The 125,906-nt window shown below is 45.8% G+C and overlaps 2 protein-coding genes across 5 annotated transcripts; both read left to right on the top strand.

Annotated features, from left to right (window-relative positions):
- The first annotated feature begins 6,853 nt into the window (after positions 1 to 6,853).
- CSK (C-terminal Src kinase) lies at positions 6,854 to 76,183 on the top strand. 4 transcript variants are annotated; one of them, XM_055002906.1, is made up of 13 exons: positions 6,854 to 7,367; positions 53,699 to 53,776; positions 55,692 to 55,805; positions 58,488 to 58,600; positions 59,055 to 59,274; positions 65,396 to 65,489; positions 66,062 to 66,127; positions 67,175 to 67,274; positions 69,439 to 69,529; positions 70,899 to 70,972; positions 71,495 to 71,690; positions 73,070 to 73,156; positions 74,846 to 76,183. In XM_055002906.1, the coding sequence occupies exons 2-13, from the start codon at positions 53,762 to 53,764 to the stop codon at positions 75,026 to 75,028; spliced, it is 1,353 nt and encodes a 450-aa protein (XP_054858881.1). In that variant the 5' UTR covers positions 6,854 to 7,367; positions 53,699 to 53,761; the 3' UTR covers positions 75,029 to 76,183. The 4 variants fall into 4 exon arrangements, with proteins under 4 accessions (XP_054858881.1, XP_054858883.1, XP_054858880.1 ...); XM_055002908.1 differs by lacking the exon at positions 6,854 to 7,367 and adding an exon at positions 8,810 to 8,855; XM_055002905.1 differs by lacking the exon at positions 6,854 to 7,367 and adding an exon at positions 41,221 to 41,334.
- A 28,322-nt stretch (positions 76,184 to 104,505) lies between these two features.
- CPLX3 (complexin 3) lies at positions 104,506 to 115,186 on the top strand. Its single transcript, XM_055003055.1, has 3 exons — positions 104,506 to 104,666; positions 110,545 to 110,632; positions 114,962 to 115,186. Exons 1-3 carry the CDS (start codon positions 104,506 to 104,508, stop codon positions 115,184 to 115,186), a joined length of 474 nt encoding a protein of 157 aa, XP_054859030.1.
- Positions 115,187 to 125,906: the final 10,720 nt, after the last annotated feature.

Raw genomic sequence — 125,906 nt, 5'->3', positions numbered from 1 at the left:
GTGAGCTTTGGCACCTCCAGACCCCCCCTCCCACCACTGTAGTTTCTCTGGAGTTCATGTGAGAGCTTTGATGGAGAAATGTACAGTCCTTGAAATAATATCTATAAAGATCTGCCTTCCAAGCTCCAGTCTCTGTGCTCCTGCCTGCAGAGAGAGGCAGGGAACAACCAGAGACAGGGCTTTTTCATTGGTGGCACCTCACCCTTGGAATGCCGTCTCTCCCTTGATGCTCACCTGGTACCTACTGTACAGTCATTTAAGTGCCAGGTGAAAATGTATCCTTCTTTTTCCTCATTGAGCAATTCCATCTTCTTAAGCCGTCTGCACGGTCTGCTTCTAGTCTGAGGGCTGTTATATGGATATTTTTTTAGGCTGTTCGCTGGTTGTTTTGTATTGTTGGCTTTTTATATATATAATATCGGTACTGTATGCTGTTCTTATGGTTTTGTGGCATTCTCTTGCATTGTAAGCTACTTCAAGCAGATCTCTGGAGAGGTGGCATATAAATCCTGGAGACAAACAAATGGAAAAACAAACATCTTCTAATGCACACTGGGAAAACATTCTCGACGATTTAGAAACTGAAAAGCACCTCAAGGAGGGAGGGCGTTCTGCCCACTTCAGCACCTGGCCAGCAATTCAGTAACCCTTTCCCCTCTTGCAAGTTGTCAGTTCAAGATTTCCCTCTGCAAGCATCTTTTCTCCACCTTGAGGAAAAAACATGGGACTGTGTATCTTTTCCCTTAATGGTGGAATCTAGAGGTTGATTTTGAGTAGGAAAGCTGCAGGAAGGATTAGAATGATTCTCTGCCACTCTTTGCTCCTGCTGTCGTCCCCCAAGGTTGCTTTTCAGTGTGGAATTAATATCAAGAAATTGTTTATGAATCTCTGGCATATTACCCAGCTTGTTTGCTGTGGCCTGAATAGCCCAGGTGAGCCGGATCTCGTTAAATCTCAGAAGCTAAGCAGGGCCGGCCTTGGTTAGTAATTGAATGGGAGACTTCCAACGAGGATCGGGTTGCTGAGGCGGGCAATGGCAAACCACCTCTGTTACACTCTTGCTATGAAAACCCCACCAGGGGTCGCCATAAGTCAGCTATGACTTGAGGGCACTCTCCAACACCACCCAGTTTGTTTAGCCTGGGGAGATTTAGCCACCATGTGAAATAAGACAAAAACTGTTATTTTCACAGTGAAAGGCAGGTGGCGATGTTGCTTTGCCTTTGGGCTCCCAAAGGAAAGTTTTCGCATGTGCCTTAGGCATCTTGTCCAACTTGGTTGTCTCTCCCCCTCTGTTTCACAACCGGTCAGCTAAAATCCCAGGAAAGCGTTCTTGGGATTTCTCTAGCCTAAAAAAGGCAAAAGAAGAAACGTTCGGAAAGAGAAGTTTCGTTTTCTCAGCTTCTACAAAGAAGTCAACACCTACAAGCAGGAAAAGGCGCTTACAAAGAAACCACTAAGTAGTTCCCAGAATTGCGGCCTCGAAGCAGTTTTCACTGTTATGTGCCTTTTTGACACCGTAGTAGAGCTACAAGCTAGAACACCCTAAAAAACCAGTTGTGTCCAAACCACACGGGGGCGAGGTCACCACTTTCTAGGATATAATTTATTTATTTAATTTATGTCATTTATAGTGCGCCTTTCTCACTGAGACTCAAGGCGGATTACACAGTATGAGATTAGTACGATCAGTATCAAGTACATTTCAATACAGTATCAAGGACATTTCCATAAAACAATGCCATAGGGTAAATAGATATAAGTTTAAAAGACATAGTATTTGCAAGAATACAACACAGAGTAGAAAAAATACTGAAGCAGAATATAATCTGTTCTAGGACTAACATTAGACAACGTGGGGCACTGGAGGGACATTGGAGTACATATTTCAAGAAACAGATAATATGTAAGGCAATATAGTGGTGAAGTCTATGGTCCCTAACTCATTAGCGAAGCATCTGAGACCCCATCCCTACAATATAGCCCTCCTATTTGAGTAAAAAGCCTTTTTGAATAGTTCGGTTTTGCATCGTTTATGAAAAGCCAGGAGAGTGGGGGCTCTTCTGACTTCCTCAGGCAGGTCATTCCACAGGATAGGGGCCACCACAGAGAAAGCCCGTGTAGGGATTCCGGTGAGTTCACCTGTGTGCAGCCTGGTACCTGCAGGAGACCCTGTTCAGATGAGCGAAGCTGCTGTGGAGAAACATAGGGATATAAACCATTGTTTATATTAATGATTATATTAATGACGGCTAGTTTCTAAAACCAGGATGTGGCTCACAGAGGATCTCTCAAATCCTGATTCACCTTGACAAATGCTAGTATTCCCTCTGACCAAGCACTGCTGTAGCTTCAAACAATGTGGGAACTGAGAGAGAGCAAGCAAGATTCAGCTAGGATGTCTTTGCACGCACATAGCAGAAAACCACAGTCAACACTAACCACGGTCAATCAACCTGCTTCAAACCGTGGTTTCAAATCCTCGTTGGATGGATCCACCTCGCCCTAATTCGTTCATAGAATAACAAGCACCAAGTGGGACTCTCAACCTGTAAATGTGATATCTGAAACTCTTGAGGTATGTACTGAGGCTCACTTGATCATGACGTCACTCATTACATTGCTGACGTCTAAATAAGGATAAGTCAACATGGCATTTTCAGTGCTTTTTGGATTTTGTAGATAGTCAGTGAGTTACGTGGCTGCTAGTTATCTCTCTGTTTCCTTCCTGTCCTTTTCGTGCCATAATGATTAAATGCATCTATGAAAACATTTATACCCTGCCTTTCCTTCTTTTTGTAAAAGTCACCTCCATGTTATATACCATTTACACACAAAATGAATGGTGTGTGTGTGTGTGTGTGTGTGTGTGTGTGTGTATGTGTGTGGGTGGGTGGGTGGGCGGGTGGGGGGGAAATCTGTTGATTTTAATGAGTAAAATTCTGCACAAGGATAGGGAAGCAGATCCAAAAGCAGAACTTACCAGTCTTTTTTGCTTCCTTTCTTATGAATTAAAAGAAAACCTGAATCTAAGGTTTGTGCTGCTGTTATGGCCTGGCTTGTATTTACTGGCTGGCTTGGTTTTGTCACATTGCATTGGTTGTGAGCTGCCCCAAGCAGATCTTTGGAGAGGCAGCAAACAAATCTCCTCAAAGCATAACAAATTTGTTCCAGGCAAGCCTGATCGCTTCAGATCTCGAAAGCTAAGCAGGGTCGGCCTTGGTTAGTAATTGGATGGGAGACCTCCAACGAAGACCAGGGTTGCAGAGGCAGGCAATGGAAAACCACTTCTGTCAGTCTCTTGCTTTGAAAACCCCACCAGGGGCCGCTGTAAATCAGCTATGCCTTGAGGGCATTCTCTACCACATTGAATAGAAAGTTTGTCCGCGACAAACACCTTCCCTGAGCCCTGGCCCCGTCCTGGCATTTTAGGAGCTCCCCAGCCTCTAAATCAGGCTTGCCACAGTCAAGATGAACCCCCCAGGTTGTAAGGAAAGCAAACGAATCGGACCAAAAGCAATCTGCTTGTAAATGTGCACAATAATTTTGCTAGACATGCCACGTGTCTGCCTCGTCCGCTGCACTCTTTTCTCTCCCTCCCCAGGGTGTGTTTCTGGTCCTTTCTTCTGACTGCAATTTCCCCGCTCTTTTGCAGGCAGCGGCATTATTTTCATATGCAAAACCTCGCACAGCATCAATTTCTCAGCGGGCTGTCCCACCCTACCCCCACCTGCACAGCAGCTCTGATATATTTTAGAGATAACCACGAAGCCCACACCCACACAGGCACAAAACAGCAGGGTGAAGCTTGAAATGTGGTTTTCTGATTCTATTTTCACCCACAACTTCAAAGGTTTTTCTCTCTCTTTGCCTTTTGGAGTGTGCCTCAAACTGTGCTTTCTTTCCCTGGTCTAAATTAACGCTGCAAAACTTTTGATAAGGAAAGAGGCACTAAGGGTGGGTGGGGGAGTGGAGACCGTCACCAATATTCATCCTTGCGAGCTCCCATGTCAAGAGCTACTTATCTGAGCTAGAACCCCTTCAGTAGGCTAATACTCTGTATTCCCCATCTATGCACATGAAACTGCTTCATACAGAGTGCGGGGTTCTCTCGTTCTGAGAGTTTTCCCCCTGTGCCTGGCACCAACTCCAGGAGAGAAATGTCTGTCCCCAAACTCCTTTGAAAAACTCAGGAATTTAACTCAGAACATTATACATGCAAAGCTACAGTCCTGTCTCCAGGTGCTTTTTTCCCTGGAGAATATTTATTTGTTTGTTTCATGACTTCATTTGCACTCTGCCTTTTATTCTCACAACAGCCCTGTGAAGTAGGTTAGGCTGAGAATGGGTAAGTGGACTAGACAAAGAGTGGGGATCCGAACTCGAGTGCCCCAGATCTTAATGTAATCTAACTACTATAGCACACTGCCTCTCCATAGCTTGTGCTACAGGATCTGTTTATGTGATCAGCCCACAAAGAGGTTTATAAAATGGTTTGTTGGAGGGTCTGGTTGGTGGGCTCGAATTTCCTTCACATCCAGAAAACTACAGACCTAGCTTTTGATCTCTTATGTAGGACAGATGTTCTTTTTTTAATTTAGTCTGTTTGTAATAAGATGTATACAACAACAACGTTCAATTTTATATACCACCTTTCAGGACAACTTAATATCCACTCAGAACGGTTTACAAAGTATGTTATTATTATCACCACACCCTGCGAGGGGGCGGAGCTGAGAGAGCTGTGAGAGAGCTGGGACTGACCTGAGGTCACCCAGCTGATTTCTAGTGAAAGAGTGGGGAATCAAAACCTGGCTCTCCAGATTAGAGTCCTGCCACTCTTAACCACTACACCAAACTGGGTCTCTGCCCACAAGTCATTTCATACATTTATTTGAGACTCAGTGTGGTGTAGCAAATAGCATGTTGAACAGCTTTGAGATCTTAATTGCAGAGAAGCAGTATAAAAATCGAATTAATAAATAAGATCTGGGACTAAGATCTGGAAGACCCAGGTTCCAATCCTCCGCCTTGCCCTGGAGACTCACTGGATGACCTTAGGCCAGTCATATACTCTCCGCCTAACCTACTTCACAGGGTTGTTGTGACGATAAAGTAGAAGCAGGGAGAATGACGCTGTAAGCTGCTTCGAGACCCCACTGGGAGAGAAACAAGGTATAAATATGTGTCACGTTTTTATTCCACTTTTCTAAGAAAAAAGGTGGGTGGGAGGTGGGTGCGCAAAGCTTGCCCCACCTCCATTTTATCCCTGCAAGAACCCCAAGAAGCAGGTGAGAGAAAGAGAGACAGAGAGGGAGGGAGAGAGATTGGTCAAATTCACCCTATAAGATTCATGGCTGAGTGAGGATTTGAACTCAGATCCTGTGCCAGCACTCGAATACTGACACACTGTTCAGACACATTCCAGATGATATTGTCCTACAAAACATTCCTTCTGCACTCTTCAGTGGGATTCTCCAAGGCTGTCCAACACGCACCCCGTCATTTTAGGAGAGCATTCGATCAAATGGAACCCCACTTAGGGTCAGAACAACTAGCAGTGTTGTGCAGTGGGTAGAGAGTCAGACTGAGATCTGGAAGAGCTAGGTTCGAAACCCCCACTCTGCCATGAAGCTTGCTGGGTGATCCTGGGCCAGCCACATACTCTCAGCCTAACCTACCTCAGAGGGTTGTTGTCAGGATAAAACGGAGGAGAGGAGAATGACGTAAGCCACCTTGGGTCCCCACTGGGGAGACAGGCGAGGGCATAAACATAGTAAATAAAAACATAAACAAACCATTGCAGACCCAGATGTGGTTTGAGCAGCAAAGTACAGAGGAAGAGCCATGCACCACAGCAGCAAAAATCTTTGCAAACTTGCTTTTAAAGGCCTTATTACACAGTTGATTGAAATGTCCTTGAAATGGACCGTACTGACTCACCCTGCGTAATCCGCCTTGAGTCTCAGCGAGGAAAGGTGGACTGTAAATAAATAACTTCACCCGCCTCTGAGTGATTCCGCACATGCTGGATAATGCACTTCCAATCCTCTTTATAGATAATTTGGAATGGTTTTTTTTGTGTGCGGAACAAATAATCCACCTCAAACGATTGATAAAGTGCATTGAAAGTGCATTATCCAACGTGTGCGGAATCAGCCTTTATTGGATTCTTACTAAGGCTATGCCTTTGTAAACTTGTGTTTATTTACCCTATGGCATTGTTTGAGGAAATGTCCTTGAAATTGACTGTACTGGTCTCACACTGTAATCCGCCTTGAGTTTCAGGGAGGAAAGGCGGACTACAAATAAATAAATAAATAAATAAATAAATAATAAAATAACGTGACCCTGGAATCCTGTTTTCTTATGGCGGAAGAGACGGGATTTAAAACAAGAAAAATGCGCTCAAGTTTAAGATGCGCCAAAGAGATAAAAGTAAGCTACGTCACACATTTATTTTACTTGCTGAATGTTTATTACTGATATTCACTGAATACTTATTGTTATTGGTTTATACAATAGACATAGTTAACAAATGTAACACAATAATGTAAACATATTATATACCTTGCATATCTTGTATGATTGTTTTTGAATTGAATAAAAATATTTTTTTTAAAAAAAGTTTAAGAGGCTACTAGAGAATCCCCGCTGGAAATCAGTCGAGGGGGGCGAGCGGGGCCCTCCGTCCGAGCTTCCCTGTCTCAGGCAAGGGGGCGACGGCCAGGAGGTGGCGCCGCCGCCTCCTTTCGGTCCGACTCGGGGAGGGAATGGAAAAGGAAGGGAGGGGAGGGTGGAAAGGCAGGGCGGCGCAGGCGCGCTGCTGCAGGCGGACTGGTCCGGGCGTCGCTTCCCTTCTGCCACCAGGCCCTGCGAGCTCCCTGCGGCGGAGGGTGGAAGAGGGAGCGGCGGGGCCGGGGGGAGAGAGCGCGCCGCCCCCGCCAAGGATCGCCCGGAGGACCCCCTCCCAAGCCACCCCGCCGAGCCCACCCCCGCCCGCGCGCCGCGCCACGCTTGGAACGCTCGCCGCGCCAACGTTCCAAAGGCAGCCGGCAGCGTTCGAAATTGGAACGTCCGCGGATACATTGTTGCCGCTCCCCCTCCCGCCCGCGCGCCCCTCCCCCTGCCCCCCTCTCCAACCTCTCCTTACCTCCCCCGATCCCCCTGCCTGATCCCACCCCCGGGGACCTCTCCCCGGCCCTCGCAGCTTCCTCCATCCTCGCCCCCCCTCGCCTTCCCTCCAGCGCATGGAATACACGGCAGTTGCCTGAAGACCCCCCCCCCCCGGTCACCCGAGAGGATCCAGTTCTTCAAAGAATCGCACCCACCCCGGCTTGGGAAGCGGAGGCAGGGAGGAGAGAGAGGTGAGTGGCAGAGATCTACCCCCCCCCCCCCCATGCACAATGCCAGGATCCCAGAGGTGCTTGCTTGACGACCGCCACTCCATAATTGCACTGATCTGGAAGATGCTTGGAGGGTTTATTTCAAGACCTGGTTGAGGGGAGTCCACTTAAGAGAGCAAGATTCGGGTCCAAGAGGGCCTTTAAAGACCAACTCGATTTCTAGGGTGTGAGCTTTTGAGAGTCAAAGCTCCCCTCTTCAGATAAGAAAATCCATTTAAGGGGCTAGTCCCCAGGGAGGAGAGGATCCGCTGGGGAGGAGAGGGGCACGTCACACCCATCAAAAGCGGACACTTTTAGATGGATAACCATGTTGGTCCGCAGTAGAACAGCAGGATTTGGGTTCCTTGGCACCTTTGAGACCAACAAGCTTTTAGGGTGTGAGCTTTCCAGAGTCAAAGCTCCCTTCAGTGGCAGAGTGCTGTGGGTGGCTTCCCAGGAGTCCCCGGGGGTGGGAGGGCACAGATGTTCCCTCGCCCTGAGCTCTTCTGGTCCCCTCCTCCAAACTGAAACGAAAGAAGGCTTTTGCTTTTGCGCTCTGGGATACCGAAGTTCCCTCCCGCTTTGACTAGGCCTGTCATTTCTTGTCTGTCCTTTTCTTCCGTGTTGGTGTCCAGAGAGAAAAATCAGTGGCGTTTCTGGGTGTGTGTGAGAATTAAGATGTATTTGCTTCATCATTTTGGGTGTCCACAGCTGCCTTCTGATCCCCATTGGGTTGCCTTGGTGGTACATCAGTGTGTTCAAATAGAAGAGATGTTATTTTTTTTTATTACCTGTCTCTATAGCCTGGAGAAGGGCGGGCTGGGCAGAATGTTGTGATGGGACTCGAAAGTGGGGGGGGGGGGCTTGCCTTCCTTCCTGTTGTGTGTCGACAAGAATCACTCTTGCCCGGTGTGATGCATTGTGGCAAAGCTGTCCGTGGGTTTTTATTATTATTTTATGAATCCCTGAAGCATTTCTTCCTCTCAGGCAATTCCGGGTAACTCGATTGGGTTAATTGATTTTCTTTAAAGGAGGTAAACAAAGCCGCAAATTAGGCCGGGGGCGGAGGTGGGGGAAGGAGACCTCTGTTGCCACTGTGGCCCACGTCTTCCAGCCCTGTGTATCAAACGCATGAGGTCATATGTGTAGTGCGCACCCTCCCTGACCCATGCGCTTGTGGATCCTCCTGGGTCAGATTGGGACGAGGGCCTGTTGTCTCAAGAGATCCCATAATAACAAGCAGGTTGGAAAAAACACACTACCTTTCTACGGCCGGTATACTATCACCTTCCATGCTTTAAAATAAATGTGTATATAAAATCTTTTTTTTTTTTTTTTTGCTGCAAAGCCAACAGTGGTGCTACAGGTGCTCTTACACCCGGGCCCTTCCAGATTCACAAGGCTGGGATACAACAAAGCTATTGATGCCTGCGGGTCGGGATCTCTGCTTTTCTCCCCTCGCCACAATCAGTGAGTCATATGGAAGCAAACTGGCTGCTGGGCAGGCGGGCGGCCGATCTGTTGTATTGCCTTTGGCTGCTGAATAGCCGCCGTTGGCGCGCGCCACCCTGTTGGGAGGAAGGCAGCAAGGTTTGCTACAACTGGGAAGCCGTGGGTAGCTGTTTGATGGGATGAAAGATTTAGAAAAAGCTCAGGGACGTGGTGTTTATTGCGAGCTGTGCTCGTTTAAAGGGCTGGCAGCAGGCTGATTAAAACCATCACTTGTTTGGGGCCTGTGTGAACTCTCTCTGTGTCTGAATCTGGACTCAGAGGAGCTCTCAGAAGAACAGCTGTTCCCTGCGGAATGAAGAGAGCGGTTCTTTTCATGTATATACATTTATTTATTTTTTTGGCCGGGGAAGGAATCGAGGCTTTGTTTCGAAGTCTGAACCAAAGGGGCAAATCGGGAATTAAAAACATCTTTGGTAGTTCCGTCTGGAGGTATCAAAGCAATGGCAGATGCCCTGGTGGCTGGAACGGGCACCGATAGATGGATATTGATACCCTGATTTTCTCCCCAGTTGGGGAACCCAAAATAGCTTACAACACCCCTCCTGGATTTTATGCACACAACAACACCCCATGAGGTAGGCTAGGTTGAGAAAGAGTGACTGCCTCCAAGGTCACCCAGCGAGCTTCCACGGCAGAGCACGGATTTGGACCTGCGTCTTCCAGAAGCTCAGCCCTGTGTTCTAAACACTGCACCATACACAAATTTTTGGCATCTTAAAGAAGAGCCGGATTTGGTTCCAGCATAAGAAAATTCCAAAGTCGAGGAGCCGTCACCTGGAGCAGGCCCCTGGGTGGAGAGGGTCCGAAGGGAAAAGAGTCTGTTCGACTGACCTGCAGACTCCTGATTCTCTGATGGGTAAATATTCCGAGAAGCCGAGAATGCCACTCTGTGTTGGTGGTGATGTACCTTTTCAGTTCTGCTCTAGTGTCACTCGTTGCCAACGATGAGAGCTGTTGGCAAAGTGAGCTATCACAAGTATGGGGGGGGGGCTGCGTACTCCCCTGCCACACGGCAGTCGGGGGACACACCTAGCGATGTAGCAAAGCTGCTCTGACCAGCCCACCTTTTATAACCACCAGCATCTCCAAACAAACCATAAGCAGCCATCAGAGGTATAAGACTTCCCCTGTCAATCAGGTTTTTAAACGTCCCATTCTTTCTCCGGTTTTCATGTTTGCGACGGCCCTGTGAGGTCAATTTGGAAGAGAGGGAGAGAATGGTTGGCCCGTGGTTGCCCACTGAAGCTCGTTGCTGAAGAGGATTTGAACTTGGCTCTCCACGCAAACCACTGTGCCAGAGTGGCTCATGGGATGGAGAGGAAAAATCTGTCTGTGTTTCTCTATACCGTTCGTAATCCTATAAACCACTGTCATATTCCCCTTTAGTGATCTTATTTTTTTTTCTTTACTGGAAATGCCCAAATAGTGTTTCCTCATATGGAAGGTGAACGTTACACCCTGAGGAAGGGCATTGCAGTGGTGGTAACCCTCCATGCAAATCCCAAGGTCAAGTTTGTTTACAAAAGACGTTGACAGCCATGTGCATCCCAAGCAAAAGCTGCATAATACCTTTTTTATGAAGACTCTCTATAATAACACAACACTATGTGTGCTGCTCAGATAGTTGCTGTGACGGTTTGGCCGACAAACTGTCTGGCGCTCTACCCACTACACTATTCTTCCCCTCTGAACATTTGCAGGCTGCTTTACCTCATCAAGGGTCCATTGCAGGGCTAGCCAGTTCACTGTTTGTGTTTCAAGGAGGGCGAAGAACACATCTGTGCATTCAAGTGGCCAGTTCAGAAGATGATTTTGAAAGGCTGAAGCGGAACGTGGTATTGGTTGGCCAAGAAGGTTTGTGGCCTATATTAGAGCACAGCTTGGTGGCTCCTGGTGCCTTTGCAGACGGAAGTTGTCTTGCAAAAAGAAAGAAGTCAGGTAAACACCACGCTTATCCGATCTGAAGCCTGCCCTACAGCATGTGCTTAGTTCTCGGTGCACCGTTCCCTCGTTAAGCATGTTTGCTAAAGGCTTATCTTTCCTCATTCAAATTGAGCTCAGGTAGAGGAAGGGAAACACTGGAGTGCTGGTTTCAGATTAACTGTGCAATCCTAAAGTTACACCCTCCTAAGGGCACAGAATGGTGTAAGTCTGTTTAGGATTGCGCTATAAGCCATTTATTCGTTTCCTGGATGGAAACAAGCTTTCTTGGCTACTGTCCATGCTCATGCATAAGATTGTGGAGCTCATATGTGTTTTCATTTAAATATCAGTGATAGGACCGAGGTCCTGGAAATGACATAAATGTAATTTGTAATAAATGTGCTCAATCCAAAAATGCGGAAGCCCTTGGTCACCGCACGGCATTCGACCAGACTTTCCCCAGTGCTTCAGTGTGATGTGGCAAGCAATTGGTTAACAGGAAATGGCTTGGAAGAGTTTAGAGTCTTGTTGAGTGGTCTTGTATTTTCAGATTCACAGTTCACATTTTTGTCGTGAAGGATGCAAGAGGAAAATGTCTTCTCCATGTAAATCACTCATTCAAGTTTTTTTGCTCCCAGCTCACCTGGCTAGGTACCAGTCCCTGTCATGTTGCTTTAGGGGTATGATTTGCTTATAAAATTATGGGCCTCTGTTGGAGCTTCTTGTTGCTTACAAGGGATTCCTTTATTCAATTGCTTTGGAAGCTGTCCTAGGATTATTCCCTTGAAACGACAGTTCTTAAGTACGCAAGTCATTTTCAGGTAGGCTTTTTGACGTCGTTCGTAGGCTACTGTGCAGCTCTATGAAAATTTTATCACATGTGGAAAAGGGGTTAGAACGCCAGACTTCCTAGATGTGTGAAGATCTGGAGAAAATGTTTTTTTTCCGGAGGACTTCTTCCAGCTTTATTAGAAATTTTGGGTAGCGCTGAAAAACAGCAATGTGAAATATTTTCGCTTTTTGCATAGCAAAATGCTTTTTAAGACAAGGTTTTTCTCAGAATTATTTATTTACTTCATTTATACCCTGTCTTTCTCCCCTATATGGACCGAAAATATCTTTCCCCCTGCTTCCATTTTATCCTCGTAACAACCCTGTGAGGTAGGTTGCGCTGAGAGTGGGTGGCCCAAGTTCATCAGCAAACTTCCTTGCCAGGGTGGGGATTCGAACCTGGTTCTCCCAGATCCTATAGGCTGGTTCTGCACACGTTGGATAATGCACTTTCAATGCACTTTATCAATCGTTTGAGGTGGATTTTTTGTTCCGCACACAAAAAAACCTGTTCCAAATGATCTAAGTGAAGATTTTTCTGCAAGTTAATCTATAACATTAGAGAATGTCTGTGTATACTGTAGGTATATGCAACGTTTTCAAGCATATATTTATTGTTGGGAGAGAAGGTGGCATGGTATAGCCTGATTTCGTCAGATCTCGGAAGCTAAGCAGGGTCCATACTGGGATGGGAGACCTCCAAAGAAGGCCCTGCAGAGGAAGGCAATAGGAAACCACGTCTGCTTCTCGCTTGCTTTGAAAGCCTCCTTGCTTGGGTGTGACTGGAAAGCACTTTACACACACAGACACATATTTACTGTTTAAATGTGACTAATTTAGTCCACAATTAATATGTCGAGATGTGTATGATGAGAATACGTAAACATTGAATTCACCAAGAAACTTGATAATCAAATATATTGCTAACGGTAATCTTGTCCAACTAGCACACTTTATTTTGTTTGCTATACAATTTGTTTTCTGTTTTCAGTCTTTATGTTTTCCTGCCCCTCAGGGCCAAGCTACACATGAAGAATGACACTTGAATGGCAAGTGTATTTCTCCCTGTTCACTTGCCCTCCACTCAATCCACTTGCCGTTCAAGTGTCATTCGTCATGTGTAGCTTGGCCCTCAGATAGCAAAAACGAAGATACATCTGCTAGAGCTGCATTGGCCTCAGCGGTTTGCAGCTCTCTTTATCTTTACTGTTGGCAGTCTTCACAGTTTTGTTTGCAGAAAAGAAAAATGTTCATACTTCTAAATTATATAAATATCACAAATAGTACAATCTGCTAACAAATCTATAAATTTTATGTTGTTAAATCAGTGAAATAAATGATAAAAAAGCAAATAGTATTGTCGAAGGCTTTCACGGCCGGAGAACGATGGTTGTTGTGGGTTTTCCGGGCTGTATTGCCGTGGTCTTGGCATTGTAGTTCCTGACGTTTCGCCAGCAGCTGTGGCTGGCATCTTCTGAAGATGCCAGCCACAGCTGCTGGCGAAACGTCAGGAACTACAATGCCAAGACCACGGCAATACAGCCCGGAAAACCCACAACAACCAAAAAGCAAATAATGAATGAATCTCACCCCCAACCCCTAGTTCTGTTTTTTTGGAAAGAAAATGGCCATTCCCTCATAGCTTCAAAATTTCAGGAAATTTTTCATCTCTCACAAGATCTCACTAGTTATTTGTAGACTTGAATTCAGATTCTGCACTCTGCCATGGGGCTTAATGGGTGACCTTGGCTGAGTTATCTTCTGTCGTCCTCACCTAGGTTTTAGGATTGGGGAGAACAATGCAGAAGAACGGTGGGATTAAAAAAAAGACCAAATAGACATTACAGAATAAACATATGAAGAAAATATTTCCATTCCACTTTTTTCCATGCGGACCCAAGGATGCATACAAAAAGTAAAATAAATAAATCAGACAAAAATCCATGCAAGACATCCATAGAAAGCAAAGCTTCCCTTAAAACCGTAACTAAGAAGCCTATTTAAGAACTTCAGCTTTGTACAACTTCTGAAACTGGACCAAAATAAAGGAAGCCATCCTTGTATGTTCTGGAAAGCTGGTTCTATGAGAAGGGGGCAAACACAGAGAAGGCCTTGAAGGAGAGGAAGCCGATGTAAGACCACGTGGTTTTACAAAGGGAGAACTGAGAGTTCTTTGCTCATTTGTGGGCGGTTCTGTCTGTCTGGTCCTTGTCTAAATCTGTAGTTTTCCTCTTTGTGGGTCAGCACGGAGATCCAATCTTTAGTTGCTGACTTAACAAATGGCTTCCTGGCGGTTAAGAGAGAACAGCACCAGTCAATTCAACCTCTCTGTTTTCTCAGCAGACAATCATAGATTGGATTTGCAGAAATCTGATGTACGGTAAGGACGTAGCAATGTTTGTATTCTTTGACAGAGCTGGGTTTGCTCACTGTGTTTATTTAATTTGTGCTATTTGTTCTGACGTTGCATCTTCTTGGATAACAGAACTGGCACCAAAATGGAAAACTCCAACATTGCCTACAATGGAGGAATGGAGGATTAAAGTTTTGGAGTTTGCGTCAATGGCAAAACTTACTTCACTGATTAGAGAAAAGACATTAGCTACATTTGTGGCTGAATGGAAACTGTTTATAGACTTTTTACATGAAATAGGTAATAATGACTTGATGATATCTGGATTTATGGATTAAGAAACAACAATAGAAAAAAGAGGGCTCTAATGTTTAACACAGAACAAGTGAGACTTTGAAAACTATATATATTTGTTGCGGAGAAAATCGGAACTCAAATTGTAGTTTAGTTTTTGTCTTTTCCTATCTTTTTAAACTGTATTTTCCTTTATTATTATTAGTTATTTGTCTAGTTCATTATTGTATGTCTATCTGTATTGTTAGTGTGTCATTAGAATGTTGTGTTTTTTATCTTTTAGGTGTATTGTTTTTTTTTGTTTTTACCTTTTATGTTTACTGTTTACCATTTAAATAAAGAAATTAAAAAGGGGAAAGAGGTTCCCTCTTAGGAAGAAAAAAAAGATTACAGAACTGGTTATTGTCGTCTGAGATTCCATCTTGGGCAAAGCAGCTTTTTAGGGTCCATTAGAAGACCAGGGAAGGCTGATCTGGAATAATATTTGCGACCTTGTCTAGCTAAGGCCACCTGTGCTTACCTTTCTCTTTCTCCCCCCAGATTTAATTGCATCTAATTCAATCATGCTTTCCTTCGCTTTTGCTGTGACAATTGACTCATGAGGTTATCAAAGGCTTAATAAAGCATGTCGCTGGTAGCCCATTCAAACAGGCTTGTCAGCATCTCGGCAACAGCTGAGTTGAAGTTAAAATGGGACTCGATCGCTTTGCACTTGGCAGCACTGGGTTTTTACACCACTGGTGGGAAGCGTCTTGCTGAGGGCCAAGCTACAAGTGACAAATGACACTTGAACGGCAAGTGTATTTCTCCCTGTTCATTTGCGCTCCTCTCAATCCACTTGCCGTTCAAGTGTCATTCGTCACTTGTAGCTTGGCCCTGAGTTGCAGGAGGCGACATCATACTGTTTATATTGCTAGCAGCCTGCTTAAATTATACTGCATTCCCGGCATGGGGCAAGCTAATTGTTTTGGCCAGAGCGCATAACTGAAACTTAGTTTAACCTGTACGGAACCAGGTTTAATGTTCCCCTTTGGGGGCTAACAGCCCCGGGATAATAATCCACCCACATTTTCCAAAGCTTATGCAGGAATTAATAAACTGTATGAATGTGGACTGGCTGATATGATACAGGACAGCTTTATAATATGCCACTTCCTTCCTTGTCTGGGGCAGCTATTTCTTGGCCTCAAGGCAGTGGCAAAATGGCGTGGGCTACCTGTTTGTGTGCAGCCAACAGACTTGTGCTGCCTCAGTTTGCATCAAGGGCCCTGGGGTGGGGAAGGGAGAGGGAAGAGGTTAACCCTTTAATCTCAGTTTGGTTTTGTCCCTTGCTCTGTTCTTACCATTTTAAAAGGAAGATAAAATACATGATTTTAAAGAACAGTGCGCTCGAAAGGTCGGAAGCGGCATATTCAATTGAACTCACAAATAACGCTAGCAACCAGGACGGAAGCTTCAGAGGCGGTGTAGCATGTTCTCTTCTCCTCATGCCTGTTAACATTTACAGGTGACATTTCCATATTATTTTGGCTGGGACCTCGAGTGCGTCACCAACAGCCTCTGAACGCTGCACGTAATAGTCGCCAAGGCAGCCGTGCCTTGTTTCTTCTGCAGAAACGAGGCATAGTGGCTTCTGCCCTAGCACTGTGCCTTGTTTCTACAGCAGAAACACGGTGTAGTGGTTGCCACCATAGCGCCGTGCCTTGTTTCTGCAGCAGAAACAGTGTAGTGGTTGCCACCATAGTGCCATGCCTTGTTTTTACAGCAGAAACACGGTGTAGTGGTTGCCACCATAGCGCCGTGCCTTGTTTCTACAGCAGAAACACGTAGTGGTTACCACCATAGCGCCGTGCCTTGTTTTTACTGCAGAAACACGGTGTAGTGGTTGCCACCATAGCGCCGTGCCTTGTTTTTACTGCAGAAAAACGGTGTAGTGGCTGACTCTCTAGCTCTGTGCCTTGTTTCTACAGCAGAAACACGGTGTAGTGGCTGCTGTGCTGGTGTGACTCTCTTCAAGAGAGAGTGGCCGTCCATCATAGCGCACATCCGTCATAGCGCAGCACTATGGGCTTTGCTGACTTAAGTCACAGCGCAGTGCTGTGGCGCTTGTGTGTGCTTGCATTTCTGTATCTGCTTCCCCCAGGAGTGTAGTAGCTGCCCTAGTGCCACTGTGGAGGAAGTGTGGCAGCATTGTGACAGCTCTGTATGCTGTCATCCCACTTGGCCACCCTCCCTCCTCCCCCAGCAAGTCTGGCAGGTGCCTGAATGGCCCAGCGCACTGTGAGCGAATGCTTTTGTAACCTTGATTTGCATGAGCAAGACGGTGTGCTTAGCTGCTTAAGCCTTCCGAGCATTTACATGCTGTCTGTCACAGGTGTGTTTCCTGCTTTTGCATGTGAAACAGCCCCTCATGTTTAAAGATATGCTCAAATGGCAAGGGCAGTCATCTGATTCAGGCCTCTTGGGAACATGAAGGCTTGGCATAAAGCCGGGCAAATAACCACACCTTGTTTTGTGAATTGAGGTGTGTGTTTTTGGCAGGGCTTTTGTTGTGTTAGGTGAGCGCTAATTGGACAGAACAAGGGGGGCTTTTGAGGTGGGCACTTTGGTCTCGGCCTCGGATGCTTTGTTTGGCTTGCTTGAAATCGGGCTGGCTGAATCAAGCCTCCCCAAATCCCATTGCTGATGAGCGAGCATCTCTTCCTTGATTTTTCTTTTTCTTGAGAATTGCCAAGAATTTGGGAGAAGGGAGGGGCCCTGATTTCCTTTGGCAGAAGGTAGACGGCATTCAAGAGAGAGTGCGGCGCTTTTGGCTTTCTGTAGGCATCCCACGTAAAGTGGCACATGAGTGTGTGTGTGGGGGGGGGGAGTGGAGGAAGGGCTAGGCTCTCCTTTATTTTTGCATGACGTTTAAAATATTCTGCAAAAGCAGCGTTCTCTCTTGCAGCTTCGGTGAGGTGCCGCACAAAGTGAAACAAGATCTAGCGTCTCCTGGCGGTGGTGAAGCATGCCCTCAAGTCATAGCTGACTTATGCACACTCTGCTGGGGGTCTTCATGGCACGAGACTAGCAGAGGAGGTGTGCCATTGCCTGCCTCTGCAACCCTGGTCTTCTTTGGAAATCTCCTATCCAATTACTAATTTTATTTATTTTTTATTTGTTTTCGATTTTTATTCCGCCCTCCTCGCACAGGCAGGCTCAGGGTGGATTACACACAAATAAAACATTACAATATAATTTACACTTTAAAATAATTTAAAATGATAATAACAAACAGTCCAATATAAATATTTTTTAAAAATATAAAATAGGAGCATTCAGCCAATAGGAGGTCATCGATCTATCGCCTACTATCACTTAAAAAGGGCTAGATGTTGGATGCCTCTAATGGGGAGGGCTAACCAAGGCTGACCCTGCTTAACTTCCAAGATCTGACGAGATCAGGCTTACCCAGGCAGCACCTCCTCCTAGGCCTTTTGAATTTGCCAAGGATGTAGGGGGGGGGAATTGTTTTTAAAATAAAAGATAGCTTCTAAACCAAGGCCAAATTTGTGGGCCCCTGCATATGTATATTCTAAAATGCATTGTCTGGCTGTGTTCACTGAAGAGTCTGTGGCTCAGAGATAGAGCATTGGCTTGGCATGCCGAAGCTCCCAGGGTTAATCTCCAGGAACTCCGGCTAAAAGGACGTGACAGGTGATGTGGAGGACTTCTGTCTGAGACCCTGGAGCGCCGTGGACGGTCCGAATAGACAGTACTGACCTTGATGGACAAAGGAGCTGATGCAGTATAAGGCAGCTTATTTTAGAGTCTTCTGTTTATTGTTAGCATTTGTATTTTTGCTCCTTTGAGCTTCCTATGGAAGGCAAGACCTTTACTGGACAGTGTTACGAAGTAGGTTTTTCAGGCCCAGAGAGGAGGATCCTGGAGATGGGAGACGCTTCCTTTCCCTTCCAATCTCTTCTCAGCTGTTGAATTACCTGGGTAGCCTTTAGATCTCAGCCTCTAAGGTGTGGTGTGATAGCATAGGAGAATCATAGCAGGTGTTTTTTTGGGCCTTTCCTGTAAGCTTGGAAATGAACCCCGAGACTTATCAGTGTGCGTTGAATATTTGGGAGATGCGTTAATGTCAAAAGTAGATAAAACCCATGATTGGCCCTTGCTTTTTTTTAAAGAATTAGGTTTTAAAACCTTTTCTATGAAATTTTTAGTTATAGTTATTTCTTTTATTTTAAACATGCCTGCCTTTTTCATGAGCATCTCAGGACTCAAGCCATACAGCAAGGAAGGGTGAATCTATATTCATTTATTTACTTATACCCAGGGCTTTTTTTCAGCTGGAATGCGGTGGAACGGAGTTCCGGAACCTCTTGAAAATGGTCACATGGCTGGTGGCCCCGCCCCCTGATCTCCAGACAGAGGGGAGGTTAGATGGCCCTCCGCGCTGCCAAGCGGCGCGGAGGGCCATCTAAACTCCCCTCTGTCTGGAGATCAGGGGGCGGGGCCACCAGCCATGTGACCATTTTCTCTGAGGGCAACCCACTGAGTTCCACCACCTCTTTTCCCAGAAAAAAAGCCCTGCTGATACCCTGCTTTTCTTCCCCATGGGGACCTAAAAAGGCTTGCAACGCTGTTCTCCTCTCCTCCATTTTATTTTCCCAACAGCCCTGTTCAGCTTTATGATAGCTTTAAAAATTGCGGCTACTGTACCCTATCGTATCTGTTTTCATTGAATGTCCCTACGATTGCTCATATTGTACTTTTCTTATGATTGCGCTAGTTATTGATTATATCGTAGTCACTTGCAGTATGTAATCTGCCTTGGATCTCGGTGAGAAAGGCGGACTATAAATCAACAACAAGAAGAACAATAATGATAGGTTAGGCTGAGGTTTCGTGACTACTGTACTAAGCTGGTTCTCAGGAGCACCATAAAGCTCAGCTGAATGATAGTTTCTGAAGTCTTCTCATCCAGATCTTTTAGACTAGGTGGCTGTTAGCAAGATGCATCTTCCTTGCGCTCACGCATCTTTAGGAACTCCATGCATATTGTCCCAAGGGAACTTAAGCAAGGTAGCAGAAAAAGGGGGAAGAGGCCCTCCATAACATGCCCATCCAGTGTGAACCAGTCGAGAAGGCCCACGGGGGTTCCTGTAATTTCTCTAAGCCGAGCTTTTTGGCGGCTGTCATCTACGAGCAGAACCACAAGTGACAAAAGGCACAGATTGGACACTTGTCGGCTTCCCTCAAGTTTTGATGGGAAATGTAGGCAGCTTGGTGGAATGTTGGACAAGTGACAATTGACAGAGAGCGAAGAAGCTGCAAAACCAAGATGCCTACATTTCCCATCAAAACTTGAGGGAAGCTGACAAGTGTCCAATCTGTGCCTTTTGTCACTTGTGGTTCTGCTCTATGTGGTACTTGCTGTGGAGGCCGACTCGTTGAGTGACCTGTCTAGATCTCCTTTAAGGAAGGAACTGATCTGTGCTAAAAATGGAAACATTTGAGATCAGCCATTCAGAAATCCCCCCCGGTAGTGACGATGCTTTAATAGTTCAGAAGAGAATGAAGAAATCCACATGATCTTGGGAAAAAAAGAATATTTATTGCACAATAGTAGAGTTTTGTAATTTTGAACTTTCAAAAGCCAAGAGATGCTTTATGCTTTTTGAGGGGCAGTCATTGTGTCGATGCTGAGTTTTGCTGCAGCGAAGTGTGAAAACGAAAAAGAAAGCGTGAAGTGTGTAAAGTGTGAAAGAGAGAGGCGGACAGGGGAACTCGTGGACATGTGGTATACCTGTGTCAGAGAGCCACATTTGCGTACAATGCTCTACTGCACTCACAGATCTGGCTCATTTTGCTTCATTTATACTCTGCCTTTCTCACTTGTAGGAACCTAAAGCTGCTTACAGTTTTCTCTATTTTTCTCCCCACAACAGCCCTGTGAGGTTAGGCTGAGAGGGTGTGATTGGCCCAAAGTCACACTCAGCAAAATTCCATGGCAGTGCGGGGATTCGAACCTGGAGTCTCTCCTAACCACTACACCGCACTGGTTCTTTGTTTAGAAATTGTCTTTACAAACAAAATTGCCCTGAGAGAGTTCAGCGGTGGAAGAGGTTTAGATTTTATTGTACTCTTTATTATATGTATTACCTTAGTTTTTTTACTGCATTATTTTCTTTGTAGTCTGGTTGTCTTACACTTTTTAAAAAAAATTGTAATCTGCCTTGATGCTCAGTAAGAAAGATGGACTATAAGTAAAGTAAGGCAGTAGATAAATAAATTTTGTACTGAACGAGTCATGTTCCCTTTTGTGGTCATCAGAGGTTCCAAAACGTACAAGGGTCCGGTCAGTTTCTCAGTGGCTACATCGCTATAAAATTGTTCATTCTAGCCGATTGATCCCTTTATAGCGTGCATGATAGCAGGAGTGGGGAAAAAACACAATTTATTTTACGTTGTATATTTTGATACCTCCCTTCCTGTATGGCAATCGGGGTAGCATACTCTGTGTTCTCTTCCTCCATATTGCCCTCACAACAACACTGTGAGGTGGGCCAGCTGTGAGAGTTGTTAACTCTCTTAGCACAACGTGAGACTTCCCCACCTAAGCTGCTAACTTCTGAACTTGCGTCTTTCTTGATTTAGGTTTGAATTTTACATAATATTTCACCTTGTAGTTACTGAGCCTGTTGTTTGTTTTTTTCACATCTTCTACATAAAATGCCTACGTAGTAAAGATTCATTCATCGCTTCTGAAAATGCAGCTGTAGTCCCTGAAAGCCGATGCGGAAATAAAGTTTTATTAGTTTTTAAAGCCCAACTCACATTCCCTTTGGTAACTTCCTTTTCCTTTCATTGGGCAGACTTGAGGTCAGGACGATTTAAATGTTGAAAATGAAAGAAAAAGCAGAAGTGAGGAATTCCTGCGCCTTCAGAGGTCTACGTCTTGGACCTTCCTTTGATACTTCAGTAAAAGGAAAAATCCTTTCCCTAAAGTCAAGCAAAATGAAACCCCAACTGGGCAATAAGAGATGGTGTCTGGGGCTGCTTCCACACACATTGGATAATCCACTTTCAATACTCTTTCGTGAACATTTGAAACTGATTTTCCATGTGTGGAACAAAAAATCCACTTCCGAAGGATTGCGAAAATGCATTGAAAGTGCATTATTCAACGTGTGTGGAAATGGCCACTGTTGTGATTGTTGGTGTTTAAATAGCCTTCTGAATGTATCTGTCATTTTTTTAAAAATATATTCAAGCAGTGCTACAAAATGTGGAATTTACTTGAATGCCAGCAGTTCTGGTTATTCATAACCTTGCTACAAAAACAGTGGTCTTGGACCAGGAAACGTGCACTATTCTTGCAGAATGAAGTGTATATTCTTTGAGTCTTATCACCACAAACAATATCCTCATGAGTTCTAGCAATGTGACAGTAGAGCGTACAGCATGAAATTACTTATATTTTCTCCTTGGCAGTTCTGTTGCTGTTCTCTTCCTGCAGTGCAAAAGAGACGTCTTTAATGATGTTTAGATTTTTTTTTCATTTGCAAATAGTGCTATGCTCAATGAAACCTTCACAGTTTAAAAACTTTCTAGTAGCACCTTTAAGACTAACAAAAATTTGTGGTAGGGTATGAGCTTTTGTGAGTCACTGCTCACTTCTTCAGATACAGAAGTGAGCTGTGGCTCATGAAAGCTCATATCCTACCACAAATTTTGTTAGTCTTATAGGTGCTACTGGACTCCTTGCTCTTTTCTACTGCTACAAACAAACCCATCTCGATCTGAAAACTGTGACTCACTTTGGGGTCCGTTCAACCCGCTCTCCACTGGATTAGTAAAGTGCGGATTTTTTGGTTCCCTTGATTGTTATATTAATGTTGCTATCAGTTTGGTGCAAGACAAGATGAGAGTTGCCAGACTTACGAACTAGACCCTTTTAGCATCATAGTTCAAAGTGGGCCCCATCTTGAATGTTTGGGAAGCGTCTAAAAGCATCCTCGTGTACCAGAGTGCCGCGCCTCCTCAGCGTTTTGCTTCTCGAGTCCTTGGACAGAATTTTTCTGAGTCTGTTTGCAAGAAATTAAATTAGCTGCCAATTAGGCAGAGTCAGAATTTAATTTCCAAATGGCTCAGAGACATGAGGTCCAAAGAAAAATGCTCTGCTCCGGTCAGATCACGTAGCTGCGGACTGCAGCAGGCAGCTATCGGAACTGGTACGTCAACTGAAAATTAACTGCAGGCTCCTGAGAGCACCAACGCTGCCCTTGAAAAGTTAAAACCATTTTTTTAAAAAGCTGCTTAATGTTGCTTCAGATAGTCAAGCCGTGAGGGATGTGGGCTATCACTAGGGCTTGGTTTCAGAGATAACGGGAAATCTTGGTTTGTTCATGTGCAAGCGAACTCGGAAGGATCCTGGGACTTGTTGGTGGAATCCCCGTTCCCTTCCCCCCCTTGCACAGTGCTCTTAATTCGCTTATTTCCAGGGTTTTGTCATAGTCTGCCATTACATCTGAAATTGGCAAATGATGGCTTATGCTTGCCCGGCAAACCAGGCTCCCAAGCTGTAGTTGATTTCTGTTTGGAATACTGTTTAGCAGAGCAAATGCAAAAACTGTAATTTGAGGGTTTACTTTGCTTGCAGACTTGTGACAGTTCAAACAATACACTCTCTGGCACATGGGGAAAGGGGAGGGACAGTGTGTTTTCCTTGCCCACCCACCAGTGTGGTAGCCCTGGCCATTTTCAATGGAAGGGAAATTTCCTTGTTATGCTGGATATAGCACTTTGTATCCTGCTGGGTATTTACTGTTACCTTTCTTTCTTTCTTTCTTTCTTTCTTTCTTTCTTTCTTTCTTTCTTTCTTTCTTTCTTTCTTTCTTTCTTTCTTTCTTTCGTTCGTTCGTTCGTTCGTTCGTTCGTTCGTTCTTTCTTTCTTTCTTTCGTTCGTTCGTTCGTTCGTTCGTTCTTGCCTGCCTGCCTGCCTGCCTGCCTGCCTGCCTGCCTGCCTGCCTGCCTGCCTGCCTGCCTGCTTTTTGTTGTTGCTGTTCTTGTTATGGCTGCTGTTGTTGTATCACATTTTAATTTTTTTGTGAACCCCACACCAAGTATCTTTGATTAGGAATATGTGGTTAAAATGTTTTAAATAATACAGTAACCGCCTGGGATACTTGCTCGCTCTTGCACTGATTTCTGAGATTATCTCAGGCATGGCTCATGTGTGTTTAGAGGTATCTCTGAGCCTTAAGGGCTAGAAACGTGGATTTTTTAAAAACAAAAAATATTGAAAGCTGAGACTCTCACAGTTTGGTGCCCATTTGTTTGCTGGTTTGACATGCGGAATTGTTTCAAACCCTTGATTGTGCCACATCTGTCCCTGACTACCTACATCTGTTCATCTTTACCTGTGGTGGTGGAGAGTGCCCTCAAGTCATAGCTGACTTATGGCCACCCCTGGTAGGGTTTTCATGGCAAGAGACTAACAGAGGTGGTTTGCCATTGCCTGCCTTTGTAATCCTGGTCTTTGTTGGAGGTCTCCCATCCAATTACTAACCAAGGCTGACCCTGCTTAGCTTCTGAGGTCTGATGAGATCAGGCTCCCCTGGGCTATCCAGGTCAGGGCTCATCTTCACCTCGTCTGAACAGAATCCAGTTCCTATCAAGGTGAATCACCATACATCTTTGTGTATTGGTATGGAAAGCCCGTGCAGGACTTCACCTGTAAAGAGGTTCTGGCATTCAGAGGACTCGGTCCTCTGTCTCCTGCCTGGGTATCAATCCCTCCACTGGCAAGCATTAAGCAAAATGTTCCTCTGCTTTTACGCAGCAGCAATTGGGTCAGGGTGGTGTAATGGTTAGAGTGTAGGGTGAGGACTGCCGAGACGTAGATCCACATTGCTACTCGGTCATGAAACTCACCCTCGGTGGCATTGAGGGGCCGATCTCTGTCTCTGAGCCAACCTACTTCACAGGGTTGATGTGAAGGTAAAACAGAACTACGTGAGCTGCTGCGAGCTCCTTGCATTCTGGGTGAGATAAATATGTGCTTGACAGACTGAGTCACAGCTACCGTTTCGGGTGTGCGGTGTAGGATTAGAGAGGCAGGAAAAACTCCAAATCTGGGGGAAAACCCCCAAGGGAAAGTACATTGGAGCCTGTGGTTTAGCTCTGCCCGTGTTGCTTAAAGATTTTAAATTTTTTAAACTTAATTTATACCCTGCCTTTCTACCCAATGGGCTTATGCAATTCTCCTCCCTTCCGTTTTATCCTCACAACACCCCTGCGAAGTAGGTTAGTGTATGTGACTCACTCAAGGTCACCCAGCAAGCTTCCATGGCAGAGTCGGGATTTGAACCTGGGGGTCCCAGATCCTGGTTTGACAGTTGTAGTCCCGGCTACGTCCCACGTCACACGATGTAGCCCAATCATGTGTTGGCATGGACCCAATAGCTGGACCCATTTGAGCACAGCTACCAAATTCTTGTCCCCCCCCCTCACCCCAGCTTTGTTCTATGATCTCTATGTATCTCCCTGTCGCCACCACCTATACCAGCAGCCGATGTTCCTTCGTGGTAAAAAAAGTGGGGAAACCTTCTTTTTATTTCCTTTCTCACTGACAATCCAGGCGGATCAGGCAGTGTAAAACAATGCAGTCAAATAGCATTCATAAGCAAAGCTGTAGGACTGGAGTTACAAAAATGAGAGAGAAGGCAAAGCGCATTAGACGTGACATGTCCAACGGAATTTGCAAAATAAAAAAAAAACGCTTGCAAAATTTAATATATTGTGTTTAGAATGAAGAGTGGGTGGATTTTTCTTTTCAGCCAAAGCTGTCTCTTTTCTTAGATTCGTAAACCTGCTGCATAATTCCCCCCCCCCCCAGATCAAAACCAGTTTCCCTTCTTTCAAAATGCATTGTGTGTCTGTGTGTGTGTGTTTGCACATCTAATCCTAAGAGGGTCAGCAAGTTTTAACTGACGCCGGACCAGTCTGTGTTTTTGTAAAAAGTGGAATGCTTGTGTGTGTGTGTGTGTGGGGGGAATGACCCCCCCAGCCGTGCACATTGGAAGCCCATTTTGTACTCTGCCATTGAGAAGGAGCATTGGCTGAAGCCCAGAGGAGGAGGAAGTGGCTATCAGAAGGTGGGGGGGGTGCTGAGAGAGGCTGTCCCTCTGCCAGTGGATCAGGTACCTGCAGCAGAATTGTAGATCCGGTGAATCTCGTCTGGAATGGGAATGCACCGTCCTCCACCACTCTTGTGGGGCTGTCTCTGAGTGGACGGATTGAGCACTTTGCGATTCTGGCCTTACTGCCTCTTTGGCTTCCTCCACCAAAGGACGAGGGGATATGAGGAAGGGGGGGTTTCCAGCGGGGACTTGACGGTTACCATGCGTCGCTCCGGCGGTTACATAACGCAAGATGCTTCTCAGCTTCTGCTCCGGGCTTGTGAGTTCCTTGCTCTTTCTCTCCATCCCTTTTCCCTTCCTCCCCGGCTTCTTTCTCCTGGACCTTTGGAGAAATCATATATAATTCAAGCTTGTTGAAGGGTTGTTGGCCGGGCCCCACGATGCAGTCTTAGCCCTGCACGGAGGCCAAACCTTTGCGAATTACCAGCCAGGGTTTTCCCCTCATGCGGTGATGAGATTTGGGGAACTGATAAAGGGGGCTTCCTTGGGACGCCTGGCCTCTGGGTTGGTACCCTGCTTGTGATGGCTGGGGGGGGGGGAGGGTGCATTTAGGAAAGAAATTCAGCAGGGCCTTGCAGCTTTCGCTTTGAGGTTTGCAAGCTTGGAATCAGAGGAAAGCAGAGGGGATGAATGACGGGCGTGTGTGTACTCGTGTGAAGGGTTGCGCAGGGTGGGGAGGGAAGCTGGGCAGGTAGGGCTCCCCTCTGGCGACTGTCCTCCTTTGTGGAAGATGACAAGGTCACATCTGTCCTGACAGGTCATTGAGGAAGAGAAATAGAAAGAGGAAAAGGAGCTGAGGTGAGGCCGTGCGTGCGCGCGTGCGAGGAGCTGCCCTTGATTGCTGATGCTGGATGCTATTTATCATTAGTTATTGACAAGCTGAGGGTGAATACAGAATCACAGGGATTTGGGGGGGCGGTAGAGGTTTTGGAAATTCCCCCTTCCTTTGGTCTTCCCCTCCAAGCTTCTATCACAGGATGCTTATTGAGTCCCCGTCTCTCTCTTTTCCCCGTCACTTAACTGGCTCTCCGCCACTTTCACCATTCCGTGCCCTCTCAAGCATGTTCAGTGTTTTTTAATTTCCTCCCCCCCATTTTGGTTCCTGGAGATTGGGGGAGAGGTCGTACGTGGGAGTCCCCTGACTACGTAGAAATCCTTTCTGTCATCTGCTTTTGCTGCTTCTACAATTGGCCGCCCACTTTACTATTAGATGGGAGTGACCATTCTGTTGAAAGAAAGTACTTCTTCATTCACAGAATTGACTCAAGGGATTCGCTGCCACGGGCTTTAATGGTGAGTTGAGTTGGCTTAAAAAGGAGATTAGAAAGACTAACAGAGGAGAGCTCCATCTGTGCATGCTCAGAGGGAGTGTACCTCTGGGTCCCAGGGCTGGGGGAGGATTTGATCTCAGTACCTTGCTTGTAGGCCTGCTGGAGGCAGCCGGTTAGGGTGCTGGACAACATGTTCCACTCGTCTGATACAGCCAGCCTGCTCTTCCATTTGTTCTTGCTTGGATGCTTTTCTGCATAAATTTGGGTGTAGGGCAAGTTGTGATGGAAATGCACTCTATGCATGCTCCTAGCTGTGCTAATTCACCTGTTCCAGAGGCTGGTCTTTGACAATGAACAGGTCTCATTGTCATACGTAACAGCTATACTGAGGTGGCCGCCTCTTGATTAGTAATTATTTATTGTGAAATTACTTCGATTTTAATTGTTTTTAGGGTTTTTATGTATCTATTGGTTATGTAACATGGTTGTGATTATGTTTTTGAATTTATTTATGTCATTTATAGTCCGCCTTTCTCACTGAGACTCAAGGCGGATTACATAGCGAGAGATTAGTACAATCAGTATCGGGAACATTTCCACACAGTATCAAGGATATTTCCATACAGTGTTAAGGACATTTCCTTCCTTAGCAAGGATCCAATACAGAGTTGAAGAATTGCTGAAACAGAACATAATCAGTTCTAGGACTGACATTAGATAAACATGAAGTACAGGTAGTATAAGATATTCGAGCAACAGATAATATACAAGGCAACATAGTGGTGAAGTCTACGGTCTCTAACTCATTAGCGAAGCGAATGATGTTATCTGTCCTGAGCCCGTTCGTGGGGAGGGCGGAATAGAAATAGAATAAAATAATAAATAAATAAATAATAAATAATAAATACCAGGGCTGAATTGTGCTTGAAGCTCTGATCGTGTATCTTGACCGACAGTTGCTCTTTCTGGTGCTCAAATTATAGGTCTTTCCCACTGTTGCGGCTACGAAGTTGTGCCCTCTGCCCTCCCTAAGAGAAGAAAAGGGGGGGCATGCCAGATTCAGTCTGCTCAGGTTATTTTGGGATTGTAGCCTGTTTTCATCTCCATTCATAGACCGTGATTCATTCATTCATTCTCTCTTTCAGGGTTTGGTGGTAGGCCGTGATTCATTCACTCATTCATGGATTCTTTCTTTAAGTGTTTGGAATTAACAGAACTTCGTTCATTTAAGATTTTTTAAAAAAAATCCTACATCTTTAAAAACCATAGACCTTTCCAAGAACCAAGCCTGCTGCTAAAGTTTCCCTGTTTTTAAAATTCTTTTTATTAGCCACTTTCTGTGGCTTGCTTGTTTTTACCTTATGTAGCCTTGCTTTGGCTCGCCTGGCCGATGGCCTCCACCCCGAGATGGTTGCAGTTGACTGCTTTTTCTGACATGGAGCTTTTTTGGTTCGGCTTTTTGGAAACGCTTTGCCCAGGTGGAATAAGATGTGTTCCTGAGAACAGCATTAGATCCAGGATGGGGGTCCTATGAAAAACACAGTGGTGTTCACTGGGGCAGGTGTGTGTGACTAAAATTTGTAAGCCTTTGTGGAGGGAGGAGAATGTCTTTTGTACAAGTGTCTTGGGTTGGATTTGGATGGCGCAAAACTTTTTCTCTCCAGCCCCAAGTTGTTGCTGTCAGTTACCCTTTTCAGGGAGCTCTGAATGCTATTTGTCCCAGGATGCGTGCCAGGAGTACATCCGCAATTGCAGTCTCTGTAGCGCAGTATTACAGAGCCTGTGGAAGCTCTTCTAGAAACAAGGTGGTCAAATGCTAGGGAGGGTAGATCCAGTTGTGCCACTTCGTACTGCAGGTAGGGGATTCTACCTTTGAATGTTTCTTTGCATAGATTCCATGCATGTAGAAAGTTAGCTCTTCAGGGAGACTATTTCTACCACCTCTGTGCCTGCTGTGCTGGATTCTTACATGCAAGGAAGGTTTTTTTTAAACATAGGGAAGCATTTCGGAACATGCTCCTCTACCCCTGCCACGCTGAACTGGTGTGATCCACTCTACCCCCTCAGGCTTTTGTGGTCTCATTTTTCTGTATGTGTGACCCCACCCCAGAGAGCCATGTTCTGCCGCTGTGACGAACGTGTGGCTGTGTATTTTCTTGGATTCAGTACTTAGTTTGAGTCATGCACCGTTGGATTCTTCCAGTTTGGATTGGTATAAGGGTAGTTGGTCATGGAGGAATTTAGTGCCAGAATGCCCTCGGAGAGATTTTGATTGGGACTATCAAAGGCACCCTTCTTGATTGTGGAATACTTATTGGAGATATTTATACCCTGCTTTTCTCCCCAATTGGGACCCAAAGTGGTGTACTATATAATTTTCCTCCTCTTCTGTTTTATCCTCACAACAACTCTTTGAGGTAGGTTAAACTATGTGTTTGAGAATAAGAGACTGCAGGTACAACGTCATACAGCGAGCAGTGTGGGATTAAGTGTGTGGCACTCTGCATTGTTTCATTCCTGATGCTCCTTGTCGGACAGGTTCCAGAAAATTGCCCCGGGCAACATCTACTCCGCCCCATGGGAGTTATCCTGTGGGTCACTTCCAGGTTCAGTCCTGTCTCCTGTGCTCTTAATGTTTTCATGAAGCCACTGAGTTTTCTGGCTCCAAGTCAGCATGATGATTCTCGGGTATGCTAGCTCTCCTTTTCTTTTAATTCCAATGACGTACCAGAGCCAAATGCATGGATTCAGTTATAGGCTAATTGAGGGTCAAGAATCTTTGGGATGGTCTCTGGCAGGATCCCCGGACAAGGGAGAAGAAAAATGGTTTTCTTTGCATGGGAGAAAACACTCCCCTGATAGGTCCGCAGCTTTGGGATCCTCCTGGAACCACCTTGCTTAGAGCTCCAACCAAAGCTCTTTCTTCATGCCTATTGGTTTGACTACTGCAACACATTCTTGGGAGGGGGCTGCCCTTGAAGGTTGTTTGGAAGCTGCAGATGGCCCAGAGCGTAGCGATCAGAATATATAACCACTGTCATCGTTAATTTGTAGATTTTGACACAGTGCAATCCTAAAAAGAGTTTCTTCAGTCAATCAATGGGCTTAGGCTGGAGTAACTCTTTTTAGGATTGCACTGTCAGTGCCCTACATGAGGGCAGAGTCTCTGCTTGAGTAGACAGCATAAGAATATTGCAAATAAGTAGACCGTGGAGCTCCCTCCTCAAGGTGACTCACCTGACACTTTCATTTTCTCTGCCTTCTGTGTTTCTGTTTGGCAAAATGGTTTGCTGGAGAAATTCTGCCCTTGCTTGCCGATTGCATAGCTGCCGCCTGTATCACTGTCCCATTTATTTTTCTCGTTCTTGTTTTATTGCTTAAACATCACTGCAAACTGTATTGAGACCTCCACTAGCAAACAACACGTGTACATCTAAATAAAGAAGTGTACGCGCTTAAAATTTTTTTTAACGGATGTTGATGAGATTCCAAGTGAAAGAAATTCTGAATTTTCACCCGTCAGCATGCAAATCGATGTCTGCATGGCCCTAATTGTCATCCTCAGTTTTGAACTCAGAATTCAGGTTTTTTTTAAAAATTGTGGGGGAAATCTGTGTTTATGTATTTGACAGAGTGGTACATTGGCCTCTGTAGGAGAAAATAGTTTTCAAAAAGCCTTGCGCGGCTTCAAAAGATGGCAAGGGGTCTCGTTCGACATAGATTCATCTCTTGCTGGCCTGTGGCTTGAGTCTATCATGGGTTACAAGGGAGGGGTTGTTACCCACATGCAAATTGGACAGAGAGGTGAAAACAAGTTTTATACAGTTGGGGGGAAATGGTTGGAGGGGGGAGGCATTCAAGGCCTAAGGACGCCGCCCTTTCTTGCTCATATTCGGCTTCCTTTTTTTCATTTATAAGCTCTACATCAGTGAGCACTAAAAATGGACATGGGGAATCTTGGCCTAACCTGCATGGTTCTTCCTGCTGTGACGGTTCTTGCTACGGGGTTCTTCCGTTTACTTTCCAGCCGCCAGCATGGTGTAATGATTAGTGTGTTGGACTAGGAACTGAGAAACCTGCAGTCCAGTTCCCACTGCCACAAAGCTCGCCGGGGGACTTGGAGACTGTCTCTCAACCTCACCTACCTCACAGGGTTGTTGTGAGGAAAAAGCTCCATAGCAGCTTTGCTCATCTGAACAGGGTCTCCTGCAGGTGCCACCGTGCACATGGAAGAAATCAACTGCAACCCGTACCCCGGCTTTCTCTGTGGTGGCCCCTGCCCTGTGGAACGGTCTGCCTGAGGAGGTCAGGAGCACCCCCACTCTCCTGGCTTTCCACAAATGATGCAAAACCAAATTATTCAAAAAGGACTTTGTATTGTAGGGAGGGGCTTTCAGATGCTTTGCTAATGAGCTACGGACCGTAGACCTCACCCCTATGATGCCTTACATACTCTCTGTTGTTTTTAAGTATGTGCTCCTATGAGCGACTTGTGCTTCATGAGGTCTAATGTCAGCCCTAGAACTGCTTATGTTCTATTTCAGCTTTCCTTCAACTCTGAATGGGATTCTTGCTAATGCCATGTCTTTGTAAACTGTGTTTATTTACCCTATGGCATCGCTTATGGAAATGTCCTTGATATTGACTGTACTAATCTTACACTGTGTAATCCGCCTTGAGTCTCCGTGAGAAAGGCAGAGTATAAATGATATAAATAAAATAAATAAAATGGGGTTAAAAGAACCATAAATGCCCATTTGTGTTCCTTGGAGGAAGGGTGGGATAAAAATGAATAGTTTGTCCTTCACAATGCTGTGGCTGTTGTGGAACCGTAGGACGGTGGTTCTCAGACTGTGAATTGGAACCCAAAAGCGGGTTGTGACTCTCTCGACTGCAGGTTGTGGACCAAGGGGGAGGAGGAGAAATGGGCTGAACTGGGACTGATGGCTCTGGGAAGCTTGACAGCAAATTGGGGGTTTGCCTCAGCATTATTATTGATTTCCTTCCTTTAGGCCCCACCTTTCTCCCTGTTGGTGTGAGCCCCGTGGCACAGAGTGGTAAGCTGCCGTGCTGCAGCCCAAGCTCTGTGCACGACCTGAGTTCGATCCTGGCGGAAGCTGGGTTCAAGTGGCCAGCTCAAGGTTAACTCAGCCCTCCATCCTTCTGAGGTTGGTAAAATGAGTATCCAGTTTCCTGGGGGTAAAGTGTAGATGTCTGGGGAAGGCAATGGCAAACCACCCCGTAAAATGTCTGCCAAGAAAACGTCGTGATGTGACGTCCCCCCCATGGGTCAGTAATGACTCGGTGCTTGCACAGGGGACTACTTTTACCTTTTTACTTCTCCCTGTTGGAGACCCAGGGCCACTTACATCATTCTCCTTGGCCTCCATTTTATCCTCACAATAGCCCTTTGGGGTGGATTGGGCTGGTGGGGTGCGATTGCCCCAAAGTCACCCAGTGACTTTTCATGGCAGGTTGGTGATTCGAACCTGGGCCTCCCAGATCCTAGTCTAACCACTACACAACACTGGCACAACAGTTCTGAAATACAACAGTCCTGAAACAGCCTGCTGCTGTGTCATGCTATATATTTATAAATCCTACCCATAAAAAAATAAAATCCAAACTTGGTCATGACGGATGTGAGATTCATGCATTTTATGTAGAGGAGGGGAAAAGAAGTATGAAATGATGTTGTAAGACGAGTCCCGAAAAGCAGAATAAGTTTAGAAGTGGCACCCTCCTCAAAAAAACTTGTGAGCCACTGCCATGGAATATCCCTTGTCCAGGACACTGCTGTGCAAAGACGTTGCTTGTTTGTACGTGTGTGTGCATGCCGGGTTTTTTTCTTTAATTAAGGCACTAAAAATGCAGGTTATCCTCGGCTTTTTGTCTCCATCTGCTGTTCTTTTTCTCCCCATATTGTGGAGCGCCTCCTGGCTTAAAAATAGACCTGGGGAAGGAAGGAAGAGCGATTATAAAAAGTAGAATTTAAAAATGAACTTCCAGAGGCCAAATGTGTTCCTCCCGCAGCTGTCTTCCTGAGGACGTATTGCTGACTAAACCTGTCTTGCTCGGCTAAGCCGAACCAAATTTGGATTGCGAGTTCTCTCCCACCGAATATCCAGTTCCTGTGGTCCGTTTGCCACCCATTTTGCCTACGAGGAGGAGAAGAGAGAACCCTTCCCTTCTCCAGAGGGACCCGTAGCCCTGACTTAATACCACTCCTCCCCACAACCTTTTGCAAGTAAAATTCACATCCGTGAATCCACCAGCCGATCCGCTTAGCAAGGATTTCTCCCTTGATTGGAAGCAATGATGCGACCCATGGCTTGAAAGATTCTTTACGACACTGCAAGTGTGACATTGATTGATTTCATTTGTGCCCCATCTGTCTCTCCAATGGGGACACGAAGCAGCCTACATTGTCCTCCTTGCTTCCATTTTGTCCTCACAACAACCCTGTGAGGTAGGCTAGGTTGAAAGTGTGCGACCGGCCCAAGCTCACCCATATCAGACTGGAGAATTTCAACCTGGGTTGCCCAAATCCTAATCTGATGCTCTAACCACTACACCACGCTGACATCAGAGCGTCTGAGCCAATGGCAGCTGTTCGGCAGTAGCGGGCTTGCTAGTGTGTATGAAAGGCCCACTGCAGGCTTCCCCTTCCACTAAGTGGATTGAAACGGCTGATCCCGGGTGGTTGGCAAAGACGACGAGTGCAAGGAAGCTGGGGCAGATCCTTCAGAGGCCCATTCTTTGCTTAAACTAGTTTCCAAACCAAGCCAAGTTGTGAGAAAAGGTGTGGTGTGCTGGCTGACTCAGCTGATCGGGTTCGAGATTTAAGTTTGCAAAGTTCAACGCAAGCAACCAGTCGGGTGCAAGAATTGTGAAGGATCCGCTTGCTAGCCTCTGTTTGGAGACCTGTTAACCGAAGGCAGGAGAGACGGAGCAGCATGTTGTGTGGGATGTTTGGTGACTTCCGTAGCCCCTTATTCTGGTACGGCCTCGGCAGCTTCATTCGGTGGGCCGTTTTTCATTTCTGCCTATGCCAGTTTCATCCCGTCTTCCTCCAAGGAGCTCAGTATAATATTCACAGTTTTTCTTGCCCACCTTTTTATCTGTGAAGTGAGTTAGGCTGAGAGTGTGTGTGCACAAGGGTAACCTAAAATTAGTTTAATATTTGTTGTTTTTATTTGCTTCGTGTATGCTGCGTCTTTCTCCAGAATGCAAAAATATCTTTCTCGCTCCCTCTATTTTATCCTCACAACAACTCAGTGAGGTAGCTTAGGTTATGAGTGTGTGACTGGCGCAAGGTCACCCAGCAAGCTTCCATGGTAGATTCGAACATGGGTCGCCCAGATCCTACTCCGATACTCTGATCACTACACTACACTGGTTTTAGTTTAGTTTTGTTTTATTGTTTTATTGTTTTATCTGGCCTATGCCAGTCTGGAGAGGCAACAGACATTTTCTAAATAAAATAAATATTACTCCCGTTGCAACCAAGTACATTTAAGGAAAACAGCTCAGGGAAAACGACAAGGTAAATATCCTTGGTGCTGAAAATGTGCCAGGCGAATGATGGGAGAGGGCATTCCATTTGTATGTTGCATGTTTTTTGAAAACACATTTCCACCTCAACTGTGCACATGCAAAAATGTGTTGTCTAATACAACCTCATCAATCCAGTCTCAAGTATCCTATTGCATTTCTCGTTGGCTCCTTGCATTTTACCAGATGATGTCCACATGCTTTTAAGATGCTTTCTGCAGTCCTGAGGACTAGAAACCGAAATTTTGATTTATTTTTTTTAATGAAGAGATTCTCAATTTACTGATCTCTGTGCTGATTTCACATATTTCACATATTTCCAGCCATCATTTGACTCCTACAAGAATTGACTTTGGCTTGTCTCCAAAGCAGTATATGTATCTATGTGCTCTAGAGAAACTTATTCTGTGCTTTGGATATCCGCTATCTCAGCCAAACAGGAAATACTTGGAATTGCAGAGGTGGGGAAAAGTGATATGGCAAAGGTATTAAAAACTGATGTCTTCTTACCCTGTACGCCTGAGAGTTAGGTTCCAATATTAAATCAAAGCCACTCTCAAATGTCATTTTTAATCAATATTTCAATCAAGACTTTGAGATAAAAGCAATACTGCTTGAGCTTAGATTCTGATTGGAGAATTGTTTAACCTTCAAAACATCCTCTGAAAAAAGTTACACATGTTGCATTTGGGGTATGTTTCCAGCTCAAAACAAATTACCCTTGTTTCTAGTGGTAAAAGTGTCCCACCAAGTTTTTGTTTGCTTGTGGTTGTCATAAAGGTTGTCTATGTTGATTTCAGCAGGCATATAGAATATGCTCCGGTCCAGGTTTATTCCCTTTAATGCCCCAAGAATTCTCTGCAGTCCTAATTGGGCAGCCCTAAATGTAGTTTGGTGGACAAAGACTTGACAATTTCCATCACGATTGTGGCTGTCTAGAAAGCTGGCCTCCCTGATTACTTGAGAGAAGGATTAGCATCTCAATTGATTAAATAATCTGTAATGGAGAAACTACTCAATAAATGTTGCTTTTTCTCTCTTGCGCTGAGATTGTTTCCCATGATAACCCCACCAGTTACGCTGTCCTCGGAAGAACGTTTTGGATTCCTTTTTAACCCCTTCAGAATTTCGTTCCCCTTTGCACATCATTCTTCTTGCTCCTGAAAGCATACAAGATTCTCCTGGGAGGGGAAGGACAGGAGCTGTTTCCTGACTCTTGCTCCAGTGAGCATATTGCGTGAGAAGCCATCCCATCTACCACACCTGCTCCTGCACCCCTGGGAAATGCCCAACATATCCTGCCCTGCAGGGCTTTTTTTTCTGGGAAAAGAGGTAGTGGAACTCAGTGATGGAACTCGGGACCGCACAATGACGTCACTTTGGGTCAGCTGGAACAAGGGGGGAGTTTTTTAAAGTTTAAATCGCCCTCGGCGAAAATGGTCACATGGCCGGTGGCCCCGCCCCCTGATCTCCAGACAGAGGGCAGTTTAGATTGCCCTCCCCTTCACTGCGTGGAGGGCAATCTAAACTGTCTGGAGATCAGGGGGCAGGGCCACCGGCCATGTGACCATTTTCAAGAGGTCCCGGAACTCCATTCCACTGTGTTCCTGCTGAAAAAAAGCCCTGCTGCCCTGGCAGATTGACAGTGCCGTTCTAAACAAAGTGATACCTTTCTAAGTCCTGCCCCATTCTGTGGGTTTAGAAGGGTGGTACTGTACTCAGAGCAGCTCCAGGAAGCCTTTCTCAGGGCAGCTTGTTTTCACATATTTTATCTTGTCCTTCCTCACAGGAACTCAGTGCAGCATTCACGGGTCTCTTTACTGCCAACTTAGGGCCAAGCTACAAGTGACAAATGACACTTGAACGGCAAGTGTATTCCTCCCTGTTCACTTGCCCTCCACTTGTGCTCTACTCAATCCACTTGCCGTTCAAGTGTCATTCATCACTTGTAGCTTGGCCCTCACTCTTCCAATAACCCTGTGAGATAGGCTAGGCGGAGAGAGGGTGACTAGCCCCGAGCCAGCCAATGAGCTTCGTGGCTGAAGTGGGATTTGAACCTCGGCCCCTTCCAGTCCTATCCCAAGACTCCAAAGGTTGTACCACTTGTTTGAGCCCTGTGTTGTTTAAGCTCTGCTCAGTATGCGGGGATACACATTTTTGGAGTGTGAATGCATGTAAGTGTGTTTGGACCTCTGCTTCTTTGGGGTTCCTAGTTGCATGGAGAGAGGAGATTACGTGGTCGCAGTTGCACATGCACATTCAAAACATTTATTCAAATGAGCCTGTGTAGGCTGCGGCAGGACCTGCTTGCTGCCACGGTCCCTGTGTCTCTTCTCTCCCCTTGGGATGCTGGAAAAGGCTTTAGTCTGGCCTCCTTTGACGATCAGACTCAAATTGCTCCACATGTGCCTCAGTGGCTGGAGCTAATGTGGTGCGAGATCATCCCTTCTGCAACTAGTCTTCCAAAGCATTCACACCAGGATTCTTTGTTTACTGTCTTGGTCAAGGTAAAAGGTCATGCTCTGGAGACCTCTGTCCCAGGCCATTATTTGAGGACTGAAACTGGTATGAAATCCAGGATCTTGACAATCTCTTTCCTAAAAAAAAAAGGTTTGCCTCTCAGGGTTATGGTATTTAGTGTAGAATCCAGCGTCCTGACAATCTCTTTAGAAAGAGAGTCAAGTTTCTGTCCCTTAGTGTTACAATGATAGGATGGATCCAGAGGAGTTAGCTGTGTTAGTCTGTAGTTGCAAAATAGTAAAAAGTCCAGTAGCACCTTTAAGACTAACCAACTTTATTGTAGCATAAGCTTTTGAGAACCACAGCTCTCTTCATCAGATACATCTGACCCTGGAGAGCAGCTGCCAGTCTGAGCAGGCAATACTGACCTTGATGTACCAAGGGTCTGATTCAATATAAAGCAACTTCACGCGAAGCTCTAAACACCGCCTTGGGTACCGCAATGGAAAGGAAATTGCTCTAAATGCAATTACTTTTGTGTCCTTGTTAGCAGAACCATCCTCAACATTGCAAATACTTGCCAACATGCAATGGGCACATTCTATATAGGGTTTCTTTAAAATGAAAGTTTGGTTTATAACTCAGGCACATTGAATCGTTTTTTAAGCAACGGATAAAGAGCGTTGGCCATAAGACGTCCTGCTCTGTGGTTGTCAAAAACCCGAGACCTTTGGAGCTATGTTTCCTCGTCTGTGTCACACTGGGGTCCTCTGAACCTTAATTTGAAATGGCTGATATGGTGCTCCCCCCTCCCAAATGGAAAGCAACTTGTGCTTCAGAAGTTAGATCAACCGTTTTGGCTGCTTCTCCAGCCGGGTGGTCCCCTCGGTTGGCTCCTGTCTCCTCCATCCCAGGTCCCTTCCGGACGCCTGGCCAGCAAACCGAAGGCTTCCAGCAGAGCCAGATGTGGAATAATCTGTTCCCTCGAAGAGTTTGAATCCTAATCCCGGACAGGCTGCGAGTATCTTAAGCTGTTAAAGCAGAGAGATTAATAACTACCTCCCCCTGCAAGTCCAGGGAGCCAAAATCCCAAAGGCTTTGCTTTCCTCAGCTGTCAAGGGTGGGGCTGGCAGGAGAGAAGCTGTGGGGCTCTCGTTGCTTATGCCCTATATAATCGGTTCCTTCCCCAGGCTGCCTCGCTAATAGGCCAGATCTGCAAACCAAAATGCAGAAGGAGGCTTGAAAAGCTGCTGATAGTATCTCTGGGCTGTTTTTGCAAATTATGAAACAGAACAAAACCTAGCGGGCGCAGGGCTGCCTGCGTGCTGTGTGGCTTTGAAACATGCCCCATGGTTGTGTGGGAGAGCGCAGCACCTTTTAAAAGGAGCCTTGTCCCTTTCGCCCATGCTCTGTACAGTTTGCCCTTTGCCCAGACTTGGCCCCCAAAGCCAGATGTGGACGATGGGCAAGAAGGAGGAGAGAGAAGGTGCTGCAGTGGAGGCTGGAGACGAGGCAGAGGAGACAAGATTAGGGGCCAAGCTACACATGACGAATGACACTTGAACAGCAAGTGTATTTCTCCCTGTTCACTTGCCCTCCACTCAATCCACTTGCCGTTCAAGTGTCATTCATCATGTGTAGCTTGGCCCTAGATCCTGCCATAGAGGAAGAATCTCTGGGGATCTCGGCTGATCACCCTCTTTCCTGGCTGCTTTCGGGGGAACATTGTGCAACTTGTAGTAAAAGAGTGGTTGAGAGTAGCGGTGGAGATGTGGTTCAGTGTCCATGCACCCTGGCTGAGAACATGATGCACAGCATGCTGGAACATGGCAGAACATTGAAGGAGGGAAGAGTGAGCATTTGATCGCAAAACTTCTTATGTTAGGGAAGCCGTGGGTGGTGCAAGAATGGCTGTTGTATCAGACCAAATGTCCACCTAGTCTAGTGTTCCTTTTCCCACAGCAGCCAGCCGGATGCCACCAGAAAACTTACGGGCCTGTTGCCCCTGCAAAACTGGCATTCACAGGTATGCCACCATTGAACATGAAGGCTTTGTTCAGCATTCGTGTCTAGCTGCATTTGTTAGGCCATGCACGCATCTAGCCTTCTTTGAAAGCTGTCTAATCCGGTGGCTATTAGAGATGGGCATGAACCGGAAAAAACCGAACCGTACAGTTCATGGTTCGTTGCATTTCACGAACCACGAACTTTCACGAACTTGCCCCGGTTCACGAACTGTTTGCGAATATGGCACATCCAGGTCAGCAAATCATCACTTCCGGGTCAGCAGACAGCCACTTCCGGGTCAGCAGAAGGTCTGCAGGAAGTCCATACCCTGTTGCCTAGGAAACTGATTGATCGGGGCCAGGCTGTCTGCAGTGACGAACCAAAAAACCGAACCAAACAAACCAGCCTAAAGTTTGTGGCGGTTTGTCAGAAATGGGCTCTGATGGACCGCTGGTTCGCGAACCACAAACTGGCCCAGCTCCTCACGAACTTTGGTTCGTATTTCGGTTCATGCCCATCTCTAGTGGCACTGCACCTTGTGGCAGTAAGTTCCATAAGTTAATGGCGCATTATGTGAAGGAGTATTTCCTTTGTACCAGCCATACTAGTTTTCTTGTTTGTCTCCAGTGAGCACTGTGCCTTTCTAGCAGAAGCGTAATTCCCCTGAGAGTACCTAGGCTTTCCGGGAAGTAAAATGATCTGCTGAGATCCCCAGAAGGCTTTTTTTCTATTTTTGGTTTGTTTGTTTTTTAAACTTCAGCAGCTAATCAGCTTTGAAAAATTAGTTGTGAACATTACATGAAGCCTTCAGGTTCAGGGCCAGTTAAATTCATCATATAAGAAGAGTTCTGCTGGATTTCACCAAACGTCCATCCAGTCTAGCATCTTGTTTCTGTGGTCAGCTAGTTACTTTTGGGAAGCCAACAAACAGGGTGTGAAGGCACAATTGCCTCTCCTCACTCTTGCAACTGCCATTCAGATAAACTGCCTCTAAGCTTGCAAGTTCCATTTAGTTTTTCAATAGCTAGTAATAGACCTGTTCTCCATGAATTTGTCTAACATCGTTTGAAGCAGCTATCAGCATATCCTGCGGCAGTGAATTCCGTAGGTTAACTGTGCATTGTGTGACGAACTACTTTCTTGTGTCAGTTTCGCAATGGAGTGATCCTCAGATGGGGCAGCAATCTGGCTTCGAGCTGCTTGCAAGCAAGAAAGAGGAAGAGTCAAAGGTCAGAACCTGCAAAGTTTGCTAAGAATAGCATTTTCACTTCTGCGCTTGACAAAACGAGCAGTATGCCACATTTCTATGTGTGTTCAACACAATTTCATGTAATACAATAAAGAGCAGAAAAAAGAATTAGAAATGGCAAGAGCACAAAATAAAAGCTGCATTAAAATCTGTCAAAATGGCAGCAGATAATCTAGATTTGGTGCTGGTATTGGATTGGCGGCGGGGGTGGGGAGGTGTCAACAAACAAAATGCCACAACAGAAAATGCCCTGTCATGGTTGATCTTCTTGCTTCTGAAGGAGGGTTCTACGGATCAAGGCCCCGGAGCTCAAATATTGAGCAGGTACATCTGGGAGCCGGGAAGCCTTTTTGATCTGCAAAATTGGGAAGGGGTGCCTCCTCCGTGGGCCCATATCGAGAAGATACTTCCTGTTTGGTGGCCATGAGTCATTCCCTCTGCTCCCAAATCCCCTCTGTAACTCCCTTAACCATTGTTCCATGTGGGTCTTTACGTCCTGTGGGTCTTTAAATCTTCATTTGGAAACCCGGTTCAAACCCTGAACCCGGCTCCCAATGGTTAGCTTCGGGGCGTCCCACATCACCATTGGTGAAAGATTTTTGAGCAGCTTTTTAAAAATTCTTTTTAAGGGGGAACCCCCCCTCTCCACATTTTGTTAATAAAAAGATTGCATTCAGTTTGAAAAACCTGAACTGTAATCCTTAAAACAGAGCATTACTCCACCAATGAAAACAGAAACAAGGCCTTAATTCTGAAACGAGAGGAGAGTTCTCTGTTTGGAACAAGTATTACTTCTGGTGCGGCTTCCATAGCGCCGGAGTTTTTTTTTTTTTTTGCATTTTGCATTTCCTGGATTCTTTTGTTCAGGCTTGTTAGCCACATTCAAAACGGGTGTTGCGGAAAGTCACTCTGCAGCCGGCAGGCTTTGTCGCTGCTGTTATCTTGGCACGTGCCAGTTACTCCTGCTTGCTAGACCCTGGGCAAAAAAACCCTCCTTTGCCGAATCGACAGTTTTTTCAGTGGCTGGTCTTCACATGCAAATTCAAATAGGGGAACCTTTCGCAGGGGCCCTGTAATGAAAGGGCAGGAAAAGTTTGCTTGAAGTCTGCCACTCCCAGCAATCTCTCCGCTGAGAGGAGGGTGGGACTTTGACCCTTGACGTAGGCATAGTGTGCCCACGCTTGAATGGTGTGGCTGCGATAGAATGCTGATCCATGTTTTGACGCTATGAGAATCGGTCTGGAAAATGCCTGGGGCTTGCTTGCCCGAGTTCCTGTTCGCTGTCCTCCACTTGCATACAGTGAGATGCAAATGCTATTTCCAGGGGTGTTTTTGGGCAGGCTGTTGCGTGGCCAGAAGTGAACCAGGAAGCCATTGGTTGCTTAAGGCTAACCCTGCACAGATGCACAGGAGACCTGTGGCACCTTAAACACTGCCCAGGTTTTATTCTAGCATCTGCTTTTTGTGTGGGGGGGACAAGAGCGCTTATCTTCAGAGCCATCTTTGGACTCCCAGAAGCCTTCGAACCATTTTTCTTTCTTGCAGGTTGGTTGTGGCAAGCGGTTTGGAAGGGGATTCCTGGAAGGGAATGGGTTTGCTGGAACCAGAGCCGGAGCTGATTCTGGCTTCTGTAACCTCTCCCAGGGGCAGAATGAATGGTGGAAAATAGATAAGTGGGCAGACAGACTTCTGTTGCAGAGTTAAGTTGCAAACAAGGGCAGGCAGTTTGTTTTTTAAAGCAGGCACAATGCACAGCTGTGTCTCTGCCCAAAGCAAACATCTCTTTCTGTCTCCTCCCCCTGTCTTTGGTTCCACTACCTCCTATACCCCGTGACACCACCTTATCTCTGTTCCTCTTTCCCTGGTATTTTTAGCCCCCAAAGCCATAGGGGCCAGGTTGAGCTATTTGCTGTCGGCTGCAGAGAACTTCGGCTCTAAAGGAATACATATTTTTTTTCTTTTCTCAGCCTCCTGGTTTCTGTCTTTGTCTGCTTGCTGGGAGACAGGTTGAAATGGCAGGTGGAGTGTGAACAGGCCAGAGGGGGGGTGGTTCTGCCCCCCAGTCCACCTCTTTTATTTTTTAAGACCTTTAGTGTGAAGTAGGGGGTAATCCCAAACGAAGCCACGCATAATACTGACCTTTAAAATCCCACTGATCCATTAGTTTACCCCTCTCGCTTACCAAGCAGCAGATTATATAATTATAAAAATTATAAAAAGGCTTTGGATGTTTTCTGGGAAGTGGTCAGGTTGGATCTACGGTAGGGTAATGGAAGGTCTTTGGCTTGGGAACAGGCACTAGCAACGATGCGTGACCTTTTGGCGGGGTGTTGCCCGATCGTAGATGACGTTAATCAGGGTTGAGCTAGCAATCGATCACTTTTCAAAAAAATCTCATCTGGGCTGCTGAGATTGTTTTCTTTTGTTGTGAGACTCTTCTGCCTCTATGTGGCAGGTAAAATTTGTAGCGCTGTCCAGCGTAGAGATTTAGTGTTCGAAACAGCTTTGCCTGTTGATTTCTGCCTTAAAATGCAGTCCGTTGCTTGAACAGCAACAAATACGTGTGTGTGTGTGTGTGTGTGAGAGTGAGTGAGTGAGTGAGTGAGTGAGTGAGTGAGTGAGTGAGTGAGTGAGTGAGTGAGTGAGTGAGTGTGGGGGGTAAAATAGACTCCAAAGTAAATCATAGTAATAAAAATCTCTGGAGGTCGTATAGAGAATTCCACCAGCTTGCCAAAAAAATAAACTCAACTCCTTGTTAAGTATTTCTCTACGGCTATAATGGCAGGAAGACCTAAAACGAGATGGCTTGACTCAATAAAAGAAGCGACTGTCTTCCAGTTTGCAAGATCTGAGCAAGTCTGCTAATGATAAGACGTTCTAGAGGTCTTCCATTCATAGGGTCGTCATAGGTCGGAGGCGACTTGATGGCACATAACACACACACATAATGGCAAGATGGAACATCAGCAAGGAGACAAGATAAGGAAATCTACTGTTTCCTACAAACTGTTTTTTTTTTAAACCTAGTTTTTTAAAAAGCTCAGGAGAACTTGGAAGGCTGTGTGATCCTTTGCTTTATTTGTTCAACAACTTTTGGGCTTGGATTTTGCTGTGGGTGAATGTGGCGGCCTGCAACCTTTCGTTTGCTTGAATGTCGCTGACAGAGAGAGGGATTCTGAGATGGAGGGAAATGGCTTGAGACGAAAGGCTGTGTGTGCGCGTGGGGGGGGGATTTCTGGCCCTCCCACTGGATAATATCATCTAGGTTGGTTTCCATTGACCCCTTTCCTTAACGTATCACCTAAAATTAATCTCCAGCATTATTAATAGGACAATGATGTTTCCCTTCTGATCTCAGCCTTTGGAGGAATCTTTGTACTGGAGACCCACTAACCGATTTTATATTTCATATTGGAGTCTGCCTCCTTCGTTCTAGAAGACCGCAAGTGCAGCTCGATAGCGTTTCTATCCAGTACTGCTTTAATGATTCAGATCTGACGTTCTTCACAGGATGCAGATTAGATCAGGGCTTGAAACATCATCTCTTTTCCTCTCCTCTGTTCCCCTTTTAAAACACCCAGTCTTGCTGAAGAATTCTGGAGAGCTTGAAAGCTTGCACACTGGTTTAGGATTCTTTGGTTGGACTGAATAAAAAAGGGGCTTTGTTGTTTTTTGTTTTATGGTTTTAAATTGTATTTTCTACTTTATATTGTATTATTCATTTTATACTGTATTTATTGTTATCATAGTCTAACAATATTGCTACCCACCCTGAGCCCATTCACGGGGAGGGCAGGTTAGAATTTTAATAAATTGAATTAAAATTAAATTAAATTTGTTCGGCTGGTTGGGGTCTTGCTTTGGATCAGTGCTGCTACCTGCACACTTAAGCATCTCAGTGCAGACAATGGCATTGGATAAGACTGGAAGAAGTCCCCAAGTTACGCTGTTTGGGGGTTCTTGGGTCCAAAGAACGCTGAGGTTCCAAGTCCCTCCACTATCCCCTCCATACATGTTTCTGCAGTCATGATGGAAGCACTTAAGCTGGTGGGGTGGGGTAGGATATTCAGTCTTGCCTTAAGATGTCAACAAACCGTCAATGGTGATGTACTGGCATGAGAGAATCTCCCCCTCAATGGCATTAGAGAATCTCCCCCTCAATGGGTGCTCTTTTAGGGAAGGAATAATACATGTGGTGATGTAATGAAGGCAGTGGTCAGAGAGTCATGAAGAATGTGGGTGTTGTGAACAGACTGGCTTTACTTCCTACTTCCCAGTGAGTCTAGAGTTCCCTTTTCGCTAGTACATTTCTGTCTTACCCTTTCTTAGGGCAATGTATATGGTTCTCCTTTCCCCCATTCAATCCTCTCAACAATCTTGGGAGTTAGGTTGGGCTGGCCCAAGGTCACTAAGCAAGCTTCCATGGCAGTGCGGGGATTCGAACCCAGGTCTCATAAACACACAAAGCTGGGTGTATTGTCAGCCTTGATCATCTTCAGCCCAGATTGTTACAGCAGGGAGAAAATAAGAATAAACTGCAAAAGGGCCTGCGGAGGCGGGGGGGGGGAATGGGATGTAGTTATGCAAAATTGACCTCTGAATCTTCTAGCCTCTTGAGAACTAGAAACTTGAATATATATTTTTTTAAAAAAGAAATGTCAGGTTCCGAGGTGTCCGGTGAATTTTGCATTCAGAGCTATGGTTTCGTTTTGACGCTGCATTTTGTGCATACAGTCGTGCCAGAAGCTGATCCTAGCGTCTCTTTGTTCCCTCTGTCGGCTTTCTGCTCGCTGTGGTTCTGCTTCCTCTCTGCTAGCACACGCTTTCTCTCTCAGCTGTTTGTCCCTTCCTTCCGGTCTCTTGCTACTAGGATGGTCGTAGCTTTCTGCTGTGCACTCTTTGGCTGAGACGAGAGCTTGTTTTTGGAGTGACGATAGCTCTGCCTCCGCCTCCTGCCTGCTGGTGATCTCTGTATGGATGCTTGTGTATTTTATGGTTGCGTTTGCACAGTGAAAGCCCCCAGGCCATGAGGAAGGCTAGTTTTCATGTGGTACCAGTTTCATCAGCTGAACATTTTTTTTTGACAACTTCCTCCCCCAGGGTCCTTGCACGTACATGTGTTCTGCTGCCGAACTGTGGTCTGGCTCAGTGGGAGAGCACATATTTCTCTTTCAGATGGTCCCAGTTTCAATCCTCTGGTGTCTACCATTAAGAACATCTCAGGGCAGTACATGGCAGAAGGTCACCCAGCAAGCTTGCACGACCGAATGGGGATTCGAACCCAGGGTCTCATAGATCCTAGTCCAACACTCTACCCACTGCGCCGTGTTGTGGGTAGAGTGTCAGACTCAGATCTGGGAGATCTGAAATCCACCTGCATTGCTGTTCTGGGTGACCTGGACCAATCTGTCTCTTTCCTCGCCTACCTCACAGGGTGGTTGTGGAGGTAAAATGGGGAAGGCGGAGCCATGCACGTTGCCTGAGGAGGGGTGGGATAAGAAATGCACTAGACAGATGGGTAGATTCTCTGTTGCTTTTGCAGTCTGACTACCCACCCCAATCCCCACATAATTCTGACTTAGAGCATTGGATCGAGGCTGAGTTAAAAACTGGTGTTGGAAGAGATCCAACAGCATTCTCTACCACCTCCCAAACTCCGGCCATTTGTTAGCCGTCGCTAATCTGCCCAAGCCACCTACATTTCCCCGCCCTCCCCCCAGCACAACCCCTCAAAAGGGGATCAAGATGAACAAGAAAGCCCTCGTTTGATGCCCTTTGCCAATGATCTCATACATCCGGAAGGGTCAAGTCAACATGAACAAAGCCCTCATTGTTTCGAGACCCACGCAGTAGAGCCTGTATCTCGGCTGTGGGCTTGTCAAAACCCCTTGCAAGCTTGCCAAAATGTAATATCTCTTTCTCTGCTGTTCTGCACTCCCTGGTTTGCTCCCCGCCACAGGAAGGGGGCTATTGTGCTTTCCAGGGGAGGCCAGGGGATCGCCCTTTGAGAACTGCCTTCTTCATCGGTCTCTGTGTGCTTTGCATGTGCAGCCCCAACAGTTTGTAGCTATAGGAAAATTCCAACTCTTTTGCATTTTGGAGAACATGATCCATTGACGTTGGTTTTGCGCTCTACTGTGCTATGCAGGCAAAAAGAACTTGTGATTGTAATCCTTCAATCAGCTGCAAAATAGTAAAGAGTGCAGTAGCACCTTTAAGACTAACCAGCTTTATTGTAGCATAAGCTTTCGAGAACCACGGCTCTCTTCATCAGATGCGCTTCTCTGGATCTTCAATCAGCTGGTGAATTATCCAGATTCGTGGCGGTGTGTCCCATCTGGATTATTTTGCTGGATATGGGCTTGCTTCAAAACATAAGACCTGACTCTCTCACACACACCCATTTCCCTAATATGCTGCATTCTAATTAGTTATTTCCTGGTTTGAGACAAACCATAATTTGCTGTTACTTCGGAACCAGCAAGCCTGATTTTAAACAGTGGCTTTGTTTCCACTTTGTGATCGTGGATTGCATGGCAAGCGAAAACTGCAGTTTACAGCAGGATGTAAGTCCGGCGGCACCTTAGAGACCAACAAGATTTTCAGAGTGTAAGCTTTCAAGAGTCAGAGCTTCCTTCTTCAGACAGTTTATGGGTTCAGATTTAATGCAAGATGTGTGTTTGATCACAAATCAGGAATTAATTATTTAATTGGCTAAAGGTGTGAAGAAAGGTCATGGAAGTGAGCCTTGAAGCACCCTCCTAGATTGTTCTTGAACTGCGGTTTGATGCTGTTCTTGAACTGCAGTTTGATGCTGTTCTTGAACTGCGGTTTGATGCTGGGTTGGAGTTAAGCCACAGAATTGTGAGATTTGGTCAGAAAACTCAGGTGAGAAGCTCATTTAATGGATTATCCAAGAAGCATGCAATCTCCCTCCCCCATGAAAGAAATCTTAGTAAATTGTGTGAATTCTAAGTGTTCCATTGAATTTGCATAAGTATGAGTACGATCGCAGAGCATGGTTTTCCTTCATGTTATCCTTGCAAAAGACTCTGTGAGAGCGGTTGGGTTGAGAGGGAAAGACCTGCCCAAGGTCACCTAGTTAGTTTCCTGGCAGAGTGAGGATTTGAACTCGACTCTTTCAACTTTCTGTGTGTTCATTCTTTCCTCCCGTGACCACCAGTGGCCTATAAGATCCTTTGCTATCCCTGCAAGCTAAAGACTGTACTGGGAGATACTGCCAAGGTTCCGCCTGGCACGGACTGGTCACTGGAAGGGAATTCTGGTTGAACAGATGGGTAACATCTCCGCCCCATCTGCCAATGGGGTTCCAGGCTATGGGAGAGGCTTCTCAATATTTTTCTAGTCCCGCAGGCTGTGCAAGAAGGGCTGCCTCTCCCGGGCAAATTCTGCCTGTGGCCCTGTCGGCGAATGGTGCCATCCACCTGTCAAAGCAGATGCTGTTTGAGCGCCAGCTCCATTAATAGCAGATGCTGATCTTTGGGAGGCTTCCCTCAGAGAACTGAAAGCTGGGGATGCTAAATATAGTCTGGCAAGGGGTGGGCAGACAGGTGGGAGGATGTGTGCGACGGAAAGCTTGTAAAGCAGGCGTGATTCTCTGAGAGGTCAATCCAGCGGGAGAGCAGGCAGGCTTCGGGGTTCATTGAGAGAAACGTAGGCTAGCCAAGGTGAAGATCTTCAGGAGTGGTGGCAGAGAGGGGAGAAACGGGCAGGTGGTGAGGGAAGGGCTTCAGAAAGGACCCTTGGCTGACAGAGTCTTTTAATTCGGTTCAGACTCTGGCGAACATACCGAGCTTTCAAGCCGGTTCTGCAGTATTCCACGGGTCTTACTCCCGGGGAAAGAGCATGCGCAGAATTGCAGACTGCAATGTGATTTCATTGGGAGAGGAGAGATGTCCTCAATTGCGGTTTAGGAATGGAAAAGGATACAAAACAAGGAAGTTTTAAAGATCCCCTACACATTTTGCTTTAAGCTTCATCAGGGGATCTTCTATACAGTGTTTCAAGTATCCCCTGATGAAACTTAAAGCAAAATGAGTAGGGATCTTAAAAACCCCAATACATTCTTCCACCTTGCACCTAGTTTTTCTTCTTTTCTGCCTACTGGTGTGGCCATTATTTCTCCACCTGTTCATGCAAGAATATAAACCGTTTGTTCTCTGCCGGATGCTTTTATCGTCGTCTTTTGAAATAAATACGTGCAAGCTTTAGAGGGGCACGGAACTCTTTGGCAGGCAGGATTGGACCAGATAAGAGGGTTCTCTGTCAATTCCTCAGCCTCTCTCTGTAGTCGAGCAATGTTTGAGACCTTGTTTTCATTGAGGTGGATGCAGGTGAGAAGGTTCCCAATAGGATGCTGTTTCACATCGAAACCGCCCCCCTCCAATTCTCTGCTCTTCAGAAATGAGATGTTGGGAAGGAAAGTTCCAGCCTAGTTCTTCTCCCTGAAGAACTAGTTTTCTGGATTGCGGATACAGCTGTAGCAATGATATCTATTACCATTTTCTTCTTATAATAATGATAACAACAACAACATTCGATTTATATACCGCAATTCGGGACAACTTCATGTCCACTTAGAGCGGTTTACAAAGTATGTTGTTATTATCTCCACAACAAACACCCTGTGAGGTGGGTGGGGCTGAGAGAGCTCCGAGAGAGCTGCGACTGACCCAAGGTCACCCAGCTGGCTTCAAGCAGAGGACTGGGGAATCAAACCCGGCTCTCCAGATTAGAGTCCCACGTTCTTAAACACTACACCAAACTGGCTCTTAAAGCCTAAAAAATAACCCTCCAGTGGCATGGGGGGCGGCGGGAATAGTGAGCATAGAGCAAGAAAACTGTGGGGAGAACCACTGTGTGGATTCTCCGTCGCTGCTGCAAGTGCTTCTGCATTTGCAATGGTAATGGAAGGAACATGGGCTTTCAACGCAGACACACCCAGGGCTTTTTGTCATCTGGAACGCGGTGGAACAGAGTTCCGGAACCTCTTGAAAATGGTCACATGGCTGGTGGCCCTGCCCCCTGATCTCCAGACAGAGGGGAGTTTAGATTGCCCTCTAAACTCCCCTCTGTCTGGAGATTAAGGGGGCAGCGCCACCAGCCATGTGATCATTTTTGCCAAGGGTGATTTAAACTTTTAAAAACTCCCCCCTTGTTCCATCTGACCCAAAGTGACGTCATTGGTCCTGGGAATGTGCGTGCACATTGCACGCGCACATGTGGTACCAGGGGCACCACCTCCCACCAAGAGTTTCCCCCTGTGCAGGCAACCCACTGAGTTCCACCACCTCTTTTCCCTGAAAAAAAGTCCTGGACACACCCATAGCCTTCTGGTAGAGCTGCTGGCCCACTGTGGTTTCTGGGAAGGCTGGCTTCATGTCCCCTCTTCCTGGGCAATGAAAGACCCAAAACACTGCAAAGAATATGAGGGACAGGGTGGACTTTGTAATACAAATATTATGCTGGGCAATCTCCTCTGCAGGGCACAGCCATTAAGTGAGAACAAAATAACCTTGTGGCACCTTGAAATGTATCAGGGCATAAGGTTTTGTGAGCCAGGGCTCTCGTTGCTTTAAGTACCAAAGCTTGGAGGCAGCAAGCAGGTAGGATGCTGAGAGAAAGGTTTAGTGTCACAGCAGGAGAAGTTAAGTAAAAATAGAACAGGGTGGAAGGACCCAGCTTTGATTTTCTCTGCGTTAGATGATGGCTCGCCAAATGCTCAGCCGGCGAAAATGATGGAGCGACTCATTCATTTTTAAAAAGCCCTTCAGTTTGAATTAGTTCAGGTGTGGAGAGAGATGGGGACAGAGGGAGAGAGACCCAACAGAACGATTACTCTGTGCCGGGCTGCCACAACTTGCAGAATTCCTCTCTGTCCCATGCCTGTTTTAGGTTGGACAGGTCCCTGCGTGGCTTATTTTAATTACTTCTCCTCTTTCCCCTACCCTCCCTCCAAACGCTGGGGAGTGGTTGGCTTGGAATGTATCTGGGGAATGACCCATTTGTACTGTGCCCCAGCTCCAGTTGGCACAGGGTCCCTGGAGGGCTCGCTTGATGTTTGTTTTCCCCTTTCCCCTGCTTGCAACCGCAGGCATTTCCCATGTGTCCATGGCTCCCTCCTTTTTTGTGGCTTGCACGGCAGAGGGAAGCCCTGCTGCCGGCTCCTTTGTAGTGCACCTGTGATGTGACTGGATCGTGCCTCTTGGATTTTAGAGCGCTAGTAGTATAAGGGCCTTAGGTCATCTGTCCAAGGCAGGAAATCCAAAATTAGAGCAGCCCTGGCAGGTGTTGGTTGACATCAGCAGTTTCTTAGGGGTGAAAAATAAAGTCTGCGTACCCAGTTAACTGGAAGTATTTTGGCCATAGATTGAATTTTAAAAAAAAATTAACCCAGTTGCTTGCAAAACTGTGGGTCGGGACCCCAAAGTGGGTCACCTTTCTCTCATTGGTGCATTATAGGACAGGAAGGCTTTGGGGGTCTTGATGGCAGATTAGGTTCGGCATCTGCCTAACGTGCAGAATGGCTGCAAAGTACAGCCCGTGGCTGTGCAGCATTCAAGATTTATACATTTCAAAACAAGGCAAAGGTAAAATAGAAATGTGTGAACTGAGTTGTGATTTTTGCGTTATATGCTGGGGAGGAGGATAGCAAAACAAAGTGATTTTGAACAGGGGGGGTCCAGGAAAGCGCTCTCAGTTTGGAAGGAGATGCCACTTCAAAAAACGGGAGAAATTCTGGTTTAACCAATAAACAGTGGTGCACTCCCAGAGAAGCATGTATCACTCTTCCTCTGGACTTGTTTGTTCACATTACTGTCACCAGACATAAACCTTTCTCTGGGTATCTGCATTAGCCATGGAGAAAAGGACTATTAAATTCTCATGATTTATTCATTTATTCCCTTTCTTCCATCATGGAACCAACCGTGAGTTCCCTAGAGGTCTCTCATCCAGGCAGTGACTAGCTCAGACCTTTTTAAATTTGAGCTTTCAGACTACACCCTGGGTCCACCCATAATCCATCTTTCTCCTAGCGAATTCAAAGTGGCACGTGTCCTCCTGTAATGCGGCCAGTAGGAAGATAAACAGATCCTCGCGAGCTATTCTTCTCTCCACGTTTTAATCTCTCCCATCCTCTAGAATGTCTCAGAATGTGGTGTGAGGTTCTTCCTCCTCTATTTTCACAACGAACCCTGCGAGGTTTGGATCAGCGATAACTTCCATGGATGGAAGAGGTTTCTGTCCACAGAGTGTCAGTTGCTTCCTTCCCTCTTGTCACTGCAGCCCCCAAATACCCTTCAAAATACTACTCTTGAGGAGTAGGGGACACCCCCTCCCCTCCAGGACCTGCATAAAGAGGAACTCGGAGAGGGGAAATGGGTGGAAACTGTTTCCCTGATCTGTAGAAGTCCTTTGTGGGATCCAACCCCTTGACTTACCTAAAATCACCTAGTGATGCCCGTATTTGAGTTGGGATTTGAACCTGGGTCTTACCGATCCTATTCTGACACTCAGAGCCAAGCTACAAGTGACGCCTGACACAGGTTGGACACTTGTCAGCTTCCCTCAAGTTTTGATGGGAAATGTAGGCGTCCTGGTTTTACAGCTTGGCTCTCCATTACAGCTGCAAGGCCAGGATGCCTACATTTCCCATCAAAACTTGAGGGACGCTGACAAGTGTCCAACCTGTGTCAGGCGTCACTTGTAGCTTGGCTCAAAGATTGTGACACTGCAGTGGCTTTTCTCTATATGGTTCCCAGGTGATTTTCTGACCAGGTAGGAAATCCCTGCTTACCTTCAGTAAGCTACGTGGTTCATCTACCGTCCACCCACAACCCGGTGTATCCCTTGGAGAATCTCTGCTGTCAGAGGGGATTTCCATCTGCAATATGGAAGTTATTCCCTTTTCCTTCTGCAGCATCAAACACCCCCTGGAAGGTCTTCAGCAGAAGTTCTGCTGGATCCAGCCCTCTGGTTGGAGGACCCGTCATATGTCTGAACAACTTTGGCTGAACCTCCTTTGATAGTAAAAAGAGGGGTTACGGATGTTCTATGAGCAATGGGTCTCTAATGCTTCTTGCTCCATTCCCTTAAATGCAGCTTGGCGCTTCATAGCAAGATATTTTCCCATTGCATCGGACTGTTGTCCGATTCGACCAGTCTCTATGCAGCCTTTTATTATTATCTTTTCGCAGATAGAAACGGCTGGGTCTGCTCCTCCGAGACGCAGCTGTCCGGCGCTGCTGGCCTCACTGCTTGTTCGATAACAATCATTCTTTGAAAGCTTTCCCTCCTGATCAATGAAGCTCTAATGGAGCCGCAGCGCTTCCCAAAGACGGCCATCCATCAGTTTTTTCCGGATGCTGTAAAATTAAGCATATGTCGGGGGATGTTCAGAAGCAAGCCGCCGGGTTTTTGCACAGGAGTGCTGGAAAGGGTTTTGTTTTTTCTGAAGGGTGGACTTTGTGGAGGGGAGCGCCCACCCCCATAAGGGTGGTCTCTTGGCTTGCTGGGTGAAAAGAAACTCAGGAACAGCAAAACCGGGTGGGTGCTTGTGTGCCATGCAGCGGAAGGTTGTCAGTTCAGTGGGAGTGACTGCAACTCTGTACATAAGGTCGCATGTTCGATCTCCACCATCTCCAATTAGAAGGTCTAAAGAAAGGCTTTTATCTGCCTGAGATCCCTAAGAGCTGCTGTCAGTCAAAAGAAAGCAGTCCTGGGCTCGATGTGAGCTCTGCACCACAGCCAAAAGGATCTGCTTTCCACCCTTTTGTCTTTTGTTAAATCTTTTAACATCTAGCCTGATGAAGAGACCTGGAGAGCTCAAAAACTTGCAGAGTATTTTGTGCTGATTTGGTCATTCCAACGTAAGGAATTACCGGGAAAGGGGGGAGGGTTGTTTGTTTATTTCTGGGCTAGATGTTCCAGCAATCTGATTTAGTGCAAAGTAAATTTCTATGTCTCACCTAGGCAGGTAACGAGGGACCCTTACTGAATGGCGCTGGCTGGTTGCACTTGCTATTTGCATGGGGCGTTGTACCAACAAGCGTACCCTCCTATTGCATTTGAAGTGATGGTTATTCTTTTTTTAACATGCTGGGAACTTTATTTAAATCGTGGCAGCCCCCTTCGCTGCTCAAAAGCAAAACTCCCGGTAACCTGACTTTCTTCTTTCCTCCTCCTCAATCCATGATTTTTTTTTAAAAAAGCCAGATGTTTTTTGTTCAGATAAGGAAAGAAATGGGCCTTTGAGCCTGTTTAATTGGGACAGTACTGGGATGTGGCTAAGAGAAATGGGCCAGTGTGGTGTAGTGGCTGGAGTGATGGACTGGGATCTGGGCAAGCCAGGTTTGATTCTCCGCTTTGCCATGGAAGCTTGCCCTCGGGCCAGTCGTGTGTCCAGAACCTACCTCACAGGGTTGTTGTGAGGAGAAAATGGAGGAGAGGAGAATGGTGTAGGCTGCTTCGGACCCCCATTGGGGAGAAATGTGGGGTGTGAATGGAGTAAAATTTAAAAGAATGATATGCTTTGCTTCCTGGGTGAAGCCCTTTCAAGAGAGAATGCCCCTGCTTGTGCGAAAGGTTGCCTGAACACAGCAGGAAACAGGATGTTGATCTCATGGCCTCTCTTCTTGCCTTAGGTCTCATGGTACCAAGTGACGTGTCCTTCTTGTGAGATCCAGTCCCCGGAACCCCCTGAGAAAATGTCAGGAAAGCAGGTAAGGACCCAGAGTTGGAGGGAACTATGAAATACGGCAGGCCCCAGAAAGTCAGAGCTTTGTCTTTTGCGTGGGGACTATTTTGGAGGTCTGTGGATATAAAAGGGAGACCCACCAGCCACCAAATGCAGCCCTTGCCTGGAAGGGGAAGCCATGGGTCTTTGGGTACAGGTGGCTGCCATTTTGATTCCAGGCCCCTTCAGTTCAAGCATCTCACTTGCCCAGCTTTCCCTCCTGAGATTCCAGAGATCCACTGCAAGACAGAGGAGACGCTTTTGGTCTTGTAGGATCGATGGGCTGGGAATTCCATATGTTCCCATAACAGCGCTTGGAAAATGATTTTGATTTTTTTTGCAAAGCAGTTCAATGGAATGGGCAAAAAGCAAGCCGTTCCCTTTCAGGGCCCACATTTGCTTCTGTTTCATATATGTTTAAGGTTGATGGATGTGTGTGGTTGGTCTTGTCAGGCACCAACAACATCGTTTCCTGCAAATAGTCAACCTATTCAAAATGAGGCGCCCAGTCACAATATTGTAATCTTGGTATCAGTTCAATCGGTGCACTTGAGTGAGTTTTGCTGAAGATACAAACTTAAGGGCTGCTTAGCTGCCGGTTCCTGCCATGAGCAAATGTGGAGGGGGGGTGAGGCTTCTTAATTTAAATTCTGCTTCAGGAGGCGAGCTTTTTATGGCTGTGTGGCTCTGATATCTGCACAGCATCCTGGATCTATAGTAAATCTGATGTTGCGTAGGCCTGAATCCAAACGCATGCATGCTGCTTCTTCAGCGCTTTGTGTCAGAGAAGAGAGACTGTACTTGCTCTCTTGTACACATGCCTCTGGATCTGTAGGCCTTATCCTGCTCTCAAGATGAGATCCAGTCTCATTAACTGGCCATCTAGTTCTCTCTCCTAGCCAGTGGCTTGTGATGGGAGATGCCACGTGGCCCAGTCTTGTGGTTTAGCTTTTAATCGAATTCTGGGTTTGCCACCTCGCAGTGGCCTCTTGTCCTGTTAGCAGATCTGGATTCCTTATTCATAAATATATTTTTTTGCACATAAGTCCGTAGCCCTTTCAGGTTGAGCGTCTTGCTGTGAAAAGTGCCCAGTTCTGCCCAATCATTTTGTGAAGAAAAAGCTGGCTCTGGCCTTCAGTTGTCCTAGCCAACGAGGGAGAGTGCAGCGCTGCTAAGAGCTCTCCGCCTCTCCCAGCCAAGTTTTGCTGTTATTGGCGGAGAAAGGGATCAGGTGCAAAGTTGCTTCCCTTTGATCCTTTCTCATCATTCTGCAGGATCGACAGAGCAACCGCGCGACGTTGCTGTAATGAATGGGTTTGGTTTGCGTAACTGGCAAATGATTTGCATACGATGCAAATTAGGTGGTCCGGATTTGAGGAACTAGGGCTACAGCTACCCGGCCTGTGAGCAGTGGCTATTTCCCCAGCTGGCCTACCCTTAGCAGAAACACAATGGAAGATTCCAAGCCAGGTCTTAGCTCTCGAAGTTTTCATTAGTTGCCGAGGGACAAGCCTGTTTCATCCAGTTTCCCATCTCGATAGACTGAAGCATCGTATTCTGTTCTGCATTCACTGAGCAGAACCACAAGTGACAAAAGGCACAGATTGGACACTTGTCTGCTTCCCTCAAGTTTTGGCGGGAAATGTAGGCAGCTTGGCGGAATGTTGGACAAGTGACAGTTGAAAAGTCCATTGGACAGCAGTCGGAGAGCCAAGCTGCGAGACCAGGATGCCTACATTTCCCATCAAAACTTGAGGGAAGCTGACAAGTGTCCAATCTGTGCCTTTTGTCACTTGTGGTTCTGCTCTCTTTCTCTTGTGTTTCTTTCCCGTATCTGCAGTATTGTCTGCTGAGCTAATAAAGAGTTTGGTCAAAAGTGTCTCCCCTTTTTCTCCTACCAGAACATCTGGCCGTCTGGTACAGAATGCATTGCCAAGTACAACTTCCACGGCACTGCCGATCAGGACCTTCCGTTTAGCAAAGGGGATGTCCTTACCATCATCTCTGTCACCAAGGTAACCGGCCTGTCTCGGACCACTGTCATCTCTGGTTTGGAGGGTGGGAGTGGAAGGTTGAGGGAAGGTTTATTTTTATTTATCTATGTATTTCCTTTGGATTTCTATTCCGCCCTCCCCACGAAGGGCTCAGGGCGGATTACAACAGTTTATAAAAACATATTAGAATTCATTTATACAATTAAAACCGTACATAGATTTAAAAGAAAATTTAAAAGAGAAATTCACTCATAAAATATACACTAATTACAATCAGACTGCGGCGATCGAGAGGCAGCAAGCACGGCTTGACAAGATAAGGGGGTGGACAGCCCTGGTAGGGCGGGATTCAGGTTTTATATTCTTCTCTGTTTTTTCGGCTGGTGCAGGCCAAGCCCAACCTCAACCATTTGCCTGGTGAACATCTCTGTCTTACGGACCTGGTGAAATGATAACAAATCCTGCCAGGCCCTGGTCTCAGTAGACAGAGAGTTCCACCAGGCTGGAGCCAGGACCGAAGATGCCCTGGCTCTGGTTGAGGTCAGGCGGGCCTCCTTGGGGCCAGGGACCACCAATAGATGTTTCTCTCCCGATCGGAGCGTCCTCTGGGGCACATATGGGGAGAGGCAGTCTCGCAGATACACTGGTCCCAGTCTACATAGAGCTTTGTAGGTTAATACCAAACCTTCAAACCTGATCCGGTACTCCACTGGCAGCCAATGCAGCTGGCGCAGTATCAGTGGGTTTGCTCTGAGCCATCTGGATCCATGCACCTGGAGGGCTTCCTGCCTTCCATGGGTTTCTCTGTGTTTCACCTGCGTTGTACCCTTGCTACGTGGGGTGAAATTCAAAAGTGTCTTTGTGTGATGCCTGCCTGCTCAAATGAATTGGGAGAACGGCCGAACTCTGTTTCAGCAGCTTTGCGGAGATACCGGGCCAGGTTGTGGCTGGAGGATAGGTATAACTCCCTTGTTCTAAAAGTCCTAAAAGAAAATCTTCCATGGGGCGACATTTAAGAGTACCCACTGAGGATAACAAGCTGGCGTTTGCAGTATTTAGGGGGGGTTACCCGGTCTGCTTTCCTCCTCTGTTTGCTCTCCCTAGTGGCCTCAAAAGGGAGGGGGAGACGATCCATTTTAATTAGTCTGAGCCGTTATTTAAATCTCTTTAAAAGTAAGTCACTCGGGCAAGTCCCAGGGAGAGGATTTTCACATTTAGAAATCCAAGTGATAGCTAAACACTCTAAGACTATAAAGAGAGCATCCAGGGAATCCAGCATTCAGCTGCCACAACGGCCAGCCAAGCATCTCCGAAAATCTCTCAAACAGGGCTTGCCACAATCGGTATGCCGAAGTATGCTACCTCATCCATTAGGGCTGTTGAGAGCCTCAATCCTCCATGTGATTGCCTATCAATTTGATAGACAGATTCATGGAGGATAAAGCCGCTATGGATAAAGAGAACCTCCATGTTCAGAGGCAGCGTACCTTGGAATACCGGCTTGCTTGGTGATTGGTTTCAAAAGGTGACTAAAGAGGTGCAAGGTATTGGAACCTTATTTAGTGGTGTGCCACAGGAAGGAAAAATGTAACAGCAGGAGCCTATAAATAATTGAGCCAGAGTGCATTTTCTGGGAATTCTTCCATTTGGCAATATGACTTGCCGACAGATTGCACTTTATATCTGGCACATGATGTGCAGGTGTCGTAGACATTTGGGTCCTTTCCTTTGCACTGCTGAAGGAGCATGGTGCAGATGAACTGTCTAGATCTGGTCAGGCCCTAGATACAGGGAGTCCTGAGAATTCTTTGTGTACCACCTGGAGCTCTATGAAGAATGAAAGGCAATGAACAAAAATGAGAGATCCATTTCCGGTGTACGCACCTTCTGATCTCTGCTGTTTGGAAGAGGGCAGCATTACAAAGATGGTGGTGGTGAAGAAACCCCAGACGGAGAGGTCTCTGGTTTAAGGAGGCCATTTTCAACCTGGAGAACTGTTGCCCACCCACCCCTCTTTTCCTTGAGGGATGCAACTTCCTGATTGTTATCTGGTTTTTCTTTGGTAGCTTGTTAAGTCCCCTAAAATGCCTCGTGCAACTGAAGCTTGAGGCGATTTAACTTCCGCAACTCGGCAGCGTATTCTGCCATGGTTGGTGAAAGTGTGGAATTCAGTGTTGTGTACAGAATTTAGCATCTGCTGCTTCTTTTTAAAAATTGCCCCCGTTTTTAGTCTTTGTGGTTACAAAGATGGACGGGTGCAGCTGCGCTTACGGCTCACAAGGCGGAGCAGGAGTCATGAAAGTAGCTTCACCAGCCCTTTGCTTTTGAGAAAACCCCAAGTTTCTAGCTCTCAGGACTGTGAAGATGGGCGAATGCAAAGACTCTTGCGGCTGCCTTTGTGCCTGGGCCCAGAGAAACATCACAGTTGTGTTATTCTACCCAACTCAGCACTAGGCGACTGCCCCCTCTCTTTGCCTCTCAGCCCAGAAAGAGAAGAGGTTGCCCCAACAGCAGTTATATTGGCACCATGTTGTGGCAAAGCAATGCACTGCCCTGGCACCTGCTTGCCCTAGAGGCTGGAGCAGGGTGGCAAGCAAAGGAGAGGGCAGAGGAAGGGGCTGGTTGACCTCCTCTGGCCAGCGGTTTTGGCCAAAAGTGTTTGCTGTTCTCCAGAAACCACTAATGTCTGCTTTCCCTGGCCAGGATCCCAACTGGTACAAAGCGAAGAACAAAGTGGGCCGTGAAGGCATCATCCCGGCCAACTATGTGCAGAAGCGGGAAGGGGTGAAAGCCGGCATCAAGCTCAGCCTCATGCCGTGAGTACCAACTGGATGGGAAGCGGGCCGATTGCATCACGGGGAACTTTGACCTGATGCGGGCGGGTGGCTCACAGAACCCTAGGCCCGCTTGGTGGGCAAAGTGGGTGGGTTGTAGCAGTCGGAATGTCAGACTAGGATCTGAGAGACCCAGGTTCGAATCCCCACTCTGCTGTGGAAGCTTGCTGGGTGTCCTTTATTTTGGTACGGATAAAATAGCGGCGGGGAGAGTGATGCTGTAAGCCGCTTCAGGTCCCTACTGGGGAGAAAAGCGGAGGTTTAAATAAAGAACTGAGCCTGTCGTGGCCAGTCTCAGAAGCTCATTTCCCAACTCACCCCCACGTTTCAGGGTCGGTAACCTGGGCCTAACTTGCAGAGCCAAAATGCAATAGGGGCATCTCTATTTCTCTCTCTCTGTTATTTCCTCCCCTGCGACTTGGCCTCTCTTTGGCAGTTGGTTCCATGGGAAGATCACACGCGAGCAGGCGGAACGGTTGTTATACCCGCCGGAGACCGGCCTCTTCCTGGTACGAGAGAGCACCAACTACCCGGGCGACTACACCCTGTGCGTCAGCTGCGACGGGAAGGTGGAGCACTACCGCATCATGTACTCATCCAGCAAGCTCAGCATCGACGAGGAGGTGTATTTCGAGAACCTCATGCAGCTGGTAGAGGTGAGGCTAAGCCGCGTCCTCTCTGGGACCTGGCACGGCGTGGCCGTTAGAGGGTTGGACTCGGAGTGGAGAGAGCCAAGTTCCAATTTGTTCTCTGCTGCAAAGTGTGCTTGTCCAGGTTCTCTCTTGGAGCCTACATTAGAGGGTTGTTGTGACGATAAAATTGAGGTGGGGGGAAGAAATTTGTAGGCTATCTTAAGTTCCTTAGGAGGGAAGGTTGAGATAAAACCAATAAAAAATGGGGCAGGGAGGTGTGAGGATCAGGTCCATATATATTGGTATGCTGCTGTTTCATTGCATTCAGAGCTATAAATTTTGTATGCCCTGTGCCTTTGCAACATGCAGACGATCCCTGCAGGGTCAGGTTTGTGGGAGCGGACTAGCAAAGAAGCCAGCTGGTGAGCTGTCGAGTCAATCATAGAAGTACCTCCCTCTTTCTCCCAAACGGCTGTGCATCATGCTGATTGGCTATCCTTTGCATCAGTCACAATGGTCCTTTCCCCTTTCTGGAGCAGATGTAAAAACAAGAGGCGAGAAGCCTTAAAAAATTAATACAGCTCTGAACATCTGAATAATAAGAAGTGTGCAGGCAATTTGAAAGTAAAATAGAAAACAAAGGCAAGCACATGTTGGAAGGCAGGAGGAAATGGCTCACCCTACACCCCCCCCCCCCCAGTGCCTTCTTCGGTGTCTATGTACATCTGTACACAACCTTACTTTTCATGTTTTGGTGTGATGTTTAAATCGTCTGGCCTGGAAAGTAGATTTGGAAACTGTGATTCAAAGCAGATTGGAACACCCTGGTTTTGTGCTAACTGTGGTTTGTGTGATGTCCAAATTGGAATTGGAAACCATGGTTAGAAGTGAATTTTTAAAATGGTGGTTTATGTGGGATGGTTTGTAGCGGCTCTGAATTCACAAGTCTGATTCCTTAGCTTCCAAAGCTGAACGGACAGAAAATCATACAGGCAGCTCTTCAACAATGATTACTTTATATGTTTGGAAGCTAAAACTATGGTTTGAGCTCCGATCAGTAGTTTGCTGTAATGTCTGAACCGGAGATGCTGAACTGAACCACAGGTAGCCCAGTGTCTCCTGAGTAGTGCTTCTCAGATGCATCTGACGAAGAGAACTGTGATTCTCGAAAGCTTATGCTACAGAAAAAATGGTTAGTCTTAAAGGTGCTACTGAACTCTTTTCAATTTTGCTACTACAGACTAACACGGCTAACTCCTCTGGATCTGTGACCGAGTAGCGCTGAATCTCCTGGATCTCTGGCAGGGATTTTTCCTCACCCTGAGGTCCATCTGAGCAGAGATGCTGGGAATCGAACCTAGGACCTTCTGTGTGTGAAGCATGTGCTTTGCCGCTAAGCCGCGGCCCTGTTCCCTGAATTGTTCCTTTCTGCTGCTTAAATGCCGTCTTGCTTAAGCTTCTTCCCTGACAACCCAGCCTGAATTTGTATACAGAAGTATCTGCCTTTCAAATCTCCCAGCTGCTCATTTGTTTGTTCTTCCCCCTCCTTATTGATTCTCTTGGAGTGTTGCATGCCAGCCAGCCTGCAGGTCTCTCTTCCGAGTAACATAGCCTTGGGTCACGGAGTGTCTGGATAAGGCCTTCTTTATGTCTCTGCAATCGATCCAGAGGAGTGAGCCGTGTTAGTCTGTAGTAGCAAAATAGAAAAGAGTCCAGTAGCACCCTTAAGACTTACCAACTTTACTGTAGCATAAGCTTTCGAGAACCACAGTTGCATCTGACCACAGATGCATCGGACGAAGAGAACTGTAGGTCTCGAAAGCTTGTGCTACAGTAAAGTTGGTAAGTCTTAAGGGTGCTACTGGACTCTTTTCTATATGTCTCTGTAAGCTGTCGTCATGATCGTTCACTCATTTTTACTCTCAATGTTCCTAGGTGTGTATGTGTGTGTTTTAACACAAGTGTGTGTTAATACTCTGGTTTCTCTTCAGATCGTATAAATCTTTCGCCTTATAAGTGTCTGTTACAGTGGTGTGGCCATCAGACTAGGATCTGAGGGCCAAGCTACACATGACGAATGACACTTGAACGGCAAGTGTATTTCTCCCTGTTCACTTGCCCTCCACTCAATCCATTTGCTGTTCACGTGTCATTCGTCATGTGTAGCTTGGCCCTGAGAGACCCAGGTTCGAATCCCCCTTCTGTCCTGTGACCTTGGGCCTGTCACATATTCTCAGCCTAGCCTACCTCACAGGGTCGTTGTGCAGATAAAATGGAGGAGAGGAAACCCATGCAAGTCTCTTTGGGTCCCCATTGGGGAGAAAGGCACAGTAGCCCGCTCCTCTCAGCCTCAGCTCCCCGGTTGTATTGTGGCGATGATGATAATCATAATCAATCATTATCATAATTGTAAAGAGTCCAGTAGCACCTTAAAGACTAACCAACTTTATTGTAGCATAAGCTTTTGAGAATCACAGTTCTCTTCGTCAGATGCATCTGATGAAGAGACCTGTGTCTCTCAAAAGCTTATGCTACAGTAAAGTTGGTTAGTCTTTAAGGTGCTACTGGACTCTTTTCGATTTTGCTACTTCAGACTAACATGGCTAACTCCTCTGGATCCATAATTATAATAACATTTGATTTATATACCGCCCTTCAGGACAACTTATTGCCCACTCAGAGCAGTTTACAAAGTATGCTATTATCATCCCCACAACAAAACACCCTGTGAGGTGGGTGAGGCTGAGAGAGCTCTGAGAGAGCTGTGACTGACCCAAGGTCACCCAGCTGGCTTCAAGCGGAGGAGTGGGGAATCAAACCCGGCTCTCCAGATTAGAATCCCGTGCTCTTAACCACTACACCAAACTGGCTCTGAGGGCACTAGTTTGTCTAGAAGAAGCACAGTTGTTATTTTCTACCACACCGTTGCTGATGAATGGATGTTGTCTTAGGGCTCTTAGCCAGATCGGTAAACTCTTGCCCGGCTTCACACAGTCACGGTCTGTGAGGCTCAGACCTGCCAAATGCTTCCTGCCTCTCACCCCTGCCGGCACAGACAGGAAGCCAGCTCTGAGCAATTTTGAAAGTGCCTGCTTGTGCAGCAGGTACGGGGCCCCTTTCAGGGGCGTTGTGCGCTGTGCATGGTGGGGGTGAGAGGAAGGAAGAGGCACGATGTGATTGCTCGATAGGGCTGTAAAGAGTGGCTGGGCCAAGGAAGAAAGCCCCTGGTGTTGGCTACCACTTGCTTCTGTTGTGACAGAGGGAGGCAGAGCAGTCGCATTGGGTGATGTGAACAAAACAGAACATGCGTGCGCAGTTCTTCTTTGCCAGGACTGCTGAAAAGCCGTTCTCGGCCTCCTTTTGCCCCCTAGTGGGGGACCATACCACATGTAACCAGTTCTAGGAAAAATTATTTTGCAGGCGTCATATATGCTCCAAAGTCCATACATAAAGTGTCCAGTGCTTCAAGTGCTCTATTAATATTGCAACAGGTATTAAAGTGCAAATGCTTTTGCACTTTAATACCTGTTGCAATATTAATAGAGCACTTGAAGCACTGGACACTTTATGTATGGACTTTGGAGCATATATGACGCCTGCAAAATAATTTTTCCTAGAACTGGTTACATGTGGTATAGTTCTGTTAAATTATGCAATTACTGTAAATAAAATAGGGAGACATTGTTATTGCACGGGAAATTGTGTTTTGTTGCTGCCATACTTACCGTGTTGCTCCATATTTTGTGCCAATTCCCTAGTGGGGGACGGCTCCGTTGTCACCAACGTTGATGTAATTTGCTTTTTATCTTCCTGTATGCCCCTAGTATCCCCTGAGAATGGAGACACTCCAGGAGCAGCGTTGTTGGGCTTTAAGTTTTTTTAGATGAGAGAAGACTGGTGACGTAGTATGCTCTCTGTGCTTTTTTTTAAAGGCCTGTGTCGAGGCACTCCCAACAGGCAACAGTTCTGTGACTCAGTGGCAGAGCATCTGCTCTGTATGCCGAAGGTCCCAGGTTCGATTCCCAGCATCTCCATTTTAAAAGACCAGGGAGTAAGTGATGGGAAAGACCGTCACCTGAGACCCTGGAGAGCTGCTTCCAGTCTGAGTAGACAATACTGACCGTGATGGTCCAAGAGGCTGACTGGGCATAGCAAAAGAGGTGCCTGGCTGCTTCCTGATAGCCTGTTCAAAATTTTCCACTTCCCTATTTCGCTTTTCCCATTAGAAACTTGAACTCCAACATAGCTCCCATAGCTTCCAACATTTTCCTCCCCATAGGTCCCTACACTGAGACCTCTTCCTTTGTATTTAGGGATATACAGTTGCAAGGAAGGCAAGAGAGAGAGAGAGAGAGAGAAAAGGGAGTTGAGCAGGCTTGCAAATTGCAGGTAGCCTAGGGCGATCAGCAGTTGCTTCCAGGTGACCAAGCTTTTGAACACCAGGAATAGAGTGAAATCTTCTTTCAGGCTGTGAAAATGACAAGAGATATAGGCAGGGTTGGCTGATACATAATTTTGTTGTTCTTGTTTTGTGAGCTGCTAACATTTATAGATTTATTTTGAGTTGGAAGAAGGAAAGGAGAGAGGTGTTGCATTGGATAGGAGACTGCATGTTAATAAATACTGTGCTTATATACCATTCTTCTAGACAGATTAGTGCCCACTCAGAGCAGTGAACAAAGTCGGTGTTATTATCATCCCCATAATACAACTGGGGAGCTGGGGCTGAGAGGAGTGGCTTACCCAAGGCCACCTGCTGAGCTCATGGCAGTAGTGGGAGTCGAACCAGCAGAGTGCTGATTTGCAACCCAACCACTTCACCACTGTGCTACAGCAGCTTGAGAAGCATAAGCTTTGGACAGTTAGCACTGAGGTTGCAAATAGTCAGTAGGGCAGGACTGAGCTCTGCTTTTGCAGAGCAGGGCTGGAAATGGGCAGAGGGGAGGTAAAATGTATATTGCTGCAGCGAGAGATGGGTTGGGCGGTAGCGCTGCCTCTGTTTAATCAAACAGATGTCCCCTGCCACCTTTCCTTTCGCCCAAGGAGCTCTGAAAGTTGAGAAGTTTAGAGGATGCCTCTCTTGTGCGACCTGGATGTGTCGCCAGAGCTCCATCTGCGCTGAGGTGCCTGTGCGGGGCTCTTCGGAAGGAATTAGAGCAGCATTTCCAATCTTTGCAAGCCCCGTAATGTGAACTCAGGGTGCCACGGCTGGATCTGAAGGCAATGCATTTCTCTTCTGGGGCAGGCAGCAGCAGCCCAGAGGGCTTCCCCCTTTTTTTGCCTTGCCCCCAATCCTCTCCTCCCTCCATTCCAGAAATAAAGTGACTATAATATAAGAGCTGGTATGGGGTTAGGTTTATAAAATGCAATTAATCAGTGAAACAAAATTGCCCTTGTAATAATGTACTTTCATTTGCAATAAATTATACAGAATAAAGGAGAGTTGATATTCAGACAGACTATCCTAAGCTGTAGAACTGTTAGAAATAGAACCACCAAAGTTGCCGGTCTCCCAGAAGTCCATTAAGATCCAGCATCCCCTCCCCCCCATTCGCTTGACATTTTCAATCAGTCATTGAAAACCTTTTCTTTTTCAGCAAGCCTTTTTTGGTAGCCACAACATCTGGTGCCGTGAACATGTTGCCATAATTGTTAGGGACTGTTGTATGTTTAGTGGATCGGGGACTCCAGGTCGGTTCCACAAGTTGGCAACAGGCTCTAGCTTCTCACATCAGCAGAGGCTGCTTGTGCAGCTGGGAAACACCACTGCTAGCCAATCCAACTCAGTGTGGTTTTTATGTCTAGAGGGAAGGGACTGTCTTATCATAATTGCTTTGAGTGCTGAGAGGCCAGAAAGTTGGATACACTAAATAGTAATCAATATATATTATTGGATTTATTCTTCTTTCCGAGGGAACTTCATGCATGTCATGTGTGTCCTACCCTTTTGCCCTCACAACAACCTTATAAGGTAGACTAGGTTGAGAAATGGTGATTGGCCCAAGCTACCCTAGAATCTTCCTGGCAGGTCTAGGCTTCGAACCTGCCTCTCTGTCCTAGTCCAACTGCTATGGAACACTGTCCTTCCAACCTCTAATTAAACTTTTAAAATTCCTAAAAATGCCTTCTCTGTCTTCCTTGCCAGCACTACACCTCGGATGCCGACGGGCTGTGCACACGCCTCATCAAGCCGAAAGTCATGGAGGGCACGGTGGCTGCCCAAGACGAGTTCTCGCGCAGTAAGTACAGCATGAAGAATTGACAGTGTGTTTGTATTGTATTGTACGGGACCGTCTCTCCTCATATATTCCCCAGAGGACACTCTGATCAGGGGACAAACAGCTGTTGGTGGTCTCTGGCCCCAAGGAGGCCTGCCTAGCCTCTACTAGAGCCAGGGCCTTTTTGGTCCTGGCTCCCACCTGGTGGAATGCTCTGTCTGCTGAAATTAGGGCCCGGCAGGACCTACTATCTTTTCGCCGGGCCTGCAAGACAGAGTTGTTCTGCCAGGCATATGGCTGAGGCTGGGCCTCTGCCGGCCTGGAAAAAAAAGGGGTGTATAAATCTTAACCCTCCCTGTGAAGGCTGTCCACCATCCTGTTTTAAATGTGTTGTTTTAAATTAACATGAATTTTTAATTGTATTTTAATTGTATTTTAATATGTTTGTCATCCGCCCTGAGCCTGCTCACCGGGAGGGTGGAATACAAATTTGAAATAAATAAATAGATAAATATTTTGGGGTGCGCTCACAGCCATAAGCGCCGATTGGCCTCTCATCCATCACCCTTCCACGTGTTTTCTTTGTCTTCCAGGTGGTTGGGCCCTCAACATGAAGGACTTGAAGTTGTTGCAGACCATTGGCAAAGGAGAATTTGGGGGTACGTGGGTCAGTTTGAAGATGGCAGGATTCAAAGGCCTGAACAGGAAGGGGTATTTGGGGGGCAGGAGAATAATGTTAGAAAGGGGCCGAAATAACCGTTTCTTCCTGAACTGAGAACGGGCTTGTCATTTTATGAACATATCCAGACGGTGAAGGAAAACATAACATGGACTTCAGATGTAGATAAAAGAAATAATTGCTGGATAAGGGAAAGCAACCCAGACATGAACCCAGAGAGGAAAATAAAAAATAATGTGCAACTTCAGCAAAGTAGAATGAGATTATCTCCCCCAAATTTGATAAGGAATCGAGGAAAAATGGTTATTTGGTCATCGTTTTCAAGCATATAATAACGTGGGGCGGGGGGTGGACAGCATAAACCGAAGGAACTGATAAGGAATCCATGAGATCGGAATGAAGTGGAAGTTTAAGGAAGATAAAACTCCAGGCTGGGAAAGGGGGCGCCCAGGACTGCCAGTAAGTGGAATAAAATGGATGTGATGAGGGGAACTAGGAATTTTGGATGGAAGGGGCAGCGTTGCAGGTGGGTGGGACAATTGGAACAATTGTGTGGGGGGAGCTTTGCTTGGGGCCTGGCTTCCTTGCCCACAGAGACAACCGAACATTGATGGACGTGCCGAAATTCGCTGAGCGTTGTGCAATTCCAGCGTGTATGCGCATGTTGCAGTTGACCCTGAATGGCAGTAAAACCTCAATGGGCTGAGCCAACTTGCTGAAAACTGTTTGGACTGATCTATAGAAACTGGCCAAATTCCTCCCCCAGTTGTGACGTTTCTCGGTGTCCGGAACGAGTGGGAGAGACGATTGTGTGTCTTGGCTCTGCCGCTGCTGGAAGGGCTGGTTCTCCCTTCCTCCCCTTTTATCCTTCCAGCAACCCTGTGAAGCTGAGAGTAACTGGCCCAAGGTCACACCACAAGCTTGAGGCCGTGATTTGAACCCGCCTCTCCCAGATTCTAGTCCAACGCTCAAATCGCTACACCACGATGGCCAGTCTTATTGATCGTTCTGTGGTGCTTCTTTGTAGATGTGATGCTCGGTGATTATCATGGGAACAAGGTTGCCGTGAAATGCATTAAGAACGACGCGACCGCGCAGGCCTTCCTAGCAGAAGCTTCAGTAATGACGTGAGTGCCGGGTGGAAGGGGCGAGATGGGTACAGTCGGGATGTGGGGAAGGTGATAAGGGAACGAAGGCATTTTTTAATATTGGAAATGTGAACAGGTTTTTCACTTGGGTGACCTGCCCTGGATTCACCTCAAAGGCAGCTAGAAATTGTTTGCTTGTTACTAAGGGTTCCCTGATACAAATCCCAGACTACATTGCAGAACTTACCCAGAGTTCCTTGATGAAAACCAAGATGGTTCTGCCAGTAGAATTAATTTGCTTCGTTTATGCCCCGCCTTCCTCCCAAGTTGGGCACCTGAAGTGGCTTATCTTTCTCCTCTCCTCCATTTTTCCTCACAACAACCCTGCGAGGTAGGTTAGGCTGAGAAGTGTGACTGGTCCAAGATTACCCAGTGTGCTTCCAAGCCAGAGCAGGGATTCGAACCTAAGTCCCCCACATCTTATTCTGACACTCAAACCACTACCCTACACTCAGTGGAGACTTGCTAGAATTACTTTAGTCATCCAAGGTATTTGTATCTTGCTGTCTTAATCAATGGATTCTGGTGACAGCTAACTGCAACCTCGTTAATGTTAATAAATAGTAATCTAAGAACTAGTTGAAACACCAGCACCTCAGCAGCAAGAAATGAAAGGCTAGCAGCATAACAGAGGGGGAAATATCTTTAGAAGTCTTATCAACTCCGTAAAAAGACGAGTGGAAATAAAACCGAAAAGGAGAGAGCTTCCCCCACTCAAATTAATGCAAAATAGGGTCTGTGTAAAACCAGGCCAAGCACAGGGTCAGACAGTTTTAAGTTCCTCAAACTGAACCCAAGATGAGCAGTTGGGAGTAAGGAATGCTACCATTGAGGTGCCACAACTGAGAAAGCCCCGTGAGAGGAATGTGAAAAGTTCAGTCCAGGAAGAAGATTGGCACCACCCCTCTTAACCCCCCTTTTTAAATAGGGAAAGGCACGAATCCTCTTTTTTTATATATATTTTTTTTATTGAATCTTAACAAGGTCAGGACAGAGAGGGGCATGGGAAGGGAAAGGGGGTAGAAGGGGAAAGTCAACAAACACGCTAAATAGCCTGCTTACAACATTACTCTACATATCATTTAATACTACAAATAGGTAGACTGTGATGATGAACACAAACTATATTTAAGCCTATATATTCTTAATACACTCAAGTCTTTGTGCTTATTTTTAATGCAATCGCAGAATGGAGTCCAGGGCTCAGCAAAGTCCTCTTCCATTTGCCCTTTCAATATTGAGGTCAATTTGTCCATTTCCGCACTCTCCATAATCTTCAGGAAAGGCACGAATACTCTTGTAAGGGCTGAAAGAGCTAGGATAAGAGCGTTGGGGAAAGACAGGGGCTTGAGAAAAAGAGGGCTGTGACTGCAAAGTTCAACAGCAAGATCTGAGTCCAGCGACACCTTAGAGACAAAGAAGAACGTCCGATTGTAAGCTTTTGAGAATCAGAGCTCTCTTTTTCTGACACAAGCAAAGTTTCTAGTCTTTCAGTGTTCGCAGAGAACAGCTGTTCCACTGCTGGTTGGTTGTGAGTGCCAATTGTGACTGGACTATCCAGGATTCATCATTACAGTATAAGAGACTAGTATCTTGAAATAGATCCAGTTTTGATCAGGCATCTGATGAAGAGAACTTGATTCTCGAAAGCTTATGCTATAATAAAATTGGTTAGTCTTAAAGGTGCTACTGGACTCTTTTTGATTTTAGTATCTTGAAAGTATCCAGAATCCAAAGCTTCCCCCTTCCTTCCGTGTTACCCCAATGGCCCCGAATCCTTATCTTCCCTGATTCCCAAAAGGAACCTTTTCGCCTTTCCCCATATGACCTGTAATCATCGATGCAAATTCCAGATCTAATCCGAAACCTTCAGAGTTCATTAGGCTGTTGCTAGCTTGGTATAATTTGTTTAAACGCCGAATGACGCAGGATGCACTTTGCCAGCCCCGATCTGTCTCCCTTTTTTATTGCAGTGGCTTTCAGTGGGAATTGTGGGAGGTCCTCTTGGTGGTGTCTGCCTTCTGATACCAGCCAGTGACCCTTTACAGCTATTTTGGGTTGGGCTCAGGATGGGGTGGGGGGTGCCGCCAGTGATCTATGGATGACCTTCTTTTGAACCTGTGCCCCGCCGATCCCTCTGCAGGCAGCTGAGACACAGCAATCTAGTCCAGATGTTGGGCGTGATTGTGGAAGAGAAAGGCGGGCTGTATATTGTCACGGAATACATGGCAAAGGTAGGAGATTCTTGAATTCCTTCCCGTTTATTTTTTTTTAAAAAAAAATTCTATCCCACTTTGAAAATAAATAGTAATTTATCTGTTTAAAAAACCCAGGAAAATGATAAACAGATTAAAAATCTTATAACAGTAGTCCCAAGAATACTTCCTATATTGTCGAAGGCTTTCACGGCTGGAGAACGATGGTTGTTGTGGGTTTTCCGGGCTGTATCGCCGTGGTCTTGGCATTGTAGTTCCTGACGTTTCGCCAGCAGCTGTGGCTGGCCTCTTCAGAGGTGTAGCACCAAAATACAGAGATCTCTGTCTCTGTTTAGAAAATACTATCTCTGTCTTTTGGTGCTACACCTCTGAAGATGCCAGCCACAGCTGCTGGCGAAACGTCAGGAACTACAATGCCAAGACCACGGCAATACAGCCCGGAAAACCCACAACAACCATACTTCCTATAATTTTAAAATGCTAAAATATCTGCCGTTCTTCACAATCCATTTAAGAAAATAAATGGCTTGATGTCTTGAAATTTATTTTTACAGTAATCCATAAATCCATTCTTTTCTACAAACTTACCAGCTTCTTTCAAATCTCGTAAAATATGTCAAAACGGTTCTTTTGAACCGTTCTCTCAGAGGAAGAGGCTGTGCAGATTGTAGAAGCGGTTAAGGAATTTATCACCAATTCCAAGTTACTGACAGCATCCCCCTCCCCTTTTCAGTTAAAATATTCAAAGGGTCTTCAGACTGAACGTAGACATGTAGGAAGAGCCATCTTGGATCAGACCAGCAGTCTATCTAGTCCACAATCCTTTCTCATATAGTGGCCAACCCATTACTCTAGAGCTTCAGCAGACAGGGTATAAAGGCACCAGCCTTCCCCTAACGATGCAACCTGATATTCTGAGATTTGCTGCCTCTGGACACTCACCATGGCTAGTAGTCACTGCTAGACCTATCCTCCACAAATCTAATTCCCCTTTTTCAAAGCTGTCTGTGGCCGTCACTATGTCCTCCGGCAGCAAATTCCACATTGTAGTCCCTCACTGCATAAAAACTGTCCTATTGAAGCCCCTTTGCAGCTCATAAGGGGTAATGGTGGTTCTTAGAACTGAGGACTTCACTTCTGTACTGTCTGTGCTGCCAAGACAATGAGAGTCATTTGAACCGGCGGTTCAGAAATGAAATCAACTGCTACTGTTGGGAAACATTTTTGAGAATGCAAACGGAGTCTAGGAGGAGAGCGCCATCTCCTGTGGAGTGCCTGCCATAGCACCCTTTGGAAGTTCTGTTCTGACCCAGCCACACCCTCATTTGCAGAGAAATTCCTTGTGCTGATAGCGTTTAATTCTACTTCTTTTTTTGTTGATCCGCAGGGAAGCTTAGTTGATTACCTACGCTCCCGAGGGAGGTCTGTGCTGGGAGCAGACTGCTTGCTAAAGTTCTCCTTGTAAGTACCGGGGCTCAAAACCTTGCCTGCTGCCTCTTTATCTCCCCCTTCCCAAGCTAGTGTGTGTATGAATCTGTCTGGTTACCAAGTTGGATAGCGCCCCTTTCAGATCTAACGGGGGTTTAAAATCTGTGCACACTGAAATCTATAGAAGCTTTTATTTTGAACACACCTTTGAGCCAGTCAGTTTACTCCTGAGGTAATAAAATTGGCTATTAATGATTATTTAAAGTTCTCTGATAAACTAGATCCAGGCACAACAGAGGCGTGTCTGGGTGCCGTCAGTCCACCTTCTGATGACCGTACTGATAGCTGACATGGTTCCAGGAGTTATGGAGCGGGCGACTGACTGTTTCCTCCCCTCCCTTGAGGCTTGCATCACATGCACACCCTACTGCCACCACAGCCACATTGTGGTGGCTCCTCCAGTAATAATAGAGGTTCTGATTTTTCTCCAAATGGGGGGGGCGCCTCTTTTCAGCTGCCCTCCGATCTATTAAATTGCTGTTTTTCTCCCCTCAGAGACGTCTGCGAAGCCATGGCGTATCTGGAAGCCAACAATTTCGTCCACCGGGACTTGGCTGCAAGGAACGTGCTGGTTTCGGAGGACAACTTTGCCAAAGTCAGTGATTTTGGGCTGACGAAAGAAGCCTCATGTACCCAGGACACGGGCAAGCTGCCGGTGAAATGGACAGCCCCAGAAGCACTTAGAGAAAAGGTAAGGAGAGAAGCCAGGGTGTGGGGAGCGTGGCTAGTGACTGAGCCATATGGGCCAATCTCACAGAATCACAGAGTTGGAAGGGGCCATACAGACCTTCTAGTCCAACCCCCTGCCCAGTGCAGGATCAGCCTAAAGCATCCCTGACAAATATTCATCCAGCCTCTTCTTGAAAACTGCCAGTGAGGGGGAGCTCACCACCTCCCTAGGCAGCTGATTCCACTTTTGAACTACTCTGACCGTGAAAAAGTTTTTCCTAATATCCAGTCGGTACCTTTGTGCATGTAATTTAAGCCCATTGCTTCAGATCCTACCCTCTTCTGCCAACTCCCTGCCCTCCTCCAAATGACAGCCTTTCAAATATTTAAAGAGAGCAATCATGTCCCCCCTCAACCTCCTTTTCTCCAAACTAAACATTCCCAAGGCCCTCAGTCTTTCCTTTTAGGGGTCTCCAGACCCCTGATTATCCTCAGCATTCTCTTCTGCACCCTCTTGATTTTGTCCACATCCTTTTTGAAGTGAGGCCTCCAGAACTGCACACATTACTCCAGGTGCAGCTTGACCAAGGCAGTATAGAGAGGGACTATGACCTCCTGCGATTTCAGTGTGATGGTCCTTTTGATACAACCCAAGACTGAGTTTGCCTTTTTTGCCACCACATCACAGTGACTGCTCATATTTAGTTTACACTCCACTCTTACCTCAAGATCTCTTTCGCCTACACTACTGCCCAGAACTATATCCCCCATCTAGTATTTGTGCTTCACATTTTTGTGGCCCAGATGTAATACTGTGCACTTATCTATGTTGAATTGCATCCTGTTCACAACCGTCCTCCAGAGTATTCAGGTCTTGTTGAATTTTAACTCTATCTTCTTGGGTGTTTGCCACTCCTCCCAATTTGGTATCATCAGCAAATTTAATGAGTGCCCCGTTTACCCCTTCATCCAGATCTTTGATAAAAATATTGAAAAGTCTCACTGCTGATTTGGGTCTGGGGTCGATAACCAGGTGATTTGTCTTTCTCTTTCCTGGTGGAGCTGATCTCACACAGGACTTGAGATTCTTTTACTGCCATGTGCCACGAGCAGCGTAGTGCAGAGTAGGTCTGACTCAGCAGCAGGCACCTTCATTAAGGGAAGGGAATAGCTCAGAGGTAAAGCTTCTGTTCATTCCCGGGCATCTCTGGTTAAAAGGATCAGGCAGTAGGCAACGCGAAAGACTTCCAATTAAAAAGATCAGATGATGGGTGATGGGAAAGCCTGAGGGTCTGGCTTGGTAGAATGGATCTTCATATGTTCAATGAATGACCGCCAGTTTCTAATCTTGCCGCTATTTTTTCTCAATGGTGGTTTTTCTTTTTGGTCTCTCACTTGCAGAAATTTTCCACCAAGTCAGACGTGTGGAGCTTTGGAATACTTCTTTGGGAAATCTACTCCTTCGGGCGAGTGCCTTATCCGAGAATTGTAAGTGAGGGTGTCGCAATGCTGGATTTCTTTCTCTGCGCGTTGCTTTCCAGAGCAGCTCCTGGGTTTTCCCCATCTTTGATCTGATGGATTTATTCCATTTTAGTCTGCTCTTCCCGTGAACGGGCTCAGAGCGGAGTAACAACAGTTAAAAATTACATTTAAAATATTTGTAAGATACAGTTTGTACAATAATAAAACTCTAGATGACGCCCCCCCCCCATATATCCAGCCCCGATAACATTTCAAATGGGCAGGAGGTGGAGAGAATTGCACAATCTCACTGGTGGAAACTGGAGGGGGGGGCAGTCACACCACCACCACCCCGGATAGGAGGCTGCTGGGAGGTACACCTATACCCCAGCCTCAACCATATGCCTGGTGGAACAGCTCCATCTTGCAGACCCAATGAAAGGATAGTATGTCTTGTTGGGCCCAGGTTTTCACATACAGAGCGTTCCACCAGGTTGGGGCCAGGACTGAAAAGTCCCTGTCTCTGGTCCAGGCCAGGTGAGCTTCCCTGGGGCCACGGACCATCAGTAGATTTTTTACCAGCTTTGCAAGAGAAAAGCAGCCTGGGGAACCAGAGATTCCCCTTAGCTCCTGTTTTAGAAGGCTCCCCTTGTGTGTGTGTGGGGAGAGTGACTTTTCATGCCAAGAAGGGCATTTGCGGTGGTGGTAGGGGTTTCAGAAACGGCACCACCTTCTTGCACAGTCCACTGGACAGACTCAGGATTCTGTTGCCTGATTCTGCTTCTGGCGTAAAACAGAATGGAGACAGGGTGGCTTCAAGTTGCTCACTGATATCTGAGGTGAGATATGAAGTGGACGCTTGCCGGTTCACAGCTCCGCCTTTGCCAACTGGAGAGAAGGAAAAGGTTGGATCCTGCAGTTTTGTTGTGCAGGCGCTAGCCCTCTCTTCTGGCACAGGGGTGAATGGTTCAGAAGTGTTAAGTGTAGAAAAGAGGGCCATACTTGCCCCCCAGAAAGGGGCAGAAGTCAGGAAGTGGCTGTCTCTCAGAGATCTTGGGGGGGGGGGTATGAGCAGAAGTATGCACCTTCTCTTCTACCTGCCGTCTAGGCTTTGTCCATGTGAGGTAGACTGCAGTGATGTAGTGAGGCTCAGAGAAGAGCAGAGAAGCAGTGTCCTGACACACACACATAACCTTCCTCAGGAGAAGCTAGTTTGAGAGCCAGCTTGGTGTACTGTTTAAGAGCGGCAGGACTCTAATCGGAGAGCCAGGTTTGGTTCTCCACTCCTCTGCGTGAAGCCAGCTGGGTGACCTTGGGTCAATCACAGCTCTCTCAGAGCTCTCTCAGCCCCACTCACCTCACAGGGTGATTGTTGTGGGGATAATAATGACATACTTTGTAAACTGCTCTGAGTGGGTGTTAAGGTATCCTGAAGGGCAGTGTATAGATCAAATATTATTATTATTATCACATTCTGTGCTGTGTCTGAGAGGCACGTGGCTGAAACCTAGATTTCTCAGATTGTGACTAAAGCACCAGCCCCTCCCTCCCGTGATCTCCTGGGAGGGGGTGCCATGCGGCGCCCAACATGGCTCTGGGGGGCCATGCGCAGGCCATATGTTGTGCCGCCGCTAGCAGGGTGGATCCTCAGGCTCCATCCAGAGTGCTGAACTTGCCATCCTTAACTCTTTGTTTCTTCCCATCCCACCCCTGCAGCCTCTGAAGGACGTAGTCCCTCGTGTGGAGAAGGGATACAAGATGGACGCCCCGGACGGCTGCCCCCAGATTGTCTATGAGGTGATGAAGAAGTGCTGGAATTTGGACCCTGCCCACCGGCCTTCCTTCCACCAATTACATGAACAGCTAGAGCATATCAAAGCCGCCGAGCTTTACCAGTGAGGTCGAGGGGAGGGCAGGGCTTCCTCCGGACACGCCTCCCTCCATCACTTCCTGTGATCCACCTCCCCCTCACCCCGCGTGCACGTGTGTCGGGGCAGGGTGGGGGGGCCACGAAAGGGACCGAGCGCATCGATTTTTATCAGGAATCGGAACCTGCCACTCAAGGGACTGTACTTAGACAAACATATTGGACTTGCGCATATCCCCAACGTACCTCAGTGGGTGTGTGTGTGTGGGGGGGTGGAATTTGGCTCCCCTCTTCTCCGTGGGGATCTCTCTCCTGTATCTCTTTCAGCTGGGTCATCTGAAGATGCAGATGTGAGAGGAAACAGCAGAACTGCCCCCCTCCCGGGGTTTTCTTCATCTACCCCCACCCCATCCTGTAGGAATCCAATTGGCTGAAGAGCACCTAGTGATATTTTAGTAGCATGTTCTTAGCCTTTCAGACACTTTCCCTCTCCGATTCCTCTCCGTGGATCAGGCTTCCGCTCCACACACATACATTTCCATCCTTTTTTCCTTCCATCTTTAATTTCTCCCTGGGAACTGGCTTGTGTTTCTCTCGTCCTTACCGGGAGGAATTAAAAAAGGGTATGAAATTCAAACATCCTCAGGAGGGGAGATGCAAGAAAGGAAAGAGGGGTTTTGGGGGGGGGGAATGGGGGAATTTCCTGCCCCTGTTGGTACTTCCACAATTTTGGAACCACCCAATTACCAATCCAGTATCTTCTTTTCCCTCCTTCTCATGCCCAGTCTTATTTTGTTCCAGGTATTTTTTTATTATTATTTTGTTTTTCTTGTTTTCAAACTGCACCAGAAAAAAATAGAATCAGCTTGTCTGCTGGGTTTTACTAAAGTTACAAATCTTATTTTTTAATGTAATAATTAAAAAGGTTAAAAAAAAGAGAAAACCACACACACACAAATAAACCACGCTAAACCTTTAGCGAGCTTGTCTTCAGGCCGCCCGGCAAGGGCACATTTCGAACTGTAAACGCCACCCACGGACGACTGTTTGGATTGTTTTGCTTACAACAGTGTTTGCATGCCTGTCTTGAGAGGCCTTTTCCAGTCCTGTCTCGTGCTTTATGCTCATTTAATGCTGCCGACCGTGAGATTAAACTGTAATAATAAAAAGAAACCATTCCATACGAATGCTGCATTTCCTGCCTCGTTTTTCATCTTTTCCCATTTCCCCTCCTGCATTTGTAGCAGGGAAGGTGAGAAAACGCAAGGGCCGAGGTGATGAAGAATTGCCCGCCTGCCCCGCGATCTCACGCCAGAGCTTTCCCAGAATGCCTTTTTTCCTTCCCAGCATTCCAAGGCTGCCCGTTTTGTACACCACTGCCCGATTCAACTTGCTAACCTTTGCTGGCCTCCTTTTAGCTGTTCCTTTTAAAAAATGTTGAAGTTTGGGGCCCACTTCTTTCGTTTTTATTGAGAGTTTTATATCATTAAAAAACTCACCTAAGACAACGACAATTACACACACATTAATAAAACAAACAAAAACAACTAATCAACAAACAAAACATACACAATACAGAAAAAAGAAAGAAAAAAACAATAGGAAAACAAACTAAGATAAAAGGTTCCTGATTTTTCTCCATAACAAATATTTGTATCATGTCAAATTTACACTTTCTCTAGATAATGATTAGAAGCTCTCTTTTTTTTGTAATGCCAAAAAAGTTTGGGGCCCACTTCTAAACTGACCACGACTTTTGCGGGATGCCACACTTCCGATGGCCAGCAGAATGGATCCAGGAGCCAGAGAGTAAGTCATACCATTGCTTCTGCCATGGCTGGTGGCTTGGAAGGAGCAAACAGTGAAATCCTAAACAGAGTTACTCCAGTCTAAGCCCATTGATTTCAATGGGCTTAGACTGCAGTAACTCTGTTTAGGATTTAACTATAAATCTGGAAGTGGCAGTGCAGACAGAGGAAAGGAGGGGTCACGTCCGCCCTCCTTTCCCGCTGCTGAGAGGAAGGGGACAGGGTCAGTTCCAGGATATGGACCCCTGGGGCCCCAGTTTGAGAACCACTGTTTGAAAGGCAGCCTCAGGTATTCTCTGCAATAGATTCATGTGACTCCAGGTAAGGTTGGCATGAATGCCAGGGTTTTTTTAAAGCTTTAAATAAACTTGGTTAAAACCGAGAAAAAATTGTGCTACAACAGCTTAAAAACAACACACATCAGAAATTAGAAATCAAAACACTGAAAGACACTAAATATTAAAGTATCTACAAGAATTACTAAATAATGCAAGAACAATGGATCAACTAAATTTACAATCATGGCCGGAACTACAGCTAACAATATATCTACGTCATAATCGTAGGAACTGGGGTGGGCCTCACTTCTTGCTATAAAGTCAATTATAGGTTGCCATATTTCAGCAAAATCAGAGTTATACTAGTCTGACTCAATCTGCTTTTGTTGATCTAGAATGTTGTCGATCTAGAATTGTTGATCTAGAATTTTCTCCATTACAAATAGGTCCTATATCTTCTTGTATCAATCAGAAAACCATCAGTTGACAAGACAGATGCTGGCTACTTGCATGCAACAAGCATTCTCCTGTTTTGCATTCATTGACGCTGCCAACACACAGGCAAGGGAGCCATCCACAGGGGAGTTTTCTGTACACTTTATTCCATCATTTCCCCCCTTGCTTCCCCACTGGAGGGGGTTTTCTGGGTGTGCATTTTTGATACGATTAGAAATTGGTAGTGTAGTACAGTATCTATAGCTATTACTTTTTTTTTGTAAATAATTTTTATCGGTTTTTATAATAGGAAAGGGGATTACAAAAAAAAAACATTTCAGTAACAGATTCGTGTACAAGACCTTCATTGTGTAATCGATATTTCAAAAAAATTTTTATATAACCATCAATCCATTAAAAAAAGTGACTGAGTAACCGAATATCGCCCCTTTTCTCCCCCTCCTCCCCCACTTTATATCTTCAACCTTCCCTTTAGATCTCTCCAAGCATTATTTGATTTCTTGGCTCTTTTATCCACTTATTCCATTTCTTATCTCATTTCTTACAATTTTTTTAAATATAATGTATACATCATCTTAAATCACATTTTCAATCCCTTAGATTTTAAGACAAGGTTGTGTTAATCCCTTAGTCATTCCAGGAACAGAACAGAGGAAAAGAGCTGAAAGATAAGTGACCATTGCTATATATCATTATAAAAAGACATTTTTGTACCAGCAATTACTAATATTTGAGCCAGGCACATACACACTGCCTAACCTACCTCACAGGGTGGTTGTAAGGATGAAATGAAGCAGAGGAGAATGATGTACGCTGCTTTAGGTCCTCCTTGGGGAGAAAGACAAAATATAACTGATGTAAACTTTTAAAAAATGCATTATTTTAAGGTCTTAAAAATCCCACCTGTGGCGTGGTGAAAATGGCAGCTATGAGGGGCTGTCAGGAGGGAAATGATGCGAATAGATCCAGCATAGTGCAGTGCTTAGAGCATTACGTAGAATTCAAACTCTGCCATGGAAGTTTGCTGAGTGACTGGATGAATCACACACCCTCTCAGCCTAACCTACCTCACAGGGTTGTTGTGAAGATAAAGGAAAAGTGAATTATGTAAGCCACTCTGAGCCCCGTCAGGGATTAAATGAAGTTAATAATAAATGAGGGGAGTGAGCCTTCTCACCCAGATGTGCCTGGCCTATGTTCTCTGAGAAAAGATTGTAGCAAAACAAGGTTGAGAGCATGGGTGCTGAAGATGGGGGAAACCTGGAAAATGAGTGATTTGAGGTGTGGGTGTGGTGTGGGTGCTCCAGAAAAAAACAGTCTGGGCACCACAGTGAGGGGAAATGGCCATGTGACAGTAGCCATTGTTTTTGAGTAGTATCAGACTGATCAATTTTCTATTCCTTGGCTCCATCATCAACCAAAAAGGAGACTGCAATGAAGAAGATTGAGACTTGGAAGAGCAGCTGTGAGGGAGCTAGAGAAGATCCTTAAAGATAAAGATGTCTCTCTGGGGACCAAGATCAAGATAATCTCAACTATGGTATTCCCCATTACGATGTATGAATGTGAAAGTTGGACGGTGAAGAAAGCTGACAGGAAGAAAATTGATCCATTTGAAATGTGGGGCTGCAGGAGAGTTTTGCAGAGACCGTGGATGGCCAAAAAGACAAATAAGTGGGTTCTAGATCAAATCAAGCCTGAATTCTCCCTAGAAGCTAAAGTGACAAGACTAAAGCTATCGTACTTTGGTCACATCATGAGAAGATAAGACTCTCTGGAAAAGTTAATAATGCTAGGAAAAGTGGAAGGCAGTAAGAAAAGAGGAAGACCCAAACTGAGATGGCTGGACTCAATGAAAGAAGCCACGTCCTCCAGTTTGCAGGAACTGAGCAAGACTGTTCATGATCGGACGTTTTGGAGGGCTTTCCTTCATAGGGTCAACATAGGCCTGAGGCGACTTGGCGGCACATCCCACACACAGAGAGACACACACAGACACACACACACGCACACAGACTGGTCAAACAACTGGAGCCAAGAATAGCATTAAAAAGTGTGAAATTAGAGGGTGGTGCAGAAGCTCTAGCTGAAACGTGTGGGAGGGGCCCAGGGACTATTCCAGCCCCCTCCCAGAGCATCTCAGCTTTATGAGGTAGTAATAGCACTGCTGGTACCGCAGCTGTGGCACCATGCAAGCGTGCTGCTGCTGCTGAATGACTAACAGAACTTGGCACAAGCAACTGATTTCATCTCAACATGTCACTAACCCCTTGGTAGCTGCGCAGCTGAGGGCAAAGCTACAAGTGACGAATGACACTTGAACAGCCAGTGTATTTCTCCCTGTTCACTTGCCCTCCACTCAATCCACTTGCCAGGCAAGTGTCATTCGTCATGTGTAGCTTGGCCCTGAGTGACTGCATCTTGCCAGCCATCTTGATCTTTACATGAATGCATGCTAGTAATGTGCCATCCAGACAACATGATCCTAGGCATGAATATTTTGAAGCGGATCCCTAGTAAGTGTGTTTAGGATTGCAGCTACACTTTGCATTCTGGGAACAGAAAAGTTTTGGCAATAGTACCAGAGAGAGAGAGAGAGAGAGAGAGAGAGAGAGAGAGAGAGAGAGAGAGAGAGAGAGAGAGATGGCTCAAAGCTTGCTTCTAAACAGTGATGGACTGAATGTATTGATGGTGGAGACTGCTGTCAAGCTGTAGCCAAATTATGGTGATCCTTGCTGGAGTTTTCAAGGCGATAGACTAACAGGGGTGAATTGCCGTTGCCTACCTCTGCATAGCGACCCCGTCTTCATCTCCCATCCAATTACTAACCAAGGCCAACCCTGCTTAGCTTATGAGATTTGGTGAGATTTGGCTTGAGACAGCAAGTCAAGGTATTACATGCTTTATATACATATTTTCTTAGCAGGAGGAGATATTCTGTTCACTTCCACTAGATGTCTCTCTACATCTATCTTGCAAGAAGCGCTCCTTCCATCTGCCTCTATTGGAGAGCAAAAATAGCCCCTTTCTTCTCATTGGATCCAAGAGATGAGTGAGGCAAAGACAAATTTTGTACCTTTCATTTGTTCCTAAATAACTTGTGGAACTCACTGCCACAAGATACAGCCCTGGCTGCTAGTATAATTTGGCTTTGCTGAAAAAGCCTGCATATGGGTTTGCACTAACTGTATTTCTCCACTTTGGGATTTCTGCAAATAAGGATTCCACAGCCAGCCTCAGATCATGAGCTGATATGTGTGGGTGCAGGCCATCCACCAGGTACTTTACATCCTTAAATATTTACACCAGCGATTGGTACTGGACTATGGGCCAAGCTACACATGACGAATGACACTTGAACGGCAAGTGTATTTCTCCCTGTTCACTTGCCCTCCACTCAATCCACTTGCCGTTCAAGTGTCATTCGTCATGTGTAGCTTGGCCCTCAGAAGGACCCTGGGTAGCTAGTTTCAGGTGGATAGCTGTGCTTGATCTGTAGCAGAAGAACAAGATTCAAGTGCAGTAGAACCTTAGAGATCAACTAGATTTCCAGGGTATGACCTTTGGAGAGTCAAAGCTCCCATTGTCAAATAGCATAAATGGGCACTAGGCAGGAGTGATGTGCTTCTTGTAACCAGCCTGTGATGTTTGAAACCACTTAAAGATTCTGAAATGTCTTCAAGGGCAGCCCCACAAAGAGCATACCCAAATGTTTATAAGGGGTGTGATTGAGTGTGACTTTAGCCCCAAGGAACACCTTTTCCAGAAAGAGCCGTGGCTTGCAGACCAAATTAAGAAAAATCACTAATTCAGGCACCTAGGCAGAGAGGTATCAGAAAAGCACACACAAGTAGATGGCTTGTTCTGTCGAGGGACTACAACCCTGTCCAGTTCCACTTGAGCACCCCAGACCCACAATACTCTTCCCATTGTACTTGATCTGAGCAGCTTCTGAAGAGAGGGAACCAAGTACGGGGTAAATGGTGCAGAAATATTTGATGCTAAAGATACCCAGATGGCACTTGCTGTCAGCAAAACAGGCAATAAGCAGCCATGAATCTGAGGTGGAGGGAAACGCAAAGTGACACAGAAAACAATGTTTAGGGCTAAAAAAATTAATTCCCCCTCTCTTCTGCCTCACCCCCCGAAGCAGAGATTTGCTCCCATAGTTTTGCTTCCAGGATGCTCCACAACACACTTGGGTCCGTACCACAGTTGTGTAGAAAAATGGATTCAATGCTCGTCATGTGGCAGGTTTGCATGACCAATTGCATTCATCGAATCTGCATCCATCCAGGTCATCTAAGGCCCTTTAGCATCTACACATTAATGGGATTTGCAACATGGCTTGTCTTCCATCTGGTTCTGTCAGACCTTGCTAGGAGACCACGGAGTTCCGCACTGAAAATTCTCCACGTTCTACAAACAAAATGCATCCTGCGCTTCCTTAAGCAATTCAGAGCATCTTTTTGGCAAGCTTTCTTGGGGAGCGAGTGTGTATTTGCCTTTTCAACAATCTGTTTCTTTTAGTGCATTTTTAAAATCCATCCCCCACAAAGAACAAAACAGCGTGGAAGCAAGCACATAAGCCCAAAGCCACATTCATCCCATGTCTTGCAATCTTAATAGCCCAATCTGAAACATGATGAAAATTATAAGTTTGACTGTCATTCATGTTTGGAGAAAAGTTCTCAGCATCCTTTTGGTGCATGCCTCTATGTGGACACAGGTACAGAGAGATACACGATACATATGCTCCAACTTTCCCTGTTACCGGTTTCCTGGACCCTCTAAACAAGGTTTCCTGATTCCCTGTTTTCATCTTTTGGAAATGCCTTATAAATTTTGGAGAGGGTGAATTGCTAACGTTGTTCTTCCCCCGAGCATCCCTCAGATTGCTACCACCTCTTCGGGTGTGGAATAGATGTACATGTGCATCAATGCATAAGCATGAATGCTAAGGCCCCATTCTGGTCTTGAAGCATATCTTGTGGTCATTGAGATATGTTTTGAACGGACGGAAATGTCGCAAGGCGATTCCATTTTCTTGCTTAGATTTTTAACTCAAAGACGGATCGCCTTGAGCTGTTAAAATGGAGGAAGATAGACAATTGCAAAGTAAAAGTCTATTTTCATTGGTGAAATAACAGAGAACAAGAAAATCTTGCACTGGGCAGGGGGTTGGACTAGATGGTCTGTATGGCCCCTTCCAACTCTATGATTCTATGAAAATGACACATGGGGGAAAGAAATGAGGCTCCCCAAATGATGGTTCAACTTGGGATGTCTCATCCTTCCAGCGCTCTGCTGTGTAGCTTCTGATGATGGCATCTCTCACACGCAGCACAAGAGTTTTAAAATAGGTCTGTTTCACCAGGGGGGATTATTCAGCGTCAAACAAATATTCCAAGGCCTTCTCGGCTCTTTGGTTTTGCCTTCCCTCCTTTGCTGGTGAACCCCATAAAAAGTTTTCATGCAAACTGGGAACACAAGGGTGTGGGTCTCCTTTGGCTAAAGTGCAAGTGTGGTGCTGTAAGGATATTTTCAAATATATGCAGATTAAATCGGTTTGCACTGACATCTTTTGCATCATCGAAATGAACAAATAAGCCGCTGGCTGGAATGCAAAATCAGTTCCGTTTCTGGCAGAATCAATTTCCCACATGGCGGAAACAGCACAATAGTAATTTTGTTCATCATGTCTAGGAGTCGACTGTATATTTCCTTGGGACTGGCTTCTAGGTTCATGATGAGACCATCTGTGTACCTGGGAAGGAACGTCCATGAGTCTAGACTCTGTTCCCATAGAAGCTCGCGGTTATCCCCCAGCCATAGTAAATGTCATTTCGCCAACCTGAGGATCAAAGCAGAAGTAATCTTCATATAGGAAGAAGACCATCCTCTTCCTTCCGGAGAGAATATCCCAGGGTTTTGCAAACCACGAAATCTTTCTCCTCGCATCACAAATCCTTCCAAGAATAAATACCAGTGCCTGAAAGAATACAGCGTCTGATCCAATTTATGCAAGTTGTTCTGATTTCCTTCATCTCTTTCTGTCCCTCAAAGCACAGGACAATTTCAATCGCTTTCACACAGGGGTGTGTGTGTGGGTCTAAAATCACCTCCCACCGCAGTGGCTGTAGCAAGACGGGTAGGCATGGCACCTGAACACATCTTTCCATTCTGCGCTAACCGTTGCCATTGCCGCCCTTCTTTTTTCCATCTTTCATTACCTCTCTGGGGCTTGGGAAACCACCTTTCTCCACTCTTCTTCCTTTCTCCGCAATGCTACAGCACATTTCAACTGAGACAAGAAAAAAAGGCCTTTTAAGGGCTGAAAAGGGAAGGGGGAATGTGGAGCTTAGCTCCTCCATTTTGAGGGCAGAGATTATCTCCTCCACCCTCCCTGTACCGCCTATGGGTGGAGCATCTAAACAAACGCCCCACCCACCACCACCCCACCATTTCCCCTTGGCTCTAAACAGGGGTCGTTTCGTAGAAAAAGAGCTGGAGGAACTCATTAGCATAACACATTAGCATATGCCACACCCCCTGACATCACCTATCTTGGCTGTTTTGGACCCAATCCTGGCCATTCAGGGCCAAATTGGGCCCAAAATGGCAAAAGGGGGCTGAAAAAGGCCAAAAAGGAGCCCAAAATGGTCAGGATCAGGCCGCTGCTAAGCGGGAGAGTGATCCACCACCCGTCAGAGGCCCGATCTGGGCCATTTCGGCCCCAATCCAGGCCAAAACGGGCCCAAAATGGCCAAGAGTCAGGTGGGTGGGACCACCTGTCACGTGACCTCTTTGGGGAACTGCCAGAACTGCATTCCTGTACGTTCCCCCTCGAAATGAGCCCTGGCTCTAAAATAGATTCATTTTTAATAGGTCTCTTAGAGGAAAAATATGGAAGCCAGATGAATCAGGATAATGTCACCTGGATGCTCTGTAATACAACAGGGATGGGCAAAATCCACCACGTGCAAGCAGACCATGTGGATGGATTTCTCAGATCCTTGGAGGTTGAAGTCCAGTTCACACAATGCGGGAATTCCCAACATTCCACCGGTCTCCGTTTTGCACGTTGGTTGACCAGGCCTTCTTAAGAACATGGGAGTGTGATTTTCTAGTGTTCCCTCTCCCAGATCTCTAGAATTTAATTAATTCTCCATGCGGAGAGGACTTGAGACCTTTTGTCTCCAGCACACAGGCATGACGACAAGCGCACACGCACACCAAAGCACCTTGCGGCTCACAGCCTGCCACTTCACACATCATAATTGCCGAGGTAGATTTGGATCATCTATTTTAGGACGACTTCTTTGTTTTTCGGATAAATACATTTAACAAGAACAAACATCTTCCTGCCTTTTAAATCAGCAACTCTGGCTCTGGAAGAGCAGAGCCGTTAGGAAAAAATGTTAGGGGAGAGAGCCAGGGGTCTCTCTGTCCTTAAAAGCAGAGGAGTTAGCCGTGTTAGTCTGCAGTAGCAAAATAGCAAAGAGTCCAGTAGCACCTTTAAGACTAACCAACTTTATTGTAGCATGAGCTTCCGAGAACCACAGTTCTCTTTGTCAGATGCATGGAGGATATGAAGAAACTGGCCAGAGATATATAGGTGGTGGGGGAAGGGAGGGAGAAGGTGCAGGGAGTGAGGGTCATGTAAATGTAAATAAATTCGTGAAAGAGGTGGAAGGCACAAACCAGGCTGGAAACCAGGTCCCTAGAAGAGGGGAGTTACCAGCTCGTCCTCTTTTTTCATTTGTGAACTAGGCTTGGAAGTTCTGTTTTTCCCACAGTATGTCTCCATAGTTACACTATAATGTAGGAAGGGAAGTCACAGTCTGAAAAACATGTCTAAACATGTTCTTAGGAGCCACAAGTGTGGGACACTCTCCAGAGTCTTTTCAGACATTCATCTCTATTTCCCAGGTTGCCGCAGTCTTCACAGACAGGGATGACGAACGAAGGGGAATTCACGTTGCCCGTAATGCATGAAGCAAACTGTGGATTAGCAAACAGCCTTTAATCACGTCACAAGTCAGAAGTTTGCAAGTTCCTTACTTATACTCTGCTTTTCTCCCCAAAGCACTTTACAACATTGTTCGCCTCTTCCATTTTATCCTCATAACCAGGGCTTTTTTTAGGGGAAAAGAGGAGGTGGAGAAAATGGTCGCATGGCTGGTGGTCCTGCCCCCTGATCTCCAGACAGAGGGGAGTTTAGATTGCCCTCCGCTCCACTGAGCAGAGGGCAATCTAAGCTCCCCTCTGTCTGGAGATCAGGGGGCGGGGCCACCAGCCATGTGACCATTTTCAAGAGGTTCCAGAACTCCGTTCTGCCGCGTTCCCGCTGAAAAAAAGCCCTGCTCATAGCAATCACCTAGTGAGTTAGGATAGGCTGAGAGAGGATGGAAGTGACTAGCCCCTATGTCAACCTGGGGGCTTTTGTGGCAGACGGGATTTGAACCTGCATCTCTCATCCTAGTCCAGCACTCTAAATGCTACACCACAAGGATTCTCTGTGCAGACTGAAACATGGAAAAGCGTCTTGCGCAAGCCACAGATCAGCTGGGGGAGGGGGCCAGAAAGGCCTGTATTTGGAGGTGCGTGTCAGGAAAAGGGAACATCGGGGAGAAGGAAAATCGCACGCAGTGTAGCATTTGGCCCCAAAGGATTTGCAAAAAGGCCTTAAGCCAAAGCTATATATGATGTGCAGTCATGTATTAACAACTCCCCCTACACACACAACTGACATTTTCTTCTTTTGCAAATGAACCATGGAGGCTGAAATCTGTAGTAGGAAACTGGGATGGGGAAGGGGCTTCTTCGCCCTGACCTTTTTGATAATTTTTCAGACTTTCCTTCCCCTCAGCCCCCCCTCCACTTTCCCCCCAAAACGATCCCCCCATATGACGCCTGCAAGCTCCATTCCTCCCCTCCCCCTATAGTCTTTGCTCCCAGCCCACAGCCACATAAGCAGCTTTCCTTTGGGGGGATTATGAAGATTAAAATAATTTACAGTCAAAGCCACACGAATGATGCTTGAAATGTTCTACGACACAGAACCTCCAACAGCAGTTTCACCCTTCTGGATAAAAATAAGCCCGGCTCCTTCTCTTGGCAGGTCACCTGCCGCCTGTTTCTCGGAGCGCATCTCCAAAGTATTTTTGTAGCTGTCCTATCTATGCTAATCTTTTCACTTATCACAGGTAACAGGGAAGATATTTCAGCTGCAGGAGGGGAACCAGGCCCAGAAGCCTTTTATACAAATAGTTTGGATGTGTAATTCCTAAGGGAACCATCAAGCCTGCCTATACATATACAAACAATTTATATCGCTTGATTCAGTTTTCCATGGACAATAAGGAGGGAGTGGGAAATATTAGTAAAACTTGTAAGCTAGAAGACATTGGAATCACGGAATCCTTTGCACAAGAGGAAGCAGCGAGGGGCATGAAGAAAACAAAAATGTAAAAAGCCCCCTAACGTTAACAAACGAGTATATAAACACATCGCATTTGTTTCATTCATTTCCACCTTTGGTTAGAGAGCTCAAGGAGACCACAGACACAGGAGATATGAAACAGAATAGTCACAGGGGTCTTCGAAGGGGAAGTGAGAAGGAAAGGGGGAGAGAGGAAACTAATATCTAAGCTTTCCCACTGAGACAAAAACATCAAGAATAAATGAGGGCAATAATGAATGTAGAGAAAATCAATTAAGCTTTTGAAACAATAATTGGAGGGGAGAAATCTTTAGGTGTGGGGCATTTTCACCCATGCAAAGGTTTCTAAATAAGGCTTTCTCGCCAAGGGAACAGATGACAAAGGTGCTGTCTCAAATAGAAGAGGTACATTTGGGGACAGGTGATGAGTGACAACTGTTCATCAGAAAGCTGGACATTATCTTATTGGGTTGGGTCACAATTAAGACAACAGGTTCCAGGATAAACAACATAAATCTGTGGGCCAAGCTACAAGTGACAAATGACACTTGAATGGCAACTGTATTTCTCCCTGTTCACTTGCCCTCCACTCAATCCACTTGCCAGGCAAGTGTCTTTTGTCATGTGTAGCTTGGCCCTGAGAAGGCTCTGTAGAAAGAGGAGCATTTTGAAGCCTGTCTGGAGACCAGAGGAAGCTTTCTGGACTTCCATTCAAAAGGCTTGGCTCCACTTCTGAGAAAGCATGAGAGCGTACTGAGAAAGTGCACATACAGTTGTCAACCTGCAGGTGATGGCTGGAGATCAGTCCCCCTGGAGAAAATGGCTGCTTTGGAGAGTGGACTCTAAAGCATTAAACCCACTGAGGTCCCTCCGCTCCCCGAACCCCACCTACTTCAGTCTCCACCCCCAAAACCTCCAGGAATTTCTGAACCGTGAACTGGCAACCCTACTCACCTGGTTTGCGAAGGGCGCAATCAGTGTGTCCTGTTGCGTGCACACAGCAGGCACGGCCATTTTCCTCAAAAGGCTGCCCTTATGGTTGTGTCTGTCTGGCAGCCATTTTAAAATGCTATTTTTAAGAGCCAGTTTGGTGTAGTGGTTAAGAGCGCGGGACTCTAATCTGGAGAGCCAGGTTTGATTCCCCACTCCTCCGCTTGAAGCCAGCTGGGTGACCTTGGGCTAGTCACAGCTCTCTGGAGCTCTCTCAGCCCCACCTACCTCACAGGGTGTTTTGTTGCGGGGATAATAATGACATCCTTTGTAAACCGCTCTGAGTGGACAGTAAGTTGTCCTGAAGGGCAGTATATAAATCGAATGTTATTATTATTATGAATAATATATGAACGAGCAGTGCTTTCAAAATCAGCTGCTGTAGCATAGCGGTTAAGTGGTTGGGTTGTGAGCCTGCACTCTGCTGGTTCGACTCCCACTACTGCTATGAGCTCAGCAGGTGGCCTTGGGTCAGCCGCTCCTCTCAGCCCCAGCTGTATGTTGGGGATAATAATAACACTGACATTGTTCACTGCTCTAAGTGGGACACTAAGCTGTCTAGAAGAGCGGTCTATAAGCACAGTTGCTGTTGTTGTTATAAGTGGTTGGGTTGCAAATTAGCACGCTGCCGATTGGGTTCTCGGTACTGCCATGAGCTCAGCAGGTGGCCTTGGGTCAGCCACTCCTCTCAGTCCCAGCCCTCCAGCTGTATTGTGGGGATAATAATAACACTGACTTTGTTCACCGCTCTGAGTGGGGCACTCATCTGCCTCTAAGAGCAGACTATAAACACAGTTTATTTTTATAGAGTATTCCAGTCCAGAGACATCAGACAGCCTAAAGGAAGGAAACAAGAAGAGTTAGTTTGTGAAGATGATGAAATAGTCTATGCGCGGAACACATCAAGGGGCATTGTGGGAAGCAGTCTCCTGACTCCATCACAGAACCCAAATCTGAGCCACATTTACTTACTTCATTTACACCCTGCTGTTCTCTCCAGTGGGGACCCAAAGGGGCTTACATGAGTCTTCTTTCCTCCTTTTTATCCTCACAACAAATCCTGTGAGGGAAGTTCGGCTGAAAGGCTGTGACTGGCTCCAGATCACCCAGTGAATTGCCGTGGCCAAATGGGGAGTCAAATCTGGGTCTCCCAGATGCCAGTCTGACACTGTAACCACTAAACCCCTCTCCATGATACACCTTTTTCCTGCCAAATAACAACAACAACAACATTCAATTTATATACCGCCCTTCAGGACGACTTAACACCCACTCAGAGCGGTTTACAAACTATGCCATTACAATCCCCACAACAAAACCCTGTGAGGCGGGTGGGGCTGAGAGAGCTACGAGAGAGCTGTGACTGACCCAAGGTCACCCAGCTGGCTTCAAGTTGAGGAGTGGGGAATCAAACCCGGTTCTCCAGATTAGAGTTCCACGCTTTTAACCACTACACCAAACCAAGCAAGGTTCCCTGCTTGCTGATATGACTTGTGTTCAAATCATCACACAATGCCAATTTTAGGTTCCCAAATTGTGGCTCCCCAACCTGTTGTGGACAGCAAAAGTGTTTCCCTGAAGCTCTGCATGGGAGGGAGGGAGAAAAAAAATGTACCGAAGACCAAGAACGGAATCCATGAGTTACTTAGGATCCCCCCACCCTTTGAAAGAATGCTCCACAACGCCAGCCTTCCTAATTTGGTCTTTCGTTGTTCATTGTCAATGGATCATCAAAACCTATTTCAGTCCTTGGGCGGGCTTCCCAATCACTCCACACAGCAGTCGCAGGAGTCTTTAAATGCTATTTTCATCACTCGCTAAATCAGATGGCATTGTTTCTGCTCCCTGATGAGACAATTCCCAGAGCTCTGCAGTTGGCCACGTGATCTGGTCCCTCTTCCATCAGATGAAACCATCAACATTCAATCTTTCCTGCCAATCTCCGGTAAGAGGAGAAGAAGAGAGCTCCTTGATGTGGTGCCTCCTGTGCAGGGAAGGTCTGAGATGGCACAGATAGAATTTTAGATCTCGAACAAGGAAGGGTTCGTCTGCTCCAAAACTGGAAGTCCGTCCCAATGCTTATTTTTTATTTTTTTAAAAAACAGGTAAATCCTACCATATAAAAGGCAAGCCGTATTGGCGATGACTCCTTTTTTAACCTCATGCAGGCACGTTGCTGATTACTCTGGCCTCGACGTCACTGTGAAGTGCCCACTTGCCGCCAGGAGGGTGCCTGCCGAATTAATGGCCTAAGAACTCTTCCCCACACCTCCCCTCAGCGCCCTCTCTCTCTGGCTCCCATGCTGCTGCAAAGCACCTGCTTGCTGCTGGGAGGGGGACCGCCGAGTCAGTTTTCTAGAGCCCATTGTATTTTTTCACACAATGGGCGTTGTTGCTAGTTTACAATCAATCCAATACCATAAAGCCGAGAAAGCTTTCCAATTGATTTTTTTTTAAAAAAAGGTAAACACCATCTTGAAATTTATTGGTCATAGTCCCTTTCTCTACAAATCTGTCCACAAATAAGAGCATGCCTTATCGTCCATAATTCAGCTCTGGTGTGCACTGGGAAGTTAAAATTGACTTAGAGAAGCCAGGCTAGGTTATCCCTGCAGTGATATAAGCTGACACAGATGGGGCACTCAGCTGAGAATCTGGCCAGTCCAGCAATGGAATTGGTTTTCTCATTCCTTCCTCCTGCAGTGGCCGCAGCATAGGACGTGGCAATGGAGGAACCAACCGACATCATTTTATTTTTATTTATATATAAAAAACATTTTAATGACACTTTTCCAATTCAGGGCCCCCAAGGTGGCAAACACTCACAATATCAAAACGTCTTTTTAAAATGTGTATTATAAAACAATAAAACAATTCAACAAAAGACAAACACACTTATTTATTTATTTATTTATTTATTTATTTATTTATTTATTTATTTATTTATTTATAGACCGCCTTTCTCACTGAGACTCAAGGCAGATTACACAGTATGAGGTTAATACAATGGGTATCAAGTAAGTACATTTCTATACAATACCATAAGGTCAAAATATACAAGTTTAAAGACATAGCATTCGCAAGGATCCAAGACATAGTAGAAATCCTGAAGCAAAACTTAATCAGTTCTAGGACTAACATTAGACAGCAGGGAGCGATGGTTGGTGAAGGGGAAGGAGGGTCACTGAGGGAATGCCAAATAAAACAGGAATGTCTTCACCTGCTGGCAGAAAACCGTGCTGGAGGGAGACAAACAAATCTCCCTAGGGAGGGAATTCCATCGTTTTGGTGCCACAACGGAGAAGGCCCGTTCTCAGGTTGCTATAACTGTCTAACTTCAGATGGTGGAGGCACCCAAAGCAGGGCCTCTGAAGATGATGAGAGTGGAAGTAGGTGGTCCTTAGGGTTATCGATGAATGCATGAAGCTGCTTTATACTGAATCAGACCCTTGGTCCATCAAAGTCAGGATTGTCTACTCAAAGCTTCAGCTGCTTTTGAGAGTCTCAGGTGGAGGTCTTTCACATCCCCTCCTACCACCTGATCCTTTTAGCTGGAGATACCAGGGATTGAACCTGGGACCTCCTTCATGCCAGTCAGGTGCTGAGCCACTGCCCTTCATCGGCCTTGCTGGGCAGGTCTGAGCTGAGTGGTCCCTGCTGCACTGAAGAGCTACTGGAGATTGGATCTGTTTGGTGGAAATACACATTACGAAGTACCTAGGGATGCTCAAGTGAACCTCATTTCACGTGTCCCCCCTTCCAACTTTCCATGCACTTGCTCGCACAGTCACACTTCAATTTGCTCCATAAGAGTACATTTACGCATTCGATATCAGTTCCTCCTCAACTGCTAAAAGTATCCTGGTTTCCCCCACCTCCCACATCCATTCATTGAAATGCAGATCGTGGCACTTTCTCACACCTTAAAGCAATGCAAATTGGCAAGTCAAAGGAACGTACAGTACTAGTTCTGGCAGTGAAAACAGAGATGAATTGGTGCTCTGCCCTCTGGACACACTTGCAGCTGCAGTCACACAAAGGACGCTCCAGTGAAAGCAGCATTCATGTGCACCAAGCAAGAACAGCCTGCACGTGAATTGAGGGCCACACATAAAATCCTGCACTTGAGCATCTCCAGGTAATTTGCAATGTGTATTTCTATTCTTTGTTCCTGGCTGCTAGAGGCCCACCAGGACCTGGCCCTGTAAGTAAAATGGCCAGTCTGCCGCCAGTTCAGCTACTTCCTATACTCAGTTGGAACAAATGCACTGTTTTAGAATATTCAACATTCTTGCAATATATATTTATAAAATAGTTATTTAAACATTTGTATGCTGCCTTTCTTCCCAAATAGTGTTCCCAAGGCAGCAGCAGGCTGTCCTACATTTAGTGTAATGCATAATAAATTTATTGTTTCATGTAGGTAGTTGCGTTGGTCTACAGTAGCACAGTGGGCTTTGAGTTCAATGGCACCTTAGAGAGTAACAAGATTTTCAGGGTATAAGCTCTCAAGATACCTTCTGTGAAGAAGGAAGCTTTGACTCTTGACAATTTTGTTGCTCTCTAAGGTGCCCTTGAACTCGAATCCTGTATTTATTGTTAATTCCACAGCAGACCCATCAACACCACGCCCTCAAACAAAGCAAAGCAAAATAATTTGCAGGTCTGATGAGATTCAATAGTCTGTTCTTTCACTAATTAGACCCCAGTCCTATGACCCGTCAGCCCACGTGGATTTTCCGTTCCAGTGCAACCTCTTCTCTTTAATGTGCGTATGGGGTAGAACTTAGCAGTGCCGAGTTTCTAAGCTGAGAAGCACCAGGAATCAAACCAACCTGGTAGGGATGCTCAGCTTGAAACCGTACGAAACCCTGCAATCTCATCTTAATTGCAGACCGTGACGGGACGCAAAATCAATGAGTGTTTGTAACATGACGGCTACCTCCCCCCCGCCCCGAGCGACTGTCTGTCTGTGCAAAAAGTAAACGACATTTGCAGAAGTACATTTCGAGCCTCGCATTTCTGTGCAAAAGAATGCTTCCCAGGTAGATTAATTCTTGTGCAATAAACCTGCATCATTTCCCCCCCAAGGTGGGGGAAAAAAACCCTTGTCTATCTTAAGAGTCTTCCATTTTAATAAAGCATTTGATTTCCTCCAAGCCTTTAGAAGTCCAAAACATGACTTTGGATATGACGGCAGCTTTTTTATCCTGACTAATCCACCTAACTGCAATTTAGACTTCAAAGACACCCATCAGGGACCTTTTGAGGTGGAAAGGAGGAGGAAGCGAGTACGAATATTTGTCATTGCAGAATCCGTGCCTTCTAGATGTGCCCTAATCCTGTTTCAAGATGGCACAACTTCTCAACTCAGACCACCAGTGTGAGGCAGCAATTCTAGGCAGATTAGGATTCCACTCTGCCACAAAATGGCCCACGTGACCTTGGGCCAATCAGCCGAAACTGCTCCACAGGAAGAGACTGAATTGGGGAGAGGAAAACTGTGTACATTTCCCCGAGCTCCCCCCGAGGAGGAATAAAAATGTGATCCATAGGGCCAAAAATTGGTACCTTGTTGGCAACCTATGATTAGATCTGGAGAAGCCACTGTAGTGTAGTGGTTAGAGTTTTGGCCTAGCATCTGTGAGACACAGGTTTGAACCCTACCTGAAGCAGGAAGCCAGCCTGTTTCCTTTAGGGCCAAATTTCACTCCAAATTCAAAACCGCAAACCACGCAGGCATTTGAGCTGCTCTTTTATTTATTTAATTTACACCCTGCCTTCCTCCCCAAAGGGAACCCAAAGTGACTTACATCATTCTTTCATTTCAGGTTAGGCAGAGAGTGTGTGACTGGACTGAGGTCACCCAGGAAGCTTCCTTGACAGAATGGGGATTCGAACCTGGGTCTCCCAAATCTTAGTCTGACACTCGAACCTCTAACTAGAGATGGGCACGTATCGAATTACGACCCAAAAAACCGCATGAACCAGGTTTGCGAACCTGTGGTTCGTGGAAGCTCGTTTCCACGAACTTCCATGAACTGGTCAACTGGTTCGTTTGGGTCGTAAAGGGGCAGTTTAAATGGCCATTTCCCCAGGGAAATGGCCATATAAACTTTTCCTGTGGCTTGCAAGTGGCAGGTCCCTTTAAACTATCAGCTGGCAGGCAGCAGGGGGGGATCCACCACACTGTCCTGTTAAGACCCTTCTTCAGCTTAGTATAGCCTGATCAGCAACTGGGGGACAACGGGGGACAACAGATCTTGGAATGTAAAGTCGCCCTTCCCTCCTGGCCCACATGGGATCCACGACTGATTTGACCAGCTCTGACAGATGGAGCGAAGTTGTTTTCAGTTGCCCCAGAGGGTTGAACCAGAAACAGTGGGTTAAAATTAAAGAAAAAGAGTTACTGGCTAAACATTCGGAAGAACTTCTGGACAGAACAACTCCTCAGTGGAACAGGCTTCCTCGGGAGGTGGTGGGCTCTCCTTCTTTGGAGGTTTTTAAGAAGTTAGATTGTCACCTGACAGCAGTGTTGGTTCTATGACTCAGTATGAATTCAGGCAGATCGGGAGAGGGAGGGCACGAAGGGACGAGCCAGTGCTAGGTTCTTGTGGCTCTTTCTTATATGCCCAGGGTAATGCTGATCGCCACTTTGGGGTCAGGAAGGAATTTTCCTCCAGGCCAGATTGGCCAGGGATCCTGGAGGCTTCTTGTCTTCCTCTGGGCATAGAGCAGAGGTCACTGGGGAAGGTGAGGGGCGGGGAGATAGTGGTGAATTTCCTGCTTTGTGCAGAGAGGGCTGGACTGAACGACCCTTGAGAGACCACCCTCCAGCTCTGCGTTTCTAGATCTGAAAAAGGCAGCAGGTTCTTTTTCGGGTGGGGGAGAGTGGCAATGACGCCGCTCTGAGACTAGCACAGCCTGTTTTTCTGCATGCTGCTGCGCCCCCACACCACATGCTTCACCTGTATACTTTATAAATAAACCGATTATTACAAAAACACCAGAAGTCTGTAGACCTCTCTCTCTTTCTCCCCTCCCCCCATCCAAAGGAAACATATACTGTAAAAGCTGCACTAAACTTGGCATAGTTTGGAAAAGGAAGGCTGCAAAACTCAAACCCCACAGCTCAAAAACCTCTTCCTAAACAAGCTCTAACTGAAATGGTGTTAGTGTTTTTATTTTATTTATTTTTATTATAATAAGAATTCTAAACGCAGTTTTGCAGTGACTTGCACGCAGAGACAAAGAGATCTATTATAATGACCAGGGCAAAGAAATAGAAGAGAAGAACAAAAACGAATGAACAAGAGATCTGTTCCCCAACATCCAGGAAACCAAATTCAAGCCACAGCTAGGAATGCTGAAAGATCAACATGGAAATACAGTATCCAATCAGAGTAAAATAAAGGAAAGATGGAAACAATATACTGAAGAACCACATAGAAGAGAGGGAAGGATGGCAGATTCCGTTAAAGAACCAGAGGAATTAGCAGTATTAGTCTGTAGTTACAAAATGGTAAAAAGTCCAGAAGCACCGTTAAGACTAACCAACTTTATTGTAGCGTAAGCTTTCGAGAACCACAGCTTTCTTCATCAGATGCATTAAAGAAGAATCTTTTGATGAAGAACCTGAAATGTTAGAAGGTGAAGTGAAAACTGCACTCAAAGTAACTGGGAGAAACAAATTTTCAAGAGCAGATGGCATACCAATAGAGCTATTTATTTTCTTTTTTAAAACATTATTTTATTAATTTTCTATATAGATAGAAATAGGAAAGGGGGAAATGGGAAGAAAAGGTAAGAAAGAAAAGAAAGAAGAAAGAATACAAAACATTAATTGAGTCTGCTTACACCAACATTTTAGTTCTCCATACCTCATACTTTATCCTAACAAATATTCGACTGTGGTTACTGATAGTTCATTACAATATTGCCTTTGTATATTTATTATGTTTTAGTCTCTATATTTATCTTTAATCTAGTTGGAGAAGGGAGTCCATAAAACAAAAAAGTCTTCCTCCATTTGTCCTTTCATTAGTGTAGTTAATTTATCCATTTCCACAATTTCCATTATCTTTGTTATTAATTCCTCTTGCGGAGGTATTATTTGACGTTTCCAATAAAACGCTAATAAAATTCTGGCCGCTGTTACTACATGAATTGTGAAGTACTTCTGTTCTTTATTTATATCTGGCATACAGTTTAGCAAAAATGTCTCTGGTTTGAAGGGAATTGAAGTCTGTAGAATAGTTTGCAACAATGTGCACACCATTGTCCAAAATCTATGCACTTCTTTACAGGACCACCACATATGAAAAAATGTCCCTGTATGTTTCCCACATTTCGAACACTTATTTGACATGTTTTTATACATTTTAGCCAGTCTATCCGGTATTAAATACCATCTGTAAAACATCTTATGTAAATTCTCTTTAAATGCAACAGACTTAGTTATTTTAACATTCACTTTCCATATCTTATTCCATTGTACCATGTCAATATTAAAAAAGTCCAGAAGCACCATTAAGACTAACCAACTTTATTGTAGCGTATGCTTTCGAGAACCACAGCTCTCTTCGTCAGATGCATTAAAGAAGAATCCTTTGATGAAGAACCTGAAATGTTAGAAGGGGAAGTGAAAACTGCACTCAAAGTAATTGGGAGAAACAAATCATCAAGAGCAGATGGCATGCCAATAGAGCTCTATTTCAAGTTACGGAAACTGTCCATCAAATTCTTAAGACGAATATTTCAACAAATACAGCAAACGAAATGACCCACAGACTAGAAACGCTTGATCTACATTCCACTTACAAAGAAAGGGAATGCCAAAGAATGTAGCAACTACTAGACCATCGCATTAATTTCCCACAAAAGCAAAGTGATGTTCAAAAATCTACGACAAAAGATCCCCAAGGAGGAAAACAATAAAAAAATTAAAACAAGACTTAAAACATATAGAAATACAATTAAAACTGAACACATAAAGGGAGCAGGGTCAATGAAAATCAGTGAAGGAACTCCAGATGAAATTTTTAAAAGTCTTAACCTGCTGGTGGAGGATAATGATAGAAGAGGACAGACAAATCTCCCTGTGGAGGAAGTTCCAAAGTTCTAGTGCTATGGTCAAGAAGGCTCATTCTTGGGAGGGGCACTCAAAGCAGGGCCTCCGGACATGACCACAGTGGTTGGAGGACTTCATATGTGTCCTTACGGTATGCAAGCCCCAAGCCATTTAGGGGTTTAAAGGTATTAACCAGCACCTGGCATTGGGTCTGGAAGCAAACTGGGAGCCAGTATAGGTAGAACAAGACTGGAGTGAACTGGTCTCTATGATTCACTCCAGCCAGAATTCTGGCTGTAGCATTCTGCGCCAGTTTTAGCTTCTGGATACTCTTCAAGGGCAGCCCCACATACAATGCATTGCAGTAGCTGAATGTACTATCTACTCTGGATCACTTTCTTTCTCTCTACCCCCTGCCAGCCCATCAGCTCAACCTTCCTGCTCTTTAGCCACCCTTCCCCTAGTTTCCACCCACACCCATGCTAAGAAAAGAATCCACTGATCTGCATGTCTGCCCCCTGTTCCTCTGTTAATTTGAGTCAGACTTTTTAAAAAAATCCCTAACTAATTCTCTTAAAGGAAGAATATTTTCCCCATCTTCATAAGAAAAATGGCCTGTGGGAATGTTATTTCAATTCTTGGGCTGGGTTTATGAAGCAAAGCAGAGAAAAAGAAAATTTTAAAAAATTAACATATCAGAAACAAGAATTGTTAACCAGTTAACAATGTCTGTTAATGATGATTGCTAATGTTGTTAACAATGAGATATCCAATGTGTTTTTGATAGTTTAGAGAATACAGTGTAACAATGTTCAATGGCCCAGTGAGGGCATCTTGCCCAAAGGTCACCCTCCCAAACCAGGAGTCAACATTGATTCCAAATGAGTAAAGTATAATTATGGTTACTCAGTGCTCTACCCTATTTCTAACCCCTCCTTGAGCATCCCTTTGAACCTGTCTTGTTACAAGATCTGTTTGACATGGCTGGTTGGAAGGCTTCAATGTCAGTTTCATATCTCCTGCTTGGATCTCCTTAGACCCTTTATTTATATTGGGGAAATGCGTAAATGCAACATGTTCATCCTTATTCCCATAATCCCATTATTTTGTTACCCTAAAGGTTTCCACGAACGGGGCCTTTTTGTACCATTTCTTTTGAAATGAATGCACAACTGTGTTTTTCCACCTATGGGCACACTAAAACAAGGCCCCATGTAGCTTCTAGTGCTACAGGAATAGGCACAAAAAGAATATTTCCAGCTTCTGGCAGGCCATCCATTAACATAATGGGTTGCGTGAGGATTTCCATTTCATTTCTACAGGTTAGGGCCCAGAGCTTAAGCGTGACTCATACTTCCTCAAGAATAATCCATAGAGGCAGAACAATTTAGCTTCCCAGAATGAGGGAGAAAGGGCAAAAATTTACACCTTGAGTCCCCCTGCTTAGAGCCGAAAGAAATGTTAACATTGCAAATGTGAACAACACAAAAAGGAACATTTGTCAAAAGGATAAGAAACACTGAATTTCACACCCCTAAATGGTGTGTTTGACTCCAAAAATACCAAGCTTCTCTCTTTTCTTAATGTTAAATGTCAATCCATTATTTTATTTGCAAAATCCCAAACCAGAAGCCACGTGATATCATTTCTAAAACCAAAATAACAGAATGCAATACGCAAATATCTGCGTTCACCAGAAGTCTGGATAAGCTAAGGACGCAAGGAGGAAAGGTGAGAGGTTGGGACATCCGTCAGGCTGTAATCTTAAGAATTATCTTAAAATTCTGAAGAAGTGCGCTGTAACTCCCGAAGGCTCACATTGAAATAAACATTATCTGTCTTTAAGGTGCCGCTGGATTTGTGTTTTATTTTGTTACGATAGACTAACACAGCTGATCCTTTGTCATTTGAATTTTAAGAGCACTGTCTGTTGTGTGAAATGGGATACTGGTGTCAATGGCTACCAGTTGCACCTCTGTGGATTTCAAAGGGTGCCGAGTTTCGAGGGATTTGAAGAGGCTCTGAGGCAGGGAATCATCTGAAAGGGGAAAAAAGATCGAGTAAGATCTGTTTAGCAAGACTCCTGATTGTTTGGGGAGCCCTCTGCAAACTTCTTACCATAATCATTACTCCTGGCCCTGAATCCATTCTTGCTGTTTACCAAAAGCCCCTTCCATCCAACAGATGCCGTCCCTAGCCACAGGCACCCCCTTGACCACTCTTTACGCCTCTGCCTCCCTTGCAAGAAGGGATTCATTTAATCACAGCAGCTGTCTAACTGTGCCAAGCTCTCTTTCTCTCCTTCTCTGGGCCGTGTGGTCGGTTGCCATGTGCCTGGCTCTCTCCCCCGAGGTGTCTTTCAGACTGTCCAAAGGAGGTACAGCTCTCCCTCCCTCCCTCCGAAAGTGGGAATGAAACCACACAGCCCCATGTCCGGGGTCAGAATATACGTGCGCTACCAAGGACATTACGGGGGAAGAAGAGCAGGCATCCCAAATGATACAAATGTGCAAAGACAGACACAGACTATAACAGAACGAGCTATGTACACAAGCACATGAGGGAGACATGTGCTGCCTAAATGCCCTGTGGCTGAGAGAGACCCTAAACACAGGCACATGTGCGTGAACACACACACACGCACAAACACACACACACACACACTTCCTTCCAAGATTTCCCCATGGGGGATCTCTCCAGAGTTGTCTCGTTTTCCTTGAGACTCAAGAAGAGAGGTCGTTGTGCCCTACCGGAGGACTGGAATGTCTATGTACATCACTGTAGAAACGAGCACTGGGGAGGAGGGCGTTACAAGGGCTATGTGCCATGCGCTTGCTCATTCCAGGAAGGCTCCAGAGTCTAGCCACCGGGGACACGGCAGAAGGTTTTCAACTCTCAGCCAGGCCCTCATTAGCAGCCCCGCTGTTTGCTGAGGCACAAACGCAAATCATTAGGAAGCCAGATTGCAAGCAGGAGCCCAGCAAAACTGGCAACGCATTCTGCCATCTTCTCTCATTCGTAACTAGGGCAAACCTCTCCGTACCATTAGGAGGCAGTGTCTGGGAGGGGGAGGGGGAAGAGGAGAGCTCCTTCTGGCTTTATGAATGGTGGGGAAACACCGCCCTTTGCTAAAACATAGACCATGGGGCAAGGGAAGGCTCCCACAAACACCAACCCTGGCCTCCCCTCAACAATAATAACGACAACGACAACGACAATGATATTTGATTTATATACCGCCCTTCAAGACAACTAAACACCCACCCAGAGCAGTTTATAAAGTGTGTTATTATTATCCCCACAACAATCACCCTGTGAGGTAGGTGGGGCTGAGAGAGCTCTGAGAGAGCTGTGACTGACCCAAGGTCACCCAGCTGGCTTCAAATGGAGGAGCGGGGAATCAGACCCAGCTCTTCAGATTACAGTCCTGCCGCTCTTAACCACGACACCAAACTGGATCTACAGAACTGAGTGCTAATGGCAACTTTTAGCAGTGCCATGGCTAATGGGGAACATGGAGGGGCATAGTGTAGTGGTTACAGCATGAACCTGGGATCTGTGAGACAGGTTTGAATCCCTGTTCTGGAATGGAAGCTTGCTGAGCGATCTTGGGCCAGTCACACATGCTCAGCCTAATCTACCTCTTAGGGTTGTTGTGGGTATAAAATGAATGGGAGGAGAATGGTGTAAGCTGCTTTGGGTCCCCATGGAAGAGAAAGATGGCATATAAATGAAGTAAAATGAAATAAATGAAGAAAGAGCTTGGATTAAAATCCCGCCTGAATATTCTGGAGCACCTATGTGCAAACTGGCACATGGCTTAGTGCACACAATTGAGAAAAGCAGAGAGGTCTAGGTACAGGAAGTGAAAACAGATATATTGTCGAAGGCTTTCACAGCCAGAGAACGATGGTTGTTGTGGGTTTTCCGGGCTGTATTGCTGTGGTCTTGGCATTGTAGTTCCTGACGTTTCGCCAGCAGCTGTGGCTGGCATCTTCAGAGGTGTAGCACCAAAAGACAGAGATCTCTCAGTGTCACAGTGTGACACTGTGACACTGTGACACTGAGAGATCTCTGTCTTTTGGTGCTACACCTCTGAAGATGCCAGCTACAGCTGCTGGCGAAACGTCAGGAACTACAATGCCAAGACCACGGCAATACAGCCCGGAAAACCCACAACAACCATTGAAAACGGATACTTCCAAAGATTACGGTCATATACAGTTCAAGAAACAAATGGCATTTTCCTGCTCCCAAACCAGCCAGTGAAATTCTGTTCTAGGTATTTTATGTATTTAAAATATTTGTGTTCTGCTATGCCGATTAAAACATGCTCAAGTATGAAACTGCCTTCAGCTATGGTAAAAAGGTAAAGGTAGTCCCCTGTGCAAGCACCGAGTCATATGAACTGGGCTTTTTTGTGGTGGCCCCTAAATGAGAGAGTGCATTTTAGTGACGTGAATTGCTTTAAGGGCTGTACCTGCTGGAAGGCAACACAGAAATACTGTCGATAAATCCGCCCCACACTGCTTATCCTAGAATTTCTCACAGCTCGCCGAAATGGGAGATAGGGAACAACAGTAAACAAATAAACGTGAAGTGGGCTGGACTGCTGGAGAAACGTGCCCTTCGCGTGTTACGAGGAGAAAGGTCCCGCATGGTGATTTCTCGTGAGTTTTCAGCATCAGTTTCATCTTTCTTCGGCTTTCCCTCCTGCAAATAAATAAATACATACATTGGAGATGCTGTTTGGACACATATATTACATAGGTATAGCTGCAGTTCCTTTGTAAATTCATCTGGGAGTAAGTCCTGTTGGGTTCTATGGGGTTTCATTCTGAACAGACATGCCCAAGATTGGTCTGCAAAAGAGAAATCTTCCAGTTTTTATCTAGGAGGAAATCCCATGAAAGACACAGAGACTTATTTCTGAGTAACTCTGTGCAGGATCTGGCTGCTGGATCGGTGACTTCTGTGCAATTACGTTCATGCTTCTGCCAAAGTTTCATTCGAGAGAACATATTGTCTAAGGAGCCGCTGATTCAACATGAAGGCTGCTCTGCCTCCGTGGAGCGAAGATGATCCGGCTGTCTCTTTGAGATGCATCTATTTTTCAAAGAGTAGTCTGGGGTTTGCTTGGAGACTGCGTGCATTTTTCTCTTCTCTTTGCTTAGGTATTTATACCCTGACTTTCTCCCCAATAGGGAACCAAAGTACCATATGATAACATTCGCTTCTACTGCATTCTATCTTCACAACAACCCTGTGAGGTAGGATGGGCTGAGAGACAGGGACTGGCCCAAAGTCACCCAGTGAGCTTCCACGGCAGAGTTGCATGGTGATTTGAACTTGTTTCTGCTCAAGAAGGGATCCACTGATTAGTCCAATCCCTTTTTAAAGCCAGCAACCGTCACTACAGTGTGGCTTTAAGTTGTCCTGAAGGGCAGTATATAAATCAAATGTTATTATTATTACATCCTGTGGCAGAGAGTTCCATAAGATAAGTATACACTATTTCTCCCCAATAATGTGGAGTGATGTGGTATAGCCTGATCTATCAGATCTTGAAAGCTAAGCAGGGTCAGTACTTGGATGAGAGACCACCAAGGAAAACCGTGCAGAGGAAAACAATGGCAAACTGCCTCTGCTTCTCGCTTGCCTCGACAGCCCTGTAAGTTGGCTGTGACTTGACTGTACATATATTTCACCCCAGTAGGGACTCAAAGCTACTTAGAGCATTATCCTATTCTCTCTTTAATACTCATAACAAGCCTGTGAGGTAGGTTAGGCTGGGAGTGTATGACTGGCTCAAGGTCATCCAGCAAGCTTCAGTGGCACAATGAGAACCCAGCTCTCCCAGATCCTAGGCTGACAACTCTAACCACTATGAACACTACCCATCACTATGTGAAGTACTCTTCTTTTTGTCTCTTCTGAATCTATTGCTCAACAATTTTATGGGGTGTCCCTGAACATTCTGAAAGAGGCCAGGGAATAAAAAACCTCTATCCTCTTAACTCCTCAGTTTGCATACTTCTACAAATCTTTACCATGCCCTCTCATCTTAGTTGTCTTCATTTGTCGTAAACTGATACTGCCTTGTCCACTTCTAAGATTCACTCAGATTACTTCCGCACAGGGAGAATTCTTTCATAAAGAGTCCAGTAGCACCTTTAAGACTAACAAATTTTATTGTAGCATAAGCTTTCGAGAAAGACAGCTCTCTTCATCAGATGCATCTGACGAAGAGAGCTGTGTTTCTCGAAAGCTTATGCTACAATAAAATTTGTTAGTCTTAAAGGTGCTACTGGACTTTTTTTACTATTTTGTAGCAGCATACTAAGACAGCTAACTCCTCTGGATCTATGACCCTGTCACTTTCATTGCTGGTGCATACACAAAGGCTTTGGTGATGGAGCTTATATATGTGGAGTTGTCCTCATTTATCTTCTGTGGTTGCTGTTTTCCCTGAATTTTTTTTTTACCCTAAGGCTTTTTGAGCTCTCCCTCCCCTTAACGTGATGGGGGGGGGGATTGCATGGAAAATGGTGGCACCAAGGGGCTGACAGCAGAAAAGTGGCATCGACGTGGCAAGACCTTTTGCTAGGTGAGCATTCCTTCCACATGGGGTGTGCTAATGCTCTCATACTGTATTCTTGCCCAAAAGAGCAGAGCGCAGCAGGTGTGTATTGAGGCAGGGGAAACCCAGAAAATGGAACAACATGCACAGCACAACAGTCTTCTTGTGGAAGCTCCCTCCACAAAAAAGGACATCTGGTTTGAAGCAAATGTGCAGAAAAACCTCCCTGTAGAAGCAGCCTCCGGCTCACGCAGACGCACGTGCGCACACAGAGGGTCTTTTCTGTCCCCCTGGCTACAGGCTCCAGATTAACAAGGTCCAAAGAGGACTTTACAGAGAGGGGTGTGTGTGAGAGTGAATACATTTGTGACGTCTCTCCAGTAAACAATGTGATCCTTTGGAATCAGGCAAAGACGAAGGTGGAGCTAGGAACAGAGGAGGGGCAGGAGCTGCTAGAGGAGTTAAACTCTCACGCTTTGGAAGCGAGGTCAGACCAGCTTGGGCACTCTGGAGGCAACTGTCGACTGGAAGGGTTGGATCCAGCAAACAACAGACCCATAAAGACCTTTACATAGACGCTGTCCGTACATTGTAGTGCTGAAAAGCGATCCGGAGTCCCATTAATTGCAGAGGCGAAAGGGAGAGTTGGGGGCTCCGGAGCCCTTTGGAGCTGTCCACAGCCTGCCGGTGCTGAAGCCCTTCCGACTCGCCAAGTCGGTGCATCGATGGGAACCGAGCAGGAGGCGCCTCCACCACGGAAGATGCTGATTTGAACCAGACTGGCAGCTGAGCTTTGAGAAGCCAGCCAACCTCCCTGTGGCTGCTTCATATCTAGGTCTCTCACCACATTAAAACTCTCTCCCTGCAACACACAGCCCAGGCATGGCTTTCATGGTGAAGTCGGTGGTGGGGGGACAACTGAAGAACCTAACGGGGGGACTTGGAGGAGAAGAGAAAGGAGAAAGCGAGAAGACCCCAGCGGAAGCCCACGGAATGACGAGGGAAGAATATGAAGAATATCAGAAGCAGCTGGTGGAAGAAAAGTAAGTACTGAGAAGGGTGGGGCCCTGTTGCTTTAGGGAAACATTAGGACTCTTTGGGATATATCTCCTGCAAAGCTCAATGCTTGTGCCTGATATGGCCTTGCACCCTTGCAGATGAGAAAAGCGAACTGGAGAAAGGAAATGTTTTCTGGCCCCCCCTTAGCCCTCTTTTTCTGGGGGGGGGCAGCTTTTTGAGCAGACTCAAGACACGATGAAAACGTGATGAATTTCCACTCATTGTCGAACAAGATGTATTTAAATGTACAGCCTGCCCACCAGAGTCGTGGCTTTGATTTCACAGCCAACATTCCTTTGGGGGGACGTGGCTCTTGTTCACGTTTTTATACATGAGGATCTCAGGATGAGAATGAAGCCATGGTGGCGATTCAATGCCTGGAGACAAGTGTGGATCCAAGTTAAGTGGGCATGGGGCTTGACAAAAAAGAGGGAATTCGCTGATATTTGCTGGATTCACTGTTTAACACCTCCCCTTTCTCTTTCAAAACCATCAAACCTGCTAGGCAGTGAAACCAGGACAGACATATACATTTGCAAAACACATGGAGAGACTTGCGTGTGTGTATGTGTGAAAAGTGCCGTCAAGTTGCAGCCGACTTACGGCAACCCCAGAGGGTTTTCAAGGCAAGAGACTAACAGAGGTGGTTTGCCATCACCTGCCTCTGCAACCCAGGTCTTCACTTGAGGTCTCCTATCCAATTACTATCCAAAGCTAACCCTGCTTAGCTTCTGAGATCTCAAAAAGATACAATAGTCGTGAAAACATAACAAAATAAAGATTTAGAAAAATTACAAAATTATTCTTACTGTTGTTTCATAATTCAAATTGCCATTCAATACATATTATTACACACAGGCCTCATATACAGATCTATACATAAAGTGCTAGTGCAAAACAATGATGGTATCGCCTATGAACAATTAATACTTCTAAAGTCCATCAATTTCCTTAGAGTTTACTCAAAAAGTTCATAGGGTCAAAATTCAAGTATCCAACACATGCAGGTTGGATTAGACCATCTGACAGGCAGACCGGTCCATTTGGGGGTGGGGGTGGTCCCGTTTCCGAGTCTTTTTCAAAGATGGTTATCTCACCGACGTAATTTTCAGTACTCACAAGCTCCCATTCAAACTCCACGAAGGCAAATGTCGGATGCTGCTCCTGGGGAAGGCTGCCATTATCATTGTTTTGTACTAAAAAACATTGTTTTTTCTAAATCTTTATTTTGTTAGGTTTTCACGACTATTTTATCTTTTTGCTATCTCTTTTCGTGATTCTCCGCTTTTTGCTATATTCGCTTCTGAGATCTGACAAGATCAGGCTTGCCTGGGCTATCCAGGTCAGAGCACAGAGGCATATACAAAAGCATACACTTGATACTCCACACAGAGCAAAATCCCTTTCCCATCAAAAAGAAAGAGATAGCTGGAGTATTAAAAAAAACCCTCCTAAGATGACATCCATTCATCTATGCCTACAACAGAAATAGGGCAAATGTTAAAAGATTAAAAATAGCTTTGTCTGTGCCGATCCAGAGGAGTTAGCCATGTTAGTCTGTAGCAGCAAAATAGTAGAGTCCAGTAGCACCTTTAAGACTAACCAACTTTACTGTAGCATAAGCTTTCGAAAACCATAGGTCTCTTCATCAGATGCATGATGAAGAGAGCTGTGGTTCTCGAAAGCTTATGCTACAGTAAAGTTGCTTAGCCTTAAAGGTGCTACTGGACTCTTTACTATGTTGTCTGTGTAAAAACACAAAATCTCCCCTCCAAGCCATTTCTTTGTTTGATGCAGACCTTAATTCTTCCTTTTTTAAAAAAAATATATATGCAGATTTAAGAATCTGGGTTATAAAAAATCCAAACCGTGAAAGCTGAGCTTTCCATTTTGTGGACCAACTTGGTTAAAGAGAACCTGTCCTGCTTTCTAAATGGGAGCTGGGGGGTGGGAACGGGAGGAAGTAGACACAATGCTTTCACATTTGTTGTGGAAGGCGGGGAATGCCTGTAATGCATTTTAATGAACCCCTAATCTTTTAATCCGCTTTTGCCTTCAAGAGATGGGATTGTTTTCTCAGGAAAATAATATAAAAAACCTCTCTCTCTACAGCTTTCCCCCAGGAAGTTTAGATTTATAGTTTTCAGTTCCTGATTTTGGAGGGAAGAGGAAAAAAATCCCAGATTATTTAGCTCTCCATTCACACTTCCAGTACTTAGCCATATTCCTCTTCACCTTCTTCATGTACTTCTCTGGCAGTAACATATACTTCTGCTATGGTTTAACAACCACTTTCTTGCTGATTGTGTGTCCAGCTTTACATTGAACTTCTGTCTTGCAAAAAGGAATGTGTATTCTGCATTAAAAAAAAAAAGATATCTGTGCAGCTCAAAAGAACAGCTCAAAAGAACAGAAGTAATTAATTACACCAGATTCCCAAACCAGCTCCACTTCCTCTTCCATAAACCATCATGGTGCAGTGGTTAAAATGTTGAATTAGAACTTGGGAAACCTCCGTTCAAATTCTCACTCGGCTACGGAAGCTTGGGCCAGGTACACACTCTTAGCCTTACCTACCTCCCCGGGTCGTTGTGAGGATAAAACAGAGAAGAAGAGAATGACGAAAGCCGCTCTGTGCCCATATGGGGGACAAAGACGGGGTACAAAAGTAAAAAAACTGCAGAGACCCAAGTTCAAATCTCCACTTGTCATGACAATCATTGATGGCTTGTGAGGCGGGGGGGGGGGTCTGTTGTTGAGAGGATAAAATGGAGAAGAGGAGCCGCTTTGAGCTCCCATTGGAGAGTGGGATATAAATGAAATCAGTGCCCATCTGCTCCTAGATTTGTTCATGTTTGTAAAATATGCTAAATCTAACAAAACTATCACCAAAGAAGTGAAAATTCACAGTACAAATGGGTAGAAAAGAGGGCAGCACGCATTCTTCCCTGACTCCACAGTAACAAGAGTGCACAGATTTCAATGTAACATTTTAAATGACACACACTCGTGCTGCAAAGCAATCTTGTTACAGACACAGTCACTGAAGCCTTAGCTCATCAGAAGGCATTCTCAGATTCTAGCCTCCCCCTCCACTACCCTGGTGGACAAGCTCGTAAATCCAGTTACTGAAAAGGTTTGTGCGTAAGCAATTGGGACTTAATGTTTCATCAACAAATGGACCTTGTTACTCAGCCAGTGTGGTGTAGTGGTTAGTGTCAGACTAAAATCTGGGAGACCCAGGTTCGAATCCCCAATCTGCCTTGCTGAGTGATTGTGGGCCAGTCACACATTGTCTTTCAGCCTAACCTACCTCATAGGATTGTTGCAAGGATAAAAGGGAGACGAGGAAAATGCTGTAAGCAGCCTTATGTCCCCACTGGGGGAAAAGGCAGGGTAAAAAGGAAGTAAACTTTTTAAAAAGTGATCTCGTGAACACAAAATAGAATGGAATTGGTTGGAAGTTATCTTTAAGCGTATCCAGGGTTTTGCAAAGAGGACTAAACTGGCTGCTCACAGGTGGAATATCACCTCTTTCAATTTCTTCTTTCTTTGACCAGTGTGTCCACAAAATTGATTAGTGTCTACTTATGAGGAATTACACCCTTAGAAGTCCACTGAAGTCAGCGGTCTTAGAAGGGTGAAACTCTGCTTAGAATGGCATCGATAATCCCCTTCCATTAAGGACCATCAATACAAATGGAAAATTAATAGCAGCGACTAAATGTTTCCAGAACCGCAAATTAGTTTTTGCCATACTGCTTGGAACGTAAGATATGTAGGAGCCCCAACTATTTTTCAAAATGAAAATCAATTATCCAAGTGCTTGGATGAAAGTGGGCAGTTGAGGAGCTCATTCTTGCTTTGAATGAAATTCTACAAAGGCAGCTGTTGAAAGAACATAAGAACTCCCCCTGCTGGAACACACCAAAGGTCCGTCTCCCCCAGTCTTCTGTTATGCGGAGAGGCCAACTAGATAGGAAACCTCAAAGCAGGGAATTATGATACTCTTCCCTGCTGTTACCTCTCCTACAAAAAATATTTGGAAGTGCTCTGTCTCCGAACATGGAGAGTTTGTGCAACTATTATGGTGACGGATAGACCAATCTGCCATGAATTTTCTTGCCAGCTTTTAAAGCCATTTATAAGCTAGAGGCAATCGCTGTATGCTATGGCAGTGAATTCTTTTTAAGTTGTATTATGTGAAAAAGATACTGGAATTAGCTGGTAGAGGGTATTACTAATATTCCAGCCTCTGGGTTGCTTTCCATAGATGTTAAATGTCCAATATTTTTTTCATTCCCCAACTGACTATACTTCTCCATCTTCGCCAAGCCGCTGATCTCTTCTTTCCAAGTATTTGAGACTATGGAAGGAAGATATTGTGGGGCTGATTGCAACGTTTTTGTTATGATTAAGGTTTGTATATTTTTTTTTAGCAGCATGAATAGCGCTGATTTGCCTGAGCTCTTCAGAGCTTGGAAGCAAAGCAGGATTGGCCACGGTTAGTAGTTGGATGGGAGACCCTGAAGGAAGATCAGAGCTGCTATGCAGAGTAAGATAATGGCAGACCACTTTACTCATCTCTTGCCTTGAAAACCTCGTGAAGCATCTCCATAAACTGGTTGCAAACTGATGGCTATTATTTGGTTTTCTATTTTTCTTACCTGGTAAATAATACAACAGTAATCCACCCACCTGTCCTAACCCGGCAAGAAGAAAAAAAAAGAAAATACATGAAGAAAATGGTTAGTAATACAGAATGGATTGTGATTCTTAGGGGGAAAGAAGTGAAGTGTGTAAACAAATGCCTGAAATAATCCAATGCCTTGCTGTAAGGTTAAAGGAAGAGCTGGTGGCTCTATAACCAGAATTAATTACTGAATGTGGACTAGTTACTTATAACACACAGTTGTTTCAAGATGGTAGCCGTGTTTGTCTGTCTGTAGCAGTAGAAAAGAGCAAGAGTCCAGTAGCACCTGCAGGGCTTTTTGCAGGGGGAACGTGAGGGAATGGAGTTCTGGCACCTCTTGAAAATACTCGGCAATAGTGCTTGAAAATAATGATTTCAAAGAATCCCATGTGTTTCTTCCTAATTTTCCTCTTGAGAGTTCTGCCACCTCTTTTCCCAGAAAAAAAACCCTGAGCACCTGTAAGACTAAAAAAATTTGTGCGAGGGTAGGAGCTTTCGTGAGTCACGCATACTCTCTGAAGAAGTGAGCTGTGTGACTCACAAAAGCTTATACCCTACCACAAATGTTGTTAGTCTTACAGGTGCTACTGGACTCTTGCTCTTTTACGCAGTTGCTTGTTGTTTAAATATGGGTTTTTTTTCTCACCTCCAATGTTTGGTTTTGAGAACTGGACATTCCAGAGTACATTAGCCATTGTGGCTCGGGAACCTCTGGGCACGGTTTGTTCTAGATTTCACAGAGCAGAGAGAAGGAATAAATCTAATGTGTCTGGTACTGGAGAGTGAAGATCTCTAGAGGAGGAAGCTGCATAAGATTACAGAAGGAATTGTACACAAGGAGGTATCGTCCACACACTTTACATAAGTGCATGTTTCGTGTGGAAGAGCAAGCTTCGGGACCATCCTAAGTAGACTTACACCCTTCTAAAAGCCCACTGAAGTCAAAGGACTTTGAAGGCATAACTCTGTTAAGGACTGCATTGTAATCAGAACCCCTGTGCAGGATGGAAGCCGGCCAGTATTCCAAACAAATGAACCAAGAATGAAAGAATTTATGACCTACATCGGAACGGCAGGCTTCCCCTGCCCTCATAGCCACCCCCTGGGTGAGGGCAGCCCTTGCCTGGCTCACTAATAAATGGCAATTCCCCCCCCCATGTTCTTTGCAGAATGGAAAGGGATGCCCAGTTTGCCCAGCGCAAAGCGGAGCGGGCGACGCTGCGGAGCCACTTCCGAGACAAATACAGGCTGCCCAAGGTACGTCTTCAGGCCTCTGCAGCAAGAACGGGATTAAGGGGCCTTGCTGGATTTCAGTAGGAGTAGTCCTAGGTACTAGAGTTAGGAGGAGGGGTAAGTGACAGCTATAGTACAAAATAATGAAGGGAGGTAGTGTTGGCGCAGCGGGAGGGCATCTCGTTGGCATGCAGAAGGCCTCAGGTCCAATACTTGGCATCTCCAGTTATCGATCAGGTAGTAAGTGATGTGAAAGACCTCGAACCCGAGACCCTGGAGAGCTGCTGCCAGTCCGAGTAGACAATACTGACGTTAATGGACCGATAAGGCAGCTTCATGTGTGTTCATGTGAGTTTTCATGTTATAAAATGAGGATTGCATCCTTTTTGGCTAAAACGGGAGTTGTGTACCAGAAGGGTGTCGCCAGAACGGAGAGGGAGAAAATCCTGTGGTCCAAGGAAGACATCTGCCTTGATCTGAGGTTTACAGGTCCAATTCCTCATTTACTTATTTAGTTGATGTGAAGCAGCTTGAGGCAACTCATCGAGTAAAAACCACACAATAAGTGAGTGAGTAGAGTTTATTGTTTGTGGCCAAAGGCCGTCACAATCCAAACACATAAACCCATCTGACGTAAATAAGTGAATCATGTATCCAAGTATCAGCGATTTGTCATATATACAATGATTAAAATGCTCTAACCTATCCTGGGGAGCCCCCTTAGCAATAACTAAATCCACAGTCTTAAGTTCAATAGGTGCAATTTTGAAATTCTGTTATACAAAAGGGGTTTTTCTAATAGATCCAGCACAATAAAATCCTTTTTAACAAACATCACTTGCATCTGACGAAGAGAGCTGTGGTTCTCGAAAGCTTATGCTACAATAAAGGTTGGTTAGTCTTAAAGGTGCTACTGGGCTCTTTACTGTAAGATAATCAATCATCAAACAAGCCAAGCACATTAAAACAAAAACAATAAAAAACAGCATTCGGCTGCTAAAATGATGTTCACAAAACAGTCCCCAAGTGAAAAGAGAACCATTAAAAAAAACTGCTTTAAAAGACAGCGAGTCATAGAATAAAACCCACAAGCAAAAGTCACTCACCCTAGGGCACTCCTGTAGCAATTGCAGGGATGCCCCGGAACAGGGAATGAAAGTGGAGGCTTCTGTTTCTCTGTGCTGAGCCAGGCGCTGTGGGGTTAGAGGGCTGGACTAGAGTTCAAATCCCCACCCTGGACCAACCAATTTCAACGAATAAAATGGGGAGGGAGTATGCATTTATGCTGTCCTGAGCTCCTTTGGAGGAAGAGTGGGCTAAAAACGAAATAAAGAGGATATCAAGAGTGTATTGGACCACCTCCAGGTCCCGGGAGCTATTTACTAAAAGCTTGTGCAGGGCATTGTCCTTTGGGAACGGCTTTTAACCTGCCCCACTCTCAGGCTCCAGAACAGAAAAAAAGAACCCGGCAGGATCACACCAGTGGTCCACCATCTTGCTTCTCACAGTGCACAACCAGATGGTGGCGGTTTTCACATGTCTTTACATTGCACAAAACTCATGGAATGAAGGCATCTTTCATGGCGCGATTTCTGACATCATCGTGCTACGAAAACGAATCATGATGGGGTGAGTCAGAAATTGCCCCATGAAGACATGCTCGTTCCATGAGTTTTGCGTGGTGTAAAGACATGTGAAAATAGCTGCTCTAGGAAGGCCTACTAGCAGAGCAAGGAAACCCAAGCATCCTTACTCTAGTTGTTACCCCAGCAATGGGTATTCGGAGGTATACTGCTTCAGAACATGAAGGTTCCATTTAGCCAAAAGATTTTGTAGCCTAGTACAGCCCCCCTGATGAACATCAGTTCTCTCTTTAACGAACTGAATTGGTGGAGGTAACCCTAAGTACTCCCAGATCCACCCACTTTTAATTCATTAATTCTGCTTCCTACAACAGAGATCAAACTATTTGAAAGGGGCCTTATTTTCAAAGGATGTACCTCATTCTAAGAAATCGCAGCCCTAAAAGGGAATAGGTGCCTTTTATTACCATAGATCTCCATACATCAGGAAGCATAACTGAATCATACGGTGGTGGTGTGGTCTGGGTATGAGCCTCCTAAATGTTTTATCTCTGTGAAATAGCAAAAGAGGGGTGGGAAACTATTCTAGCATTTCAGCCTACGTTGCATCGGCATCTCAGACAAGGTGCAAAAATTGAAATATTGGCCTGTAGACAGGTGGCACTTGGTGACGTTGAGAAAGCAGACATGCAAACGAGAGGGAGAGAAGTTCTTGTCAAGGTCTGTCATGCTGTGCGCTGAACCGAAATCTCTGCTGAAGACGAGGATTTGCTTCCCAGCATAGCAATATGGAACGTTTCATAAAAATTCAGAACTGCATTCGTTAAGGTGCTGCCAAATGTCTTTGCTACCATCGTATTTATTTATTTAAGAAATCCAGAAGCCCGTCTTTCTCCCATCCATCAATGGAGAGATCGAGTGATGACATTGGCATACGTTTGTTTATGAACAAATGATAAGAAGAACATCTTCCCTTTTCTTTTTGAAACAAAGATAATACCTGCATCTTGTGCAGCCGCCGCCAGCTTAGAAGAGACGATTCCCCCACCCCCCTTTGTGAGTCTGAAGGGGAAATACCTCTCTAAGATGGAGCTTGCCATCTGTCATATATGTAAGCATTTGTTTAGGGATATTTATAGCCCTTCCACACCATCTAGCACTTGTAGCCATTTATACGATTGGGGGAAAAAAAATAAATCCAAACATTGCAAACAGCAGATGAAGATAACAATCAAAACAGCGGCAGTGCAGAGCTGCCAAAAGTTAAAAATGTACACAGCCACAGAAACTCGACACGACAGAGCCAAGAAAATAGAACAAAACTTACCCTACTCCACTATGTATGCCTTCCAGAATAAAGTTGGCCTGTAGAAAGGGAGGGGGGACGGTAAGGAGGGAGAATATACTTCCTCGAGTTACTGATAACCAACAAAAGGAAGGAAGGAAGTATGCCAAGGAGTGACTCAGTACAATATTATTGTCTGTACCACACATTGGTAACATCCAAAAGTTGCAAGGTTGCAAAAACCAGGTGGCAAAACAGGTGGCAACGAGCTACACCGGTCTCATTCCTTTCGGCTCGTTTCAGAAATGGTCCTTCGTCAGGCCACAATTATCTACTTCGTCAGGCGAAATTCATGTAGAGAATCAACTATCAGTCAATATCAGATGCTGAAATCAGCTGCCATATGTTACCAACCAGCTATATTCTGGACCTTTTTGGAACTGTGTACCTTCGGGCGTCATAAGCAAAATTTTGAGAGAACTCTACTATATTGGAATTAATTCTCTCTCCATGCATGTGTATTGAACTGCTGTAGATAATTGAAAACTCAATGTAGATATATTGATAATTGTAGTGTGGTACAGACAATAATATTGTACTGAGTCACTCCTTGGCATACTTCCTTCCTTCCTTTTGTTGGTTATCTGTAGAAAGGGAGGACAAAATTCACCCAGGCAAGGTTGCTCTAGCTGTTCCCAAAGTAGTTGTACGCCTCCAGCAGGCACCAGTAATTTCATTCCCTTTTCTTCAAGTCATTTGAGCGCTTCAAACCATAGGTTCCCTGTGTGTGGGTCCCACAGCCTTCCTGGGAGTCAGAAGGGGTTTCCAGAATGGAGAGGAATGTGGCAAAACTCCATACTCCTCCACAGGTATCGGATGAAACAGCTTTGACTCTTAAAAGTTCATACCCTGAAAATCTTGTGGCTCTTTAAGGGGCTAACTGGATTCAAATCCTGCTGTTTCATGGGCCTTGTGTCTTTAAATGGCAGAGTATGGAGCAGTATTCCTCGTAACGCTGTAATAAGGACCCCGAAACCCGAATGGAATCATAGATCTTTTAAAAACGCTTAAGGTTTAAGCAGATCAAAAGATTTTTTAATCATCAGGTCTAACCGATTGAGGAAAGGTTATAATAATAACAACAACAACAACATTCAATTTATACACCGCCCTTCAGAACAACTTAACACCCGCTCAAAGCGGTTTACAAAGTGTGTTATTATTATCCTCGCAACAATCACCCCGTGAAGTGGGTGGGGCTGAGAGTGTTTTGGAAGAGCTGTGACTGATCCAAGGTCACCTAGCTGGCTTAAAGCGGAGGAGTGGGGAATCAAACCCGGCTCCCCAGGTTAGAGTCCCACCTCTTTTAACCACTACACCAAACTGCCCTTTTGACAGCTCTGCTTTTTCCTTGTTCGGGGGTCCCCAAAGGCTTGACCTTAACTTCTGCTTCTCTTCCCCTTCTAATGACGCCACTCCCTTTAGAATGAAACCGACGACAATCAGATCCAAGTGGTGGGGGGTGACGTGGAACTCCCCAAAGAGCTGGCCAAGATGATCGAGCAGGATAATGAAGAAGAGGAGGAAAGGGACTCTGTTATCGGACAGCTGACCAATATCCAGAACTTGGACCTGGATTCCCTGAAGGGCAAGGCCCAGGCCACGCTAGATGACCTGAAGCAATCCGCAGAGAAGTGCATTGTGATGTGATCCAGCGGTACCTTGTCCATAGGATTGAACCCCCTCCAACCGTAAACCTATTGCATTATGGGGAGGGGTGCGAGCCATCGGTGGTCTGGCGGGAGTGAGAAGGCGACAACAGTTTATGGGAACGATCTGGCAGGCACCCGTTGAGTTCGTCTTCCTTACCTACTAGAGACATTTTCCCTTTTCTCGAGCCCGAGTCAAACGATGTTTTACGTGTCCCTTTCCCCGTCTGTGAACATGAGCTGTGTTTGCCAGTCTCAGGTTAGAGAAAGAATATTGTCCTCCCCACCCCAAAGCCCCATGCATCAAGCCCTGTGTACAAAAAAGACCTCTTTTACGTGGTCATCACAAAGGGAAGCATGGGGTACCCCAAGGTGACAGACCTGGTTGTATATGGGACGGATTAACTGCTTGACTTTCACCAGGGGAATGGAAGTTCATTTAAGAACTCTTTAGATACATACAACACTTTTAATGTTCAAAGTGATTTGTGTGTTTTATGATAATTCTTACAACAGTCTTGCAAGGGAGGCAATTATTATTATTCTCCGTTATTGTAGACAGATGGCTGTGTGAGACTTCCCGAAGATCATCTAGTGAGGTTGTGGTGAACGTATGATTTAAATCAGGGCCCTCCCAGATCATTCTCCATCAATTTGTTCTTTGGGAAGCAAGCCATTTGTGCCCCTGCTGCAAAAAGAATGAAATCTATCACCAGTTGAAGTGACAACCAAATCTCCTTTTTGTCTTCCAAGTTGTTAAAGTGGGAGGGGGAGATCAACTCCATCCCTCCACACAGCAATATGGAGAAACGTCAGTTCTAACGTTGCACTTCCTGCCACTTGCAGCTCATATGTTTTATGGAAGAAAAGGTTGTTACGCTCTCCCCATTTTGCAGGTGGGGAAAACCGAGGCAGGCGGCACCCTCCAACTGGCCTGCTCGAGCCCACACTGCAAGACAGGAACAGAAGCCAAATGGGTCAGGGGCCCATTAGCCCCCTGCAAGTGCCATATGTTGGAATTCTTTTGATCACGTGACACTGTGGGACCCCCCCCCCCCATCGTCCTTGCTTACAACAACAGGAGAAAGGGTACATCCACCCATGTGTAATGAATGTGGCAGTTGGTTTGTATGTTGTACTGTGACTATGCAGTGTTCCCATACCTTCTATGACACCCCTTATTCCATGGTACTGTTGAGACTGGGGGAATAAATTCCAAGAGTTCTCTATGCATTCCGTTGTCCTGTCTTTCCCTTTGAAAAAGAAAGACGTCGTTCTATTGCACAGACTTTTTCTCTTTATGTGTCTCCTTTCTCTCTCCCATAAAAACACCTGCAGTGATCTACGGCCACAGCTCAGCGGTGGATTATTTATTATTTTATTATTATTTATTACATTTCTAACCTGCCCTTCCCACAAGCGGGCTCAGGGCGAGGTACAGCAGTTATAAAAATATAATACAAATATTAAAACGATTAATAAAACAACAGTTCATCACAAAATCAACAAACAGATAACAACTGTCCCAAGATGGGGACAATTTCGGATTTCTGCCCATCAACATACAGGAGGAGGGAAGCGGACAGATAATGTACTGCAACCCATATGTGGGTCAGCAACGAATGGGCACTACATAGCCCCATGCTGTACCCATATGTTGGGCAGCCGGCCGGTGGACACTGTATAACCCCACACTTAGTGGGAAGCTGGTGGGAGGCTCAGCGAGGGTCTCATGCTGGCCTCAACCATACGCCTGGTGGAACATCTCCGTCTTGCAGGCCCGCCGAAATGATAGAAGATCCTGATGGGCCCGGGTGTCCACATCTGATTGAGCACCTGATTTGCATGCAGAAAGTACCAAGTTCAATCTCTGGCATTGGCATTTAAAAAGATCAGGAAGCAGGTGATAGGAAATAATAATAACAATAATAATAACATTCGATTTATATGACACCCTTCAGGACAACTTAATGCCCACTCAGAGCAGTTTACAAAGTATGTTATTATTATCCCCACAACAATCGCCCTGTGAGGTGGGTGGGGCTGAGAGAGCTCTGAGAGAGCTGTGACTGACCCAAGGTCACCCAGCTGGCTTCAAGGGGAGGAGTGGGGAATCAAACCTGGCTCTCCAGATTAGAGTCCTGCCACTCTTAAGTGACTGACCCAAGGTCACTGAACTGGCTTCAAGCGGAGGAGTGGGGAATCAAACCTGGCTCTCCAGATTAGAGTCCTGCCACTCTTAAGTGACTGACCCAAGGTCACTGAACTGACTTCAAGTGGAGGAGTGGGGAATCAAACCTGGCTCTCCAGATTAGAGTCCTGCCGCTCGTAACCACTACACCAAACTGGCTTTCAGAGACCTGAGCCTGAGGTCTTGGAGAGCTGCTGCCCATCACAGACCTCTGTAGCCCAATGGCCTGACTCATTCATGTGCGTGCGCACACACACACAGAGTAGTTTGTAAGGAACAGCAAGTGTATGTTAATTTTACAACTGAAACCAGTGCCTGGATAAATATGGGATTTGTATCACCCATTCAGTTGTACATGTAATATGAGAATAATTCAATGTGCATACAAAGAAAAATCAAGTGTACGGTGTTCGCAGATTGTACGTGCATTCACTGCGCAGTGTGAACAAGATTAATATAAAGCAATTTCATGTGTTCGATATACGTCATGCCCAATCTCAACAGAATCATTTAGAATTGTGGCAAGAGGTCTTCCAGCTACAATATAAAAGGACCAGAACCAAAGTTTGGAGGGATCCAGGCTGTAAATCATTAGTCCATCATGGTGCACGAGGCATCCCGCTCTAGGTCAAAAGGGCTTTGCTGGTATCTGTAGTGATGCTGGCTGAACCTTGGAAAAGCCCAAGCCACAAACCTGTCAAATCTTCACCAGCACTGCTGTGCATGAATGTTTTGATCTGCTTGTTGTGGGCACCAATTGGACGGTATCCATGACAACTAAGACACACACACACACACACACACACATCTCACACTTCGAACGGTTGGGGATATTTTAAAATGTGCTTGCACACACACACAAACCCTCATGTAGCCTTTTAAAAAGAAAACAACAGTACAAAGCTACCTCACCCTTTCTGTCATACTCTGCCCTTCAAGAACATCCTCTGTAAATAAGAGCATTAGAAGAGGCCTGTTGGGTCAAGTGTTCTTCTCCAGTGTTCTGTTTTCCACAAAGGTGGGGGTGACGGGGGCCAAAGCCTCCCTGTTATCTCCCGTGGCTGATATTTGCAGGTAGATTGCAACTGAACAAGGAAGTTCCCCCTATCCTATTTTATGTTTCAAAGTTTTCCCCTATGGATTGAAAGGCCCACATTTGACTGGGCTGATTTCATCATTCAAATGACATGGTGGGGACTAGGAAAAATGAGTGACATTAAAAAGCAGTTTCAAAAAATAGTCACCTCTCACAGCAAAGGGCTGCATCCACTTCTGTTCTCAAGCTTTGGGTTTCAGCCCCTGTAGCATTAGGTCCAGAGGAATTAGCTGTGTTCGTCTGTAGTTGCAAAATAGTAAAGAGTCCAGTAGCCCCTTTAAGACTAACCAACTTTATTGTAGCATAAGCTTTCAAGAACTACAGCTCTCTTCGTCAGATGCAGCTGATGAAGAGAGCTGTGGTTCTTGAAAGCTTATGCTACCATAAAGTTGGTTAGCCTTAAAGGGGCTACTGGACTCTTTACTGCATAGCATTTGAGAGAGGCACTCTGCAGAAAGGAGCCTCCCTGGCTGCTAACCCTTCTGGCGATCTATTCCTCCATCATATTAGGATCATGGAAGGCCATGGCCTCTGCAAGGTCAATGGATTTTAAAAGGAAGGTGTGCCATGTGGTCAGGCTCCAATAGTGGCGGCGGCATCCCATCCCTCGTTGCCTCCCACACTTCTCTTAACCCTGCCCACAAAGAGAGACCAGCTCTGTAGCCATTTGCTGAGAAGCTCTTTCTGGTTTAGTGCGAGCGATTCAACATGGCCTTTGGGGAACGGGAGAATTTTCTGCTCTAAAAATAGCGGTGACCTCACTTCTTAATATGAATCACTCCACAAACATCAGAGCAAAAATCCATCTCGGAGCAGACCGGTATCCAACACAGGGGCTTCTTCCAACATGACATTTTCCTCCACCGCAATGGATTTGAGAACAAATTCTCAGAGAGGTATACATTTGGGCAATGTTATGACAGAACTGAAAATCCACCTGGACTTTGAAGGAAAGACCTGTGGGTAGAAGATAGCAAGAATTCAGTATCCTGTGCACAGGCCTCTCCTGCAAAATTCACACAAAATTGATTCCCTGTCTTTCTGCTTGCATTAGGGCCACTGCGGCGGCTAAGAGATTAAAAACATACATAATAAAAATGTGTCTCAATAACCATGAAAACCAAAGACCACCATTCAAACAACTGACATCAAAGCTAAAATACACTTTTTGTAAAGTGTTGTCAAGGGACAACTGACTTATAGTGATGCCAAGAAATGAACAGAGGTGGTTCGCTATTAACTGCCTCTGCATAGCGACCTTGGACTTTCTTGGTGGTCTCCTATCAAAGTACTAACCAGAGTCAACCCTGCTTAGCTTCCAAGGTCTGGTGAGATCTGGCTAGTCTCAGGCTATCCAGATCAGGATGTGAATGCACAAACATAAAAGCAGAAATTAAAACCTCAGGCAGGAAGGAAAGATCACTGAAGGAAAGACGGATGGTACAAAAAGGTCCTCACCCACTGGTGGAAGACGGAAACGGAAGGGGACAGGAGAATCTCTCTGGGGAAAGCGTTCCTGAGTTTCAATGCTATGACTAAGAAGGCCATCTCCTGGGTTGCATCCTGCCTCATCTCAGAAACTGGGGGCACCCAAAGCAGGACCTTGGAAGATGACCATAATGGTCAGGTGTGCTTGCAAGGGAGTTGGGGGTCTTTCAGGTAGAGGGCTTTAAAGATTAACAGCAGCACCTTGAATTGTGCCCCCAAACAGATTGGGAGCCAGTGTAGATTGGCCAAGACTGGAGCGATATGCTTCCTTTGACCCATTCCAGTCAACATCCTGGCTCCAGCCTTCTGCACCTGTTGAAGTTTCCAAACACTTCTCAAGGGCAGCCCCGCAGAGAGTACATTGCAGCAGTCTAATCTAGATGTAACCAGGACATGTGTCTCAGGGGCCACATCTTTTCTGCCCAGGAAAGACCATAGCTGGTTAACCAGGCAAAGCTGGTACAAGGCACCCCTGGCCACAGCTGCCACCTGCTTATACAGTCAGCCTGGGTCCAGGAGCACCCTCAAACTATGCATGTGCCCCTTCAATGGAAGTGCACCCCCATCCAGAATGGGTGACACTTTAAATTCCAGGCCAGACTTTCCGCTCAACAGTAGAACTTCCATCTTGTCCAAAGGACATTGTGTACAAAACCTTGAACAAGTTACCCAAAGTGTCTAAAGGGAGCCCATGTGATATAGCGGGTAGAGAGTTAGACTAGCACCTGGAAGACCCAGTCTGCCACCAAACCTGCCAACTAACCTGGGGTCAGGTGACCTCTCTTGGCCTATCCTCCTTTACAGGGTTGTTATGAGGATAATATGGTAAAAGGGAAGTCACTTATACCTTAGAAAACGGACGGGATAAAAACGCACTCGACAGATAGAAGGGCAGTGAGATGCGGTACCTAATCTTGGCAGCAACATGAAATATTTTTTAAAGTTCTTTTCTTCCCTCTTGTTGATTTCCCTTGTTTCAATCCCAACAGCTCACTCAACTCCAGGTGTTTTATTCACAAGGAAACAGCTGCTAATGGTTTGGACAATACCGATTCCGGACTCATCAGCGGCAATTCTTGAGAAGCTTTTGCAAGAGAGCCAGTTTGGCACCAGCAAGCACCAAGAATGGCTGCCTCACGTAGAACTGCCCTACAATAAAACACCGCTTTTGCCATCAACAGGACAGAAAGCGCGGCTTTCTGATGCTTTTTCTGCAGCTTGGCAGTCGTTCTTTCCTTAAATGGGAAAATTTCTTATTGTCTGAGCATCTATTCAGTCTGAGTGCAAGCGCGCTCTCTCTCTCTCTTTTAAAAAAACCTCTTCTCTTTCATGTTTCCCATTTGTCTTGTTTACCCCCCTTCTTTTTAACAACTAGCTCTGAAACCTCAGCTCTACAGAGACCATGTGATGTTCCCCTGGTTTATTTTAGGAGCCAATATGACCTCCAGTCGTGAGAAGGGGGGAAAAACACCCAGCACAAGTTACTCTGTCTGGAACTATAATGTGCTGCACATGGGCATGTCTATAATCTAACATGAGCTCTTGCTCCGGCTGGCCTAGACCATGCAGATGTTGGCCTGTAGCATGCAGAGAGGTGCAGTGCTTTGAGAGGCAATGAGGTCCCCAGAGGGCCCCCAGGGAATTGCTGCCTGGTGTCCTTTTTGTACGGGCAGTGCATCCTACAGAAAGCAGCATGGCGCTGCACCACAGCAGGCCCTGTGATCAGAAACAAAGTTGTGATTGTGTGTAGTGCAACATGCACAGTGCACGTGTATTTTTATCTCACCCTCTTTCCAAGGAGCGCCTTCCCTATTTTATCTTTACAACAACTCTGTGAAGTAGGCCAAACAGAGAGAGAGAGAATGTCTGCTGGAATATCCTAGATTTGGAGAGAACAGTTGCTGCCCATTGATCTGGAGAAGCGCCTCTCTCTACAGCGCCTCTGTTCCGGTAGGCCACAAAAAACTTTCATGTTATATGGGATTAACGAGGCCGGACTCAGAGATTCCGTATTGCTGGAGCGGCTGCCAAACGAGCTGGCCTTCCTTTAAAAGACTGCTGTTGCAAGTTGACACCCTGACCTCTTACAGAGACAAATTCAAACGGCTGATGCTGAAAAGGGTCTTTTTGGGTAGCTGGCTCTAAATTTAGAATCTGTTAATGTCACCAAGTGCTTTGTTGGAGAAGAGGGCGGGGGAGACAGTACATGGAGAAAAAAGAACAGACAGGGCTGAAATACAAAAGACTATGAGACAGGTATAATGGCAATTTTAATTCTCTGACCCAAGGATATCTAGAGGTGCTTTCTCAAGGTTTCTTAAACATGCTCTAATCAGATGTCATGCGAAATCACAATGTGCTGCAATGGGCACAAGTAGAGATTGCTTTTCGTGCCTGTGCACTCCCCCCCCCCATCCCCTCCTTCTTGTTCCCAATTTCCGGTTTGAAACATACTCTGGTTCTCAATGGCATACAAATGCGCACCTGGCTAAACTGGAGTTTGCTGACTTCCCACAAACCAGGATTCCAAACCACAGTTTACGTCTGGCTTAGAGCTCAAATGGATGGGGTGAAGATCACAGGTTCTGGTCCATCCATAAATGGCAAATCGCAAGCTACAGCAGCCCCAATTTATCCTGGAGCTGTACAGGTTGTGTGTGTGTTAAGTCATTCAACTGCCTCCCCTTTTGCTGTTCAACAGGGCTTTTTTTCTGGGAAAAGAGGTGGTGGAACTCAGGGCCAAACTACAAGTGACGAATGATACTTGAACGGCAAGTGTATTCCTCCCTGTTCACTTGCCCTCCACTTGCTCTCCACTCAATCCACTTGCCATTCAAGTGTCATTCATCACTTGTAGCTTGGCCCTCAGTGGTGGAACTCAGGATCGCACAGTGACGTTACTTTGGGTCAGCTGGAACAAGGGGGGAGTTTTTTAAAGTTTAAATTGCCCTCGGAGAAAATGGTCACATGGCCGGTGGCCCCGCCCCCTGATCTCCAGACAGAGGGGAGTTTAGATTGCTGTCTGCACCGCTCAGCAGTGTGGAGAGCAATCTAAACTCCCCTCTGTCTGGAGATCAGGGGGTGGGGCCACCGGTCATGTGACCATTTTCAATAGGTGCCGGAACTCCGTTCCACCGCGCTCCCGCTGAAAAAAAGCCCTGCTGTTCAAAACTGGGTGCAGATTTATGTAGGTTTCATTGACTGGTTGGTTAGCCAATTAAATCTTTATCCAGGGTCACACCCCCTGGGGTAATGCATTCAGTGATTTTTGCGCATCCCTCCCCTCCACCCTTGAGTTCCTCATTCTTTTTTCCAGGGCTTGTGCATTAATTGGCCGACATGCAATGACTTTAAAAAAAAAGGTCTGATCCTGATTGGCAGTCACACAGGCCATGGAAAAGAGCAGCCCTGATTTCAATCTACCTGGGCTGACTCCACAGCACATGGCTTTCGGTGCACATGCCGCTGCTGCAAGTGACACATCATTCGCTTGGGTATGTGCAGTGACATTTTGCAACCTTTTTTTTTTAAAGAAAAATTCAGGCCTCGATGAACACTGACAGCAATCTCTTCGGACAGGAGCCAGCCTTATAACCTCTTAGCAGGGGGAGTTTTCCAGTTGCCAGAGCCCAGGAGAGTCAGAGGAAGCAGGAAACTTGTCCCCAAAGCAGGGTACTTGTCTCATATCTATCGGCAGAAGCGAGCGATGACTCATGAATGCTCATATTGAAATAAATGTGTTTTGTCCTTAAGGTGCCACTAGACTTTTATTTTGCGACGATGGATTAACAAAGCTACCGAATTTGCAACCCAAAGCACAGCGGCACCTGACCAAAGAGGCATCGGGGGCACAGCTGCCCCCGATGCCCCCTGCACATGACACCACTTGCGTTCCTTTTGACAGTTAGGAGACACAATGCCTTCAGGGCAAGAGCCTTTTTGCTTTCGCTCTGTGGAGCAAAAGGTTTGGGTTTATTCTGCTGACCCAGCTCTCACGTTCCTCATTTGTGCTTGCCTAGCCATTAAGAGCAATTCAACAACAGGACTGACTCCTCGGGGGGTGGAATGTGCTTTTCTGGAGATCTTCAAGGAGAGGCCAAGCAACCATCTGTCAGGGATGTTGCAGCTCTGGATTTGCTGCATGGAGTTGGGGTGAGGCTAGAGGACCTCTAAGGTCCCTTCCAACTCTAGGGTTCTGTGCCCCATCTCGAGGTTGAAGGGAAGGTCTATGGCAACAACATTCCAGGGGTCTTGGTCACACGGGGAACTCCTAGAGCTGAAAAAAGTCAAGGAATTTGCTTTCATATGAAGTCTATGCCAGGTCTGAGTGGTGAGATGGAGGCATGAGTGTCTGAGTGTCTGTGGCCACTTCCTTCTAGCTTTCCTCCCACAGGGATCACCTGCAAAGACCCGGGCCTTAATGAATCTGGCTTGGAAAAATCATCCATTTTATTGGGTCAACCGTAAACAGAGTCGTGAAGGAGCTGATATCTCCACTCCCCCATCCCTAGAAAACCTAACAGTGAGGACAGCTTTTGCAAAGTCTTGCTTACAGGGCACATTGAAGTAATGAAAGGTTTGGGGTGCAGCTGAATAACAGAGCGACCTGCTGGAATATGGGCACTGAGAGCCAAGCTACAAGTGACGCCTGACACAGGTTGGACACTTGTTAGCATCCCTCAAGTTTTGATGGGAAATGTAGGCATCCTGGTCTTGCAGCTGTAATGGAGAGCCAAGCTGTAAAACCAGGACGCCTACATTTCCCATCAAAACTTGAGGGAAGCTGACAAGTGTCCAACCTGTGTAAGGCGTCACTTGTAGCTTGGCTCTGAGATTCCCTAAGCACCATCCACATTGGATGGACTTTCAACTTATCTCGATCAGTTCCATTCTCTTAAGGCCCAGATTTTCTCACAGCAGGGGAGCCATCTGGCAAAAACCGAATACTAGTTGAATGATTTGCATTTCAGGAAAGCAGGTTTATCTTTGAATACAGAACGCCCCTTGCAGACACATGAATCACTGCAAATATATGCCCGCTCAACTGAGGACAGACCCTTTATCCCCCACCCCTGATATGCAGAAAAATATCCCTTTCTCAAAACAGCCGCTTAACTGCATTTGCTCACAGCCATGCAGCACCTTTGGGAGCAATTGCCACAAGACCAGAAATGAATCAACGCTGGCTCCCAACAGCTAAAAGCAGTGGCAGAAGGCTAGAGCCAAGGCTTGGTGGGTAGGGCTATGTGGCAAGAGACAGCCTTGGCAGTACTTTCTACTTAATAATAACAACAATAACATTCGATTTATATACCGCCCTTCAGGACAACTTAATGCCCACTCAGAGTGGTTTACAAAGTATGTTGTTATTATCCCCACAACAAACACCCTGTGGGGTGGGTGGGGCTGAGAGAGCTCCAGAGAGCTCACCCAGCTGGCTTCCAGTGGAGGAGTGGGGAATCAAACCCGGCTCTCCAGATTAGAGTCCCGCGCTCTTAACCACTGCACCAAACTGGCTCTCTAAGGTCCCTTCTTCTTCCTCTAAGGTCCTTTCCAACTCTAGGATTCTGTGCCCCATTTCGAGGCTGAAGAGAAGGTCTAGGGGCAACAACATTCCAGGGGGCTTGGTCCCACGGGGAACTCATAGAGCTACAAAAAGTCATGGAATTTGCTTTCATGTTAAGTCTATGCCACGTCTGGGAGGCAGACACAAGGATTGTGCGCGACCACAGTGAATTGAGCTCACACTCAAGGAGGACTGGCAGCCACCTCTGCGACCACAGCTCCTAAAACAAAAAGTCATGATCTCCTTTCCAGTCATAAAAAGGTGGCCACTTCCTTCTAGCTTTCCTCCCACAAGGATCACCTGCAAAGACTGGGGCCTTAACGAATCTAGCTTGGAAAAATCACCCATTTTATTGGGTCAACCCTAAAGAGGGGCATGAA

This window comes from Eublepharis macularius, chromosome 18 (assembly GCF_028583425.1).
Source record: "Eublepharis macularius isolate TG4126 chromosome 18, MPM_Emac_v1.0, whole genome shotgun sequence".
NCBI lineage: Eukaryota > Metazoa > Chordata > Lepidosauria > Squamata > Eublepharidae > Eublepharis > Eublepharis macularius.
The sequence above is the reverse complement of the archived record's forward strand: the minus strand, read 5'-3'. Positions and strand labels throughout refer to the sequence as shown.

What these genes read in the sequence shown, in the direction of transcription:
- CSK (XM_055002905.1), top strand. Translation starts at nt 41,281, where the DNA reads ATGCCTGGGGCTTGCTTGCCCGAGTTCCTGTTCGCTGTCCTCCACTTG. An exon ending in CTGTCCTCCACTTGCATACA is followed by an intron (nt 41,335 to 53,698) that starts GTGAGATGCAAA and finishes TTCTTGCCTTAG; the next exon opens with GTCTCATGGTACCAAGTGAC. An exon ending in TCACGGAATACATGGCAAAG is followed by an intron (nt 69,530 to 70,898) that starts GTAGGAGATTCT and finishes GTTGATCCGCAG; the next exon opens with GGAAGCTTAGTTGATTACCT.
- CPLX3 (XM_055003055.1), top strand. Translation starts at nt 104,506, where the DNA reads ATGGCTTTCATGGTGAAGTCGGTGGTGGGGGGACAACTGAAGAACCTA. An exon ending in AAGCAGCTGGTGGAAGAAAA is followed by an intron (nt 104,667 to 110,544) that starts GTAAGTACTGAG and finishes TGTTCTTTGCAG; the next exon opens with AATGGAAAGGGATGCCCAGT. An exon ending in ACAAATACAGGCTGCCCAAG is followed by an intron (nt 110,633 to 114,961) that starts GTACGTCTTCAG and finishes CACTCCCTTTAG; the next exon opens with AATGAAACCGACGACAATCA.